We start from the raw sequence: 127,805 nt of genomic DNA, 5'->3' as shown, positions 1-127,805 counted from the left end.
GGGCGATCGAGACGACCTTCGACATCGCCGCGCCTGAGATGGAAAGCCGGCCACGGCTCCTCCTCAAGAACGCTCCATGGAAGCAGATCAATGAGAGGGTAGAAGCAAACCTAGGACGAGTGCCAACGGGAGGTACGGTGCAGCAGCAGACGGATCGACTGATATCTGTGGTGTGTGAGGCAGTAGAGGCACTGACACCTACGGCGAAGCCATCACCGTATGCAAAGAGATGGTGGACGGCTGATCTCACCCAGCTCCGGCAGATCCACACTCACTGGAGAAACCGGGCGAGAGCGGAGAGAAGGGCAGTAATACTCAACCCGAACTGGAACAACGCGCCCGCTCGGCAGCCAAGCAATATCACGACGCCATCCGACAACAGAAGAAGAGCCATTGGGAGGACTTTCTGGCCGACGACGCCAATATCTGGAAGGCCGCGAAGTATCTCGACGCCAGTAAAGGGGCATCTTTCGACAAGATACCTCAACTTAAAAGGGCGGATGGCTCCCAAACGGGAGACGCCACAGAACAGGCCGAAGAGCTGCTCTCCACATTTTTCCCTCCTCTCCCCAGCATGATCGAGGAGGAGGGGGGTCAGCCACAACGATCGCCGGTACCCTTCCCTAACCTCACACTGGGAGAAGTAGAGAGACAGCTCTTTGCGGCAAAGTCGTGGAAAGCACCCGGAGAGGACGGTCTGCCGGTGGCAGTGTGGAAGCACACATGGCCAGTGGTGAAGGAGAGGGTGCTTACACTCTTCCAGACCTCACTGGATGAAGGGGTGTTGCCGAGGCAGTGGCGACACGCGAAGATCATCCCGCTGAAGAAGCCAAACAAAAGCGACTACGGTATAGCGAAGGCCTGGCGACCGATCTCGCTTCTCTCGACGCTCGGAAAAGTGCTGGAGTCGGTCCTGGCAGAACGTATCTCGCACGCTGTCGAGACGTTCGGCCTCCTTCCCACGAGCCACTTTGGCGCTCGCAAGCAGAGGTCGGCAGAGCAGGCGCTGGTACTGCTGCAGGAGTACATCTACAGAGCGTGGAGAAAGAGAAAGGTGGTCAGTCTGGTCAGCTTCGATGTCAAGGGAGCATACAATGGTGTGTACAAAGAGAGACTACTTCAAAGACTCAGAGCGCGGGGGATCCCGGACAAGCTGGTGAGATGGGTGGACGCCTTCTGCTCCCATAGAACGGCAAGCATCCTGGTTAACGGTCACGAGTCCGAGGCTCGTCCGCTACCACAAGCCGGACTGCCTCAGGGTTCGCCGCTTTCGCCCGTGCTCTTCCTCTTCTTCAACGCCGATCTCGTACAGCACCAAATCGACGAGAACGGGGGCGCGCTGGCCTTCGTCGATGACTACACGGCGTGGGTCACAGGCCGATCGCGCGAAGCAAACCGTCAGGGCATCCAAGATATTATCGATCGAGCACTCGCGTGGGAACGACGAAGCGGGGCGACGTTCGAGACGGACAAGACGGCCATCATCCACTTCACGCGCAACTGGAGGCTGCCGGCGGACTCAACCAGCTTCGTCATCAAAGGTGACACTGTCCGAGCAAAGGACCACGTCAAAGTATTGGGAGTGATGATGGACACGAAACTCCGTTTCGAAAAGCACATCGCAGACGCGACGACAAAAGGGCTGGAGGCCGTGCTGGGGCTCAAACGGCTCAAAGGCCTGTCTCCGGCGACGGCCAGACAGCTTTTCGTGGCGGCCGTAGCACCGACGATGGACTACGCGTCGAACGTCTGGAGGTACAGGTGTCGAGCAGCGCAGATGAGGGTGATCAACCGAGTGCAGAGGATTGGCGCCCAAGCGATCGTGGGAACCTTCAACACGGTGGCCACGGCGGTCGCTGAAGCGGAGGCAAGCATACAATCGGCGCAAGAGAGGTACGACAGAAAATCAACGACATTCTGGGTACGGCTGCGAAGCCTTCCCAAGACCCATCCGCTTCGACGTCTGCGGGCGGTGGCCTTTAGACGGTTTCCGTCACCCTTCCAGTTGATGGCGGAGGCCTATCGCGACCTACCCCTTGACAAGCTGGAGACTATCGAAGGGTATTCGATCGCTCCTTGGGAACGTCGTATTGATACAGTAGTCGACGACGACACGGTCAAGGCCTCTGAGGCAATCCGGTCTGGATGGGCAGTGAGGATAGCGACAGGGAGCTCAGCAAGGAACGAGGTTGTGGGCTTTGGAACGGCGACGACGCTGCCCGCATCTTTCAGAGGGGGCGGTGGCGTCGTGACGGCCTCGCGTACGTTCGGTCAGAGAACGGAGCAGAACCCGTATGTAGCAGAGCTAGCGGCACTGGCAGAAGCGGTCAAGTCTCTCCCAGAGAGACTCGAGTACCGGGCCATCCACGTCTTCACCCGCAACAAAGCGGCAGTGTTGGTGATGCACAACCCGCGGCAGCAGTCAGGCCAACAAGAGATCCGACAACTATATGCCAGCGTGCAAGCTCTGCAGAGACGAGGCAACAGAGTCACTCTCTTCTGGCTTCCATCATCGATAGAGTCAGACCTGGCGCAAGCGGCCAAAGCAGCAGCAAAGGAAAGTACCCAAGTAAACAAGACACCACAAAAACGGCCGGCCAGAGCCTACTCGACGGCACTTAGGATCGCTTTACAGAGCGTGCGACAGAAGCACGGAGCCTTGCCCGACAACGTAGGAGCATATTCGAAGAAGATCGACATAGCCCTGCCGGGAAACCACACACGCAAGCTGTATGACGGACTGGCCTGGAAAGAAGCCAGCATTCTAGCGCAACTACGCACCGGAATGGCAAGGCTGAACTGGTACCTCTACCAGATCGGCGCAACCGCCGCGGCGCTATGCGCTTGCGGGCAATCTGCAGAAACGGTAGAGCATTTTCTCTTTCGATGCACACAGTGGACGGCACAGCGGACTCGGATGCTCCAACAGACGGAAACGCGGAGAGGAAATCTGTCATACTTCCTGGGAGGAAAGCGCGCGTCCGACCCTAAGGATTGGTCGCCAAGCGTAGACGTTGTCAAAGAGACGATCAAGTTCGCCATGAGCACGGAGAGGCTAGATGCACAGATCAGCCAGCAGCGAAACCACACGCAACTAACATCATCAAATTAACCGGAGACACCCCCACGCATCCTCGTGCCATCGACAGCAGGACTAGCTTCGGCCGCCGACGATAGGACGTCGAACACTTTGAGAAACAACTCCGAGATGGCCTGCTACTAACCCCACGAGCAACCGCAGCATCGACATGCAAAACTAAAAAAGACACATACGGAGACGAACAAGACTTGTATGGGCTTCTGGGAGGCAAGGATATGAACGAATGTGGAGAATATGTAGATAATCATGCGAGCCCTAAACAGCTTAGCCGGGGCGTAATAAACTATGTATGTATGTATGTATAGGAGCTTAAGTGGTATTAGTCACGTATCCGTACTCTGTACACAAACCCTTCAACATGTGTATCCAGTCAAACAGAGAGACGATTACTAGTTCGATAGCTGACTTTGTCGAAGTATGGGTTCAAGCCGCGGCGAATTCCCACCTGGACGATCATTTACGCGCCGGTCCCAACGATTCTGGTACGAAGGCGTTGAGCTCTAGGGCGAGAATTTCCTGTCGTGGTTCCCTGAGGCAATGCCTCTGGACTGTGGATACCTGGCGGACGCAGGCCTTTCCGCCCTTCCGCACGTCCCATTCTGAGAGTTGCGGAAGCGAGTCACTAATTTCTGCTCGCGAAAGACCAAAAAAAATGTACAGGTCGCTTTGGATAATGTTTCGGAAGCTTGAAGGTCTCACAATACAAAGTGATAAGCTCTTGAGATGGATAGTAGTATTCGAAGTCATAGAGGAGTCTCGAAAAGACTAGCAACTCTAACTTCAAGCAATGCGAAAACGAGCTCTCAGTCGGATCTGGTCCGGGGTTCGGGCTGGACCGTTAGCCCGGCCTTACGTTAGTCTTGCAGCTCTGTCGTGGGCTTGGCCTGCGTAACGCAAAGATTCTAGGCACTTTGTACAGGAGACAAGCAGTTGAAGTGATGGGTTTCTGCCGAATTTGTGCTCTTTCGGAGTTATGTGGTGGGTTGATGGCTAGCTTCTAATCTGTTGATTTTGTGCGACGAACCAGATCAAAAGTAACGTAGTTCGGGCTCCGACCATTCATAGGGAACTATGCCGAGAGCCCGGCACGCTGACCCAGCCCGGAGGAACCGCTGATTCAGCGGCGACCCGCACCGGCTTCGACAAAATCGGCATCGTGACGAAAGGTCTGAGACACCGTGGATGGTAGTCCGGTTCCCCGCCCACGCCCGCTAATCATTTTACCGCCGTCAAGACTGGTCCCTAGCTGGATGAATGCCGGCGGGAGGCTCGATCCGGCTTGGCGTAGGAGAGATCCCGTGTGGATCGTCCCTAGCCCTGCCGCACATGAGAGCGCTAACGGACTGGATGTCATCCTGCGTCGCATACCTACGTGTAGTTGTATCCGTGTACGAGGTGCGGCTCTGTGAGTGAATCATAAGCCCCGGATTACGGGAAGTAAGTTCCGTCTGACGGAAGCCGAACCGTAAATGCCAAGCTTGAGCGACAGTGTCATAGAGCCCTCGCTGATGGAGTGTTCAGCACATCATTGTCCGAACTATGAGATCTCCTATCATAAGTCTCACGTCTTCCGACATGTCTGTAAAGCGGAAATGATCTTCAAACAGCCGGACGGCAATATTGAGACGACAGCTGAGGAGACTTCACCGGAGAAGAACAAGTTACCGTGGAAAGTATCTGTGAAGCGGCGATTATGGAGCTGTTGAAACTTATTGTGCTGCTCGTTCTTACCAGAACTGAGACAATGTACGAGGTACATAGTGCATCCTGTCAACCATTGAAGGTGACCAATGTGTTTGCATCAAACACATGCTATGCATCCCCTCAGCCCCAGATCTGTCGTGACCCTAGATTCAACACTTGAGTTGGGCCCACGTGGGACTACGGAAGACGTCTACATTCCGTCCGAGCCGCGAGTGAGGGGGGAGACAGGTATTCAACTCTTGTCGTTGTGTCATACTAGCTCCTCGTTGGCGTCAACTCATGTTCGAATGCCTGGATACGACCATGCACAAGCTTCTATAAATACCAACCCATCGCCTCTTCTGACACGCTTCCGATTTACAATATCATCGCAAGAAGTCAGAGTCAGTTTCAACTTTGAACATTTACTTCTCAAGGCGCAGACCGCTAGTCATGGACGAAACCGGAGCCGCAAGCTCCCTCTTGGGAGAAACGAGATACACCCTCGATGGCTCGGCCAAGCCTCTGTCTTACTTCTTCTCGACCATACTACTCATCATATTTGTTTACTCCCTTCAGGGCACAAAGCTCAATATACCCTCTATCAACCAGAAGGGAAGATTCGAACTTACGGACAGCCGACCTAAAAGGAACTACCTCCTCAATGCGAGGAAGTTGATGCAGCAATGGTTTACCGCGAATCCAAACAAGCCCATCCAGATGACCACGGACATGGGCAGTACGATTGTGCTGCCTCCCTCGATGGCAAATGAAATCCGCAACCATAGTGACTTGAGCTTCACCGCGTTCTCCCAAGAGGTTAGAAAAGACGTCCTTGGATGCGTATCGTATTACAGAAGACGAAAGGACACTGACAACTCACTGGCCCAGTTCTTCCAAACGAAGTATCCCGGCTTCGATGCATTCGCAGAGGGAGGACATGACAGCATTACACTGGTCGTCATCAACAAAGACCTAACCAAGCAGCTAGGTACGAACAATACTCTCGAATCATTCTGATTTTCACACCATTGCATGACGCTGACAAAGTGATCACAGCAAAGGTCACTGAGCCATTAGCTGAAGAGGCTTCCCTGGCCCTCCTGAAGATATTCACAGCAGAGAAAGGTACAAAAGAGTAAGACGTGCAAACAAGATGAAGATTTACTGACTTTGATTAGAGTGGCACTCTATTCCCATGCGCGCAACCCTCCTCCACTTCATCGCCCGCATCTCTTCCCGCGTCTTCCTTGGCACCGAACTCTGCCGAAACGAAGCCTGGCTCGAAATCACCAAGAACTACACCCTCAATGGCTTTACTGCCGGTGACCGACTTCGCGAATACCCTCCATTTTTCCGGCCAATTGTCCACTGGTTTCTTCCCGGTTGCCAGGAAGCGCGTAGACAGATCAAGGCGGCCACCAAGATCATTCAGCCCATCATTGACGAGCGAAAGGTCCTCAAGGCTAAGGCGGTCGCCGAGGGCAGACCAGAGCCTGTGTACCAAGACGCTATTGAATGGTTCGAGCAGGCCTCCAAGTCCAAAGGCACTGCGTATGACCCTGCTTTGAGTCAGCTGTTCCTGTCGACGGTCGCCATTCACACAACCACCGATCTTTTGGGCCAGACTTTGGTTGATCTGGCGAAGCATCCCGAGGTCATCGAGGAACTCCGCAAGGAGGTTCGGTCTGTGCTCCAAGAGGGGGGCTGGAAGAAGACATCTCTCTACAGCATGAAGTTGCTCGATAGCGTTGTCAAGGAAAGTCAGCGCATCAAGCCCCTGCAGCTCGGTAAGTGCATGCATCACGGCATCTGGCCACATTTGCTTTGAAACACTGGTAGATGATTCTATATTTTAACCCGTTCTGTCTTCATAGCTAGCATGCAACGCATCGCCATCAAGGATGTCACTCTCTCCGACGGAACCTTCATCCCCAAGGGAGCAAACACAGCCGTGTCGTCCCACTCTCAGTGGAATGCCGCCGTGTACCCGGAGCCGGAAAAGTGGGACGCATACCGTTTCCTCCGGATGCGAGAGGAGCCCGGCAAGGAAAATGTGTCGCAGCTAGTCAGCACTCTGCCGGAGCATCTCGGCTTTGGGCACGGTAAACACGCTTGCCCCGGTCGCTTCTTCGCTGCAAATGAGATTAAGATCGCTCTTGTGCATATCCTACTCCAGTACGAGTGGAGACTTCCTGCCGGGGCCGATACCTCGATCACGGACTACGGCGTCAATCCGATTCTGAACCCCGGCTTGGAATTGGAGATTCGGAGGCGGGCGGATGAGGTTGACTTGACGTTCTGAGCGATAGAATGTCCGGTATCTGTTACCAGGTGTGCTACTGTTACTCGGGAGGGCATTTCGGACTGTATAGGAGGACGTAGAGTGACTAGATGATACTAAGGTACAGAGGGAGGGCTTGCTATTATGTTCAATAATCGGGGGGGTTTCACTCGTCCCGCGGCTCTCTACCGGTAGATTCGCAAACGCCTCAAGATCGGCCCAATTAGTGGGTAGTTGCATGGACTTTAAAGGTTCTCGATGATTTGGAAGACATGTGTCCCGCTTAATTGGCTATGTGTCGAACAAAGACGTCATCTTGAACAAGTACTCGGCACCATTTGTAGGCACTTCTTGAGATGCGGGGTCGCGGCGGACTCGAAATTCCAAGTCGGCTATATATCTCCGCACCTATATGTAGCCTGCATCAGCCGCATCCCCATCGATATCGTATAGTAAATTTATTCACATTGCACGGAAGTCGCTGTTTCAACTATCAAAATCATGGCTCAAGATCTGCCTTTCAAGGTATGTGGTTCGATTTTCAAATTCGTCGCCTTCTCTGCTAAGACCATTAGCTCGCCAATCCCGATCTCCTCAAGACGGATGCTTACGTCCACGGTTCTTGGGTGGAGGCGTCCTCCAAAAAGAGATTCGAAATCGAGGACCCAGGAACAGGCAAAGTTTTTGCCTCAAGTCCAGACTTTGACCGTTCCGATGTCGACGCAGTGGCGAAATCATCCCATGAAGCTTTCCAGACCTTCCGCTACGAGAACCCAAGGTCTCGGGCTAAGAAGCTCTTAGAGTGGGACCGCCTGATCCGCGAGAATCGAGATGACATTGCCCAAGTTCTCACCCACGAGTCCGGCAAGCCTCTCGCGGAAGCGCAGGGCGAACTTGACTATGCCCTCGGTTTTACGTGGTGGTTCGCTGGAGAGGCCGAGCGCATTCGAGGAAACATCTCGACACCGTCTGCACCTAATCGGAGAGTCGTGGTCGTGAAGCAGCCGATTGGTGTAGCCGTTGCTCTAGTACCTTGGAATTTTCCTATTGCGTGAGTACTCAATCTCAAACCAGAGCTGTTGACTTGCATTCCTGACAAAAGTTTAGAATGATTCTACGCAAGGCCGGCGCCGCATTGGCAGCAGGATGCACCATGATCGCGAAGCCATCGCCCGAGACACCATTAACGTGCCTCATTCTCGCTCACCTAGCCACAAAGGCCGGATTCGGACCGGGCGTCTTCAATGTCATCACAACATCTCTCGACAATACACCAGAGGTGGCAGAAGCTCTGTGCAAACATCCCTTGACGAAGAAGGTCTCCTTCACGGGCTCTACCAACATCGGCAGCCTGATCGCCAAACATTGCGCCGAAGGCCTGAAGAAACTTACCCTGGAGCTCGGAGGCAACTGCCCCTTCATTATCTTTGACGACTGTAACCAGGACCAAGCCCTGGAACAATTGCTTGCACTCAAGTGGCGGCATGCAGGCCAAGCGTGCATCACAGCCAACCGCGTCTACGTCCAAGACGGGATCTACGAGGAGTTCCTGGAAAAGCTAGTCGAACGAACCAAGAAGATCAAAATGGGCCACGGAACCAAGTCGGATACAACCATGGGACCCCTGACGACGCCCCGCGCCATCCCCAAAGCCCAAGCTCACGTCAAAGACGCAGTAGAGGCAGGCGCAAAGGTCGTACACGGCGGCCGAAAGGGAACCGAAGTCGGTCTGGAGGCTGGATACTTCCACGAGCCGACGATTCTGCGGGACATGAAGCAGTCTATGCTGCTCAGTCGTGAGGAGACCTTCGCGCCCGTCTTGGGCGTGTACAGATTCAAGACCGAGGATGAGGCGGTACAGTGGGCCAATGATACGAGCATGGGTCTGGCCAGCTACTTCTTCACTAAGAATATCGATCGCACGTGGCGCCTGATGGAGAACTTGGACGCTGGAATGATCGGGATGAATACTGGTAACTCGTCGGCGGCTGAGTCTCCATTTGGCGGCATGAAGCAGTCTGGCTACGGAAAGGAGTCTGGAAAAGACGTGGCCATTGAGGAGTATCTGGTCTCCAAGACTGTGACTATGACTCTGGAGGATCATTACTGAAAAAGGATTACTGCAGATGCTGATTGCAGTTCTATGTGGCAATGCCTTATGCTCTGTGTGAAATGTACAAGATATGTTCAGTGGGCAATAAATACAGTAAAAGTTCCTGAAGTCCTAAAGAAGCCCAAAGAAGAGTCGAATATGGCTGCCTAGCCAGACGAAGCCATCGTCATACCCGGCTTACTCCTCCACATTGCAAATCGGCGCCAGGGACTACTTCGAAGCCAGTCGGAGCAACAAAATTCCCGCACCGCCCATTATCGCAGACGCCTTGTTGTACGGTGTTCCCGCACGCGCGTCCGTTGGCTGCGATCTGTTGTGGGGAGGGCTTATTGCGTTTCGCAAAGTCGCTGAACTCGCGGGGGATCAATGTGATGGCAAGTGCCTCGCCTCGTGCGCCTCGTGGTCTCGGTGCTAATATGATGCTTTAGCTTGAGCCGGGAGTATCATTTTATTGTTTGTGACACTCACCTGCAGATACGCCTTCTGACACCAACAGCAATGTGAACGCAATGTCGCTAAACCGCATGATGCACTGGGCAGGAGGAGGAGGAGGAGGAGTCTCTGGACAGACGTATGCAAAAAAGATCCCAGGACCAGCGAATTATGTGTAACAATTGTTCGTCTTCTTCTTGCCTTGAATATTCGACCACGTCTCTTCAAGAAAAGTGGTTTATGTGCAAAGTTGAGGATGCACACTCGGCGACCTCTGGGGTCGTCTTGGGTAGCAATCTGGCCGATGTGTACGATTGACGTCGCCACGATACATGATACTTGTTTTATGTCGGAGCCCGTGCCGTGAGACGATGACAATTTGCGGGTCTTTCGGATCTGCGTAGTACTTGCGAGCCGTTGATCATGCAAAAAAGGCGTGAAGCCTGGTCCCAGTCTATCATCCGACATATCTCATACAATCCTGGTTGGGGTACCCTGGGCCGCATGATTGGGTGATTTTCGGACCGTTCCTCCACAACATGCAAACTTCAAGGCTCTGAGAATACACAAATACTGGAATTGTGTTATAGACGGATTCAAGTCTAAGAGTTTGTTGAAAGAAGTATGCGCAATAGTCGTTGATGTCTCATGGAGCAGTCGGTAGTTCTTGTGTGGTCGTGCCGCTATGATGAGTGAACTTGAAGCCACGACTGCTGAGTTTAAGTCAAACATTGCGTTTCCCACTCCATCGGATCAAATTTGCAAGTTCTTTTCAACATGACTAAAGATCACGTGTAAGTAAGGTATCGAGAAGATTGAGGCGTCTCGTTCAAGCTCCCCGTCTATTGACTAGTAGCAAGGGCACATAGGACAGAACCTTTTATAGTGACTAAGAATAGATTGTACAAACTTTAAACATTCGACAGATTTCCGTAGGGTAAGCCCGAGAGGTGCTGCCAAAAGTCGTATTCTTCTGCCATCCCGCTTTCCTGCAAGAAGACTGGGTCCATCATCATCGGCATACTAGCATCAGGAGCAGTGTTAGTCAAACCGATCTTGGATAAGTACCAACTCCTGATTCCCGAATATATCTCGGCGTAAGCTGCCACCATCCGCTGGCGACTGCTCAGAATCGTACTGCTATAGCTGGTGGCGCGAGATCCAGTACTGCATCGGTCGCTCAGTATTTGAAGCGTTTCGGCCAAGTCTATGTTTGCTCCCGCCGTTTCGAGGTCCCAGTCGTGGTCCTCCACACTCAGAAGTCCAGCTGCTTTGATGATGGCTAGTGCCAGGTGGAGGTTCGATACGAACGTGAGTGTAGGGTATGTTTCTACACTCAGAGACAGGAAAGCATTCAAGAGCTCCTGAGTGCTCTGCTCGTGAAACAGCGCCACATGATTCGGGATCTGAGATGGGGTGTTTTGAATCCGTGATTTCCGTTCGCGTGTATGGCAGGTTCAAATAGCCGGATACGTATGGCCATGCAATGGTCGCGCAAAAGGTCTATCATAGGTTGTCAGCGGCTTCCAAGTCACGCTCAAGACAGAAACGGAGCATGCTGTTTGAACGAAGATGGGTTGGTAGACTTTCGCCGGCTCCATCCCTCTCTCCGTTGCACAAAGCTTGTTTCAGAGCATATTGTTGGTTGAGTTGGCAACACAGGCGCCTCAAGTTGACGCCCAAGTCGTCGTCGGACACGGTGCGTCTGGGATCAAGACCATGGTGGCGCAGAAGTACGGCGACGCAGCTGCACTTGACGTTCTCGGGGCGTATAACCACGCATTGCGGGCGTGCTTCTTGTTGTGCATCGTTCTCTCCTGCTTGACTGGTATTGGTGCACTGGGAACGGAATGGAGGAGTGTCAGAGAGGACACGCCGAAGTATGCGGCTGATACTGGACAGGCCTCTTCCGGTGGCAAGACACCGCGTAGCAACATTTGAAGATATGTCTTCTGGCCAATCCGAGGCATCGAATATGTCAAACGAGTGCTCCTAGGATATTATGGATCTGGACTCATGGAAGCCTTGTCAAGTCTCTTCTCTTTTTTAACACGATAGCTATAGATCCCTCTAAACACATGTACACGACGGAACTTGTGATTCCCGCTTCTCTTCAAATTCTCACAAGAAAAGGTGTGTTTAACGTGAATCTGTTAAGTAGGTGAAGTTATCAACTGAATGCAGACTCGCAAGCCGCTGCCTTGTTTCTTTTCTCTGACGATTGCGGCTGTTTCACGGCTGACCATAGACCTTATGCTTTGTGCTACATGCCAGCCATGTACCATGCTCAGTGCAGTCTCAAGCCAGCACCTTGTCGTGTCCTCCAAATTCTCAATTTTCAACAAGCTATAGCCTCTTTAAGGTTCACTCAAGATTTGCGTGAAGGAGAAGTTCTCGGCCGAAGCAGCTTCCACCGTTTATTTCAGTGTGGAAGAAATAAGGTACACTCAACACACTTTGTGAGCACGGAGCATCGAATCCTAAAAGAAAACACGACTGTGTCGTTCAAGCCTCATGCGCTATTATTAAGGTACTTCATGGTGTTATTAGTTTGGCTAAGAGCGCGGGTACCGAGCGATATTTCCCTGCGGTAGAGGGGTCCGGACCCCTCCGCCGCAGGGAAATGTCACCAAGTACCTCATTGGAAAGATTCCTTTGCATTTTAGGATGCTTGACATGTTATAGCGTCAACGCAACCCCCCCGGCTGTAGCACATGAGATGAGTATGTAGGTTTATTCGATGAAGCACGATGACTACATATACTCACCTGTTCATGGGGATTTCCCAGGTCTGTGCTGTTGTATGTTCACGTCGAAGCATGTTTGCAATGCTTCCGCGCGTGTCGAAGGCAATTATCTTTTCGGGGGAAAATCTTTTTGCAGCCACTATTTGGGCAGGCGTGGCACTCGTCTTGTGCCGGCTTGGTGTGCTTGAGGCGGTGCTTTTGCATATCTTTGCGCAGGTCGCAGGAATAGCTACAACTAGGGTGTTGGCATGCATGTCTTTTTCGTGAATGACACGATGGTTCGACAGATTTATGTCTGTTCTCTTCGAATGACGAAGATGAGTGGCTCGGCAGTAGCCCGATTTTGTGCCCATTACCTTCGAATGGCGAAGTTGGTAAACACAGTGGTGTGCTGCTATTTCCCTCGAATAGCGAGGATGTTGCCTGGGTCACAGAAAGTGAATCGGTTGCTGGCGATTCATAGAAGGAGAGTTTGTCCCAGACCACGTTGTGCGCAAAACAGAAGTTCGAAGATTGTTCGAATACGTATTTGTCGCGCTCGATTTGGTCGAGTAAAGTTGCGCTTAGGCAGCCATCGATGTACCCAATGAAATCATTGTCACGGGGGTCGAAAACGTCGGGCGGTCTGGGGAATGTTGTACATGTAATATCCCAGGCCCTTGACTGCCCCGAGCATCTGGGATGTTGTCGGTGTTGTTGAGATGTTAGGCCACTAAGTGGTGGCGAGTCGTAATCAAAGTCGACGAGGGTTTCGGGGGAAAGAATTCCACACCAAACTCTTCGAGGATCGATCGGTTCTCGTCAAAAGGCCGCCGTCTTTCTGACTGACGGCGGCCTCTGAGGGCAGGAAAGGCAAACAAGGAGGGAAGCGCCTTTACAAGGCAAAAGTAACGGGATAGAAATTTCTTGTAAAGCAAGGTCTACTTCACAGATCAAAAGAATGGTGTCTAGAGTTCGACAGGCTTCGAAAGAAACGAGAGACGCTGCCTGACGGGAAAGGTCGGCGGTTAAGTACTGCGTGGTCGGAGTGGACTCTGGATCTGCAGGTAGACAAGAGTCCTGTGGCTTGCAGGTGCCAAGACTACCAAACACCAATTAGACTGTGCGCGGGCTGAATGTCACACCGAAGACAGGACTCAAAATTCCAGCTGAAAGAGATTATGGATCACTCAGCCTCAATACTGCCATGTTATTGGTGATCTTGTTAGAAACACCAACGCGGGCTGAGCCGACTGGAAGCTTAGCCATAGATCCTGGTCTCCAAGCGAGGCTTCTGTTCCGCTGCTAAGTGACACTTCATGTCAATCCTCTATATTCTTGAGAACCCATGTTCAAGACTCTGAGTCGCCAACAAAGTGATTGAACACAAAGCCCTTGACTAGTGCATACTCGAGGTCTTCGCTGGAAGAGGATCATAGCGGTGCATATGAAATCTAGGAGCGGAAAGCGTGATGCTAAGATTGAGTCCTCTTGAGTGAAGAGGACTCAGATCCCCTTGTGGAACGTCAATCCGATAAAGGAAAGAGTCCTCATGAGTCCTCTTCAATAACGCGGGCCTTTTCAAATGTCCAAGACATTTCAAACGACAAGTTGTCTCGCAGGCGAAATATAAAACGAATTGATTTGAGCTCAACACTACATCGAGAATAGATTGATCATAATCACGTTTTTGGACCACGAAACCATCATACTATTACTCTTGACAAAGCCCTGAGGCGTCAGTTTCAGCCCCACTAATTATTGAGAATGAACTCGAACTCGAAAGAAAGGTACATTCAACGTCTCTTACGGCAATGTCATTTCCTTAGAGCTGGATACTAACAGCACACTGCTTCCAGTCAACCCCAACAAGTTGGAAGCAAAGGACCTAGCCTCCCTCTGAGCCTCTCTTCCAAGCCTGTCTCCTTCAACACCATAAGTCGTGCATTCCCGTTTCCTGAAACCCTCAACGAAACGATTAGTCGATACTTCAAATTGTTTGATCCATCTTGGGTCCCCTCGCCTCCGGATGAGGAGGAAGAGATGAAGGCGAAGGGCAAAACGGATAGCTAAGCAAGCTGTGTTGCCTTCGTCAACGGGGGAAGACAATAAGCCTCATACTTTGGATGAACCTGTGTTTAGACAACCTCTCAGAGAGCCCAGGGCGTTTTAGACTGAACCGCAGATTCTCAGCTATTAACACAGACTTTCATTATATCAAGTTGCCACAAGATGCTGTCATGGGGATCTGCTTCCTCTATCCCACGCAACGCTCCGGCTGTCTTTTGTATTGATCCAAGTGTACTGTTGAAGAAGGATTAGCAAATCGCAAAAGAAAAGCACAGCATTCCGATATGACGCACCTCAAAACAACACGGCTTCCCATCTCCCACCGTGACAGCGAGGAGATTTGCCTCGCTCCAAACTGGCCTGAAGCCAACCTCCTCGATCCTCTCCCACCACTCCGCAAACTGACTTATTGTGGGCCCCTTCTCCGGAACATGAATCTCAATCACCATCTGACCAACCGGAACCTCCTTTCCCTCGAGCTCGCCACCTTTCGCATAGTCTCCCAGGAAAGACTCTAATGTCGGAAACTCATCCCCTTCGATATCCATCTTGATCAGATCCACATAGTCGTGCCCTAGTTTCTTCATGATGCTATTGATTGAGAGAAACTCCGTCTTCTCCACTTCATCATAGTAGTCGTACTCAGCAACAGCAGTCTTGAAGAAGTGCGTCCGGTTGGGATACGCTTCTAGCCCCTTGCCCCAACCGTCGACCGTGTCGTCGAAACCGTACATCTCAGCAGCGCTGGAGCGGCTGAGCATTTCCGCCTCAAAAGAGGAGTCGTCTCCAATACCAAAGCTATAGATACGAATAGGTCTCTCAGAAGCTCGGGAGTTGGCTTCCGCCTTTTCGTATTTACTCATTCCGCAAATCCACTTTCCCCCATCGCCGAGTTTGCCGACTCGTTGCACGTCCCACGGACAAGTATACGTTGCCGGGAACAAGTCCCAGATGGTGTACCAAAAACGGAGAGTTTCATCTCTGGGTGTAAACCTAATTGCACAATCAGTTATTGCTATTGCTGTCTAGAGAGACCCTACTTGCAGTATTGAGTCGTAGTCTTCGTTGACCCTCATCCACTCGTGTCTCTTTCGGACTGAACTCAGCCATGACTTTTCCGACACTGCTGCCCGACTAGGCTCGCCTAGGTGAGTGTCGATCCGAGATAGTACCCAGGATGACCATGTTTCGTTGAGAACCGGTGTCAGGAAGTAAAGAAAAGCTACCGGAAAAAAGAAGGGAAGGACTCTTAAAAAGGGCCTCGTCCGCTGGCCAGCGGGCTTCAGAGCCGCCATCGTGTATGGGGTCCGCGTCGATGCTACAATGGTGATTGCTCTACAAGACGATTCTAGACACAGAGCTTGACCACCGGGTTCTTCAGCAATAGCGAAAGTCCAGGGAGATGAGGCCAAGCAGTGTTGCCACTTACTGTTACCAAATCACCACGGACTGGAAAAGTCCTTAGGCGCAACGAACAGCCATCTGATGTTGACAGCATCATTGAAATAGACTTTGATCCTCATCCTTTACTGAAACAGCTTGCCTGAAACCATCGTCGATCCTTAGCGGCCTCGTTTCTACGAAGCCTGCCCAAGAATGCTCGTCACGAGTCAGTCTTCAGACGGCGACAAAACATCAGACTACGCCTCGGTTCATCCGTGTTGAACGAGAGCACTTACTTGACTTGAAATTCAGGATACACCAAGAACGCAGTGCGGCTCAACACTGGGAGTTTGAGTTCAAGCGGAGGGTTCAATGTTGGGGAGATCGTCCAAATGGGTTGATGTAGTTGAGTCAGTCATGCTTGAGACAGCTATTGCCCATGCATGCTATGCCGAATCAGTGGATTCGCCGCCTGATCTGAAGTCACAGCCACACAGCATAACGTCAAAATTCCGCCTGTCCCAGTTGCATGGGAAGCTTCCGGCGACAGTTGCCATTAAACTTCACGCGATTTCGAAGAAATTACCGGCATTGCGCTGTATGTTTCGACGACTATTGACCTAGTCGTAGCCAAGATGGCCTACAATGCACGATGCCGTACGCGTTCCTCCCACCAATACCGTTTCAGCGATACGGCGCTTTGGCACAAGAATGAGGCTTTCTACAAACAACTTGCGCATCGTCTCTCTGCATAGGCCACTCGGGGTAGGCGCCAAGAGTCCACCTCGTGGTTTCGTTGTATTTAGCCATCGCGCTACCCCAGACCCGACCAGTTGGGTTTTGAGATGTTTGGTCTGTTTGGCAGTTGTCCACTCACATTCCACTCGATTTGACATCGAACTTTTAGTTGCTGCTCCTAGCAAGAACCCACTCACTCCAATCATCATCATGAAGTTCACGTCGACTCTTCTTGTTCTTGCTAGCGCAGGCGCTGTCGTAGCCGTAAGTTGTGATTCCAGTCTGTTCCACCAAAACTGCCTGACTAACTCTTGTTCAAGTCGCTCCCCAATGCGGGCATGCCACTCGTTGAACGCGATGAAATTGTGGGCAAGAAGGGACTGGAGGCAACCAAAACAAATCCTCGAGTGAAGAGAGCAGATGGAACTTTCAACCTCGTTCCTCGACAAACACAAACGAAGCAAGCGAGGATGGACTCGGATGATGATGATGCAGGTCCTTTCAAGGAGAAACGCGCTGAAGAAGCAGTTCAAGAGAAGCGTGACGAGCTGACGCCAACAAAAACGAACCCTCGGGTGAAGAGGGCCGATGGCACTTTCAACCTCGCTCCGAGGCAGTCTATCACAGGGAAAGCCAAGGCATAGGCTTACGGCTGGGTTGTCCGGTAGGGATATAGCTCATGTAGGCAGTCTGAGAGGCAGACGTAATACGAGCACGGAACACTGTATGAAGTGAAAAGTCCCGGCATGGCAGGAGACAATCTTTCTCGCCGAGTAATGTTACATGAACAAGTGACGAGGCACGAAGCGTCATTCGGCATGGCGTTCTTCCACTTAGCATGATCGAAGGCTGGGCAGCTCGTCAGCTTCATACTTTGGAAACCCACAGGAAGCCTCCACTCCGCTATGCTCACGCCCAAAGTCACCTCCTTAGCACTACGGCAAGGCTACATGGCCCCCAGAAGAGACTATGGCAGCTTACGACAGTAGCCCGCGGGCGTGATAAGACCTGGGACGGACGCCGCGGCGTGAAGAGCTACGCAATATTCGGTATCTCGGTCATGGCAAGGGCCCAGATCTGCGAGAACGAGGCATTTTCGGCTTTGGTTGAACCAGATGTAGTACCGATAATGCGCGTAAGCGCGCAAGCTTTGTCGTATTGCGTGTCACGGCATCGATGGTATGGCGCAACCCATCACAAGCCGCTTGACTCTCGATAGTTCGTACGACGTTGCGACGAGGATGAGTCTTCAGTAGACAGCCTTCCAGAAGCATTCTGGGGAAGTCAGTTCATCTGCATAACACAGTCGGGACGAGAATAGTCTGGGTTCCCTGTCTTGAAACGGTTCAATCAAAGACCATGTTCCCGGCAGGACGCACGAGCCAAGAACGCCGAGGATTTCGCAAGTTTGTGCGTAAACTTTGCCCCGAAAGACCCGGCCTGACTCGCAGCAGCCTTAAATGTGGGTGTTTGAGTCTGGCGAATGATATGAGTGATTGTTAAGTCCGTTTCGGAGGAGTAAATCTGCCTTGTAAGGCTGTACTGTGTAGAGTGTTTGTTGAACGCCACCCATTATCCGATGATCATGATGTCGCGACCCTTCCGCGCGGCTATGTGTGCTGTGGGTGACACAAGCGGTTCGATATTTCTTGATACTGGAATGGGAAGAGAATATTCAGACCACGGGTTCAAAAAGAGATTTCCCAGCGAATTCCAGTGTCTCCGAGCGGCCTCCGGTGGGCTACCTCGAAACGGCCCCCAAAATGGGGGCTGAGAAGCTAATCTCGTGGGTGCGATATCCGGCTGTGTGCGCCAGGAACTGTGCAGGACAGTCGGAAGGGGCTTCAGGGAAGCAGATCCTACAGCCTTGCGGGAATTCTCACGGTCAGCTGGCCGGGAGCCCTCCGGCCAGCTACTTCTCGGAGATCCGGGGGTGAGATAATCGGGTTCCTGAGAAGAGGCATGATGCATCGCAGCATAGATACAGATCCTGTGGATTCAGCTCGGGTGGAAGTGGAAGTAGTCGACCTTCGACCACGCAATTTCACCGCGTCTATCGCTAGGCAACGGGTGGCGAGTTCAATATGACTGCGATGACTGGATCAAGAGAAGCGAGCCGGCGAAGGATCGGAGAGTCCTTGGGAGTGTCTGGATTGACGCGTCTGGTGTGGTGGGTATCTTGGAGTGACGCGGACCACAAGCCAATGAGTGATGAGCCTGCTATGTACGAGAAGCTGGTTATGGTCAAGTCCTATGAGGCTAGAACCTCGACCACTTCGTTTCGTGGCATGCTGTCAAGACCCAAGGGAGATGGCTACGCATAGGTGGAAAAGTTCTGTCGAGATGTGTCCAGGCAGACGTTTAAGGTACTCAGGAACGTACCGTCGGTAAGTCTACCTAGGTTACCTACCTAAGGTAGGGTGAGCCGCATCGGGTGACCTCGAGTCTGTGTTAGTCATCAAGAGAATCCGGGGATTTTGTTCTGACCTGAGGCAGCATGCGACTGGTGCCTGCTGGCGACGGTTGGAATCGGAAGGTGGAGAAGGAGCGGTGTGGAGCTGTCGAGGTACGTACTGCTGCCCCCAAGAGTTTGTCCGACGGCCCGGGGAAAAAACAGGTGGCCGGAGCTTTCACCTCCTCTCAGCATCCATTCCTCTCTCCTTAATGTATGTCAACTCCAACTCCAATTGCTGCTGCCACGATGCAATGCGCTGCACTGCGACACGATTCAATGCGATGGAATTCGATTGAGCCTCTCGGAGCGCTTGCAGACCTTGCAGCGAAACGCACCCCGCTCCCCTCGTCATTGTTCGGGATGATGAAATGTCAAGCTTCTTTTGCTATCCACCTGCACGAAACACGGCCTGGCTGCATCGGTTGGTCCGACTGAGAAGCAGGCTGTGGTGGCTATGCGCACCTTGAACAAACCTGGTGCCGTTAGTGACCAGCACAGCCGTCTTACTTGCATACTAACACTGCCAAACCATGCCAGCATGCTTCTTTCGCAGCCAAGATTCCGACTGAACTGGCGGGACGAACATGACGCTTGCCTGGTACTGGAACGGTGCGCACCACGGGATAAGCATCGTCACCAACCTTGTCAAGCCCTCAGTGGCTCGCTCCCCTTGCAGTCCACGATCCTTCGACGGCGACCACGAAAGCCATCGTTGATAGTTCCCACAAGGTGGAGTTTATCGAATTGGCCCGCAGCCACCCGTCCAGACTCCAGAGTCCGATGATCGACTGCTTCAATTGTGGCCTCATACACACCAGCCCATCTGCAAGTCAACTAAGTGGATCTGGTCCTACCGGCCACTCAGAGAAACGACATTGTAGCGTTGCGCAAAAAGACGAACAAAGAGCTTGCATGAAAACCTTGCGAGGCCGAAGTGACTCAGGTGTCATTCGCCAACGTCAATTGGGATGATTGGCTAATGTCCCACCGATCCTGAACAGAGTGAACAAAGAAGATCGTTGCGACTCATGCACCACGGCGGCTGTCGCTTATTCGGAAACGATGTTATTTTATCGATAATCAACATCTCCAGGTCGAGCCCGGCCAACACGGGCCAAATCTGCAGTCGAAATGTTTCGATTGCCGCTGTCCATGTCACCCTGGCCTTCCCCAACGGCGCGCGCAAGGTGCCTCTCCCCGCGTCGAATAGATGAAGAACCGGGGCAAGAGCAATTTGGCTCTTAAGTGATGGCATGAGGGATGGTACCGAGTTGGGAGCGAAAATAGCATCATATCGCCCAGATTATTGTTTCGCGGCTTTTCCACTCACAAGTCCGAATTCGTCATCTTCTACACGAGGCTGCGACAACGCCAGACCTCCACGGCGACCATCCGCAACCTCTACCCCGACGAGAAAAAAGAGACGCTGACCACCAGCCAGTCCGTTCCCTCTCCATCCTACGGTGAGCCAGACACCACCACATGGAATAAACATCGCGGCGCAACTCAACTTACACGAGCCGTATCCACAACACATCATGCGCAAGGCCGCATAACTGGGAACTGAGGACTCCTCTCAGAAACATCAGAAGAACACAAGAAAGCGCCATCTGTGCGCTCTCGACCCTGTCACGCCTGTCGAATATCCTTGGCTCCCTCCAGCGCCCTCGTTTTGACGGCTTATGGTGGCCCACCCTGGCAACGTCCCAAAAGTCACCTCCCGTGCACCGCCTCTAGTACCCGTAGGCCTCCCCCAAAAGAGGCTGTGTGATACTTCCACAGGTATTTCCCCAGCGGAGGAATGCATGCAAGAGACAGAAGGGAAACTTGTGCTCTTTCGGAAACGTTCAGCGAGGGGTACCATCCCTAGGCCAAGGACTCCGACGACCCTCCCCTCCCAAGAAACAGATATGCCCCTGCGAGGACCGAGTACGAAAAAGGCCTAGCGGCTAAGAGCAAGACTCATCGGTCTCTACTTGTAGCGATGTCTGTGAAGGCAGCAGTCTGACAGGGGAGGGGGCATGGGCCAGGCGCAATCCACTCTCACAAGGCCTCAAATCTCCACAATGCCACGGCCTGCAGCCCCTTTGGCCCACGATACTTGGGTCCTCCGCCGTCTTTTGCGGCTGACGCTGGGTACTAGCGACTTGCTGCCCCCTGGTCTGCCATGCCACCACCATTCGGACGCGCTTCTTCGGCTCAGACGATATAATTCAGACGCGGAATCACTTCGAGACAACTTGTTCCCACGCTGCTCGACATCTCCACTTGGACTATTTACACTTTGCCAAACGCTTCCCGCACTTAAACGACAGGCGCTACCCCAATCTATCATACCTGGTCGATCCATTCTCTATACTTAGGCAGAACCTTTTTGAGAATCTTCAACACCTGACTTCTTGAATCCTTCTTCGATCTGGTATATAGTCCCTCATCCTCGCTTGCATCTTGTCCTGAAAGATCACCAACTTACACAACCAACAGTCAGACAGACCACAATCTCGATTCACTACAAGCTCCAACATACCACTTCGACTTCACCCCAATAACACCGACACGTTGTCTTCCTATCACCACCCCGAAGCTCACTACATCGACAACACCATTGTCTACAAGTACAAGTCTCGTCGTCCAGCCAACTCCAATCGGGAATATCAACGTCCACCAACCTTCTCGAGGACTCTTTCCTCTACCCAAACGACCACACCCGCGAGACGAATTCCATTCGTTACGCAGGTAGTTCAACCTTCACCACCAACCCCGCGCACGCTGCGCCCTGATACGTTTACACAAGACACAATGTGCACCACCGACGTTTACACATACGTCTACCCCGACGGCCGGAGGGCTGAGCAACAGCAACCGACCTTTTGCTCTGCTTCCCGCAACGGCCACCTTTGCGCCAACCCCGTCATCTACAACCATCCGCCGCGCCAAGTAGGCTACCCTTCACCAGTGCCCATGTATGCTCCTGTCGGTCCAGCATACCCATTCCCTCAGCAGATGCCGCCCTCTCCCCCCATGAGCTCACCGCGGGGAACTTCTTCGGGCAATGAGGGAAGCCGCGCTCGTCGCGAATCCTCCTCGAGCGAGAGAAAACACCGCCAATCCGGAGTATACGTAAACGGCCAAAGGGTTTTGGACCTTAACCGCAAGCACCGGTCACGTAACGAGCGAATTGTCATTGTCGACTCTCCACCCACCCCACGCACACCACCAAAGCAATTCGCTTCGCCTTACACCGCGCCACCTTCACCCAATGCAGGCGGCGAGAACCCTCAGTTCCGCTATAGCCATGTCCGCCGCGACTCTCTTCGCCCTGTCATCGTCGATGAGCGCCCGCGATCCAAGGTTGAGATTGAGGTTATCGACAACAAGCACCGCCGTCACCACTCTTCTGAATCGCGCCACAGCTACGCCAGCGCCGACGATGAGGAGCGCCGCCGCCGTCACCGAGAGCACAAGGAGCGCGAAGAGCGCAAACGCCAGGAGGAGGATCGCCAAGTTAAGAAGCAACTGCGCATCGCTGAGCAAAACGCCAAGATTGCCAGCCGCACCGCCGTCCCCGTCCCTCCTGCTCCTTTGAACCGCACTTCTACAGGGTACGGTTCCAGATACCAGGAAGACTTGTTGGCAGATGCTCTTCGCCGTATGGAAGTAGTCGACCATCTCACGGCACGAGCTGGAGATGAGGAAGAAGCTCAGCGCCGCCGACTGATGGAGCGAATGACACCCCACCGCCGGGCTACCGTGGGGCCGGGTACCCGGAGACACCGCGTTCTCTACGATGATGGTCTCTGGCGATGGGAGTAAACGATTACTGGGATGAATGCATTTACTGCTTCGTGTTTTTTGTTTATCCAATATCGATATGCGAGCTTTGCTCTTGGTCGTTTTCTTGGAATTGTATAGATAGCCAGCGTTCCTTGATTTACATGCATGTACATATACCACGGGGAAGGGATCGCCGGGAGAGCGATGAGAAGATACCACCACCACAGGATACGTTGGGACAACCATTAGATAGTCATTGAATCAGTAAAACACAGTTATGATTCATATATCTGCTCGTTCCATATCCGCTTTGATCATTCCTAGTGATGCAGCATCTTTTGGGTACATTTTCTCGTGATGGACAATGGCTGTCGCGGCCTTGTGATCGAATACGCCTGCATGTCTCACTCCTGGTCCCTCCTCGGATCTTGGAGGACTCGGCAGCATTGAGTAGGCGACACTGCCGTGTTTTGCTCTCCTCCCAACCCACACCTTTTCGGAGAGAGACCGCGAACCAAGACATCTGCAAGCGACCCTTATCCGTGGCGTTTTCCTGTTCGTTCACCCCAAAATGTTGTTGCTGGAGACATGCATGGACGGTGAGGAAGAGTTGGATGGGTGTCTGTGGCGGGAGGTTGCGATGGCCTGAGTCAAGACACCCACCCACTTAGATGCGGAAGCAACTGATAGATCGCTAGTCGGCCGTGCATTTACAATTGATTCCCCAAATTTGAGGTTGAAAATTCTGATTGCATGATGCTTGGCTTGCCGCGCAATGCGAATATGCGCGTTGCCAGTAAGGAACTCTGCAGACTGGGGGCAACGCAAAGACTCTTCTTTCCCTTCTCACGGCGGGGTGCGACGTTGCGCAAATCTTCGCATCGCGGGGTACTTTCTGCCTGGACCGAGAGGACGCGATTGCAGTCACGACTCCTTTGACAGCTTACCCTAGCAGATCTCGGCCTATCCTACGTTCAACATCGCCAAGACCAACAGATCCCTTGCGGAAAGAAGAACGACAGGAGAAGACCAGACCCTACGGTCGCGCTTGCGGGGACTAGAATAGGCAACGCCAGGCAGTCCCGCCCAGTCGGCACGGGCTTTGGAGGGGGGAGAAGCAGCATTTCACGGGTCATCCCTGTTGGCTGGGGGGTCTTGGAGACGGCGGGACGGGTCGCTGGGGTGTTTTGGTGTGGGAACGAGTCACCGAGTGACACTTGCACACCTTGTCGGTGTATCTCGGTCAAGTGTCTGCCGGCGGGGTAATGGACTATGGCGGGGTTATTCATGTTTACACTTGTTTATGATCAGGTCGCTGCTCTTTGTCTGTTGCTCCGCCTTCCCATGCTTCTATGTGATATGAATTTGCCTATGATGAGCAGAATCTCGCGAAACCTGTCACAAAGTCGAAAAAGTTGCACTTTCAGAGACTGAGGCCATTTCGCCTGCCTGCCAGTTACCCCACCTACGTACTTCGTGCCACCATCTTTGCTCCTACGGGCTTGGTAGGGGAGTGGGGTCACTCACCCGTCCACCAACCAGGAACTAAAGATTAGTTTTTTTCTTGTGTCCTTCGTTCCGTTCCCGTGGGGAGTCATTGCGGCGTGGGAAAGGTGAAGCCTCCAAGTGGTGACACATTCTGGCGGTGAGGAAGGGTTCGTGGTGGTGTGCTCGGTGTTGATCGCCTGGTTTCTGAGCATTTGGTACATTATGCAGGGTACTTGCTTTCTGTGTCTTTTTCGGGGCATATCTTTCATTTCGGCTGTAGAACGAGCTCGAAGGGGAATCGTGCATATGTTGTACCGAAGGAGCTGCCTACAGACACTGCGAGCTAAGGATCACCGTGACTAAGGTTCAGATGTGCTTCTTAGGGATTTACTGGTATATGAAGAACTTGAGGATCGTAAACCAATGCAAGACCCATTCAGCCAGAGTTTGATTCTAATCTATGGATATGAAGCTCATAAATGCTTGAATCCTACCTCAATCCCAATCTTGCAATGAATCAAGAGTACCAGTCTCCCTCATCATCGTCAATCGACTCCCCCTTGTCAGACTTATTCAATAACTCCTGAACCGTCCATAGCTTGAAGGGAAATCCTGGCACCGTGTTTGTATTCTTGAACTCACTTCCATGGAGTAAATGCGCTGCGCAAGCCTCGTAGTTATCGTATGCGTATTGCTCAGGATTATGTTTTAACAGCCACGATCCCGTAAATTTGGCGATGCTGCGAGGGTTCTTTGCAGCTTCGTCCCAGTTGGTGTGATGGAAGGCCTCTCTGGACTTGAAGCCAATCTTCTGGACGCAAGCGGTTCTCTCGAACCTATATCAGGGTCGATCCAGAGTCAGCAAAATGACCTCATGCAAATCAAGTTTGATACAAAAGCGCGTGAGGAAGACAGCTTACCGGAGTTTGTTATGCACCTTGGTGGCCACAGCAGCAGACTCCCTGCCGCTCATCTTGAGACAAGCAGCAAGAGAAAAGGCATCTTCAAGGGCAGTAGTAGCACCGAACCCAGAAGAAGGCAGGAACGAGTGCGCCGAGTCGCCGCATTGCACTACTCGCCCTCCGTCCGACACCCACTTGGGTTGGGGATCGCGGAATCGTAGCTTCCAGTCGGTAGCCTGGTTATTGGGCGTCGACTTTATGACCTCGTGCACGATGGGCGTCCACCCTTCGACGTACTTGAACGCGCCAGTTGAGTCAGCGATGCGGTTCCAGTCTTCGACGGCTGCGTCTTCGTCTCTGTGCGTCAGGCCCCAGCAGAATTCCGTCGGCGACAAGCCGGTGAAGAAGTGTGCCCCAGGACCAATGTGAAGGGACGTCCACTCCCGCTTATCCTTGAAGAACTCTGCAATCGCAGGGACTTTGAGCGCCTCTTCGGCTCGGTAGCTGGCTCTGTACCGGCGAAGCCGGAGCTGATGGGCTTCTCCTTGGTGCCGGTCACGATGCCCCAGGACTTGGACCCTACGCCGTCTGCTGCCACAACGATGTCGGCAGTCAATTTGCTCCCATCAGTGAGGACTACGCCACCAAGCTCCTCGTTCTCGAAGAAATCCTCAACCTCTTGGCCTGTTTCGATGGGGATGCCGAGTTCGGTGGCGTAGGTCAGGAGGAGGAGGTAAAACTCCCGTCGGCTGACGGAGATCGTGGGGAGATGGGGGTTCCCGAGCTTGGTTCCGAATAACTTCTCGCCACTGAATTTGAAGAATTGGAACTCGGCCGAGATGGCGCTCTTGTTCAACCTCTCCATGAACCCGGGCCATTTCGAAGGGGTGTGCAGTCCGGGCGACTGGATGAAGAAGATTTCACCTGGGAACCAAAAAACGTATTTGGTCAGAATGTCGTCTCTAAGAGATTGGGGGACAACTAGGTACTCACCATAGTCTCCCGGGTCTATACGCTTCTCCAGAACCTTGACGCTATGTCCCTGGCGATGAGACTCGATGGCGAAAGCTAGACCAGCGATTCCGGCGCCGACAACCAGAATCGAGATGCCCGTGTCAGAAAGACGTTCCATGATGTCAAAAATGCTCGTTTTGTCGGATGAACACAGGTTAGAACTTTCGCGGCCGATAGATGCTATATAAGGAAGTTCAATTGAGGTGGGAGAACTAGAGAACAGTGCGTTGATGCAGAGACGAAGGAGCAGTCTCTGTCCACGCTAAAAGTAGTTCATCTTAAGGCAATTGGATCACCACTTTGCCTCAGAAGAACGGCGGTCGAAAAGTCCGCGCCTTGAGACATGAAGCTTCGGACATTGACGAGATGCCAGTTAGGCCGAATGTCGATGCTGAAGAATAGTAGGAAATGGATTTAACCTAGCCACGCGATAAGATCGTGTTACATCTAACCCCACGTAGTCTGAAATATGCCGCGTCTGTAGAGCTAGAAGCAAGGCTACTTACTCGCTACTGACCCAATCAGCTATAGTGTGCGCGTAATCCGATTAGAGATAAAGTCGGTATTCGGGGCTGTTGTCCTTCCGTGATCCGTTTAAAACTCCCCGTAGTTTTCGTGTGGATTGCCGACTAACCTTTTTATTTCGCAGTAGACGTATGCTCGCGTTTCGTCGTTACAGAGCGCCGCTGAGTCAGCTCGCGATTCACTGGCGGTAGATCGTACGACTCCTAGTCGTTACACTAGACGAACACCTAATTCTTAGGGGCCATGCCGCAGGGGCGGAAGTCGGCAGGGGCGCCATAAAGAAGCCCCAAACTTAGAATTAATTCGTTCGGTCGTTTTGTCAAGTTAGGAAAGCCATATCAATCAGACGGTGCGTCCTCGGGGTTTACCACCTCAGTCAGGTAGGAATGTGCGAAGATCGTCTTCTCTACGATACGCACCTTCATAGAATCATAGCAGCCCCAGATGGTTGACGTTAGAGACTATGCCAGCTCTTTAGCCACATCAGCGTAGGATTAGAAGTTTGACGAAGATCGGTGCTACATGAAGGCTGATGTCCGGGAGTGCATCTGTTTCTCCGTAGCATCTTGTGCTGCCTTTAGATATGTGTCTACGTAACGTCAGCCTTTGATGTTAGAAACTGTTTATACTGCCCACTTAGTATGACTCGCGGACATGAACGGAGTTGCTTTCCTGATGGTTGCGATTTCCCGCGCTTACGACCTTTATCGTCTGCTCCCCGCCAGCCCGGTCGGCGGTCGTTCATTTCAATTGCGTCCCCATCAGCACCACTTACAACGCTTTGGTATGAGACATACCCATATAAACCCATAGTACGTCTCTTGAAGACACTTCGAGACCTTTTGTGAAGTAGAATCCTTCTCTCCCTATCATCATGTGATTCTATACCAGGATGGATTGGTGACGAAAAGCCTCGAATCTTCGATTGATCCCATGCCCTTCACGAGCTGGCGGTCTAGAGCACCTTTCTTATTGCTTGAAACGTACACCCGGCTGGGCTTTTGGTATCACTTTTGACCAAGAAAATCGTCTCAAGCCGTTAGTAGCATATTCGCCAGCCAAAGCCGTTGCGTGGGTTGAGAAAGTGGCCCAAATTGAATTTTTCTCAAAGCCTACATGCAAACTAGGGCGAAAACTCTTGGTTGTCTTGGCGTAAGAAATCAATGTTCTGTCTGTATCTCTCGCTTGCTCAAACTTGCGACACGGGTGGTCCTGGACCATATGCTGCCTGGTGGCGTAGTAATATTGGAGGCCCATTTGCCCGGTCAGTTGATCGACTGAAGAGTCCTTCATTGGTAGAGAATAGAGATGTTTGCTGCGGGCATATGCAGGCTGCACTTGGCCGACAGGAGCCCGGATCGAGAAGCATTGGGTTTTACGTACATAAACCAAGCTTCCCCTGTGCTGCGGGGAACATATAACGTCAAAACTAACGGATTCAACGACGCTGAAAGCACCCTGGTTCGCTCAAGATAGAATCTCAAAAGAACATGGGACGCAAAGATGTCAACTGCGTCTTGGCGCTGCTCCTAGGTCTGGGTGGCCTGACGGCAGGCTTGCCTCCTACCATAGCCAGGCCTTTCAGCCTGTCTCAACCTGTAAGAATGCGTCATCACTGGGATGTAGGACTTGGGGCATTTCAGGAAAGTCACTCATGTTGATGTTTTTCTAGTGTAGACTTCTCGCTGAGAGCGGTTTGAAAGACCAGTTGTTCTTTGCTGGCGACGTAGAGTACTCAAAGACTCTCAATACCTACTATGCTGGCGAGAGTAGGAATATGAGACCGCAGTGCATCGTGAAGCCTGAGACTACTGGTCAAGCATCGATCGCCATCCAGGTGCTCAACTCAGACAAAGTCGGAAAGTGCTGGTCTGTAGCGATCAGGGCAGGAGGGCATTCGAACTTCCCCGCTAGCAACACAAACTCAGGTGTGACGATCGACCTTGTCAATCTGAACAACCTAAGCATCGAGGTAAGTCTGTTCTCTTTGTGAGGCTCAATATCGGGCCTGGCCTCTTATTCATTCCAGCTTTGAGTTGCTCACTTGATGTTCAGATCAATGGCACTGTGTCAGTTGGCAGTGGCAATCGATGGGGTGATGTGTATCGCTTTCTTGAGCCTCAAGGTCTTATGACCTCCGGAGGTCGTGAGAATACAGTTGGCGTGAGCGGTCTCCTTCTTGGGGGCGGTAAGTCATAAACCTCCGAACCTACCGGTATGGGATCCTGATTGATTCTTTACAGGCTTTTCTTGGTTTTCTGGTCAAGTTGGTTTCGCCGCAGATAGTGTGGTCGAGTATGAGGTAAATCAAACATCTCAGCCCTACTTCGCGTGGTGAACGCTCACCATATGCTTTTCAGGTCGTTCTAGCCAGCGGCAACCTTGTCAGAGCTAGTCAAGACGAGAACTTTGACTTGTTCAAAGCTCTCAAGGGTGGAGCGTGCAACTTTGGCCTCGTCACCAAATTCGTGCTCGAGACCTTCCCTTCCCGCAACTTCTATGGCGGTGTCATGGTCTTCCCGTGGGCACAGAAGAATGCCATCATTCAGACGTTTGTGGAGATGATCGACGGCAACACCAACGGGCACCCCGAAGATACTGGATTCGCAGCTGCAGCGTGGAGTCCAAGTGGTGGTAAGAGAATGTCCTTCGTTGTTGCCAACATTGAGGGTCAATCCAACTCAACGGCTTTCGCGGGACTCGAAGTTCTGTCTCCCGTGGTCGACATGCGGGCAAACCTCCCAGTGACCGGCATTGCTGCCCAAATCGCATCGAAGAGCGGCGAGTACCAGGTTTGGAGCACTCTGACTTTTCACAATACACTTGACATGGGCCGCGAGGTTCTATTGTCATTCGACGCCGTTATTGAGGATATCCATGACCAGGTCGAGAACGGCGACGACTTCAGAATCGTCTACCTCCTGACACCGTTTCCCACCCTGTTCTCAAGCTATGGCGACAATGTTCTTGGTCTTGACAAAACCCACGAGAAGAACTCTATTGTTTTCAGCATTCAAGGAATTCTCCCTAACACGAAGTATGTTGGGCTATTGAGACAAAGGCTGAGAGAAGCGACTGCGGACATCGAGGCTTATGCTAGAGCTACTGGCCAACTGATCCCCTACCTATATCTCAACTACGCGGGTCAAGATCAGAGACCATTGGCAACGTATGGTGAAGAAAACATCCGTTTCCTGAAAAGAATTGCGGAGAGGTACGATCCCGGACAGTTCTTTCAGTACGGCGTGCCGGGAGGATTTAAGATCAAGGATGTATGAGGGCTTCCGGCATTGGAACTATCACAAACTGCGGTATGATTCAAAAGAGTGGTGTTGTGGAAACATGAATTTGGCTGAAGGATATCATTTGAGGGCTTTCAGAAGTTTTATTGTCATCAGTTGCCAGTCACACAGTTATGTTGAGGCGTTGGTCTGATGGAAGGTGTTACTCTACAGCTGGGCATTTATACTCGGGCCCGTCAATTGACCTTGTCGGTCAAAGAAGAGCTTCTGACCAGTCCGCAAGCTTTCCTGTAGGCCTGAGGCAATCCTCAGTGATGTAAGAGCCGATCTGAGGGGGATTGGCAGTGGCTTGTCATCCAAAATAGCATCAACGAACGCATTCGCTTCTACAACAAATGCCGAGATGAACCTGTCGTACCAAGAGTTCGTCGGTTCAACCTTGACATAGCCATCGGTGTCGCAGATTTCTACCCGATTCTTTCGCGGTATAGCATTGATTGTCAACTTGCCCGTCGTACCGAATATCTCAGTGACGCTGTCATAACCGTGAGAAGAGCTTCTCGAGTGGTAGAAATGAGCCATCTTTCCGTCCCAAAACTCGCACACTCCGATCGCGTTGTCCGCATCTCCGGTCTTTGAGAGATCTGGGAAGAACGAGGCCGTTCCAATGGCAGAGACAGATTTGGGGACAGAATCCTCGCCCAAGAACATCAGTGACAAGTCAATTTCGTGAATGGCGCAGTCAAAGTAGATGCCACCGGAGTCCCTGAGGTACTGATGAAAGAATGGACTCTGGTCAAGCTTCTCGCAGCCATGAGATCTGAATACGAACGGCTTGCCTATAGCGCCCGATTTGATTTTCTCGTGCGCATCCTGATAGCTGTCGTCAAATCGGCGGGCAAAAGCGACCATGGCTTTGGTCTCTGGCTTTGCTTCCACATGCTCACAGAGAGTCTCAAGCTAGGTGAGAATACGTCAGCACAAATGGAAAAGGAGACAATGATGGCAAGATTAAGTACCTCTGAGATAGACTTGCAAATGGGTTTCTCGCATAGAACATGAATCCCTTTATCGAACGCAGCCAGTGTCTGTGGAAAATGCAGCTCGGTAATAGAGGAAATGATGACAGCCTCAAGCCCTGGCGTCTCGATCATCTCTTCGAAAGTGGGATAAGTCTTAACTCCATGCGGCTTAAGATACTGTTCGGCCCAGTCGAGATCAGCTTGAGCAGGAGAGCAAGCGCACAGAAGTTTGGCCCGCGGGACTAGGTTCAAAATATTGAGGGCATGCTTCTGCCCCATACGTCCAATGCCAACAACTCCAACATTGAGGATCTTGTGCGAAGAGGTCATGTTGTAAATTCGTCGAGAAACAACAAAGTAGTCTGAAGTCAGTTTTCTGAACAAAGTTCCGAGAAAGTCGTTGTAAATATGCGGAGTAGCTTGCTTGTAGTCGTAGTAATCATATTGCGCAGTCTTGTTGGCGATGCTGCGAAAGGTTATACTTGTGAGTATTGAGTGCGGATATCTATTACTGCTTTCAGCGAATAAGGGCAACCGCGGCGATTTTATACCGTATTGGTAATGTGACACTCAACAATGGCTGACGCGACGTCACTGGCGAATCCCGAACACCGAAGTCATCAAGTGTTCACAGTGAGAAGATGTGTGTATAAAAGGTGGAAGAACATCCTCGGGCTTGCAATTCCGTCTGGAACTTTGGATACAGCGGCTCATGATTAAGTGTTGTCCCTCTACGCCTCTTCTCATATCCACTGCCGCCCAAGTCAGCCCCTCAAGTTACCGGTTCCAGCTAAACCCACCTTAAAATGCCGGAATTACCAGCGATTCGCTGGGGCATTGTTGGTAAAGCATTCCCCGCATGCTGAATTCGGGGAAAAGCACACTACTGACTTTTTACTACAGCTACCGGGATGATCTCCTCCTGGTTCGTCGAAGACCTTTTGGTCTCACGATCAGATGCAAAAGTCAAGCATATCGTCCAAGCGATTGGGAGTTCATCCGTGCAAAAAGGGCAAGATTTCTCGAAGCAATATTGCCCGAATAGTCAACCGGCTATTTATGGATCGTACGGGGAGGTTTTTGCCGACCCTAATGTGGATATCGTCTACATCGGCACCCCGCACGCGTTCCACAAGCAAAACTGCCTGGATGCCATCGAAGCAGGCAAACCCATTCTTTGCGAGAAGGCCTTCACGATAAACACTCGTGAGACAAAGGAGGTCTTTGCACTTGCCAAGGTAAAGGGTGTCTACGTTGCTGAGGCCATGTGGCTTCGTCACCGACCTTTGGTTCAAGATCTGCAACGCATGCTTCACAAAGAGAAGGTCATTGGCGAGGTTTTTCGCGTCTACTCTGAGTTCGGTCTCGGGCTAGACATCCCAAACCTCCCAGACAGCTCACGTTATAAGCAGCCTCACCTGGGTGCAGGGTCGCTGTTGGACTTGGGGATCTACACTCTGACGTGGGCTATCTTGGGCTTGGACGCAGGAACTCCCGGTTCTTCTGAGAAACCCAAAATCCTAGCTTCACAGTCGCACGATGGGTCCGTGGAGGTAACTACTAGTGTCATCCTCCACTACCCCTCAACGGGTAGACAGGGTGTTGTCACTTCAACGACAATGGCGACCGGAAACCCAGATGTGTTGGCACGCATTCAAGGAACCAAAGGCACGATTGAGGTACACGGCACCGTCCCATCCGATCCAGACTCTTTCACTTTGTACTCCACATTTGAGAGGGATCAGGTTAAGGGTATCATCGGAAGGGACGCAATCAAGACATTCGATTACAAGCCAGTTGGACGAGGATACTACTGGGAGGCCGACAATGCCGCGTTGGATGTGCTGGCCGGAAAGTTGGAAAGTGACGTGATGCCTTGGGCTGAGACTATCCGCGTCATGGAGATGATGGACGAGATTCGACGACAGGGTGGGACTGTGTACCCTCAAGACAAGGAGTGAGGGCTGTTTTTCTTCAATCTTAGTCCTTACCATATAATAGATAGCGATCAACAAAGATCTGGATTTGAGGGCAACCGGAATATCTTAAGCATTGCGTAGCAAGAAACATCAGATACTTCTCGCTGATGGAGATGCATTGTGATTCAAGGGGGAAGAGTTCTGGTAGTGGTTAGTTTAAGTGCGCACGTAAACAAGAAATAGAATACATCCCCGACGCTTACAGAATGTCAGTAATGTCCTGGTATCGTATTACTCTTTCCTTGATTGTCTCTCTGATGCCCATTCTCTGGGGCTAGTCGACGTTATTTCCTTATCTCGGACAGATCGCTTAAATGAGAAATGGTAAGTACAAGAATAGCCTATTTTGTTTCTCCTCGTCATCAAGAACATAGGCAATTGAATTGTCTATTTTCATATACTACGGGGCCCTCGGAGTTCGTGTGCGGATGGAACTTGATGCTTTTATTGAGATCGTCGACGAAGACTCTGTTCTCAGGCTCGTCTGAGGTTATCAACACCCAGTCAAGCTTCACGAGTTGATGACTCAAGTCTCAATTGACGAAGAATCGTCTTCAATCAAGTCAATAATTTATTGCACGGTGCATTTCATTGCCAGGGCTCTACTTGTACTGGACTTTAACTAATTAATCCTACTAGAAATGGAATTGGGCGATGCTCCAAGAGACCTACAAGCTTTTGACAAGACACCGTTAATGCAACTTGAAATCGAATCTTTGCTCACCCGAACAAGAGATAGAGAGGGTTGCGTTCACTTATACAGAGTGTTGCTTGAGCGAAAATGATCCACTCGTATCAATTAGTAACTTGCGCGCGGGTGTGGTGTTCGTTATCGGCGCGGGCCGGGATTGCCAATCTACTCCTGAGATGGCGCAATACATCAAGATGACCTGATGAACTCCAACTATTGGGCGATGCATGCCTTGACTCCAAACCATAAAATGCCGCGCAATCTATATCACTATCTCAGAGCCTCCGATGGAAGATTGCCAAGTCATCTAGTTACAAAATCATTCATCAACACAACCGATCGGCTCCTTTGTCAACATACGCTCCCATCAACTCATTATCACAATGGCTATCAAGAATTTTAGCGGGCCAAGTCCTCTCAAAGTTGCCATCATCGGCGGTGGACCCGGGGGTTTGGGTGCAGCGATTGAGTTTGGAAAGTTGAACTATGTTGACTGGTCTCTTTACGAAAAGAAGTCACGCATCAGTGAGACTGGAGGCGGAATCAGTCTACAAAGACATACCTGGAGGCTCTTAGAGCTGAATGGGGCGGCCAAGAACATTGATCCTTTGGATTTCTTCAGATCTCCTGATGGAACTAGCGGACAGTCAAGGTAGGCGATGTCCTGTGTCGCAAATAGTTGAGATTTTGGAACTTACTGATAGCGACTCCCCGCCACAGGAACGGAAGAACCGGAAAGCTTCTGGAGCAGCACCATCATCCCAAAGATACACCGCCGCAGCAAGTGAGCTGTCGTATGGTTCGAGCTAAGCTTCAGGCTGCCTTGCTCAAAGAAGTTGACCAAAGTCGTATCAAGACCTCTAAGAAGCTGGTTGATATCACAAAGCTGCCAACTGGTAGGATTGCGATTCGTTTCGAAGATGGTTTCAGCGACGAAGTTGACCTACTAGTTGGAGCAGATGGCATTCGTTCGGTAAGGCCCAATCCCATCAAGATACTTACCTAAGACAACAGGAACTAATAGCTTGAAGTTTGTAAGATCTTACGCTTTCCCAGAGCACAAGATTAAATACAACGGCCAGTCTGCCTATCGTACTATCATTCACAAGCCTACGGCCGAGAAGGTCGAGGGCATCCCGAAGTCTCCCGTATTCTGGCAGAACACTGGTGGCAAATACGTGTTTACGTGCCCTCTTGGCGGAGATGACTTTGAGGTCACTGCACGCATCCGCCGACCGATCGAAGGGCAGGAACATGTGAGCTGGGGTCGGCCTTTTGACTTTGCCACTATCGCCTCAGAGTACGACGAATTTTGCGAGCCTGTCCGCAAAGTCATTCAGCTTGCTGCTCAAGGCGAGACACAGGAATTTGCACTTTTCTCAGGCCCGCGATTGAAAAGTGTTGTCCATGAGCAAGCTATTGCCTTGATTGGCGATGCATCTCATCCTCTTTCAGGAGCCTTTGGTGCTGGGGCCGGATTTGCTCTGGAGGATGTCTATGCCTTGACGCAAAGCATTGACTGGCACTGGAGTAACGGTGGGGACTTGTCTGCGGCACTGGAGTTGTATGACCAGATCAGGTCACCCCATTATCGCGACTTGTACAAAGTCTTGGATGATTTTGGTGCGATGAATACTACGTTGCTTTCGGAGAATATTCCTGTTAATGAGGAGATTGAGGAGCGAGTCCGAAGGGCAGCTGAGAGTAAGAGTACGTGGATGTACCATTACGAGATAGACAAAGCTGTCGAAAAGTTGCTCGGGGCTGCCAATCAACATGGCCAGGTCGCAGCTGTGCTCTGAGCTCAATTTGTAGTTCACTGCTAGACATCTGGTCGCTAATCTTTCCATCGGGACAAAACACATAAGAAGCTCGGCCACAGACGTGCCAAATTCTGGAGGGTGTACGGGACGGGGCGAATGGGACTTTTGGTGACCCAGGGACGCGCCGTGGGACTTTCGAATCCAAATTCCATGACTTGCCTACCTCGGGCAACATCTTGATGTAAGACCACTCGGCACTTGACAGGCCGGAATATCTATGACCGAATACCAGTTGCCGAGCCTGCTTGTCGGGGCGGGGCCGGCAAGAGCGGCAGGATCGGACTGCACTCCTCAGGGACTGCGGAGAGATCACTGGCGATGGTCCTTGACGAACTGTGACTTGAGGTGCTTGCTGTTATGACCAGTCGGACAGCAACATGGCTTGATAATCGCATCGGCCGTAGAGTAAGTAGACATTAAATACATCAGACCAAGCTATTTTTGCAGTCTGCTCATTGTCAACGGAATCTGCTATCGGGATGATTCGAAAGCAAAATGATTTCAGTAAAAAGCCTCGGATTCATCCTTCCCGCAAAGTAAGGTATCCAAGCTAGCCAAGCGCTAATCTTATTATTGTTACATCACAGTCAAAGGCCTGGCTGATCCTTGTATCACCGGGGTCGTGTAAGCTACATGTGGACTAGAGAGGTCAGGGGGCGATATTTACCACCAGATGTATGCGGGGTAAAGGTCTGTTAGGTTTCCCTGTCTTCCACGTCCCCCCAACCTCCTAGCGTGTCTTAGAAAACATAAGATGAGACCCGGAGCCCATTGATGGCTCCGGAACAGAGAACCAGTCTGTCGGGACTCGCTTTGCTAAAGATGTTCGCGGCCGTTTCTCTAGTCCTTGCCGTTTTGCTGGCGTTCGCTACGCCTTCAGCAGCAACTTTTCAGAGTGACTGCCTGGCTCTCACTCCTCAGACTACGGTGCTCAACTCGACTGCTCAAAAGATCAGTCATGTGGAATCCGGCACCAACCTCACTTTTCCAGAGCAAGATGCATCATGCGGTCGCGGAAGCCAGGTGGTCCGCACTAACCTTTGTCGTGTCGCCATGAATATCACAACTTCTAGTAGATCACAGATTGTGGCTGAAGTGTGGCTGCCCGAGAAATGGAACGGGCGCATGGTAACGGTCGCTGGTGGAGGGCTCGATGGGTGTAAGTAGTTGAGTCTGAGACTCTGAGTGGTGGCGTTTAAACCGGGTACGTACTAACAACGAGAATTGCGATAGGCGTTCACACTGAGGACCTTGCGTATGCTACTGCTCATGGCTTTGCTGCTGTTGGCACGAATAACGGGCATGCTGGAACGACCGGTGTGCAGTTCCTCAACAATGATGACGTCGTCATCGACTTTTCGTACAGAGCGTGAGTTATCCCAGCTTCGACTTTCCAATCTACAGACCGACTGACATGCCTACCAGGATTCACACGGGCGTTCTCGCTGGAAAGAGTCTTCTTAAGTCTCTATACAAGGAGAAGATAACGGGGTCATACTTCTTGGGTTGTTCTCTTGGAGGACGGCAAGGCGTGCAAGCCGCGGACATGTTCCCCGAAGACTTCGATGGTATTGTCGCAGGTGCACCGGCAGTGGACTTCAACAACCTCTACTCCTGGCGAGCCGGCTTCTACCCTCTGACTGGGTCTGTTGACTCCAAGGATTTCATTGCTCCCGCTATCTGGAAGACAACCATTCATGATGAAGTGCTTAAGCAGTGCGACACTATCGATGGTGTTCAAGACGGCATCATAGAGAACCCCACCCTCTGTCACTTCGAGCCTGGAACTCTCCTGTGCAAGTCAGACAGCGGCGACTCCAAATGCCTTACTAGTGCCCAAGTCGAGATCGTGAGAAAGATCTTCAGCCCAACTAACTACACGGACGGCAAGCTTTTCTGGCCAGCCATGAATCCCGGCAGCGAAATCATCACCGCAGACGGGCTGTACAGTGGAAGCCCATTTGCTTTATCCCAGAATTGGTTCCGCTATGCGATTTACAATGACCCGAAATGGGACCCGGCTACTTACACACTCGAAAAGGACGGCATCTTTGCTGAAAAGCGGAACCCCAGCAACATCAAGACGTACCCACGGGACTTATCGGCATTCAAAAAGAGGGGAGGAAAGTTGCTGATGTACCACGGCCAACAGGATCAGCAGATCACAAGCTTCCACACTCCCATTTTCTATGACCGCTTGGCAAAGGGCATGCATCTGAACAACACTGGAATGGATCACTTCGCACGCTTTTTCCGTGTTTCCGGCCTTTACCATTGCACCACGGGACCCGGTGCCTGGCTGATTGGTCAAGGAGGCAGCGGTGGGAACTCGGCCGTCATCAGCGATAGTCTCCCATTCAATAGGACGTACAACGTCCTGGCCGCCATAGTAGACTGGGCTGAGGGTGGAATCGCCCCGGACACCATAACAGGAACCAAATTTGTCAATGACAGTGTTGGTTCGGGTGTAGACTTCCAACGGCGACATTGCAGATACCCGTTGCGAAATACCTACCGGGGCGAGGGAATGGACCCAAAAGTCCTGGATAGTTGGCAATGTGTGTAGTTGAAATTCAAGCTGCGTGCAGACTCAGGACGGAGAGAACGAGATCGTATCAGCTCTTATGGACTCGATAAGGGACCAGGGCCAAAACTTACATGTACTAATGATGCGACTACCTTAGGTCGACACTATATGTATTTTGTTTCATGCCAACCAGAAGTTCCAGTGATAAGTCCACATGGCAAGCTGAACAGATGTAGAAGTTGATCCGAATAGGTAGTTTCCATCTTGGGTCAGCCAGACGTGCACATGTCACATCAACCGATCCGGTCAACATCCCGCTTAACCGGGCCGGGAATCGATCCCTTGTCAGGATCAAAGAAGCATCCAATCCAGTCAGCCAAATCCGGCCAAAACAATGGGCTTATGGAGACTTCATTAGTCAATAATTCGCCAGCTAAGGCGAATTTGGGCGTAATTTATACGCCACGCACGGACTTCCGCAACAAATTTTCATTATCTGACTTTACTTATCGGCATCGAGTCATCCTCAGTCGAAACATTTACATGACTGTTTGGTGCACCCTCTATTTTCCCCAGTTCGACATTGAATTTGAGCTTTGCAATCTTTGGCAAAGACCTCAAAATGGCAGACAACTTGGAGAGCCAGCGCGACCGGCGCGGTGATGAAAAGCACGCAACAACAGATAACCTTGGTGCCGATGCACAAGCAGCTCCGGCTGCAGGCCGGAGTAGCAAAGGTCTCGTGCGGAGAGTCTTGATGGCTGGGCGGGTCGAAGAAGGCGGCATCGAGCCTATCCCTCGAGAAGTCCGGACGAACACCAAGTACTTTAATGCTTTCACGATCTGGTGCTCTATCAACACGAATATTTTGGCGTAAGTCTTCTAGCTCTCCAATTCTTATACAGTCTTCGTGCACGCAGGCTGATAAAGTTTTGCCACTCAGTATCACTTTCGGCATGCTGGGCCCGGTCTCTTTCGGCCTTGGCCTCCGAGATTCGGCGCTCGTCATTCTCTTCTTCAACTTGCTCTCAACGCTGGCTCCGGCATTCTTGTCGACGTTGGGCCCGAAGACTGGCATGCGACAGATGATTCAAGCTCGGTTTAGTTTTGGGTAAGTTGATATTTCCCCGATCGAAAGGGCAGGCCTACCTCAGAGTCTTCGGTTGCCCGCGGCGAACTCAAGTATCTCAATTGACGCCTTGCTAGATACTATTTCGTATACATTCCTGTCGTTCTCAACCTCGCTACTCTCACCGGCTTCTGCGTCATTATTTGTGTCGTTGGTGGGCAGTGCCTTTCAGCAGTGTCCGAAGGCGACCTTTCGACTTCCGTTGGCATCGTCTTGATCGGCATCGCGGCTCTATTGATCTCTTTCTGTGGCTTTAATGTGCTGCACTTCTACGAGGGTTACGCTTGGATGCCAGCTCTTGTGGCCATCATCATTGCGGTTGGATGTGGTGGACAGCAGCTGCAGAAGCAAGCCCCCTTTGAGCCGGCAACGGCAGCGGGGGTCCTCAGCTTCGGCGGTGTCATTGCGTCGTACATGATCCCATGGGCCTGTATCGCATCTGATCTGACAACGTACTTTGACCCTACTGGTCGGACGGTCTCGTAAGTAAATGTGCTTCCAGAAATGACCTCAAGACTCACTTTTTATCAGACACCGCATCTTTGCCTACAGCTACTTGGGGTTGGTTGTGCCGACCATCTTGCTCATGACCCTCGGTGCAGCTATCGGTGGTGCTATGAGCAATATCCCGGAATGGCAAATCGGCTTTGACAGCACTATGGTGGGCGGCGTTCTCGGAGCCATGCTCTCCCCAGCCGGCGGATTCGGCAAATTCATTCTTGTCGTCCTTGCATTCACACTTTTGGCGAACATTTCCGGCACCATGTACGCAATTACGCTGAACTTCCAGACCCTCATCCCGTCGTTCCGCCTGCCGCGCTACGTCTTCTCCGTTATCGTGACCGCCATTATCATTCCGATCGCGGTCAAGGCCGCACACGACTTCTTCTTGAGTCTCGAGAACTTCATTGCACTCATCGGCTATTGGTCTGCCTCCTTCGTTGGAATCGTGGTCACCGAGCACTTTATCTTCAGACGCGGTGACTCCAAGCTCTACGAGGTTGCGGTGTGGGATGTGCCCTCCAAGCTGCCCCTAGGTATTGCTGCTATCGGCGCAGCCGTGTTGAGCTTTGGTCTCGTCGTGCCTTGTATTGCCCAGGTCTGGTTTACGGGTCCCATCGCGGTCTCGACAGGAGACATTGGCTTCGAGGTTGCGTTCTTCTTGAGCGCTGTCTTGTACATGCCTCTACGTTATGCCGAGAAGCACTACTCGGGGCGGTAATAGGTTGTGAGAGTTATGATAAACAGTATAGAAATGGCTTCAACTAGCTCAAGGAGCTGGAAGAGCTCTATGATCAATGCCAATCACGTTCAGGCTACGGCATTTATTTGGCTGCTCCGTGTGTGCTGCGTCTCCTTGAGTGCCCGTCTCCGAGGCCAGGTTATTCTCTCATACACGGCACAATTCCGTTCATTGTACGCACAAGTCAATGCCTCTGTTTGTGGTAGCATCACTTGTCAACCAGGGATCATCAGTCTTCCCCGTCGAGAACTATGATTCCACAGCCTCTGGTACTTCGCATGTAACCAATCGCTCGGGCGGCCGAATGGCAGCAAACACGTTATCTGATCTCGGGATTCCCCTTTTGATGGTTCCACAACATTGATGTTACATGCAGAACCCTTCAGACTAGGGTCGGGTTCAGTTTGCTACAACCAACAAGAAGACAGGGAATAGTCAAGGACCCCTCACTCGAATGACTCCACCAGGGACTGAAGCTTACGGATCGTCTCACTGCAGGGTTTCCTTGCAGCTCTTCCCCGAGCATGCCGTTCAATGAGGATTATCCACCTGGCGGCACATGCGCCGACTTGGGAAGTCCCTTTGTTCATCTTGTTGACTGTCCTAGGTGCCGGCAGCTCGTCATAAGCTGGCGTACTTAATGAAGAGGAAGCACTGCTTTCGTATCTCTTCAAACCGCAATGCTCCCGGTTCTCTTTTGTTTTGCTTGGCTATATTCCTTGAAGCAATCTTCGATCTCTCTCCTCACCTCCTCACGATGGCTGGTATCGCACCTGGAAGGACCTTCACCCCCGGGTTGGACTTCAGCAACCAGTCGTACAGCAAGCTTAGCGAAAAGGTTCAGGCCGACATCACCCGTGCTCATAATATCATCAAGGAAAAGCTTCCGCTGCTCACCCAGCTGAACGCACTCGTCTCCTTGACATTCGGAGATCGTGTCCCAATCTTCGTGGATGCTCGTTCATCTGAGGCGAAGTTCCTCGACTCTTGCTCCGATGAGCCAGACACAAAAGTCACAATCAAGCCCGAGTACATCTCTCAGTTCTACGAAGGCAAGCTCGAGCCACGATATGGCCTCTTCAAGGACGCCTTCTTCCACGAGGCTTCAATGCCGAAGGGCAACATCCCCGTCGCCATCAAGTTTGCCGACCTCCTCACCCCCAACCCTCCTGTACCGCCTAAGAAGGTCGTTCCAGGCGCCTTTGCCCGTCTTCCTGAGCCAACAGAGGATATCGATCAAGTTAAGCGGGATATCAAGGAGTTTGGCTACGGTCTCGTCAAAAACGCCCTGACTCCTGAGCAAGTTTCTATCTTGAGGAAAGGAACCCAGGAACAAGCTGCTGGTGAACGCAAGGCCGGTGTATCCGCCGCGGACGGTGGCCCCAACGCCCCCAATCAGCGCATCTGGACTCTTATCAACAAGGGAGAGGAGTTCCTCGATCTTCTGAACCACCCTCTCATCGACGAGATTGTCCCCTGGTTTCTTGGCGAGCATGCTCTTATCCACAGCTACAGCGCCAACATTGCTCGCCCGGGAAATGTCCCCATGCAGCTTCATACAGATCAAGTCGCCATTCAGCCGCCTATGCGTGAGCTCGCCTTTGGCCTCAACATTATGTGGTATCTCGAGGATATCACGGAGAAGAACGGGGGCACTCGTGTGTTCCCTGCGTCTCACCTCGGTCAGATTGCCCCTGACGATCTGTTCACTATCGATGGAACCGTCGCCGCGGAGGGGCCTTCTGGCACTGCTTTGGTGTTCGACAGTCGATTGTGGCATGCTACGGGTCCCAACCGTGAGGAGTCTGGCGAGCGCCCTGTCATCCTGATCTTCTTCATGCGATCTTTCATTCGCCAGCAGGAGAATAACTTCCTGTCACTGCGCAAGGATGTCGAGGCTAAGTTATCTGACCGCCACAAGCGCCTCCTTGGTTTCTACACAACAGGTGCTCTGGGAGGTATCGAGGGAGAGGTCCGGGAGGGCATCTTTGTGACAAGGAAGGATGATTGCGTTGGAACATTGCGTGCCGCTCATGAATGATCACTTGAGCGTCCTGAGATTCAGGTCAACAACTGTATCTTTCCTTAGTTTCTCTGTAGAGCCTGGTTAAGATCATTCAAGTTCTGTGTCAACTCATGACTCTATTCCAGCCACCCTTCCATGTCGCTAAGATCTCACTGTGTCGATCCTCACATCTATCTCATTGAATTCTTCGGCCCGCCAGTCCATTTGACCAGCATCTATGCAGTTGGCCTTATGTCTGGACTTAACTTTTACCCTGGTTATTCCATCGCCGAACCAGTTGTTGGAGTCTTGAAGAGCAAACACGACCCCGGCCGTCGCCCCTAGTCTTCCTCGGGGAGAAGCCGCCGTTGTGTAATCCTTGTACATTGTGGAGCTCTTCTCCTCCTCTCGCAAGCCCCCGGGACGGCACGTTCTCCACCTACTCTCTTGGTTCTCTATTCCGCGTCTTGTTCTAGCCAACGACGTTCCAACAGAAGTCATCCATCTGACACGAAATTGCACTCCGGATAGCCGAGTTTCAAGACCTTTCCACCGGTGATGTAACCTAGTTCTCGGGTCCTAGTAGAGAACATTGGAGCCGGCAGAGTTCTTGTTTGCCAGATTGTCACTGTTGGTATCGGGAATCCAACTCCGGTCGGAACGATACTGCATCGGCAGAGTTTCTTCAAAGAGGCATGCTGGGTAGATCTCAGATCCAGAATCTCCGTATTAGGAAACTCGCTAACATTGAAGTACGAGCAGTGCAGGAGAGCGTAGGGGAGCAATTTACAGCGACTCGGACTTTGACTACTCTCGTCCCCAACATTCTAAGGATCACGAGGCCTATGGTGCGATTGAACTACTCTGCATCAGCTTCAAGAGTGACCATTTCATGCTTGGAGAAGTAATCCAGGTTAAATTACGCATCGAATGTGCTTGAGCTTGATTCAACGGCATGGGCTCAGTTACAAGTTGATGCTTCCTACAACAAGGTCCGCGTGTGGATATCAAAGCGTGGTTTGTGCTTCAGCCGATGGTAGTGGTCCACTTTCTGCTTGCGTTGCTTAGGCTGACTGAACGACACCATCACAGTCAGAAGCTGGGTCATGCAGCGGCTAGCCACACTGCGTCGTTCCAACAGCCAAGGAAGCAAGTCTCCACCAAACACATCCGCAACTCTTCGCAGGCATCGTCTTCCAACATCCAAGCCCTGGAAAGTAATTCTATCCTTGCGGTTCCACTCCTTTACGCAGGCACAAGCAGTTGCAGAGTGATTATTGGAGGCTGGAGCAAGGTTTCTGGCCAGCTCGCATCCATGAAGGATGGCATCGTGAGATATACTCCGTACATGGGTGTCAGGAACTTTTGTTCGCAAACAACCCACAGAAGCGCTCTATCACATCCATGCCCTGAGCTTCATTTTCACTGCATTGTAATCGTATGGCAAGGAAGGTACATCGGGATGATTAGCCTCAATGATCCGCGGCTTGCAATTCAGGGGGTAATATGAACGCCCGGAAGTTAGAATCTAAGTGGACCATGACAATTACCCGTCGATGAACATCGTTTCGATCGATAGCCCAACACTCATTTCCCGTGTTGCTCTACCACAGGAAACTTCATGTTGGTAGAATTGGTCGATCTTCGTTAGTAATATCAATGGCTCACTTAATGCCAGGGTGTTTGAAGGATTTTGTTTTTCCAGTCAAGCACCTTTCTAGACCATATCGTCAGGCGCTCAGCCATAGACAACGATTTCTTCGTAAACATCTTAGATTGCCGTACAACGTCAAGCAGAAGGGTTATGCTCTGTTGGAGAACCTGGAAATTGCCGTTTGAAATTTGACGGTCTTCAGCCTGTTGAGTTAAGCTTTCGATATGGCGGCAAAGCCTTTCGACGAGATGGAGGTAAATTGGATCACTAGACCCAATCTCCTAGGAATGGCAACGCTGGGTATCACGATATGCCTGGGATCCATATCTTTCGTTGTCTTCATCCTACGACTGTGGGCACGACACAAGACACGAGCAACAGGAACAGATGACTACCTCATGGGTATTGGTGTGGTGAGTATCCTGTACGACTTTGCTTTCCTTTCTATTCCTGACAGTTTGGCAATAGGCGATTTACCTGGCATGCTGCGTCTTCACATCAATTGCAGTATATGCAGGCATGGGCACAACGGATAGTCGTCTGAAAGAGTGGAATATGGTGGCTGGTATTAAAGTGAGCTTTCATTCCCTCTTCTATAATTCTTTATTCAAGTCAACAGACTAACAGCAATGTCGAACAGTGGCTTGTGTTTTTCCAGATCACTTACGCATGGAGTCTTCCATTCATCAAAGCCAGCATCTGTTTCACAGTCTTCCGCATCACGAACCGAAGAAGATACCGAACCATCCTTTGGGCCGTCATGATTGCATCAGGGCTTAGCACCACTATCGGCTTCATTGCTGTGGTTGCAGTGTGCCGCCCCGTCGAGTACACTTGGGATAAGTCAGTGGACGGACAGTGCGCACCTCAGAATATCATTACCACGATAAGCTACATGATCTCGGTTTTAGCAATTGTGACCGACTGGACATGTGCAATCGTCCCGACCGTTGTTGTTTGGGGTCTACAGATGAAGTCAAGAGTGAAGGTTTCTGTTTGCGCTGTGCTTGCGCTAGGTGCGATGTGAGTTTGCTGAGCGATTGATCATGAATCTCCTACGGTTGCTGACTGGTTTTTAACTCTAGTGCAAGCGCCGCCACGATAGTCCGACTGCCGTACCTGCAGTACTACAACCAAGTTGAGAATTACTTGCGTAAGTGCTCACTCAATCTGCAGGTTCTTCCTTCCAATCTCCATGGCTGATCAAGAATTCACCAGACAACATTTCTAATATCGTCCTGTGGTCGATTCTCGAGTGCGGGATCGGTATCATTGCCGGCTCACTTCCATCATTGAGGAGACTGCTCAAGTTCTGGCTAGACAAGTCCAGCAAAGGCTCTTACAACAACACAGGGTCGAATGATCTGAATGCAAGGCAGGCTGGGAGTAATGGTATCAGAATGAATAACCTCAGCGGGCGAGGTATGACAGTTTCGAACTGCCAAAGTGGCCCTCACGACAACTGGGCTCAGCTGGATGATGATTCCGATAGCCAGAAGCATATCATCATGAAAACTCGAGAATTTACGGTCCAATACGAACGAGACGGTCAATCTCGTGGACGGTGATTTGAGAGAGCCATCATAAACGCGCCCTGGTGGCCGGTCTGAATGCTGGCCGAAGTGGGGCCGTCATACCGCCCCCGGACACGGGAGTGATGATATGCCCCCCCGGTTCGGTCAATGTATTGCTTCTCAAGTTTCCATAGAACTAGAACTTCATGATTGGCTATAATAGGGATCAAAGATCGAGTGATATGGGATCTGAAGGGAAGCTTTATCATTGGTAAATATGATCACCCCTTGAGATCGTCCCCAGCGGAGTGGAACAGTAGAGTGGAAGTGCCCGCCGGCGCCTTGGCTCTTGGCAGGATGCCGACGGGCAGTGTCTGCATGCCTGACCGCAAGATATGTTAAGACTGGAATTCATTGCCTGCTTAGAGAGGTTGAACGAACATTCGTTTACACCCCGAATTCAATGAGACCAAAGAGTTCTTGGTGAAGGATCCTTAGCGATGATGATTGAACTCTAGCGCTGGCAGTTTGCGTTCCTCCGATGCATTAACTTACCTAATGCATCTACGTGACGGATTTCCGAACGACCTAGACAAGCCACGGCTGAGTAAGCTCGTATGTTTTTGTCTCTGTCCGGCAATGACGCCCCCGCGAGTAAAGTCTCACCGGATGCGGATAAGCCTTCTGCCATTGGCTGTGCGACGTCAATGGCTTCATTCCCATCACCTTCGTGATCCTCCCAACTCTGACTATACCTTCCAAGACAAATACCCCGAATCTCACGTAGACAATCGAGCATTGAAATTCAAGTATGGCTATGGAGATCCTCCCCCAGGAAGTCGTCGACCAGATCGCATCAAACTTACACCGACCTGATCTCAAGAACCTACTGCTACTATCACCTAAGCTTCGCACCGCGGCGGAGAAGTACTCTGATGGCTTCACAGATTACACGCTGCGAGTGCGTGATCTCTGTGAGTTCGAGGAAAAGTTTCGCGGTGCGCGCTTCTGCTGGCTGCGGAAGCTGGAATACAAGCTGGTGTTGCTGCCTCAGCGACTGCCGAATAGGATTCGCTCAACGACAGATAACGCCGCAGAAGCGAAGCGCAACGCGGAGTATCTTTCCAGCCAGATCCATCAGTTGTTTGATTGCCTGAAGAACCTCGAAGAACATGATGGACCGCAAGGCACGATAGATCTTGCAATCACCAGTCCTGAGACGCGTGAGACAGAGATTAGGATACCAGAAGCATGGTTCATACGGCTCCTTGACCCAGACCGGCTACCAACGCTCACATCTATCGGCTCTCTTCACCTAGGACCTTCTCCGACTCAGCGGCAGTCGAACTATTTTAGCAGATTCGATCTTAGAGCTACGCTTGATCTCTCACTCAAACTCCCAGGCATTGAGAGCGTAAATGCCGAACTCTTCGACGAACACAACTGCGATGCTGAAATCGACCGGGTGCGCGTCCATGGGCGAGAGGATTTCGCGAGGGCCGCTACGAACATGTCTCTGCAGACAAGGAAAGCCGAGTTGAGATTCCAGAGCCGGAAGGCACATCAACATCTCGACCACGATGCTGCGATGCCGAAACTCATCCTCTCAGGGTCGTCGGACTCTTTTAGCTCAAGTCTAAGGATTCTATGCCAAAACCTCACCCAACTTCGACTGAGTGCCATTATTGACCATTCTTTTTTCTGGTCCGAGGATGACAGTGGTTTGGTCTGGCCTAATCTGGAATCATTGGAGGTCAAATTTCACCCAGTCACCCCTTCCGGTTCCTGGTATTTCATGGGACCCCGTGGAGAAGGCAAGGACGTGCAGGGATACCCTGTTGAAGGTGTGGGGTATGCCAGTCAAGGGCATTCCGCTAACAGCGATACCATCATACTCGGCCATGCTCCTTGCAGGCCGTCAGGATGGCGTCTCAAGCCTAATCCAGACACACTGTATCCGCTACTCACCGCGTTCGCCAAGGCAGCGGCCAAGATGCCTCGCTTGAGAGAAGCTATGATATGGGCGCCAATCTGGTGGTACTTGGGAGATCACATCTCGCCCAAGTTCTCATACAACAGAGGATTCGACATGATGAACAGCCAGAGGTCACTCGGCTGGGGGATAGGGTACACGGCACCAGATGCCGATGAGGCCTCGGGCTCTGTAGAGTCCGATGATGAGGATGTTCGGCTTTTTGAGTGGAGAACAGGCAGTTGGGAGGCGGATGAGGCGTTAAAACAGCTGTTCCATAACATTGGTCGCGAGACGCACGGTGACGAGTTTGAAGACGATTGGGATCCAGAAACAAATCAGGAAGATTTGTTCTTTGAGAATTTCTGCCAAGGCGAAAGAAATGCGTGATGTCAGGCGCGCAGAATGTTTATGGAAGAGAGAGGTTTCGATGTAGCTTGTTAGTAATTGAGCGCAATTGGATTCTTCTGTCTCTGTCTAGCACTGTCTCTATGTCCCCTTTGCAGATACAAGATTGAGATTAATTTTACTATTGTGTCAGAAACCAACATTTCCGATGACTATTCGCAATCTTATCTCCAGTTCCACGTTCCATTGATTGGAGAGTGATAACAACTTGACTTCCAAGAAGTACTAAGACCTTGGCTGGCTCCATCCGAACCACTGAAAACCCCCAACATCATCCTCCCGGGATCTCGGCGCTCCTGGGCAGACGCATTTCATCCCTTAAGCGACGAACAAGCCTTCCGCGTTCCATAATACTTTTTAACCCCAGGGCCCGAGCGAGTGATAACAGCGGGACATGTTGGAAACCTTCACAGCGAACATGCCCGCCGGCGACATTAAATTACGACAAAAGTTCAAGAAAGACAGCTCTGTATTGCGCGGATCCCGCTCCTCCACGCCAAGACCTAGCGGCACATTATGCAGACATGCGCGATGGCGGAGATAACTTGCAACTCGGTATCACGCATGCCTACTTTATCCCATTCCAATGACCTTATCTCTCAATTAACCGTTGCTCTCCAATGTACCAACACAAACATCCTTAGCAAAGAGCTTCTTTTAACTCCTCTGGGATTTATAATTAAGGTAGACATCAAGACCAGTGGCTGGTGTCGCGTAGTAGTAGAAATGATTAGCATCTGACGTACATCAAAAGCAAGGGTTGCTGATAAAGGTGACAAAAGCCCGGCGGCCGCTGACAGACGGCAACATGGTAGACGGAGTGTTGTTGCTCTGATATATCTCTATCGACTGCCCCGTTGATCCAGACATCGCTCAGAATTGCCAACAGCTGGTTTCGCGTTGAGAATACACTAAGCACAATTCAGCAGCCGACAGGACTCTTCATTCCGATAGAAGTCATTATGGACTCGACGCCAGTCCTGCACCAAGGATGGGGGTCGGTTTCCTTCAAACTTATTCACAGAGTCTTGAACACTAACAACATCTAGCTACGGCCTCATGATTGGACTGGGTGTTCTTTTTGCGTACGTTGCATCTCCTGGTCCCGGTCATCAGGTCCACGTGCTCATTCAACTTACAGTGTGTTTATGATCATCATTACTTGGGCGCTCAAGAGATACAATTATGAGCTGCAGACATCCGAGATGTTCACGACAGCTGGACGGTCATTGAAATCAGGATTAGTGAGTTTAGATCAGTCACACACGACAATTCTCAGCGCTAATTCTTGCTAGGTCGCCTCATCGGTGCTTTCAACTTGGACATGGGCCGCGACTCTGCTGCAGAGCACAGCCGTAGCTTACAAATAGTGAGATCTGTGATGACTTTGTGTCTGCTGGTGAGACTGACAACATCAAGCGGGGTCTCGGGGCCTGTATGGTATGCCTCCGGAGCCACTGTACAGATCATTCTGTTCGCCACGCTCGCTATTGAACTGAAGAGACGCGCTCCCAACGCACACACATGTAAGAGTTTGGTAGAAAATGGCACCCAATTCTCAACTAACCCGACTCTCCGTCAGTCCTAGAAGTTGTGAAAGCTCGATATGGGCCGGTCACACACGGCGTGTACATTGTCTTCTGTTGCTTCTGCAATATCCTAGGTAGGCTTCAGCTCTCGTCACCCTGAGTATCAAAACGCTAAGTTCTCATCTTAGTGACGGCGATGCTGCTCACCGGTGGGTCTGCGGTCATCCAAAACTTGACCGGTGCCCCTGTAGCTGCTTCCGTATTCTTGTTCCCGATCGGTAAGTCAAATCAGAAATTTCAAAGCTTCACTTCATCATTCTAACTGTCACACAGGTGTGGTCGTCTACACTCTTTTCGGTGGTATCAAAGCAACTTTCATCACGGACTACATCAATGGCTTGGTGATTCTCATCATCATTTTCATTTTTGCATTTACAGTTTACTCAACCAATCAGCTTCTAGGCTCGCCCGGGCGAGTATGGGAAATCCTTACTGAACTTGCGGCTGAGCGGCCCCTGGCTGGAAATGCAGGCGGCAGCTACTTAACCATGCGCTCTCAAGGAGGAAGTGAGTTCCCACATTCATATCCTGTTAAGACCCGTCTCACAGTCGAGTAGTTGAGTTCTTCATCATCAATCTCTGCGGCAACTTCGGTACGGTGTTTCTGGATAACGGTTACTACAACAAAGCAATTGCAGCAAGCCCGATTGATGCTCTTCCGGGCTATGTCATGGGGTAAGACTCCCGCGAAGCACTACGAGTGTTTTGTATTCTGACATCATTCCAGTGGAATCAGTTGGTTTGCCGTTCCTTGGCTCACTGCGACTACCATGGGTCTCGCGGGTCTCGCTCTAGAAAGATACGACATCTGGCCGACCTACCCGAACCGTCTAGCCGCTGCGGACGTTGACGCCGGATTGGTTCTACCCACTGCTGCCGTTGCCCTGCTTGGGAAAGGAGGAGCGGTTGCAACGCTCATTCTAGCCGTGAGTTGTGTTTCCAAGCGCGATCTATTTATAGGAAGCTGACTTTTAGTAGTTCATGGCTATCATGAGTACCTACTCGTCTGAGCTAATCTCTGTATCGTCCATCTGCACCTACGACATCTACAAGACCTACTTCAACCCCAATGCTACCGGCAAGCAACTCATGCGAATCAACTACATCGGCATGGGTGTCTTTGCCCTCGTCATGGCTGGGTTTGCGACCGGTCTCAACTATGTAGGCATCTCCATGGGCTACCTTTACTTGATGATGGGTGTCATCATTTCTTCCGCCGTCTTACCCGCTGCCCTCACTCTACTCTGGGATGGGCAGTCCTGGGCGGCCGCCACTTTCAGCCCAATCATCGGATTCGCCCTTTCGATGACGGCATGGCTCGTCACAACGAAGATAAAGTACGGCGAATTGAGTGTTACAAACACAGGTGCGAACGAGCCAATGTTAGCCGGAAACTTGACATCGCTCCTTTCACCAATCGTCTTCATCCCACTTCTGACTTTTATCCCACCTTTCAAGCCCCAGCAGTACGACTGGCAGAGTATGCTCAACATCCGACAAGCGGACGATCATGAGCTCGTTGACGCTGCTCATGTGGATGTTGAAAACTCGCCTGAAGAGAGGGCGAGAGCACTCCAGAGTGATCCTGACGAGCAGGTCAAGCTCGAAAAAGCAGCCAAGACTGCTCGCTGGCTGACTGTTGGTGTGACACTCGTTCTGCTCATTTTGTGGCCGATGCCGTTGTATGGCACTGGCTATGTATTTGGAAAATCTGTGAGTGCTGGTTCAATCTCCAGATAGACTGCTGTACTAATACCGTGTCACAGTTCTTCACCGGCTGGGTCGTTGTAGGAATCACTTGGCTATTCGCCTCTGTTGTCATGGTCGTCTTCTTGCCGATATTCGAATCTCGGAGTACGATCGTGCGAACTACTCGCATGATGTTCAAGGACCTCTTCGGCCTGAGAGGGAAGGGCAAGCCTGTCAGTGAGGGCATGTCGCCTGGCTCAAGTACCCCACCTGAGCTCACGGAGAAGGCCACGTCCAAGGCATGACGTGTTCTTTAGTCGATCTTGGTAACTAAGGTTGATGTAGTACTGCAAGCATGTCACATTATATATGCTGTCAGGACATGATCTACGCACTACCTAGTATCCCGTTCTAAATGTTCTTATTCGAAACCACATGCTCTGATGCTCAGAAATACTCTTTGTCTATCTATTTCCGCATGCTCTCGGATTCCAATATTAACCCAACGACAAATTGTCTCAGCAGGTTAAACTATTCAATGAGCCTATATGCGAGTTTCCAGGTAGCGACTCAACCAGCCGATGATTATTGGTGGAATCTATGCGTTGTGCGCGTCGTGAAGTCTTTGAAAAATTCAAAGATATCCTGCATGGTCGTGAAGTCGAATATCCCGGCAACATCTGGGTTCACAACGTCAATCTAGGAATATTGGACAATTCGAAGGCCTCTTTGACGGAACTTACACTGATCTGGTCGGACGAGAACCATCGCGCCAACCTCTGGATTAATGCCATATTTCGCATATGCTTCTCCGTGGCCTGTATGGTAACTGACATCATCAACGAAAACATTTTGCAGGCCTCCATGATATCGTTAGCTAGAAAACGGGCAGGAAGGAACTGTTTGGGGAAAAGGCGAGACTTCTGAATTCAAAATCTAGAATACTCACATTTAACTCCCCACCTTCCGGCGTTAGGGGTAAACAGCCGCGGTATCTGACGATCTTCCAATTTTCGTCGGTCAGATTTGAGCACCAAAACCAGACTCAAAAAGCTATGGATATCATTTTGAAGTGTCGGCAGCTGTTTCATCGATACTTCAAGCGATTTTGCGACCTGTACAGATGTTTAGCAGTGCTTTGAGCCTGGTGACAAGGGGCTTTTGTGTTGCTCACCTGGAATAAGCGTTTCTCTGCTTGAGCCTCCGAAACATCGCCAGGGAAGACGATCAAAGACCACCTCGAGTCCGCACGTAGAGCATGCGAAAGCTGTATTGCTTTGGCATCAGAGAAGCGAACGACTTGCGCGCTTTGGAACCTCATTCCCACGCTGATACCAGACGCCAGGCTATCCTTGTGACCAGGCCTCACGAGCATTGACGGCTGATATTGCGTGGCTAGACCAGCAGTGTATCTCCCCGATTTGATGAAATATTCCTGAAAGTCTGCAGTGGTGTACCCGTTCTCTTTCCGGTACGTCGAAGAAAACATTTTCGCAAATTGCCTGTCAAAGTCGATGAGGCCCTTGGCGGTCTGGTGGCGTTCAGAGACGTACGTCTCCAATATCGAGGGGTGAGCGTGCTTTCGGAGGACCGCAGAAAGTTTCCACCCAACGTTATACCCATCTTGAAGACTGACGTTCATGCCTTGTCCAGCCTTGGGCGAGTGTGTGTGGCAGGCGTCGCCGGTAAGGAAGACCCGATGATCTTTTGTGAAATGATCCGCAAGTCGTTGTCCGATGGAGTACGCAGAGAACCAGGATGTCTCAGCTATTTCGACTTGGTAAGGCTTGAAAATGCCATCAATGCGCTCCTTGACTCTCTCAGGTGTGACTTCTCCCGGTGTTGAGACTGGCATTTCCATGTAAAACCTGACCATCTCATCGCCCTCTCTTGGAATGATGACCAGATTGCCCGAGTTAGACTGAATGACACTTTTCTTTCGGATGTCGGGAAAGTCGGTCCTGGGGTAGATGTCCATAACAGCCCAAACCACGTCACTGCTGTCGCCCACCATCTTGAAGCCAAGAGACTTTCTGACCGCACTATGTGCTCCGTCGCATCCCTAGTCTCGATGGTTTGTATCGCCGTCGTAGTAGAGGAAAATGAAGCGGGACTTACCAAAGCATACTTGGCACGATATGTGCGCTCAACACCACTTTCAATCGTCTTTATAGTTACGCAACGGGCATCAGGGTTTCCCGCAGCTTCACTATCGACAACAACTTGACGAATATCACTTCCATACTGAATGTGTGATTGGCCAGACGACTTCACAATATCCTCAATCAGGATCTCATTGATGCGTGCCTGATTCAGGATCACATGGGGTAGATGGCTGAGACCGGGCTCGGTATCTGGCTCGAGATGAGACCTGTGGATTCCGCCTTTGCTGTCGGGCGACCAAAACGCAAGTTCGAGAACGTGGTAAGCTTCTTTCAGGACGTCCTCGGAGAGGCCTAGATGCTCAAGGATCTCGACTGTACGGACTTGAACACCGTCTGCCTGACCCTGCTTGAGGGGACCTTCGCGCCGCTCAAGGATCTTGAAGTTGATGCCGCATCGGGCTAGCCAGACTGCTGCGCATAGACCAGCTGAACCGCTGCCGCAGATGAGAACGTCGTATTCTTCAGACATGTTGAAAACAAAATAACGTCAGCAAGATTCGGTGTAGCTTGCATGTGGTCGCATATGACACTGCTACTTGCCCGTCTTATACATCACTAGCCAGCCAAAGTTCCGAAATCAGCTACCGGGCGGGGTTAACAATTATTTCCCCGGAAGTCAACTCGTGCGGGGGATTGTCATGGGGACCGTCCCTGCATCCAAAGACGTTTCCTGTGCATCCGACGAGTCTTCCGAATTCCGTCCGGGATATGAGTTCGGCACCGGCGACGACACCCACCAAACTATTGAACCTGTGGATCCGGGTCCGCGTGGGTCCTCGAGATACCGACGGGGCCACGGCAGGTTTTTCACAAAATGCCGGAGGTTCGGCCACAAGATGATCATCTGAAAGGATTGAACATGCCGCCTTGCTGCAATAGTACCAAGAAATGTATGGCATGCCAGTGCTGATGTATGACGAAACCTGCTTTGCCTAAGCGCTTATGCACCCCAATTTACCCCTCAGTTCCGCGCCTCAACACAGCATGACGCCTTTGGCCCTTGGCTGCAAACGCAAAAAAGAAGAAGATGGGCAAAAATGTAGCTAGATAAGGGCAGCTACATGGAACTTAACCAGTCAAATTCTGCCTCGGCGGATCATATTTCCATTTCCACAATTTTACGTCATCAAATACATGAAAGAATTTCTCCTACCTTTTCACTCCCCTGCGCGTCATCATTGCAAGTCTGCCCTCCCCCAAAGTAATCGTTTCAATCATTCAACAAATCATCACCATGTCTTCCTCCGTCATTCCCACTTCCACCTCCGTCGTCGAGAGCGCCGTCATCAAGGCTCCTCTCAGCCATGTCTGGCACTTCATCAAGCGTAAGTGCAGTGAAAACCCGGTCCAGACAGTGGATCAAGGATGAGAGTGGGCAAAAGCTGATATCGAATTTTCAAAACAGTCCAGAACTTCCAGAACTTCTGGTCTGCTCTGAAGGGCAGTGAGTTCGTCAAGGCTCAGGAGGAGACCGACATCGTCAGATGGACTTTCCAGGACGGCACCGTCCTCGAGGTCAAGCAGGAGGAGCACAGCGTAAGTTTCCTCATCGCGGGGTTACTTCCTCGCGATTGCAAACGGAAGACTTCACCGGAGACTGATACCATATTCAGACCATCAACCACTACATCACCTACAGCGTCATCACTTCCCAGCCTGAGCTGTCTTACACCTCCGTCGTCAGCACCATCCGCTGCTACCCCGTCACCTCTGGTGAGAACGAGAACAGCACCTTCGTTGAGTGGACCGGCAACTTCTCCAGCGACGCCGATGCCGGTGTCATCCAGGACGCCAAGTTCAAGCGCCGTGAGGCCCTTGCCGACCTGGCCAAGGCTGCTGCCAAGTTGTAAATGTTATAAGCGATGAGACTGGAATGTCGAATTGTTGAACTTTTGCGCTTGCCTCGTCAAGGAAGATAGTCAAAAAAGTAAAAGATACCACTTGTTGTTCACAATTTATTCTGCCCCTCGTATTTTATGCTTGAATATTACAGTGACCTTCACATTGCATTCGTAAATATTCATACAGGGAGGATTTCAAGTGAGACAAAGTATGAAAGACCCATTGAAACTTCCTTCTATGAGTCAGTATATTGCATCAAAGTGGACACAAATCATACTCGATTTCGAGTTTTGCTGGTAATGAATACCGACTTATATGAGACTCGCACTGCCTCCCCATTGAGGGCAGCTGCACTCTCGTCATCAGCTCGCAATTCACTTTGACAGTCTTTTCAACCTCATTCCTGCATTTTCTGTTTGACGAGTTCCCCGTTCCAAAGTCTCCTTCCTCATACCATGCCAATCCTCCTTCTCAAATTCGCCAATTTCATCATCAACAAAGCTCGCAGCAATTGCATGCCTACACTGAACTGCTGCCAATAGCGGTTCCGAGCCAATGGGTTCCGAGCTAGGCCGAATAGCAGTGACAGAGCGTATCCCACAACAGCGGCAACTGCCAACTTCTTTGGCCATGTCCGTCTCCTGCGCCCGGCATGGGTCGGTCCCTTTGATATGTCAGCACTTTGCCGTTTCAAGTAACCTCGTCTCGCTCGCATGCTTACACGTATTTCCAAGTCACCAAAGTCGGGGAACAAGCAGCGATACCAGAAGTACGCTTGAGAGTAAGGATAGGTCGAGCCGTTCCACTTCTTGCCGTCCGTTGTGTCTTTCAGATACCAGCTAGTGCATCCCGTAGACCATACAGTCTTCTGCATGTCGGCCTGCATCTGGTTGACGTATTGCTGCTCTGCCTTTTTAGAAACTTCCACGGTTGTTCCCTTGCCATCAAGCACCGGTTTGATGATGCGAAGCGCAAAGTTGATGGAGTTTTCCGCTGCGATAATTGTGGAAGTGTGGCCTGTGAGTGAGTTCGGTCCTAGAGTGGCCTGAGTCAGCAAACACCCTACTCCCGTATGGCATATAGCATAGAGCCTACCAAGAAGTACAAAAAAGTTTGGAAATCCGCTTGCAATCGTGCAATTGTAAGCCTCTGGGCCACCAAACGACTCCCAATGCTGGTCTATCTGCTCTCCGTTTCGACCAATGACATCTAGGCCCCCAACAGCATTGTTTGTTACGAAACCATTGGCTAAAACGATGACATCCGCCTCTGTCACGCCTTCCCGGGTTCGAATACCCTCTGGTACAATTTCTTGGATCGGGTTGTCTAGCAGAGTGAGATTCTCCGAGTGTAAGCTCTTCAAGTAGCCTGAGTCGAAGATGCGTCTCTTGCAACCGAGTTCGAAGTCAGGTATGAGCTTTTCATGATACTTCGCCGGCGCCGTTGTCTTCATGTACTTCTCAGCGCTGGCTCTAGCACGCTTGCGATACTTGTTTCCATCATTCGTCATATAAAACCCTCGCAATGTGTTTTCTGCCGCAGCAAAGACCAGAAATCTCTGCAGCGTCTGTGTTCCCGGCACATGCCTCAAGACGTTCTTCATGAACTCTGTATTCTCATTGTCGACGGGGGGTAAGACCCAGTGCTTTGTGCGGATAGCTTGCGTGAGGTGCTTCGTCTTGCCTACAATCGCCGGTACGATTTGCGATGCGGTACACCCGTTCCCAATGACAACAACTTTCTTGTCCTGGATATCCACGGTTTGATCCCACCGGGACGAATGAAAGATGCGACCCTTGAAGCTTGTTGAACCGGGAACGTCGATCTCCCGTGGTTGCATGAGTTGTCCCGTGGCAGCGAAAAGGAACTGACATTCATGCGCGAACACCTGATTGGTTTCGTAGTGACGAATGTTCATCCTCCAGCGTTTGCGCTCTTCCGACCAGACGCATTGCTCGACGTTGACGCCAAATCTCATCTTCTCGATGAGCGAGTATTTCTTGGCCACATCGTGGAGGTACTGCCATAGCTCCTGTTGCGGAGGCAATACTCGACTCCAGTCTGGGTTGGACTCGAACGAGAAGCTGTACAAAGCGCTGGGCACGTCGCATGCACATCCTTTGAGTTGATGTCAATGACTGCCGCCCTTGGTGGAGCCCCTGCTCCGAGGGGGAATGTTACCTGGGTATTGGTTGATGAACCATGTTCCTCCGAGATCACTGTGCCGTTCAAAGAATTTGATGTCGCCAATGCCGTACCATCTCTTCAGCGTAGCACCCAGCCCGATCGCCGAGAACCCAGTCCCAACGCATGCGAACTGACTGTAGGTAGGCGTTTCCAAAGCTTTCGACATTTTCCGCGTATCAAATCGGCCCGTGTTATTGATACTAGAGGTACTTTCGAAAGGAGCAGTCACAAATAACCGACTCTCACTTCAGATACACCTGTTGACTTTGTTCCCAGAAAGGGTGAGGTCAAAAAGTCAGTTTCAGGAAGCAACCAAACACTCGCGGAAGTCAGGATGATGCGGGGGAGCATGTCGTCGTCGACCTTGGTCAACGGGAGCTAGTTCGCTCATGCCTCGGCTCGTCCCACGTTGGGCGTGCCCGTCTCGTCCGACGGTGGCAAGCATATGCATGCTACTGCGACGTCGTTGTGAAACTTTGTGAGAGCTTCTGAGAAACACCATGACCTAAGAGACCTCGTTTGATGGGGGGATCGCCCTAAAGTGGAGAGCTATGGCCCGGGGATGAGGGGAAAATGGAGCTGGTAGCGGAAAGGTGACGATCCCGCTCGGGACTATTGGTCAATGATGGTTCTTGGCAGATCGGGAGCACACGAGCTATGTGAGAATGCAACGGTTCACGGCCGGAGCGCCGGGGTAACGGAGATATTGACGCCCCGGTCCATCTCGATTCGGTTGAACTCATCCGGCTAGGGGCCCTAGGAGACCCATCACCACATTTGGTGAGCTGCGGGTCTTAGCTCTGTGGACGCGCATACGTTGTAGGTGTGACAGGTCAACATTTTGACCCGGACTGAAGAGGAGAAAACGGAAAGTGGTGATATGTTGGTGATCCTCAATCATACTCATATTTGGGCACGTTGAGGTTGTTCATTATTTTTTCTGTCTCACTACATCTAGAAAATGGCAAACAAAGTCCGTCCAACACACTCACTTCTCCGCAGGTTCTACCATCTCAAATTGACCAGTTGTGTCATCAATCTTTTGCCTTGGCGTATACGCGATATCTTTCGCGCTCGCAGTAGTTTCCCTTGCAAGACGCCATAACCACTCGGGACCAGCCCGCTGCAAATCAGTTACGTCAGTGTTGTCTAAACATTCGAGGAAGCATGGAACTTACCAGGGCTGTCACAGATGACATGATACCGGGCAGATAGATCGTCCGTCCGAAGCCACTGTATAGTGAGTCCACGATGGCCTCTCCCACTGAGTCAACATGAAGCAGCGGCATCATAAAATGAGGCTGACCGGGGTCAAAGGGAACCAGCGGCGTTCGGATGAAGCCAAAGATTCCAAGCGTTTGGCGAACTTTGGGCGCTTTGTGAATGTACTTCAGCTCAAGTTGAAGTGACTGCAAAGTGTCAGCTGTCGTCAGAGCGCTTGACAAGTCAAAAGAGAATCATTTACCTCATGCATCGCGGTGAGTCCAGCCTTGGTGGCTGAGTAGTCAGCAATTCTCACTGGGGGAACCACTGAACTCATTGACCCGACGTTGACAATATGGCCATGATTGGTGCGAACCATGTACGGCAAGAATTCTTTCGTAAGCAGGAACGGCGCGAGCAAGTTTGTCTTGATGGTCAACTCAACGTCTGCGTACGAGCCTTCCATGATGCTATAGCCCCGCGCGATTCCCGCATTGTTGATGAGAACGGTGGGATCACCGACTTGAGTTCGGATCAACGTGCAAAGAGTCTTGAGCGCCTTCGTGTCGGTCAAATCACACTTGAAGAAGTGAATGTTGGAGCCTTTCGGAGGCTCCCATAGTAACGGAGCCAGGTCGACAACAACAATATTTGCACGCGGGTTTCTGGCCAAAATATGTTTGATGATACTGTGACCAATACCGCTGCTGCCGCCGGTAACAACGATGATTTCTTTGTCAAAATCCCATGTGTGGTCCGTCGTCCAGTTGTTTGCCGACCACTTGTTCAGATACTCGGTAGTTGATAGGACAAAGCTTGCTAGAGCCGCGAGGAACGCAACGCGCTGAGCGGTGTCAAATCTGATGTCTGAGAGTCCGACCGTTCCGTTCTTTCTTGCTGATACCACCGCCAGCCCTGTTGCAAGCGGTATCGAGAGGTATGGATTGAGGACTGATTTTCGGAGCCATCTGGCAATTACATCGACTGTGAATCCTTCTCGTGAGGTCAACATGGTGCAGTTGCTACTAGCGTCATCAATCCCACTAAACAATTGAGACAGATAGGAATATTGATCATGAACCGGATGTTGAATGCAGCCTGGGGTTGGTGTTTTAATGTTATGGGCGAAACTGTCACGTTTCAACACGGGCCGAGATTGACCCCAACAGCTTTGGAAAGATCCCTCCAAAGTGAGCAGCCGAGGTCCGGAACCACTTCCACGAGATCAGACCAGGCGACTTGATACCCCAATCTGCACGAGCATGAGGTTTGGAGATCCAAGCTCTTCTTCCCTGCACGTCAAAGTGAGGGGCATCCCCCACGCAATAATGCAAGGGTCTAACCTGAAGAAGCAACATGATGCTACGTAGGAGACTGGCTTTTGTGACGAGTTTAAACGAGTGCGAACTACCTTGCCAGCTAGCTCACACCAAGCTACTGTTACCTCTGCCACCCTGAACAATCTTGAATTATGCCTCGGTCGGAAGCATCGGTAGTAGAAGCGTCTCTTCGGTTGCCCGTGCCTCCTGCGGATTCCTGCGGACAGACATGTCAATGACATTCTGAGCCACATTTGCGTTTCTTGTCCACGTCAAACCTCCTGTCTGAACCTGTCTGAACGTTTTCCCAGAGTTCCAAAGCCACCCTGCGCCGTGCTGTGGTGATTGCTTACTCACTTGCCAGTTACTCGTAGCACAACCTTTGCTGTTTTCATTTATGTCGGCCATACGGCTGGATCGTAGACAGCTTTGACACCAGACGAACCGAACCCCTAGACACATTAGTAGGCTTCTTTCCGGGTGCGATCATCGCGTGCGAGTGCGACCGAGAGAGAGAAAAGAATGTCGATATCGAGACCGCAGCTTTCGCTGTGGGAGAAGAGGGACTTGGTCTTTCGTTTGCTATTCCGTGGTATGTCTCGCTTCCGACCTGTCTCTTGTTTTCCAGCGAACCATTGAACGGTGACTGACTCCGTGTACTGGTAGCTCCGATACAATTGGCGTGGAACTTCTTCTATGGCATCCCGTTCGCTATCGCGAGAGGCGTTTCGATCCGCTTCTTTGCCTTCTGCGCCTATTACCGATTCGCCTTGGGGTCGATGAGAGCACGCGAGATTCAATTCCTCATCCCTCCTTCAATCAAGACGTACGAGAAATGGATCGCGAAAAAGCAGAAGCGTCATCCAGAGCTCGGGGACAAGCTGCAGAAGAAAATCGAGACCCTCCCTGCTAATGACGGCTCGATCTTGTGGATCGGCAATCGCCAAAAGGCCACAAAGTTTGTCCTGTTCTTCCACGGCGGTGGATACGTGGTGCCCCTTCTACCTGGACACCTCGACTGGTGCTGGAACGCGTATGTCACCGGCGGTCCTGGAGCTCACGCAGAGGTTGCCGTTGCTGTCTTGCAGTACACCCTCGTCCCCGAAGCTCGGTATCCCACGCAACTCCGTCAGGCGATCGCGGCGCTCAACCAGCTGATTCTCTCTGGCATCAAACCCAACGACCTCCTCATCGGCGGCGACTCGGCCGGAGGCAACCTGGCGTGCTCCGTCGTTCGCCACATCTGCCACCCATGCCACCTCGAGATCCCAGCCCTGCGCTTGGAGAACCGCCTCGCAGGTGTGTTCCTCGTGTCACCCTGGCTCAGCAGCAAGACGACAACGCCCGCGTTCACGGAAAACAACTACGTCGACATGCTTACTACGACGTGTATGTCCCGCGCCACAGCCGAGCTCCTCCACCCGCGGTTCCCCGTGCGAAACAAGTCCGACGAGAGCGACCTCGCCATGGCGATGCCGATGGACGGCGACATGGCGTGGGTGGATGAGATCTCCGCAGCGACTAAGAGCCTGTACGTCACTGGAGGTCAGCAGGAAGCTTTCAGAGATGACATTCGAGCGTTCTCGGAGCACGTCAGCTGTGGAAATAACGATCTGGATCTTCTAGTCGAATTGCCGGAACGCGAGGCTCATGATTTCATCTTGCTTGAAGGTCAGACGGGTCGGGTGGGCGATGCGACGGTGAGGATGAGAAATTGGGCTAGTTCACAGTTGGGCACCGGGCGCGCGTCAGTGTAATGTAGCGTGGCAGATGAGAGCGACACATGTATGAGAGGTGGCGGTGGTGAGTAATTCGCGCCAATAAACTCACTGGTTGATTGATTCATGAGCGAATAAACTGTAATTTGATGTTAGAGAATGACCATGCGCCAGGAGATATTGAGATATTATCATCGCGTGCATTTGCTTCGCTGTCAGCAATGGAGGTTGAGAGTGAGACTGAGAGGCCTATGATTGTGACATTGGTGAGGGGTCTTTTCATTCGCTATCACGCTTCCAAGGTGTAACAATGTGAACTTTCATTGTTTCTCACAGCGCAGCGAGGCAACATGAGTTCCTGAGTCATCATATCAAAACCCTGGCTCATTTAGTGCCTTGAACCCTGGTTCTCATCCCGGTCAGAATGAGCGGTCTAGTCGAATTAGAAAAGACATCTTCTGCATCTGTCTGCACCACCTGCTTGAAGAAGACAACCAGTCGCCAACGGTCTTGCCAAGCGAGGCTTATTTTGGCCGCTTTGAGAGCGGGGTGGAAAGAAACAAACGCGTCGCGTCCACAAACTCCAGGCAACAGAAGGCACAGCATCTCATCGAGGCTTCTTCACGATAACACACATTCTGCGGGGCAGTTTAAGTGCTTTCTTTTTCTTCTCAGACTGTGATCTACTGTGAGTCTCAGGAACCAAACCACCAAACTCTCAGACTCACTTTGCTCACTTACCCCTCATATTTCAGCCGTGGCCATCGTCGACGAGATGCCTCCAGATCAACCCGCCCTCAACTGCGCCTACAACCGCGACGATGTCGTCGCTGGTCTCACTCAATACTACTCAGCCCTTACGCGCCTGGCCTACATTCCATCAACATATGTCGACTTCCCCCCGCCAGGAGGCTGGACAGATGCCGACCTAGATATCGGCGCCCTGCGCGCTCTGCGACGCTCCGAGGTCGTTATCGACCTGCTGCGCCATCTCCCCTACGCCAGACCGATGCACGACGGACCTCGTCCGGGCCCCTGGAACGTCGCACCACAGACCAAGGCTGTGCGCTACCTCCGTCACATGGGACACTTCAGCCAGTGGTCCGATCGCGGCGACGCGGGGCTTCACGAGCTCGCTGCCCTTCCCACACGCGATACGGGAGCGGCACCGATGGATTTGCCGCCGGATGTTGTCTGTCTCACGTACGGAGAGTACCGCTCTTCCAGTTCGCGCACGAAGCCTTATTGGTGGATTGTAGACTGCAGCCGAGGCGTTCTCACGCCGTACGAGGAGAATCTCTACACCGTCGGAAAGGTCCCGCGTAATAAGCCGTGGCGGTGTGTACGGTCGTACTCTGTTACAGACTACTTCTCCCAGCTTGTGTCAAGCCTAGGTGTTCAGCTGTTCCCCGTGCCGCCGACCGAGGACGACGATGCCGAGATCCTCGATCCGAGTGCTCTCGCCAAGTCATCGGAACCGGTGGATATCTATCGCGCCCATGGCTGGGGCACTGGCGATCTAGCAGACTTCAAACACGACGAGTGCATCGTCGCGCTCCAGGCCTGGCGGCGCCGGGTACACGAGGCAGAGCAGAGGAAGATCGCCCAGGACGAGGACGACGCCGACGATGAGGACTTTGAGATGGATGACAGTGATGATGACGAGGATGCGGCACACGAGGGAGAGGCGGGTGATGGACTTGCTGATGCTGTGGCGGACATGGAGATGGATGATTTGAGTGCCGAGGCTGCTGCTTTGAGAGCTGACATGAGCCCGGAGGAGCGTGCAAAGTTTGACTGCAGACAGACGCAGTCGCACTTTGATTGGATTGACGAGGAATGATTGAGATGCAGCATGCCTTATGAAGCCAAGTTTATCGTTGATTTGGAACTAGTAGATGAGATATAGAACAATGCTACAAGATAATGACCACGCTCACACCTCTGTGTGGAAAGCTTGGAGATCCAGGTACACGTCAACACACAATCCGAGCCTCGTATTACATCTTCGATTCGTGCATCATCTTCTTCACTTCAAAGTCCCAATTTGGATCGGCCCCCTGGCTGTGTTTCTTCAATAAGGTCATCGAGTTCCCTCGCAGAACCTCGGGTGCAACAATTGACCCTCTCGGATGAGAAGCAACAAACCCCTCATATAAAAGGACCTGAAGCTCAATCAGCGGGTCAGGGCAGTAAGGAAAGTCCGATCCAAAAAGGATGTGAGACGGATCTGCAAAGTCGAGCAGGCCACCCAGCTGGGTTGGGCCGGAACTAAGCGCCGTGTCGTAGTAAAACCGAGCAAAGTCAGCCTGAGCAGTCTCGTAGCCCACAGCAACAACGTTCGCGAGAGCTGGGATATTGAGAGTCCCCAGCACACGGGTAGCTAAGAATGGGAGAGTTCCTCCAGCATGCGAAAGAATCACGTCGACGTCGGGGCAGGAGTGGAGGGTCCCGGTGAGGACAAGGTCCACCGCGGCCCGGGTAGTTGCGAGAGGGTAGTCAACGATCGGCTGCGGGAGGGCTGAAGCTATGAGCTTTGGCGTTACGTCGAGACCCGTCGGATGAAGGAAGACAAGAGCCTTGTGAGCTTGAAGCTTCTCCCAGATGGGCTTGAAGACTGGATCACCGAGGAGCTTGCCGCCGTACGAGGTAAAGACGGTTACACCGTGGCAGAGTTTCTGTTGCTGGTAAAGAAACTCGATTTCTGAAACTGTGCCGTCGACGTCTTGCCAGTCAGGTAGGATTCCAAAGAACCCAAGGCGTCTCCCTGCTGATGACTTGCTGATCTGGTCTGCGAGGTCGTTGTTCAAGGTATGTGCAAGCTTTCGTCCGTCTTCACCACTTCCCGCGATCGATGCACCGGGGGCTGAAACTGATAGTATCCCTGATCGTTGTATTAGTCGAATGAAGAAGTGATGCACAATTCCCCCCAATTCATAGATCTCACCTATTGATGTGCTGATGTTATCCATCAGCTTGAGAGCATCATCTAGAGACCACTCAGGCGATGGAAACCCGGAAGGATCCCCTCCTGCGGCGTTCACCGCTGAAAGGTAAGCCGGAGGAAGCGCGTGAATGTGGGTATCAATACGTCCTGACATGTTGAATTGGTTATGATCCTGATTCAGCGACATGGAATCTTTTGAGTTGCATCCTCATGTTGTTAAATACAGCTTATGAGGTATGTAAGTGCTCAGGCAGTCCTAAGTCCCCAGCCAACACACGGAAGCACGGTGCCGTTGGCCGACCCCTCTCGAGGCCGAGTTGCCGAACTAGACATCTTTGATCGCCATTGGCTGCTCTTGGTGGTCGGCGTCAGATATTCGCTAGCTCCGACATTTGCCTCAGAAACGGCATTCGGTGTGTACAATCACCGCGAGCGGAGTCAAACTACACTAAGTATTTGTTTTCGACGGGGTGCTCTTTATGCGCAACATTGTATCTTGTAAAGCTCGAATGCCTATGCAAGGAAGAGACGTCGCCCGACAACACGATGGAATTGCCATGATCAACGATATGTGAACAGAACTGCATGGCAATGGACAACTTACTCGCAAACTAGGCCCACCAGTGCCATGGAGGAAGTTGGTATGATCCATGAATGGAACAAGAGATCAAGTATCAATTTAACTCGAGTGCCGGATTTTTAATATCAATCACCAGACTGTCGCTATCTGGAAGACATCTACTTTTTTGAGATGAGTATCACGCAAAGTCCGCGGAACCAGGGGTGGCAAGGATTGGGTTGACATGTATACGCCATATAATCGCCCGAGGACTGTGTCTTTCGGCATGCTAGGTTCTGGGGTTGTCATGAACAAAAAACGAGCATCTAAAGCAAGCTCTTGTCGAAGCTTCGTTGAGTCGGTTCACCAGGCTGCTTTTCCTCTGTCTGAAATCGGTTTCAAGCATCACTAGTAATCGTCACTACTTCGGTTCGGTGAGGGATGTGGAAGCAAGGAAACAAATGTGCAAAAACCTCATGCAGGAACACCACTGGTTACCTATGGCCCCATTACACTCAAGAGTCCGAATTGTGGAGATGCTCGAAAATAAAGGCTAGCATTTGGCGGTCCTATACCGACAAGATCGTCACTCAGGACGTCATCAGGTCTCCCTTATGTAGTGCGACATTACCTGCCGTACCAGCTCGCCTCGCCCGGCACGATGCAGGGTCCTTGATAACTCAGCAAGCTTTCACATTGGTCTTCTTGCCAAGAGAACTTCCTATCCCTATGGCCAACGGCTGAGGGCCCACGCTTGTGAGATTTATCTCGGCTTTTCAATCCACAACCCAGCCAGCATTTTATTCGCCATCTCTGACTGCCCTCCATAAAATTTCACTGGCGACTGATCGTCGTGCGGGGACGCATTGCCTGGAATTCTGCCTCGTTTCGCAACTAAGACATCGTTGGAGATTTTTGCCATATCCAACGACACATGCTATCTGTAGCACCACACGTTGGAGCTGACAACTAACAGTACTCCCGACTACCTTGTAAAGAGAGTGAACGCCACAGCATTGGCTGTCTTAAAATAGCTGCTGAAAACGTATTTTTCTCAGCCCAATTGTATCCCTGGCTGCCTTCCTGTTATGCACATTCTACCGACAATCATGTATCGGCCACTCCTTTGCCCCTCCTAGTGCTTACTTCCTTGGTCCAACGTCGGTGCTGATTCCCTATGATAATCACGGCTTTCACTTAAATGAAGCTGGGCAAAGCACACTCTCTCCATTGCTTGCGTGTGAAATATTGTCAGGGTCGCTAGAGCTCTTCATAATTCTTCAAATCAGCATGAAGATCTCTAATGATATCAAACTCGACCCTCTGTCTACCTCACGATCCATTCGACTTGTAGTGCTTCAAAAGAGCGTGAAGAATAACTCCGTTCGAGAACCTCTCAGTTGTCGACTTGTCGAAGCAAACGTGGACCGGCCGCCCTCATACGCTGCGCTATCTTATACCTGGGGCGGAGAAGAGCCGTGCGAACCGCTCACAATACGAACTTCTGGGTCTTCCACGAAACAGGTACTGATAACTCCTAATTGTGCTACCGCACTGAGGCTGTTACGTCGATCCCTTCACCGCAAGACGAAAAATCATCGTAGCTTGAGTGTCTGGATAGACGCCATCTGTATCGACCAAGCGTCCGACGACGAACGCAATGCTCAAGTGGCCATGATGGCCGAGATCTACCAGCGCGCAAAAACCGTCGTTGTCTGGCTCGGGGAAGACCATGCACCGGCAACTTGGCGTAGTCTGGCATGCTCGAAGCCTCTGGCCTTGTTTCCACGTCTGGGGTATGATCGCGGTCGCAATGAAGGTGTAAAGAGCTTGGCTGCCAGAGTCGCTCTCAAAGGTACAATGTCCAGCATATCATTCTCATCAAATTTGTTCCTCAGCCTCTAACCGAGTGACAGTTTGCAACAGTGACACGCTACATCACTTGAGACTATCACCCTACTGGACACGGGTATGGACACTCCAAGAATTCGCCCACAAGAACTCCGCTGTCCTCTGCCGAGACTCCCGACTCTTTGTCTTCTCAAGTCTTGCCCGCCTCCTGGCAGTGGCACCAAAAGACGAGAGCGTACTAAGTCAGCAGGGCATGGACTTACATGTCGACCTCTACGAATGGAAAGCAATGGCAACAACACGTCCGTTCCGCGCAGCAACGAACCAACTACGTCGCGTCCTCACAATGCAAGCCTCAGAGCCGCGAGACAAGATCTTTGCGCTGCGGGCGCTGTCTCCAGGCGTACTCGGCAAGATGACGGTGGACTACCGGAAGCCCGTCGGAGAGGTTTTCCGGGACGCAACGAGACTCATGGTCGAAGAGGAGGACAGTTTGCCGGTGCTGTACTTTTCGAATCGGAAGAAGACAACGGCTGGTGTTGCGTGGGAGACCATGCCGTCGTGGACTGTTGACTTTGCGACTGCGGACTCTGAGGTGAGGGGGTCGTATAAGTACTACTACACCAGTCTCTGTGCGGCTTCTGGCGGGGCCAAGTCGTATTTCGCGTTTTCTGGAGACGGGAAGAAGCTTACCCTTCGAGGGGTTCGTGTAGGAAAAGTAGGGAATTTCGTGAGCGACATATTCCCGACCAAGAGCCAGTGTTCCGAGGGGAGATGTGATGTCGACGACAAGAAGATGGTGGATAAAGATGAAGGGTGTAAGGTGCAGTCCCCATTGCCACACGACTGCGGAAGCCCGTATCTAGATGTACTCGGCCGTTTCATGACGAGCGTTACGAGCAGAATTTGGGCAGGGCCGAAGCTCGACGCAATGGGCCGCAGTCTCTACGAGCTGTTATTGTGGATTATCCAAGGGCCAAAGAAGTATGGATGGTCGGCAAACATGTCATCAACATCGACATCATCCTCGTCTTCGTTTTCCAACAAGGCGGTACGAGGTATGTCAGTCATCTCATCACTCGTCAAGTGGGACTCGCTGCGCGGGTGCCAGTGCCGAGTCGAACTCCGGCTAGGGCGGTTGTTCTACACTCTTGATAGGAGAGCTGGGTTTGGAGTCGTTGGTGTTCGTGAGGGCGACACCGTGTGTCTTCTCGCTGGGATGGATCATCCATTCATCTTGCGGCCTTGTAAATTCGAGGTCGGGAGGTATACGATAGTAGGGCCAACAGTGTTTGCTGGTGCGATGGGTGGTGAGATGTGGCCGACTGATGAGGATGAGCTCGAGTACTTTGAGATTGTGTAAGATGTGGTGTAAGAAATTGTGCAAAAGCGTATGAGAGGCTGTGAAGCATTCTCTCAAAATATTCCCAGATGGCACAGGAACGTCTGTTTAATGTTAGGCATTATTGTTTGATTACACGGACGTATAGTAGTGAGAGGTAATGAAGCTCCATAGCATGCTCTCTACATTCGTGAAGAATCGCGCCGAAACTCAATCCCTCGGTCCCTTGAACCGCCAGGATCTGTGATTACACTTTCAGAAGAAAATGAGAAATTATTCAAGAGGACCGGGCACTAGCTTTGTGAATGGACTCTGATAATTCAGCATCGGACCTTTACTTCGGGCAGTCCGACCGAGTCAATCATCTGAAGACGACCTGCTTTACTATCAACTCTCCAAGCGCGGACGTACGAGCCATCTTGTAGTCAATCCTCAAGCCCAGCTTCACGAATAAATAAGAAGCAACAGCCCTGTCGAGGCTGACAACAAATGACGTTGTACTGGAGTTCTCCGTGCGTGCGTGTATGTGTACGTGCGATGTTGCCCCTCTTTGTACAACACATCAACTTGCCAACAATCAATTCCTCTCTTCTGCCCCACCACTAAGCCTCGTCTCGGAGCCTCACTTTAGGGGTGTTGCCAGTTGAAGAGGTGGGTTAATTGACTTTAGGCTGTGCCTTCATGCAAGACCATCCCTAACTCTCATCAACCTAGGATGACTACACTTTGGGGAAAAGTGCGCCAACACACCCCCGCCGCCGATGATGAAAGTACGGTTCGGACGACTCTGAAACCCCAAGTGAAGCACCTCAAAGGCCGTCATACGGCCCTTCCCAACCGGAACCAACACGCAAGTTGCCAACCCCCTCTTCTGGCGGAAATCTCATCGGCCTCATCCCGGTACGGCACCCAAACATCCGATCCAGAGCCCTTTGCCGCTTCCCACATGATCATGCGGGAAGCTCCTGAAAGTGTAATGTGAATTGGGCTATTGGAGGACGAGGGAGAGAGTTAGGGTATAGCAGACAAGCAGACTCTCTCTTTGCCCACTGATATATGGGCCAGTCTGTGCCCGCATGAAAGACGTTACATCGAATGACATCTTCCCCTTCTCTCCCCCCGGACCTCTGCTTCTGCGCCCTCATTCAATCCATCCCATCTTTTGCTCATCGCAGCCTTGGCGCTTTTACGCGCATAGCGCATTCACCTCACGAGCTTCCATCATCAGGCAGGCGGTTTTTAGGAAAAAGAGAAAATATGGCAAGACTCACAAGCTGGCTTCTCCTCTCAGCATGGGGAAGAGCAGCCTCCGTATCGGGGCAAGGCCTCCACGAGCTGGCGGTGAAGTCGGGAAAGCTCTTCTTCGGCACGGCGACGGACACGAACCTCTTCAACGATGCGGCGTACATGGCGGTCCTGAACAAGACGGGCGAGTTCGGCCTCGTGGTGCCGGAGAACAGCCAGAAGTGGGACGCGACGGAGAAGACGCAGAATGAGTTCCAGTTCACGAACCCGGATTCCGTGAGGGCCGTCGCGCAGGCGAATAAGCAGATGATGAGATGCCATGCGTTGACGTGGCACTCTCAACTTCCACAATTTGGTGCGTTCCGGCTCATCATGGCACTGAAAGACTCAAAAACTCGAACCAATACTGACCAGAGACCAGTCTCAACGGGTACCTGGACCCCAGAAACCCTCACCCCGGTAATCCAAGCACACATCTCCAACGTGGTAACGCACTACAAAGGCGCTTGCTACTCATGGGACGTCGTCAACGAAGCCCTCGCCGACAACGGCACCCTCCGCGACAGCGTCTTCTCCCGCACGCTCGGCGCAGACTTCATCCCCATCTCCTTCAAGGCCGCCGCGGCAGCCGACCCGGCCGCGAAGTTGTACTACAACGACTTCAGCCTCGAGTTCAACTCCAACAAGACAGATGGCGCCGTCAAGATCGTGCAGGATCTCAAAGCCGCCAACGTGAAGATTGACGGTATCGGGTTCCAGTCGCATTTTCAAGTCGGCAAGACGCCGTCGCAGGATACGCTGAATAAAGTCATGACACGCTTCACGGATCTGGGGCTGGAAGTCGCGCTTACGGAGCTGGATGTGCGGCATGACAAGTTGCCTGCTGATGATGCTGCGATACAGCAGCAGGCTAAGGACTACGGCACCGTCGTCAAGACGTGCGTGGATAACGCAAAGTGCGTCGGCGTCGTGGTGTGGGAGTTTACGGATAAGTACAGCTGGATCCCGTCCACGTTTTCCGGGGCCGGGGACGCGTGCTTGTTCGATAAGGATATGAAGCCCAAACCGGCGTACGCGGCTGTTGCGGCGGCGTTGGGAGGGCAAGCAGCAGCAGCAGCACCGGTGGCAGCACCGGCGCCGGCGGCTGGAGCGCAGGGCGCGGAAGTGGTGCTGTCGTCTGGGAGCAGTATATCTGGTACCGGGGCCGGGTTTGGAGCCACCGATGACGATGCCGGGACCGAATCCGAGGCCGATGCCGACAGCGGAGCGGGGGCATCCTCAAAATCAAAGGCGAAAAGCAATGTGGAGGCAGCAACCAAGTCACCTTCCTCTTCAGGAACAGGTCGCTTCGAAGCGGTGCTGCTGATTTCACCGCTGATAGCCACCGGTATCGGCTGGCTCTTTTGGTTGGTGATATAATCTGTTAGACACTTTTTCTTGTTACTTAGCCTTTTCTCTTGATGGCACAATTCTTGATACCAATTGACAATATCTCACTCGGATCTTTCCCGTCCCAGAACTTTGAAGCCGCCGATAGCAAATCATTGAGGACTGACGTGCTTCGGCTGCGACGTTGCGTGTGTCAATGGGAGCCCGGTGCGCGGGTGGTGTAAGTGAGGAGATGGATGATGTCATGCCGGCAACCTCCACTGATAAAAGAGAGACCGGGGGGGGGGGCTGGTTAAGCGGATAGTAATCGGGATGATGCGATTTCAAAGCGAAGAGGGGAAAGAGGAATTCTGCCAAAAGACTGCAGTTCCCATTAATTGAGCTACCACAACCATTGTCCACAGATAGTGTGAATAGCATCACGACGTGGGAATAACTCAATTAGTGAGAACTAGGCTGCTGAATAGCTTCGTCATGGTGTACCTCAAGACACTAGTCGCCGCTGCCGCTGGTGCAGGCCTGGCCCAAGCTTCTCTCTCTGGCCTCGACAAGATCCCGCCTCTGGGCTTGGGAACATGGCTATCCGACAAGAGCAAAGTCGCCGACGCCGTTGCCTTCGCCGTGGGCGAGGTAGGCTACAACCACATTGACGCCGCTCTCATCTACAGTAAGTTCCATTTCATAACTCACATGTCCTACCTCATACGCTCACGCGGGTCAAACAACTCGCACGAGTCATTCACTCCCTCACCTCAAACCACTTCATCGAGATCCATCCAGCCCGCAAACTGATAACCCACTCAGGAAACGAAGACCAAACCGGCAAAGGCCTCGCCTCCTCCGGCATCCCACGCAAAGACGTCTGGGTCACCTCCAAGCTCTGGAACACCGACCACCGCGCCGACCGCGCCGCAGCCGCCATCAAAAAGTCCATCTCGGACCTGGGCGTAGACTACCTCGACCTCTACCTCATTCACTGGCCCGTCGCCTTCATCCCCGACGACCCCAACAACGCCCTTGACCGCGAGACAACCCTCGTCGACACCTGGAAGACGCTCGAAGGCTTCGTCAAGGCAAACCTAACCCGCCACATTGGCCTCTCCAACTTTGCCAAAGCCGACGTCGAGACAATCTTGAAGACGGCGGAAATCAAGCCCTACGCCCACGAATTCGAAACCCACCCGTACCTCCAGCAACAAGAGTTCGTCGACTGGCACAAGGAGCAGGGCATCGAGGTCATCGCCTACTCCCCGCTCGCCAACACGAACCCGACCTACAGCGACGACCTGCCCGCCATCTACGAGGACAAGTTCTGGGTCGACGTCGCGGCCAAGAAGGGCGTTTCCGTCTTCCAGGCCGTACTGGCGTGGGGTATCCAGCGGGGCACGAGCGTGATTCCCAAAAGCACAAAGGACTCGCACATCATTTCCAACCGCAAGGCGCTCGAGATCGAGTTCACCAAGGACGAGTTGAGGGAGATTGGCAAGCAGGATAAGAAGCACCGCTTGAGCAACCCGGGTGCCAAGTGGGGTGTCAAGCTGTTTGCTGATTTGGATGATCCTGGCAGGAATGAGCCCACGAGCGAGGAGCTCTAAGCGATGACTTCTGAAACTAAAATGCTGAAGTGGTTGAGAGCTATCTAGTGTTATCGAGTCAAGCCTCCCAAGCTACCCATCTCAAGTCTCTCTTTGTATTCCTCGCACGTGCTGTACCTAGATGAATCCAAATTGCTATTCGTCGATATCTACTACCTCAATTGATGACACAAGTCGTCTTAGTAGGTAGTTTAATCAATGGTCGGCCCTGTTGCAATGGGCATAGTACTTCCTCCTAGCCCAGTAAAATCCAAGCCCGACAATCCACAGCACAATCAAGATGAGCGCTTGCACAGGAGCAAAGATAGCGCCTCTCACAACCACAAATCCACTGACCAGCGCAAAGATAAGCGGGATCAGCACAAACGGCTTGTACGGTCTGCGCAGCTTCGGCTCTCGAATGCGCAGAACGACGGCACCAAGGACCGTCAAAAAGAAGAACGTGTACTCGCCCAGACCGTTGAACGTCAAAAGCGCGCGGAAATTGCCAAACAGAATGTACAACGCCGAGAGAATCGTCGACAGCAAGAGCGCGTTGAGCGGTGCGTCGGATCTCGCGTGCGCGGGGCCAGGCGATGCATCGGCGGACGAGCCGGCTGGCGAGCTCTCCTCCAACTTGAACCCGACGCGGCCTACGAAGCCGAGGAACTTGGGTAGCCAGTTGAAGTTTGACGCTGCGACGGTCATGCGGCCTACTACGAAGGAGTTGCCGAGGAGGGAGCCGGCGACGACGAGGCAGATGAGGACTGCAGCGACGATGCCGAAGGCGGGGCCGAGGAGGCGGTTGATGGCGGTCTGGCTATTGTGAGTACGGGAAAGGAGTTTATTGAGGAGGTTGATGGGCAGGACTTACGACTGCCACGCTGTCGGTCAATGCAACCACATTCCAGGGGAGAAGGATGTAGTAGGCTGCGTTAGCCGCGATGAAGCACAGAATGATCGTTGGTACGGCCGTGTTGATGGCAAGAGGGAGCTGGCGTGCCGGCTGCTGAAGCTCAGCTGAGACGTAGACGGCCTGGGAATTGTTAGATGTGACAGTTGATAAACACCAAGATGAACAACGTACCTTGTCCCAGCCAGAGTACGCCCACAGAGCACCGTAAAGCGCAGCAGAGTAGTACCCAAGCATATCCCACGTCCCGACCTTGTTCCAGTCCAGCTCGCCGCCACCCGGCAAAGCCGTCTTGCGGTTCCCGAACCAGGGCTTATTAAACCAGTCCCGTCCGCCAACATCACGGTCGTGGTCCGAGACTTGGAGGATGACGACGACGATGCCGGCAAGCACCACGGCAAAGATACTGGTGAACTTGGTCACGACAAACAAGTTGTTCAGGCGAGTGCTCGCCTTGGTGCTGATGGAGTTGGCGCCGTTCATGACGACCAGGATCAGGATCGAGAACAACTTGTGCGACAGGGCGCCTGCCTGGTCGGTAACCCCGCCAGCGGAGTAGATGCTCTCGACGAATACGATGCTGAGGATGGCGAGGGTGGCTGGCATGACGGCCACAATCCAGGTCCAGGCGGCAAGAAAGCCAAAGACGTCGCCATATATGTGCTGCAGGAAGGGTTGAACACCGCCTATCTACATCGTCAGCGCCGTCATACCATACATAGATTCGACAACAGGGCTGAGCTCGCCTTCACCAGGGATCGCGGTGCCCAGCTCGGCCATGGTACTTGCACCAGTCCATGCCAGGACGCCACCAACAAGCCATACTACCAGCGCAGCACCGGGCGACGGAACATTCGTGTCGATGGAACCCGGAGAGGTAAATACGCCGCTACCAATGACGATGCTGATGACAATGGCAAACACCTCAAGGGCGCCGAGATTCTTGGAAAAGGTACCAGCCCCGCGCTCCTCGGCGATGAGCACAGGAGGTTCGGGCCCATCGGTGCCGCCGTACTCATGATGGGGGTCTGCCAAGAGGGGCCGTTCCGCAGCGTCTTCGGATTGATTGTTGGACGGCATCTTCCCGTTTTCGTATGGTTGCCAGCGAGGGACCGTTGCCAATTGGATGAGGAGGTCCGGAGAGATGTCGAGAGTAAGGGACAAGGAGCTCGGGAGCTTGAAGCTTGGAGCTGGAGCTTGTAGTCACCCGACGAATCAGGCATAGCGTCTTTCGTGAAGTGAGCTCATCATTGAGCTGTACATGCCTTTATGAGGGTGGCCCGAGCGCTGGTCTGGAACCCCGGGGTCCGCTTCTACCATCCACCCGATGTACCCACCGCTTTGGAATGAAGAGGCCAACGTTTGGTGCACACGGTGCCTTACCTAAGCAGATGCGAACGGCGTCTCCGCACCGAGAGCTTGCCTGCCGCTGTCAGGTGTCAAATCGAATCCGCCGGAGTGAGTGCCGCCGGACCAGATCCCGTCGGAGTAACGTCCGTCGGAGTAACGTCCGTCGAAGTGGACTCCGGGATCATCATACATACGTTTCATGGCTTCAAGGAGGTGGTGGGTGCTGTCAAGGTTTTGAGGGCGTTGAATTATCATAGCCTAAGTTCACGTGTATTAGTTCACGTGTATCAAGAGTATGATGTTGCTTCGCGCACATGATTGCCTTGGCGTAAGAGGGTCAAGGCTGTGAAGAGGCCAGACACGAAGTACTAGGCGATTGACTCTCTCATACGTTTGAGACTCGCTATGTGTTTCAAGATTCAAATTAGGCTGCTAGCAACGAAGATCGTTGAGCAAGTACTCAAGCGCTCTAGATGAGAAGTATGCTTGATTAACATTGTCGTACGCATCATGCTGCTCCCCGAGATTCTGCAGCGTACCATTGAGGCCCTCGACTATGGAGCCCACAGCACCGTACACATGAGGCTCGATTCTAGCGAGCGAAAGTACTGACTGAATAGTTACTGAGGCACTCTCCTTGGGCAGTTGTGAGAGAGGCAGCTGGCGGCCAAGCGAACCCAGAGCAGTGGCCATGCGTACTTGTCTGTCAGACCATCGAAGGGCTGACTGAGTAGCAGGCTTAAGATAACTAGCAACTGAAGATGATGCGCTATCGTACGGGACGGATGACGCAAGTTGCTTCAGTCGAAAAAAGACAACAAAGTCGCCAGTAGATGTAGACAGCGGCGCCCAGAGCAGCCCGAATATGGTACGAGCACTTGTAGCGATCCCCACATCAGGCAATTCAGCCGGTACGTCTGTCGACATGATGACGGATTCACTTCGGTATGGTTGAATGCACCGCACAATTGCCGTTGCCTCGTGGTACAACTCCTTGCTAGGCTCTCCAAGTCTGCCAAGCTCTCCTCTAGTAGACATCAATGCAAAATCGGCACCAAAGAGGCGCAAGAGGTCCTGCGACACTGCGGTGTTCTTCGCGGAATTTTGAATTGACGAGCGCTGGGTTTGCAACGATTCAACATGACCCAGCATAGAAGCGTATGACAATCTCTCGATCGCAACGCCAGATGTACTGCCAATGAACTCGCACATTTGGCGTCTGGAAATGGGTATTCGTGTTCCCTCAGGACTATATCCATAGCAGACTACCAACCCCCACCGCTTTCCAAAGGTGTTGATTGGAATGGTCAAGAAGGAGCGAGCTTTAGAGTCCTCGGATGCGAGCTCTTCAAAGAAGGTTGGCGAAGCTCTGCTGAGGTAGGATTGGTCCAGATGGATAGATTCATCTTGATGGGACTCCGCGTTCTTGTAGACGAGTCTTGCAGGTTGCGCATCGCGATCGTGTAAAATCCTTAGCTGACTCGGGAAAGGCGGTTGATGGCTGACGTTGTCGGCGCGGCGGGGCCTCGTGAAATGTATGCATCGCTGTGAGCCCCGCGATTCCCTGTCGGAGGTGTCGAGTATCGTTATGGCCATGAACTCGTCGATGCGGTATAGTACGACTCTGTCGAAACCTGTGACCTCTTCTACTGTAGCCACAATGGTGTCGGGAACGGCCGCTAGACCTGCTATGGCGGCGAAGGATGCCTGGATCTCTGACATGATTCCAATCGCCTGCATTGTGCTCAACTCCACGCCTTCTTTTCCGACTCTCCTAGACATTCGGGGGGTCTTCGTCACAATGTCGCCCGTGGAACTTCGAGGGCCCATTTGGGGGGCAGAGCCATCCTCGTGTGGCTCAAATTCGCAAATGATCGTTTCGGGACCTGGGGGGTTCCTGGTAAGGTGCATGGAGCACCAAAATCGTGTAGCTTTGTCGCTTTTCTTGGGAAGAATCGACAAACTGAAAACGGCACGGCCACCTGCAGCTCCTACATCGAATTTATCTTCTCTGAGCAACCCAAGCCGAGCCATCAAGGTTCCCACATCCGCTCGCTCCAAGATGCTGCCAAAGTCGAACAAGTCGAACAAGTCGTTCGGCGAATAACCCGTGAATGTAGCCGAGTTGTCGCTTGCGCAGTCGACCACGAGACGGCTGACATTGTCCTCGGTCGCTGTGAGCACAACCAAGAAGCCGAAGCTTTGTATAGCAATGGCCGCGGGCTCGGACAGATTATCAGGATTTTGGTGTAATTGGACATCGTCTTCGATTGGGGGTGCAGGCTGAGCCATAGCCGCCCCGAACGACTAGACTGTGCCGTACCTCTAGCTTATCCGCCACATATGATGTCGATGGACTGCGTGTAAATGAATGCTGGACTGCAAGATAGCGACAGAGAGTAAGAGCGACGATGGCAAAGAGCAGAAGGTCTGCGCGTGGTATGTTCGCTTGGTTGTGCCTGCATCGGTGTAGTCAGGCGTGCGATAATACCTAATAAGTACATGTGAGCACTGACAGATGTTGATGCTTCGTGAAGATTATCACTCAACATTAGCGACCGTTCTGGACAAGGACCGTGGCAAAATCTTCCTTCCTTCTGCCCACGGGAATAAGTCGAGTCATGAGCGCTGGCCCGTTTCTAGCAGATGCGCTTGGCGCCGTTCAAAGCGTTATTCGTGAGGAACGAAGAGGTCGAAAGAACTGATAAAAAGCGAGTGGCGGATCTCAACACACATCGAAGCCGATGTACAAACTTTTGCCTTCGACATGTCAATCGAACTTGAATAGAGTCGAATCGAGAGAAGTTCGCCGCCCGCACGTGACCGTATCTCTTTCGGAAAATGTACGTAGCCTGACGGTCTTACTCCTGCGCCTGGCGCCTTCCCAGTTCCCGTCCCGCCTTCCCCCCGTTGTTCTTCGCGACTGCCCGCCCAGAATGGTCCAAAATGACCGGACGATTAGCGGTTTCTGACGTCACTGCTCATTTTTCTGGTTTTTGGACCCCGAAAGCCCGTTTATTTCTAAATTACCTAATGGCCGTTTTTGGGATGAAAGAAACTGTGGAATGGATTCGTCGAAATCCCGTTTAATATAGTGGAACGGCACAAGCTGGACTGCAACAATGGGGCGGGTTCATACAATCCGGGACAAGGCGGATCACCACCATCACACCAGACCGTTCAAGAATCATCATCATCATCATCATGGGTATCAAGGGAATAAATAAAAAGGTGCTGTAACGCAGAACTCCCGTCGATGGCGCTCAGCGTATACTCCTAGAACGCCTCGCTTAATTGTCATGAACACAATGCTCCCTTACGCCGCCCACTGTCATGTTTGCCTCACCACAATCTCACCGCTAAATGTGTCTTTCCATTGTCTCTTGGTTTTTGGACATGCACTGGAAGCGTTTTTGCGTAGATAATGCGCATATAACAGTCCACATACATTACAGAGCGTCCACCGACCGTCGGGTCCGTACCTCCGTTGGGGCGTACTCGTTGCCTGACAGGAGTGGCAGCAAAGGGAGTCGTCCACGACACGTTTCTGTTATCATGATGATTTAGTTCAAGGGATCTTGTTGCCGGCTGGAAAGGATTGATCGAGGAAAGGGAAAGGCATACCACTTTTGAAGTACGATCAAACGCCGCCACATTGGAATACCGCCTTTTCTTGGTTGCCTTGGGGCTCACAGTTTGTTGCCGCTCTGCATCTGCGGTGCTTCTGTAGGACAGCAGCGCCAGGTCATCCAGGTTGCTTGCGATGACTTCTGATAAACTTTGCGCAGCTAGTATTCTTGAACTGCGGCTCGCCAACTCTGTAGAGGGATCACTGCACTCGCAATCGCCTTTCGAACAGGTGCCATCGACTAGGCCCTGGAGATTTTGGAGCAACTGTCTCGCATCTTTGTGTATCTGGGACCCTCCGTATTAGTAGCCACTTGCACCGATCGAGACCGATAAGGATGAAACCGACATCATCAACAAATTCAACTCACCCTCTGTATCATTTCCGTTGCCTTGATCTGATCAAAGGACGTTGGTGGCGGCGGCGTGTGGGCATCGCGGGCATCGTGGGCAGCAGCGTCGTCCGGCGCTGCATCGGACGCGAGTGCATTCGCCGCCGCCTCCCCCTCCGCTGGTATCTGCAACCCGAGCTTGGGCCGTTTGTGGATCAGCTGCGCATCAGTTTTGATGGAAACCATGGAAAAGTCGATGGGATTTGGATGGGAATGTCGATGTACTGGGGATCGAAGTTTTGAGGATCGAGATTCCAGATTTGCGATCAAAAGAATCGCGGAATTCGCAAAGGTCGGAAAACTGCATGGGGAAGGGATGGCAAAAAGAGCGACAGGATCGGGAGTTTGGGTGAGGGATCGGATGTGCTGATGCAGTACGGTTTTATCGAAATTCGAATCCCTGGGGGCGGGTTCGAGAAAGCGCAGTATCTCCTACCGTAATACCACAGGCCACAGCTATGACGTACCGTTTTTAGGACCCTGCTTGAATGGGAGACTGACAAATTAGCGTGCAGGCCATCCGTATGTATCCGCAATTCCGTACGGGCAGGCACTGCAGCTTTTCCCCTCTCTCCAACAAATTAACAACCTGAAAAGGGCTAGAAGGGGTCCAAGGGTGCAAAAACCGGGCTGTCTCAAGCAATCAGGGTCTTTAGGCAGTAAGGTACGTACTTGATGTGCCTAACTGTCTAGCGTACCGCGGCTAGCACACGTCCGTCCACGTTGGATCGTCCGACAATGCACAATCATCCTTCTGTTCATGCACAATCTGACAATGCTATACAGAGGATCGATCCGGCGACGCCGCCCCAACAAATTCCCAGCAACAATTCAAGATAAAAGACCAGAGACTTTCCACACGGTTCTACATCTTGTATTGGAAGCATCAGACTACCTCACAGTACTTCAAACCTCTCTCATTCTCGACAATGAGCCCCAGCGGCGCAGAGTCTGGTCAAGTATTGCCAACTCACGACACACACAGTGTTGAATCGGTGCAATCCTCAAGTGCCATGAAATGTCTTCAGTAAAGGCGCCATGGATACCACCTGTTGCTGCAAGTACTCGGCGAGTAGCCTCTCTCAAAGAGCTCCGGCAGTTTACACTGTCGGCCTGCAGATGGACTCATCCGTCGGGTCTCCAAAGTCAGGCGCAGAGACTTGCAAGGGACTGACTTCCTAGAGACTGGAAAAACCGCACACAAGTCTAGGCCCAGGCCTAGGCCGTCTTCCGTTATCCTCCTTCCACAATGGCGACAGGCTTAGAAAAGCCAATAGGAAGTCTCTCCAGGGCCAGATTACGGTGTCCGATTGGCGGAATTCTCTCCGACTCGGTGTTCAATCTCTTCCATCCGCCCTTTTTGCCTCAGTTTTTCTGACACCAGAGCTGGTCCCTGGATCCCCCCTCTGTGCTGTTGCGTCACTGGGGGTCCAGGCCCTATTGTCAGTAGCGAAAACGGAGCTCTTAAGAGCCTTAGTGCGGGCAAAGACTTCCTGGCTGGGGCTGGCAATGTCGTGTTACTCCTCACTTCGTGACACAGTGGGCAACGTGTCAGCCAAAGGCAGGACTTTGCGACATGGTGCCCCGTGACACCTTGTATTAGCATATGAAGTTTGTCACACTGGACGGACCACGCTTTTCTGGGCCACAAATTAGGTGGGTGATACGGTGAGCACAGAGAAAGAATGGGGGAGAAGAGGGGGTGGAAAGCTTTGCCCTGTCCACTCTCCTTTGCCCACCCTCTAGGCACTCCATCGAATCTGTCGCGATTTGCCACTTTACTTGGACCATGATAATTAGCAATAGACGCAAGTAGTGTTGCAGGAGAAAGTCTCTATGCTTGGTATAGCGGTAGAAGTAGGATAAGTGGGATGGAAAGAATGAGGGGGAAGAGCGCTTTGTTTTAATTTGGGTTGCGCTTTCTCACTCACCCTTTTCACAACCCCTCCTGCGTAGCACAGTGGTCACAGCTTCGTACTCGGCGCATCGCTCGCCTTGGAATGATCACGACGACCAAGCCCAAGAAGAGAGCTTTGAGCAATCTCTTCCTTTACTTGCCTGCATGTACCATCATACAGCAAACGAAGATGATTATCGAGTATTGCTGCCATGACGACTCGGTTTAAGCAGATTTCTGCTCTACTAACAGTCTAGAATGTTCAATTGACTTAGTTCTAGAATGAGCTCGTCTTTTGGTGGGCTTGAGCATCCAAGTTTGCAAGGGACGATTGACATCGTGACACATCTTTACCTGTGAGTCGTGGGACCACACGGGCCAATGTCAAAGCAACTTAGATCTTAAAACAGATCACATGTTTTCGTACTGAAGAAGAAAGAGTAACATTGAAGTGATACCTTGCAGGCTTATCGGCAGACGCTTGAGTTCGAGTTGTGTCGAACACCACACCTTGCGATCCTTTCCGTCACCAACAAAACGGAAGGGAAGTCAGTGCTTCGTAGGCACCAAGACTATGGACAGGAAAACCAGATGAGAAAGTACCCAAGCATGGAACCATTCTCTCCTGATTAACGTAGGAAGATATTCCTCTCAGTATTTTCAATCCCATGAAAAGGTATGACGAGAAGGATTATCTATTGCTTTAGTCATTGAACATAAAAGGGCTCAGTGAGATTTCAAGATCTATTATCTGACCAGGAACATCAAGAAGAACACAAGTAGGTTTGTCGAGGTAGACAGATTTGCCTGTTTGCAGAGTGCAACACGTGTTGAACATTACGATGTATCCGTGGGGCTCTCCTGAAGGGCGCTCTACAGAACATCACCTACCGGCAGAAGTTGGTAAAGGGGTTATTACAGTTCCAGGAGCGCATAAAGAAGTAATAGTTGTGCGTTGGAGGCCTTGAACAGCATTTGGAGATGGCAGGCAGGCTGACAGCATGAGCAGAGTTTTCATCAGGGGAGGCACGCTGAATTGAGGTCCTCAATGAGTTTGTCCTCAGGGCTCAACCTACCGTTCGAGAGGCACGGGAGGAACGTCTTGAATTTGCTGGCGTCAGAGATACGGATAGCAGCAATGACAAAAGTAGCAACATACCATTGAGCCTTGAGGGGGGCAATATCCGTATCACGCTACCCCGTATGCTTCACCACATTGCCTCGTACACACGCTGGGCGAACCTCTGTTGGCGTCGAAATTCCTATCACACGGGCAACCTATCGGGGAACAACCGTGAGAGTAACGTTTCGTGACGACGGACCCCCGTCCGTTGAACAATCTTATGGCTAGGAAGGGTATCCGTACAGAAGGATAGACAACCAAACTCCAATTCCAAACTCCCCAGCCAAAGCCCAGACACCATGGCCCCTGGCCCTCGGCTACCCAAAATAACCCAATGACCAAAACCTCCATTCTTGCAGTCCCGTAACTCTAGTAAGCATCGATGAACGCCAATCCGAATCGAACAAAATTGGTATCATGAGGTAAATTGTGAGCGCAACAGAGAGTATTCGTACCCTAATCGCAGCAATTGTGGTAAAAACAAGTGATGAGAAGTGGTGGAAATAGCCCCAGCGCAGCCTCAGGATGAAAAGGACATTGAGGAAGACGCCGAGACACGGTTGCTGTGCCTGAGCCTTTGCTTCCGCTGCCTCATGGCATGAATCAGGCCGCAGACATTGCAGAGAGTGCGCGGCCCCGCGGGTCCGCTACGCCACTGCGGTGTACAGGTGGTGTGGCAGTTGTGGCAGACGGAGGGATCGGGCATGCTCTGTAACTGTTGTTCATTGTGAGCTACTGTTCATTGTAGCCCCCCTGGCAGTGCTTCCATTGTAACAAGGGGTAGAAGACGAATGGCATGAGATGTAAACAAGAAATAGACATCATCTGCCCGGGGAGAGAAATGAGAAACATGAGACGAGGTCTGCGGCAACTTACTTCATTTGAGTGATGGTTCACGGCAGCAGCAGCAGCGTGCTCAAGTTGCCCGTGTTGCTTGCGGCGGATCTTGCGCAAGTGGTTGGGGCGTTTCAGTCGCACTGCTGTCTCTCTGGACTTCTGCGAGATGGCGACCAACTCCGCCATATCTCCGGTAATGTGCTGGGAAATCTTCTGCGCGTGTAGCAGCTTTGGGTTGTTAAGCAGGACTCCGGTCAACAGGCGGCCGCCATCAAGCGTGGGTGCTCTGCTATACCGGAGCAAGCCCTGGATATTGCGAAGCAGGTTGTTCGCATCGCCATGGACCTGTGTAAGTCAAAGAGAGGCTTTGTCAGCACAGTATGAACGTGTTTTGGGCAAATCGCATTCTGAAAATCGCATTCTGAAAATCGCATTTTTGGCAATCGCATCGGGTGGGCAGAAACGCACCCTCTGAATGGTTTCGCTGGCCTTGAGATGGTTCAGGGACATGGCCGCCAGTGGTTCGTTGGCGTTGCTGCACTCATTCTCGCTAGGACGGCGTCGCCAAGTCACGGCCGGCACGGGCGTGACAAGATCTGCCGGGGTCCGGGCCATTGAAATCTGGGAGATGGAATTTTGAACGGACTCGGCCGGTTTGGGAAACGGACTGGAATCCATTGAAAGTCGAACGGACCAATCGTCGTGAACGTCAGAGCGGGGCTGATGCCAGTTTTGGGAATGGGAAGAAAGTCTGTTAGTGATGTCGATGGGTGGAGGAGGCAGAATGGTGTAGAGATCGAGAATCATGAGAGGGATCGAAATTGAGGGGATGGGGCCTTCTTCGTTTATAGAGGAAAATCGAGCGTTGAAAAGAGGGGAAAGCACGGGACCGCCCAACACTCCGTTTTACACTTTGGTTTACGCTTACGGTTCCACGCCCTCTCCAACGTTGCAGTCAAATCCCTAGTTTTGTGAAGTAAAACGGTGGGAAAGCTACCAAACTCATTAACACGGCATGCATGGTTTAGACGGAAGGTTTTATGGGGCTGAATTGTGGTGAAGCTGAAGAATTGATTGGACGATGTTCGGACCCATGCAGAACGTAGCAGCTGCAAGGGCACAATATTTGATCCAAAACGGACATTTCCGTATCCGTAACTTGCATGTTGCCATTTTGGAGACATGGTAAACGTAGAGTTTTCGATCCGTCGCCAGAGAACTCAATGTGCATCTATCGCCACCGGCTGAGTATCACAGAGGATGGGAATTTGCATCGCTTTTCCACTTCTCGATCTGCGGTCAATTTCGATGGCGAATAATTATTTGGCAACGCGTACAGTCAACCTCGTTCCCAAAGACCAGGGCGAGGCAGTGATATCCGTCCCGGTGCCATGTCTCTGCAGCCCCGGGTGGCGGTTATATGGAGGGATTCCGTAATTGGACTGTACGAAGTAGAGAATAGTGGCCAAATTTGAAGCCTTTCCTTAGGCTCTAATGTTCAGGGAATGCCTAGCCACTTTCCCAGACGACTGTCCAAAGTGTTGAACGTGTCTTTTCTCCCGTCGGCCTGCTTGTGGCCTCCAATAATGCCAGAGTAAGGCGGCGCCTTTCGAGGTAAGGCATCCCGTCTTGCTGTGCTGCGTCTGGATCAACTGGGCGACAGAACCAGCCACTTCCAAGGCCATCGGGGAGTAGGAGAAGTTGATGTTCCGCATGAATGAAGACCTGAAGTCCAGTTTGCACCGTTGCCCACGGGGGAGCTGATGGCCAGGCGCGCAGTTCGTAGCAAATCCCCAGTAATTGACGAGAGACACGATGTGTTTGGATCACGTGAGAGGCTCACGATTTCAGGAGGTAGGAACGTCAGGCATAGCATCAGGGAAAGACCAGAGATGTCCAGTCCCTCCTCCCGGCCTCGTCGAAGGTTCCCGCCAGGTACAATTATGGAAGTAGCAGTTCTGTCGACATCCCTTCCTTTCTATCTTGCATTCGTCGCTGACGCGTTCCTTCCTTCCTCTACAGGTCTTCCATCTACCCCTATTTCGAGTCGTCGACCTTAACAAACCTCTCCCCCGATAAATCCTTGCTTGTGAACGACATCGAGTCAATATCATACCATACTGCCCATTGGATTCAACATTTGATAACGATGCCTCTCTTTGCCCTATCCCATCTTGCCAGTGTCGAGTCTGAACGAATGACATGAAGGGTAGTGGAATCAACACAAAGTCCTGTCCATACTGGCAACCGGCGGTGCATATACTGCAAGGAACCCACACTCGCGCAACACTGCAACGAGTGTCAATCCAACTGGTTTTGCAGCACCAGGTGTCAGAGGACAAAAGCCCACAATATGGATGCTGCCAACTACATGGCCCTTGGCCCCGTGCAGAACAAACGACTGAATACCCACCGTTACCTCGCCGAGTCCCTCAGAGCCGGTACCTGCGAGCCTCCCACTGATGCGCAAACACGAGAAGACTTCGGGTTCGATCTTTGCCAATATAGCAATAAACAAGAGGAACGCCTCCTTTGGGCGCCATAAAAGTGCCTTGGCTGTCTCTTCGACCTCGACAGCGTCGTTATCTAGGGATGGATGATTGCCAGGGGCAAGTCACTACTCGCCGGGATGATCAAGCAGTATTTTGCCGAGGTTCACCTTTTGACGAAAGATGTATACATCTGGTGGTTTCGCCATAACATCTGGGTCATCATACCTGAGGAAAGCAGAATAGGATATGCCATGGCAGTCCATACCGATCTCGTCCGGGAGTGCGCCAAAATGTCGCGGGTCTTCTGTCAGATCATGAATGGCTGGGACAGAGAGCGAGAAAGTTGGTGGACCGGGCACACCATTGACTATATGGCAGCTCGCGTACGTGAAGCTATCCGTCCGGTGGAAGAAGAGCATCAAGCGATGGACGATGCCTCGAGCGGCACCTTAATTGTCGATCATACAGGAAGCGACTCCTCAAATAACGACGACATCCCAGGAAACGATCCCTCGAGTGATGACGCTGCGTTACGATAACGCAAATGCCATCAGTCTCAACGAAATACCTATGCAAGAGATCTATCAGAAGCACCCAAGCCTGAAGTGACAAGAGATATCGGCATGCTTACTATGAGGGACAGGCCTCAAGTAATTAGGAATAGCAACAGGTGTTAGAAAGGAAGAGCTTTCCCGTAAAGATACAGTTCCCCATGCGGAGGTTTCGTGCATGTTTTCCAAAGTCAACATTAGGCAGCTCTCCAAAGAGAAGACGCCAACAAAGGTATGCCAAAGAGGCTCGATAATCTACGCCTCTCGTTTCTGATTACATCTGCAGACTTCCCGCGACCAATTCTCTGGTTTGCTGCCTACGGGGCCATGGTGCTGAATACTGGCGACAAACGGTTTGCTGCATAAACTGCCATGCCTTCAATCTATCCGTTTGCTAGAAAAAGAGCTGAGGCGACAAGAACGGGCCACGGGCCATGGGACTCATGCTGTTCGTTTGACCTCAAAGAACTTCTCAGTCTCTCAACAAGCTTCACTTGAGTGAACTTAAGAACCATTACCTCCAACCCTCCCCTCTCACATGTACTACCTCTTTACTCTCTTCCCACCTACCCATCCCTAACATTCAACTCTCATCGCATCTGCCATCATCACAAAAGCTTCGCACCAGAAAAGGTCATCTCTTTTCTTCGCTCAATATTGGCTTGCTATTTCATTACTAACTATCGAATTGACAGCAAACAACGCCAAATACCAACAACACCATGGCCGAAGTCAACCCCCACCGGTCCACCGCCGAGATCCTGTTCAAGGACGTTGTCGAGAGAAGACTTCCGACAGACCCACAGACCCTCAAGGACTTCTTCTTCGACCGCTGTATCACCACCAAGGGCCAGGAGAAGCTCCTCTCCGTCTATGACCTCCTCATGGAAGGCAGGGACCCGGCTATTCCCCCCGCTCAGCTCCAGGCCTGGGCCGCTGAGGGCGACCACGAGCCCGGCAAGTACATCGGCACCGTCTTCTCCAAACTCAACCAGAACAAAATCTCAGCCGGAATCGTCACCTAGTTCGACTACAACCAGTACATCTGGAACCCCAAGGACGTCGACGCGGGGCTCGCCGCCCACGCCGAAGAGATCATGGACGCGCTCGCCGGTCCCGCTGACGATGATGGATATATGGCTCGCATCCCTGTCTTTATGGAGGGTCAGACTCGTCTTCGCCACAAGAAGGAGGCGCTTGAGGCCAAGGGCGAGTATGTCCGCACCGTCCGCGGCACGCGCTTTGGCTCTGTGCCCAACGTGGACCCGAATGGACCCTCCGCGGCTGGCCATACCATCTTCTGCCCCGATGGCTTCAAAGGCGTGCCCTTTAGCGAGATCGCCCGTGCGATGCAGGGTATGGCCGGTGTGGTAAGTGTTTTTTCCCTGCCGACTTTTGCGAATCTGTTGCTGACGCATATGTGCTTCACAGAAAGTCCACCTCTTCCCCCGCAAGTAAGCCGAAACGACAGAAGGATCTGGTTGATATGTCGCCAATTGAGACGGAAACATGGGCTTACAATGATTTTCGGGTAATTGCGAATCGGGATTTGGACCCAGCCTTAGCAGAGAAGCTTGGAGGAAGTTTAGCTAGTCTTTGAGAGTTGCCCCGCGACAACGACTCAACAATACCATTCAGTCACAACAGTCCTTGTTCCCCCGGTGGCCTTTTGCTAGATAGTGATTGCGTGACTTGGGCCACCAAAGCCAGCGGCGTTTGTTCTAACGAAGAACGGAGTAGCTATTCTAACTGACAATGAACAGATTAAGATCTTGCATGGAGCAAGGCTTGAAGGCGTTTGCTGCTCCAAAGAAAGCTTCGGCGTCATGATTCTAAATAAGTAGTGCATCTCATCCGCAATTGAGTAAACACCACCATCCAGTACAAGCACACGCGACTGCGCATTGATACCCAATAACAGTTTGATCCTAGCACTGCATCAGACCCAACGACATCTTGAAACCAAATAACACCAAAAACATCTCGTAAAAAAACATACACCATGGAAAACGAGGAGAATCAGACCTTCTCCAACGAGCAGCAAGTCAAGCCCACGCCCAGCTTCCTCCAAAGAGCAATGACGCTGACAGACCTCCCGCAGACTCCCCAAGACTTGCCCGCCATGCAGACCTGGTTCTTCACCCGCTGCCAGACCCACGACCAAGCCTTCAACCTCCTCCGCATCTATCAGACCCTCCTCATCTACCTCGACTTCACCTCGCGCGAGATCGAGGGCTGGCTGGCGCAGGGCCATCTCGGCCGCAACATCGTGATGCACTTTGAGAACAACCTGGACAAGGTACCCGAGACCCGGATGACGTGGTTGATGGCGCACATATGGATCTTTGGCCTCGAGCCTGGTGCCACCCTCCGGGGAGATGTGCCCGTTTTCAAGTTCTTGGACGAGGATAGGGAGTTTCTGGGGCAGTTTGACACCCCTGCGGAGTGGGCTGGGATGCTTACCCTTGAGATTGAGTCTGCGATGGAGTGGGAGCTCGAGATTGCTAGGTCGTTAGCGCGTGTACGGGCTGCGACGGAGCCGAAGGGCTTTTTGGAGAAGTGGTTGTTGGGTCCGGGGGAGGAGGAGCCGTCTTTGACGTGTGAGCGGCGTCTTGAGCCTGATAATTGGAGGGAGTTGTACTCGAGCTGGAAATGGCGGCAGAAGATTGCGGAGATGTGGTATCAGTCGCCGCGGATGGATTGGATGAAGAGATGAAAATGGTAGAGCAAGGCTAGATGTTTTAATTCGATTCTATAGGCCTGCTTGACAAATTGATAGCGCGATGACTCCACCAATACGCCTCTACTTATAGCTACGCTCCGCTTGTTGCCCAACATCGCGGAGCGGAAATGATCCTGGATGCAGAGCAGGCGGATATGAGCGGTTTAATCCTAACCGTGGTATGAGGATTGCGCTCTTGTAGTGACGGTGTATTGAGTGGTTGTTTGGCACCGAGATCGGTCGCCCGCAAGAGAGTGTTTGATGGAGGGGCAAGGAGGGGCGTCGAGCACAGTGCGTAGGACGTGGCGGGGGTCGATGCTGTGGGCGAGTGAGGCTGACGCCGAACCTCGCGAGGCGCTTAAATTCATTTGATGATGTTGACTCAAATAGCTCGTAAAATTTACGAGCTTTGTTCCGAAACTTGTGGTATCTAGATGACTTGACGACTAAGTTGATGGGGAGAGGCGAAGGAGGGAAGTGGATGGTGGGTGCTTATGTAAGTGAAGCTGCCAACGTCAACCGCAGGAAGGAGCCGATCTCAACTGCCTTCCTCAAGACTGACATCCGGGGGAAAGACAGGGAAGAAAGGAACGAGAGTTCTCCGGGTACCTTCCTTTGGGCATTCGGTATTTTGCGTCACGAGCATCGTCATCACGTCAAATATCGCGAAAGGGGATAAATTTCAAGCCAGTGTCATCTTTATTAATAGCATCTCAATGTCTATGAGTGCTGTACTATCAAGGCGACCAATTCTCTTTCTCCAAGCACAACTGTATGGCAAGACCTGCCGCATCCAAACCCAGCCATTACACTCCTGTTTCCAAGCTCAATACGCCATATCGAAGCAAGCAGTCGAGGGTATCGTCGAGGGAGACGTGATGATGGTGTAGGGTTCGTTCGACTAGGTAGCAATAGGCACTGTCATGTCTCGAGGTCAGCAACGATCTGATTCCTGGGAAGGGCTTAATACTCACATCTATGTAGAACTCATCATGCTAATATCGAGCACTTTCCTTATCATATCGAGAGAATAATCTTGCCACTCTCGTCGAGCATTCAGGAGTACCAATCAAAGTCGTCACCAGGGCGCTTGCGAGCGTCATAGTACTCCTTCAACTCCTTCGCAGCGCGCGCAGCCTTGGCCTCGCTGACGAGGTTCTCGGGGTCCCAGATGTACTGGTTCTCAAGGAACCACTTGTAATCGCCCTGGTAATCCTCCGGATCCAACAGCACCTCAAACTTGGCCTTGATCTCCGCGGCAACATTTTTCAGACCATCCTCGTGGTGAAGCCACTCGTAAAGCTCCTGGGGCTTGACCTCAAAGTCCTCGAGGACGGTGCGGTAAACATTGTAGAGCTTGCTCTGGTCGAGGGTGATGTAGCAGCGCGAGAAGCCGTAGTCGGCCTTGATCTGCGCGTTGGTGGGAATCTTGTCGTTCTGGATGGCGGCGAGGAGGTCGTGGGCTGTGGTGCGCTTGGCGTTCTTGTTGCGCTTCGCGGGGGGCTTGTTCTTCTTGAACGATTTGTTCTTGTTTCCCTTGGGTCGGCCGGGTCCCATGATGGGCTTTTTGCAGGCGGGCTTGGGCTTGCGGGAGGCGGTGGTGGTGGTCTTCTTGGGGACAGCCTTGCGGGCGGCCGGCTTCTTCTTCTCGGAGGAGGGCTTCTCGGGCGAGGGATTTGAGGGCTTTGAGTCTGAGAGTTTCTTTCGGACGGGGCGCTGGGGGGCAGAGTCCTCAGGGGCGGTCTCGGGAATTGTCTCGAGGACGGTCGCGGTTTTGGTCTCCTTGGGGCTCATCTTGGTTAGTCTTTGTTGATACAGAAGAGGTAAGAATAAGTGGTGATGATGCTGAAAGTTGGCAAGGGAAGCTGCCACAAGAAGAATGTGAAGAAAAAGGACGCAAAGGAAATGGATTGACAGAAGGGAATTATTTGGGAAGGGTATAAAATACCTCTTTGTGGGCGCGGACGGGAATGCGATACTCACCTCAGATGAATTGATCCGGTTGAGTATCCGGAAGCTTCACCTCAGCTTCAATCGACCGGGCAACTTTTATACACAAGCAGGAATGTGAAGATCAGCCCGGGGTGGGTCCCCACTCCGTGACTTCATGAATGCTCCTCGTCCTTATTGACTATCCTTCAATGCGAATACGGTCCTGGAATACTGTAGAGATGATCGTACCTTAGGTGAAGATGGACAGTGATTCACATAAAAGAATGCCAAAGGGACTAAGCACCCTACCTTATATAAAAACCAGGGCATGCGACTAAGTACTGCCCACGACGTTCAGACTCTGTTCATTGAACCGGCGAACGTGGCCCGGAAAACCCCTCCACTCTGAACATTCAATAACATAAGAGAGCAAGCATTCAACGTGTTATAGGGAGATAGATATTACATACCTACACCGCTCGACCTCATTCTTTGCAAGGGAGATACAAGGCGATGGGATTCTCTTCATGAAATACCGTTCCTAAACTCCTACTCTGAACAAGCAATACCAACTAAAACCCAACCAACCTCACAAGTAACCTACCTCAAAAGCCAACACCTCACTTCTTCAACCCAACCTCACAATCCACCCTCTCAGCATCAAACGCCAAAAACGCAAATTCATAACCCACCTCTCCTCCCCAACAACCACCGCCAATTCTCCCCCCTCACACTCCGCTCATGCTTCTCCGGCAAAAACCGCCTCGCCTGCTCCAGCTCAACCTCCATCGCCCACTCAATCTGCGAAACACTATACCTTGCCCAAACCTGCGGCCACCTCACCTTCAAAAACGCCTTATCGTCCTCGGTGAACTTCGAACACAGGCACATCGTAATTCTGGATCTCGCCGCACCAGACGTGCTTATGCTGCTTCACCCACTTCCTTCGCTCCTTTGAAATCTCGTCCTCGACATAGGCGTTCTCGACCATGAGGTGCGCGATGCGGTAGCCGAGACACTTGTTCGCTTTCCACTTGTAGAGTTCATCGGGCGTGACGTCTGGGTCGAGGATGAGGGTGTTGTAGACGCCCAGCAGGGCTTTGGCGTCCTTGAGGGTGCGGCAGCGCGTAAAGTACCACTCCTTGAGGACGTGGATGTCCTTGGGGTGCTCGGTTGCGGGTAGGCGGTCGTAAAGGAAAACAAGCTCGGCGAGGGTGGAGGTTGTGGTTGTGGTGGTGGTTGGGGTGAGTGTGCTGCTAGTAGTATCCATCTCGTCAGTTTACCCTTTCTTTTTTGCTCAGGCTGTTGGAGGTATTTGAGTCTGTACGGCTTGTCGGAGTTTTGGCTGTGAGACTTGGTGAAGGTAGTCAGTCGTCGGTACCGTGGAAAGTTCTGGCTTATGTATGCATCCCATCTCGGACTAAGTTACAGCACAGGAAACATCGCCATTGTAGCCGTAGACAAACAATGTCGAACACTGAGGGTTAAGTAAGAAAGACCAAAGACAGCTATCAAAGATGTCAAAGAAAACCCATATTGGACCAAGACAAAGTGGATTCCGTGTCTTCAAAGGCCCGAGGAAGAAAGAGGGAGGGCGGCGTCTGGTTGCCCCGAGGGCCATCTATCATGACATTCGTCTATTGCTATGCCCCTAAGGCGCATCAAATCGTGTAGCCAGCGATTCCACCCAGTAAAGTCTAATAACTCGAGCCAGGTCGTTGCAGTGATGCATTCCAACCATTGGGGTATCTCATGTAATATGATGGTTTGACATTCCCACAAAAGATTCTGTTCCTAACCGCCATGGTGGTTCCATCCCAACTCCTTCTAAGCTAGCTTGACCCGCGAACCCCCTCATTTTCACCCGTGGCCCATTTCTCATCATGCTATACCCTTGTTCCCTAGTATTTTACTCAGCTCCTTCAGGCGCACAGGTTTCGTCAAAAATAGATCAATACCGCTCGCGAACGCTTCTTGCTGTGCATCAGCTGATGCCAATCCCGTAAGTGCGATAATCAGACTGCGTGTCAGGCTGCTTTTCGTCTCAAGAGCACGTATTCGTCGCGTCGCCTCAAATCCGTCCATCACAGGCATCGAGATGTCCATTAGAATGCAGTGATACTCGCCCAGTGCTTCACGGAACTCGTCCAACGCTTCTTGCCCGTCTTTTGCGTTCCGATAGTCGTGTCCAAGCCTCTTCATGTACGTCGCCAACATTTTGAGGTTGAGCGGGTTATCGTCCACCAAGAGAAACTTGTGACGATCTCCTCTGGTCTTCTTTGGTCTGTGCGACAATCGTGGGATGTCTTGGCCCTCAGGCGTTGGTCTCTTGGGATGTTCCTCCGGCGTGTCCGGTAGGACGATATCCTCAGGCCTTGGCTCCGTATCTCTCTTCTCCATAGGTTGATCGTCCACGCTCTGCCTTGTTTCGACTTCGGTGTTTGACAACTCCTCCAATTTCTCGGCAATATCATCTTCGGCCGGAAGGTTTGGAAGGGCTTCGGTACTTCCCACCTCCGTAAGTCTGTCTTGTGCTCGCCCAACCGGCGTGTCACCACCCGCATTGGACGCTTCTGGGCTGGCCAACGACAGCATTGTAGGAGTCGGTACCGCCCGCTCTTGTATTTTCGTCCATCTGTTGAAGCTCAGCAAAAGCACTTTGGCAAGCTTTCTTGGACCGATCCTTAGAGAGAAATTGTCAGTTGAAGCATCTCTTTAATTTGGGACGTATAAATTTACGGCTGTGAGATGAACTCAAATATGATGCGATTGCCGGTGAATCGTGCCGAGGTAGCTAGTTGGCGCGCAATAAGCGCGTTCCGGCATATCACCACGACCGGTGTGTTAATGATGCCCCAGCGGCGCTCCATCAAAAGATGCTCTAGTTGCTTTTCTGTAGACAGAACCAAGTCGGGAAGGAGTTGTTGTGAGGGCGGGATGGACTGGTCGATGACTTGCATCTGAAGCCATTCTTTGCAGAGGTTTGCGACCAATGCTCCTTCGCTGGGGGTGTTGCTAGTCAACTCGTCGGGCATGTTGACTCCGTAGTCTTCAGGGAACCCCTGAAGTTTGACTCTTAGACCCATGAGTTCGCTGACAGATGCCTGGAAGGCATTGAAGTTGGCTTCTTCCACGTTGGCTATCGTTGGTGTTTCTGTATTGGCGCACAGCAGGGGAAGTTGAACCCTCACTTTAGTTCCTCGTCCGACCTTGCTCCACACCTGGATAGACCCGCGCAGCTTGTTGACTATCTGCTTGACCAAGCTCAGACCCAGACCGGCTCCGGCAGAAAAAGAATTCTCCTGAGCGAAAGGTGCGAAAAGATCGTGCTGTAAGTAATCCTGACTAATGCCACGTCCGGAATCTACCACGTCGATTTGAATGATGGCCTTTTTAGATGGCGCATCGGTGCGCGGGGCCAGCTGGTTTACAGTGACATTGATGAATCCTTTGTCTGTGTACTTGAGCGAGTTCCCCAGGAGATTCATGATGACTCGCCTCAAAGCTCCTGGCTGTGTATGGAAACCCCAAGAGGTCGCGGGTGAAATGTCGAAAGTGACGGATACGTCGCCGAGGACGACTTGAAAGTCCCCAACTTTGTTGGTTCGCGTCGCCATTTCCTCCATTGCTTGCATACTGTCAAGTCTGCGCAACGCCGTAGTGTCGGCGTGCTCTGTCGGTCTGTTTCCCGCAAGTTGGGCTACAGAGACGCGTTGGTAACTGAAGCCAGCACAGACGCTCTCGACAACCTCCTCAGACAAAACGTCGACTTCGACATTTGAGGTGATGCTCATCATGCCAGCTTCGATGGTAATTTTCTGACCCCGAGCTCTCAAGCCTCGCTCGCCGAATGCGGTCGAGTTTCTTCGGTGTTTTGGAGACCCGATGAAATTGTTGATCTTGCTCCAGTCCAGGAGGTGGTCAATAGTATCCAACAACGTGCGGCCACAATTTTCTATTGAGACCAGCGTCTCTCCCTGGAAAGCGTCCATAGTGGTATCGTGCAGCAGCTCCGCGCCAAGGATTATACCATGGAGCGGCGACCGTAGCTCGTGAGAGAGTGAGCTTAACAGGTCCGTCTTCGCCTTGTCCACAAGCATCGAGTTGACATGGTCGATCTCTGACATGATAACTGAGGCAAAGGCGCGTAGATAGCTGAGCTCGCCTTCGATGGTAAGGACTCGAGTCGGAGTCTTGGTGCAGACGAATCCGCCTGCGTACCAGCGTTGCTTTTGTGCGTCCCACAAAGGTATGACAGCCATGCTTCGTGTTCCCGAAAATAGACTGCTGAGTGTTTTCGCTTCATTTCGTCTCGAGTAAGCTTGCTTCCGTTTCTTGTTTCGTTGCCGTTCGTCCTCGGCTGGGGTCTTTGCGACGTCTGTTATCTCCTGGAGTGGTGTTTCTGGCTGTGTAGCGTGATCGTCGCCAGAATGGTCACTAGATTGAATAGAGCCGTTCTCGTCGAAGCTGAAAATTCTGCCTTTCGGATGTCTTCGCAATAGTTTAGTGAGAAACTTTTCGGATATTGAGGTGTGATTTAGAGACGGCATGTCTCCGTCGACGGTTGAGATTGATGAACTCGAGAAGCCGAGAACTGCACAAAGGTTGTCATCCTGGTCGTTGTCGCTGCCCAATACGCTTCCAGTGCCTAAGCCCGGGCTTATTTGCTCGTCACTAGAGGATGAGGACGAGCCACGACCCCTGGAGGACCTCATGTTGGTCGCTCTGGGGCCAGCAAGCCCTCCAAACGAGCCGATACTGGCGTCCACAAAAAGCACGCTCTCGACCTCTATAGCTTCCCGAATAATGTTGGCAGCCTTTGAGAAAATGTGCTGAATATGTGACATGTGCGAGTCGCCGTCTCCCTGATCAACACCTTCTGACCCAGAACAAATGCTTTCCAACGAGGTCGCAGACGCAGATGGCAGTGCCCTCGGGTCTTGGTTTGGGTTAGGATAAGGTCGAGATTCCGTTGTAGGCGAAACCGGCTGATCATCCGGTCCTTGAGCTTTTGGTTGCGGCGCACTCTGCGTCGCAACAACAGACGGGTGAATTTGCTGCGCCTCAAAGGCCTGGAATGCGAGCATTTCTTTGTTGCGTTCGATCTTTTGCTGGTTCTTATTCAGAGCTCCCTCAAATGACGAGTGGTCATTGAACGAGTCAACGTTATTCCTCTCCCTCCATCCCGACACGGTGCTCTTGCCCTCGATGAAGCTGCCGACGCCACGAACCATCCTGTCGGCGCGTCGGTGATCGTCCCTGTTCCGTTTGGCGTCTAAATAGTTCAAAATCACTTTCGAAATATCCTGCATAAATTGATTTTCCACATCATCAAGGCCGTCGCGCGGGGTATCCCCGTAAATACTGAAGACACCAATGTGTATACCGCGCTGAGAACGAATTGGAACTCCAGCATAGAAGCGGCATTGCGGCGTGTTGAGACAAAAACCTCGCTGGGAGGTCCTGGGATCTGCAGAAAGATCTGGAATAACCGTCACTGGCAGCTGATGGGGACCGTCAGGATATTGTTCGTCGAGGTGATCGGAGACTGGGAGGATGAGCTCGCAGATACCGGATGGTCGTGGGATAGCGGTACCGCACAGTAGCAGCTGGTCGATATCCCCGCGCTGGGATTCGGGAGGTTTGGTGTTGGGAGTAAGGGCCAATGACTGCGTAGCTTCAGCAATGACATACTGATACTTGCTGTCGAAGAGGGATATCATCGCCCGGGTCGCATTCAGACGTAGAGCGCCGAGCTCCGCGAAAGATGTAAGTGTCGCATCAGGACATGATCGAAGTTCTGAGGATGGCTGGAGATTATTCGGGTCGTTGTAGACTGTATGTGCGATCAAGGAGCTGTCATATCTGCGGAGACGGTTAGGAACTTCAATACTCAAATAAGCGTAGCCTGCATTGACGAGAAGCCATCGAGACCCATAAAAAAGTAGATTGGGACGCTGACTTGAATGTCTCCCTCTCGCGGCGACCCTCAGAGACGGCCTTGGCCGGTGGAGTATTGACCATGTCCAGGCAGCGTGAAGTTCTATCACGAGAGACCGGTCGCTGTTTTGTCGGCTCTGCTTGGTTGCGCACTTGAGTGTCGAGGCAAGCCTTGATGTCGGCGGGCAATATATTATTTGACCTGTGGTATTTATGTCAACTCGAGCGAAGACTTGCGCGACCGAGAAGGGTTCTGTCCGAAAAATGAATCATGCCGAAAAATTTTGCGACGGATATGCACTTCTCGGCCGCTATTGAGGGAGGCGGGGGGGGGGGGAGGAAGAGCATCGAAATCAACCGGAGATGAGGTTGGAAACACACACACAGTGCCCCTCCCTCTTCCCACAATGGACTGGCTCAATGCGCTCATGGGCGTGCATCCTTGCATCACCAGGCATATCGTGAGTTGCTTGACACAGGCGGGCTGGAGGAGAGAGGCAGTAGTACAGAGGTGTAGGGCACATGTATGGAAGGCAAGGCTGATAGAGGGGTACAGAGGATTGCCAAGGCCAGGAGCAAGGGAACAGTGGAAAAGGTAAAGGGATGGGAACACGCAGAAATACCAAGCTTGGGTGAAGGGACATGAAGATAGGAACACACTCACAAGCAGGCAGACAGCAGTCACCGTAGATGTTTGCTTGTTTGGGAGAAACGTCGCAAATGTCGCAGGTTGTCTAGACCATGGCGGGGTTGGGGGGAGAGGAGTAGCGGAAAGGAATATGGCAAATGAGAGATGGCAAACGTGTAGTTTACGATGGCAACGACGATGCGCTGGACGTTAAAAAAGATGTATCGCACAGGTTGCGCACTCTCTCGGTTGGGGGCTCAGGTCGGATGCCGAAGGGGGCTGGCTTGAGTGATGCGGGAGGTTCGCTTGAGGAAGGGAGGCGAAGAAGCCAGGCGAATACCCAGGGCAAAGCACAAAAAGACTCGCAGATCGATCCCCCGGTTCATGGAAGATGTGAGAAGAGGTTGGCAGGAAGTCAAGTATGGAAACAAGGCAGGCACAAGGACTGAAATTGCTGGGGCCAAGTTCTGGTGGCGATTGACAGGACGCGGGATGGGTGAGGTCAGTACCCAAGGTACCTTAAGTGGACGAGACTGGACGACGGAAGGAGCTGAGTACGGATAGAGTAGGTAGGTAGGTAGGTAGTAGAGGGCAGGCACGCAGAGTGCTCCTGCCAGAACAGCAAGCAGCGCAACATGGGGCGCTAGGTGAGCAGAGAGTGCGGAGGTCCAGAGGTCCAGTCCAAAGTTCGGGAAGATTGAGGTGAGCGATTGACAAGGCCACTGGCCAGGTCCAGACCCATGGTGGGGCATATTCCGTATCAGGGTGCTATTCTGGCTCTATCATTGGCTGAGATGATACAGTGCGTATCATGTCAGAGATACTTACGCGGAACCTTGGCCTCTGGCATCTGGTCCCAATGGAAATTTCAGATGGCCGTACTGGAAATTACCAAAAAGTCGGACCGAGAATGGCATAGTGCCATTCAGCATCTGCCCCAATGCCCTGCATCAACAGTGCAATAGCACAGTGTTTGCTAAGCTGAAGGGCGCCGAAAATGGCTATCCGTGCCATCCTGCTGCTGGCGGGACTTCCTTAGCTAAGCTTGTCGGTATCGAGATTTGAGAAATTCGATGCGCTCTTCACCAAATTGCCACTTTGGCCCGATTTAATGGCGTCACATACGTCACTCCGGAAGTCGGTCCACAGTTGTCCATCGGCCATGGGGGCTATCGTCTCCTCGGTCCTGCTTTTTGTGTTCTTCTTCTTTGTTTTGCCTTTTCACCTTCTTCTCGTCATTTCACGATTGGTCTTATCTTTCCCCCATGGTAGTGGCAGCAGGCCGCATCTGACGTTTTCCAATACCCTACCTTAGGTACCTGTCCCTCTCCTTGCACCACCACTCCCCCTTGTGACACGCTCTGTAGACCTAGGCCTAGACCCTCCGTTTTGTCGTACCTCAGAGGCTAAGTCGGTACATCCTGGCCACATTCGGTCTAGGGGCGGGGTTTGATTTAAAATATCTCTGGAATCCAATCCTCTCTGAGCTAAATACTCAAGTTGTAATTCTGCTCTGCGCTGGAAATGGCTTGATCTGCTAATTCAATGTCACAAGCTGCAAAAAGAACGAGATGCTGGACTTCCTTTCATGCATTTTCGGCGTTATTGTTGTATGCAATACATGCGCATGCGAGAGCATGGTGTGCACATGGGGACTGCTATGCATAGAAAGAAATCCACCGTAACAAACGGAGAGAAAGAGCCAGCCATACATGGCAGGAATGCTAGACTCTGCTCGTGGGCAGATGCTGGGCGGCGGGCTTTGTTCGGTACCACTGGAACTGTATTCCCAAAAGGGCCCCGCGATGCCTGCGCTGGCGATTTGGGCGAGTGCTCGACGGCGCTGTTTCCGATAGTATCTGACTGGATCACGGGCGGAAAAGACCCCGGAGCAGCCAGACTGCAAAAGCACAAAGATCTGCTCGTGGGGTCATCGCGCCGAGTCCACTGCAAGTCTCACATATGTTGCGAGTGCTCCGTACGGCTAGAGCTTCTCCGTGACTCGCACCTTGCAGCGCATAGGCTTACCCAGGCAACGACGACAATGAGAAATAAAAGGCGCAACAATGAACATACTCGCTGATGCTGAAGTGTAGGTACGGAGTACACTCCTGCCACAGGACTCCCAGGACATGCACCGGACGAGGGTCTTTCCAAATATGCAGGGAAAAGGCAGGACCATGGTCTGGACCAAGCCTTCCGTCACGTGCATGTCCCGGTTGCATCGGCCCACCTCTCCAATACAGCCAATCAATAAAGAGACCGGCTGGACCAGGGATAAGCAGCAAGATCAGATCTCTTGAGATCTGAGTGCACAGACCACCATCCAGCCGCTCACCTGCCATTTCTCGAATGCCTCATGGTGGAAGGTGGCCTATCGACCTTATCGCTCTTATCTCTGTTATCGGTTTTCTACCTAATCGCACTGGCTTCCAAGTTCCATTCATTTCGGTGGGTGGCGATTCCCAACAACAACATCACCTCGACAAAACAACAGTTGGACGACACTCAGGACTGTCGGCTTTTCATTTACTATGATCGTTTCCATCAGCCACGGCTCGGATGTATCGCACCTTCCTTGAGTGAACAAGCGGTAGAGGCGACAGCGCAAAGCTACGCTGATGTTGTCCTGCGTCGGCGTTTCATTCGATTGCTGGCCTTTTTTTTTTTTTCGCTTCTTCGCTTCAACTTCGTCTCCGATTCACAACTTGCTCAGCCTTGCTGATACACGTCTGAACGACCACAATTTCCCATGATATCGAGGCCCTTCTCTTGATGTCTTCCGTGTCTAACCATACCGAGGCGGTGCTGTTTGATAGTTGGTGGCGAACGACCGCTCGAATGGTAACGGCTCAGCCTTCTACTGACAACCCCGGGTGGCGTCGAGGACCCGGCTGTTTTCACCTCAGTTCTCTGCCGCAGCGGGAGAGGCTGCGGGTGGAGCATGTCGGCGTCCCGGTGCCGCGTGATCGACATTATCGAAAGCACAGACAGTCGTTGCGATGAAGATCTTGCTGTTGGCAAGCCAGCCCAGGCCACGCACTCCGGGACCGAAGGATGCTGCTGCTGTCCGAACAAGATGATGGACGCCAAGGTCGGCTTGTCAAACTACCGCCATGACCCTTGCCCATGGTCAAACTCGCCATCGAAAAACCTGCATGTCCCGTGGGCGATGCAAGTCTTGGAAGTACTGCAAGTGCAACAAGTGCACGTGAGTCGGCAGGGAATATACGCATTAGGTTCGTGGAGAGCCTAAGTCGTTGTCTTCGTGACGGTGCATGCTTGATCGGCGCTGCGGCACTACCTGCAAGTGTGAAATCATTACTGAAGACTTTCTGTTTGACCATTTTGACTCAACGCCAATGCAGTGTGTTGGCGATGGACGACAATAGCCTCGGTGAAGGAAGATAATAGTCTCGAATGGGACTTGCCGAATATCGTATTCGCTGACTACGTCGGTATAGCATGAGAGCAACGTCAGCGAAGCTGCTGGACCAACCATCGGAGCAACGCGTGGCATACAGCGGCCGCCGTCGTCAAGGGCCACGAGTGCTTCGAAGCGTTTCTGCCTACAACGAGAACGAGAGAGGGAGCAGTCATTTCCGCATCACTCGCCTCAAGAATTTGCGTGACGCCTACAATTCGACAATTGGGTTTTCGCATCACGAGATGCACGTCACGCGTTGGGCCAAAAATAATCGTCCGAAACAGTTTTGGACCCCAGAGTGGCCTTATTCGATACTGAAGGCGAGCAACGGCCCTCAGCCACAGCGGTGATGTCAATCACTCCATTCACCCTCCTTCCCAGAGACAGAGGCAGAAGGGTGGAAGAGGAGAGCAAGAGAGTTCGGATTCGGGCCCGTCGGGTACAAAGCAAGCACTTTTTGTACCCTTTCGATCCACCGCGGGGACTGCATATGCATAGTTCAGACTGCTTGTCATGCATTCGGATGAAGTCCTTCGGCATCTTCCGCGGTGGGGGGCAATTGAGCTCGTCATCCCAAGGGTCTCCGGGGTACAGCGGAAGGGTCCCCGACGGAGAAAGACACGGACGGAGAGTGATCCACATCCGGCCGTTCTTCAGCGGGGCCAGGCCTGGCGGTGCCCATGAGCAAGTCGACCCGTTGCTCAGGAAGCCCGCTTGGCGGAGGAGCGCCGGTCTCGACGTGCAACACGCCGATCACGACGCCAATTGCTGTCGAGGTTTTAGGGTTGGCTCTTAGCACCACGTAAGCCACGCACCCACGGCATCATCCTATTACACCGCTGTCAATCCATATCGCCACGTCTCACCTCCTGCAACGGCTTCGCAATGGCGCGATTCCCGAACCCTCTAACGCGCGGAAGGCGCTGATCAATCATGCCGATCAGCAACGTTCTCAAACTGTAGTCAACTTTCTGACATTCACACTCAGCGCCCTGCTTGAACGAGAAGAATAAGGAAAACACGAAGCACACAATGTCAGTATCCGAAATCAAGCGGCGAATCTTATCTCGGAGAAGGACTGGTCTCTCGATACCTCCAATGACCCCTAATGATGACATGGAGTAGGAGAACCCCTACAGGTCTCACAAATTCTTATGTGATCGACGAATTGTCTGACTTCGGCGAGAACAAGCAACACGAGCTCGACGAAGCTACTCAATTGGTCCTGAGAGGCTTCACTCCATCTCAACGTACCTTTGCTGTTGACATCTCGTAGGACTGTTCCTCCCAACTCAACATCCTCCCGCAGTCCTTCATCCCTTTTCGCGGCATTAGACCCCGCTCCGATCGCGGTTGCATGCATCACAACAGTCGCCAGGGTTGGTGGAAGAGCATGCAATGAGCAATGAGCAGAATCCATTAACTCCCTTCCCGCAGCAAACGGCTTTCAACAGCAATCAAGCATGACCCTGCGGTCTCATGTACGGAATTTCACGCACTCGTTCATTTCCGTGATCATCATCAACATCGTCCGACCATCCCCCAGATATCTCGTCTGGATCCAGCGGACCGAAGACGTGCATGAATATGGATACTCTTCCGCGACTGGTCCTGTGCTCGGGATCCTTTGCGCACCGAACTCATCCCATTTCAAACGACCTAATGAGCGATTGGGGTCGACCGACGGATGCGTGCGCGAGAGCTCGACGACAAGCTGTTTTCCTCCTCGGCTACCTGCACCTTAATCATTCCTCCTCGCCTGTGTCACTCTCCGACTCGGCCTTGTTGTTGTTGTTGACGGTTGCTAGTCGAAGGATTGAGGGGTAATCTTTCCTTCTTCACTTTCCCCTCGCTATCTGACTCCGAGCCTTAATAGAACTCAAACAAGTTGAGACGAAGGCTTATGTACGAGCACAGATGGACCAGTGAATGAGCGTGAGACCAGTGTGGCCATGAGGCAGGGGCCCGTGCCAGCGTCTCTATGGCTTTCTTGTTGGGGTGATCCACCCATCTGGCCTTTCTCGCGCCTTTTCCTCTGTACCAGTCCCTCCCGAAATCTCACCCACACCCCGCGTGCCGGCGGCGCTTTCAGCTGACAAGCATGACACCTCTAGGCATCGTTTCCGCGGGGATTTTGTGACTTTTCTCAGCGTCGGATACCCACTGCTTTATTTTGGACTTAGAGGCGTTCATGATGAGACGATGTAGCGCGCTGCTGTCTCACCCAACGTTCCTGGGTCGTCTCTGTCTCAGTGGCCGCACAGTAGCGGCCTATAACGGTCCAGACCAGCTATTCAGTCCGCTCTATTTTTCACACAATTCGTCTGCCATTCCTCCCGTCGACTGCCCCTTGCTTCATTGCGGTGCGAGGCGAGAAAAGTAAGGGCCATGAGAAGCGATCGGAAAGGGTGTGAGGGGCCAGTCAATTGTGCTGGGTGTGACTGAGGCGCTTTCTGGCGCCCCAGCCAGTCGGTAGCGAGCCTGTGCTGCTGGGCAAACCGCCGATCTCCCGGTGTCGACCATGGCACGGCAAAGCGAGATTGCGGGGAGGGGTTGGCCATGACGAGCGTCGAAAGTCAAATGAGCAAAGTGGCCGGTCGATGGTTTCCTTCTCGAATAGCGCCAGCGCGTAGTGAGCCTACCAGTCGACAAGTCATCGACACAAGCGTCCTCGGCTACCAGGAACTATTGACCGGGCCCGAAATTGAATGGGTGTCGAGATTCGACAGAGGGCAAAAAAGCATCTTGTCGGAACCTGCAAACTCTCTTGACTCACTACAGCAGGGACCTCGCTGCCACAGTCACCGTCTCAACTTATTTGCATCCGGAGCAACTCAGCTGCGAGCGAACCGCAGGGTCAAGGACGATGAAAAAAGTTCAGCTTACCGCCCGATGAACCAACAATCATCGCCAATCAAACGGCTGCGCCGTCATCTCTTTCCCTTACTGGGTTTCTCTTCCGTAGGCGCCTGTTTACTCACGGCAAAACGCGTCGCGATGGATGAGCGTGGTGGGTTAGCTTGGACACCTGCTGCCCAGCTGGCCGGCCCAGAACAGCGCCACCAGTCGACTTAGTCATTCAGCTTGGCTTGATGGCCTGGCGCCTTGCTTGGTCCTTGGGCCGTTGGTTACTGGTGCTTTAGCTTGAGCTACTCTGATACCAGTCTAGACTGAGTAGCCCAGACCATGCGGCACTTCTCTTCGGGTACAGCCCCCCCTCCTCTTCTGAGTCCTCTCCCTATTGCAGCAGAGTCTCTGTATTGGGTTTGGGGGCTGGCTAGCTACACACGCATACGAGCGAACCATTGAGTTCACCCTTGATGCGCATGAATTCGTTAACTCGCCGTGTCTGCGAGTGAAGACTTTGTGAGGACGTTCACCCACCCCCAGCCTCCTTAGGTTATGTGGTGACGATGCAGAGACGCTTGGCACAAGGCTATGCTTGCTCATTTGCCCCTTATTTTCACTTCTTTATGACCGTTAGGTTCGTTAATCACCCCCAATCAGGATTTCTTGGCCGTCCTCACCCTGCAGAGATTGTATGCTGAGTGTAAAGGGATCATGCCGGGCGGTACCGTCAGTGCGGCACGATGGGCGCCACAAGACACACACCCTACCTTCGACCAGTCGGGTATCGAGGTTCAGCTAGCTGACCGACCATTAACATGCTACGTGAAGCTGCGTGACCTTTAGTTCGGTTAGTGGGGGAGCCACACCAGCCCTACATGTGCAAGCGAAAGCAAGTTACCTAGCAGCCTGCCAGCGGCTGCTGTGCCACCTCATCGACCCTCACAGGCACAGAGAGGACGACTGGGGAGGAGGCGCTGATGCATGGACTCACACACGTCTGCTGACGCTAGCACCGCGCAAGCACGGAGAAGCCACCACCTAGATTCGGCCGCGGGATTGTTATTATGGATGATACCCGTACCCGTCTTGGAAGAAAAGGGTTTCCTCGAGGCTTGGAATTGGGCGGGGGGGGGGAGGGGGGTGGCCGAGGTGTGTATTCAGAGACCAACAACAGGGACCCTCAATGTCTCACACCCCTGTGCACGTGGCGTTCGTCTATCTGAGTCTCCGAAGTGGCCACAAGGGACCCAAGAAGGTTCAAGCAACGCAGGGAGAGGGGAGGCAAGTGGTGGGAACACCCATCTCGCCAGACTTCCCAGAGTAGATATATGACCCTCGCCCCATTCGCACCACTTTCCGGACTGAGAGAGGTTCGCCATCACTGATCAAACGAAATCTACGGACAACCGACTACTTCTTACACAGTCCTGCCCGTTCTGGACGAAAATTCCACTTCCACTCTCAGGACGTCCGGTTTCATCGACACTTGCACCATATCACCTCAACACTTATATACGACTACCACCAAGATCTCGGCAATCATGCTGTGTATCCTCCCAGACGAGCTTCTGCTCATCACAGGCGTCACTGGCCACGTTGGCTTCGCCGTTCTCACTCACGCCCTGAAGGCAGGCCACACAGTCCGCTGCGCCGTCCGCTCAGAGGCAAAGGCTGCCTTCATCCGCTCCCGACCCCAGATCCGCGCACTTAACCTACCCCGCGCGAGACTCAACTTCACCATCGTGCCAGATATCACCACCGATGGTGCCTACGACGATGCCATCCGCGGCGTCTCCGCAGTCATTCACGTTGCTTCACCACTTGCGACTGCCGACTCAGTACCTCGCGATCTACACCAGGAGTACTTTATCCAGCCCGCCGTCCGCGGCACCCTCGGTATGCTTGAGGCCGCCAAGCGTGCGGGCACTGTTCGCAGGGTCGTTATTACCAGTTCAGTTGTTGCCCTCACTTCAGTAGACCATCTCGAGGGTCGCGAGCGCAAGGAGGCTGTCCAGCCCACGGAGAGGACCGGCTTCAAGCCTGAGCCGTATGAGAGCGAGTTCGCCGCCTACGCTGCCTCCAAGGTGGCCGCTCTCAAGGGCGCCGAGGCATGGATTGCGAGAGAGAAGCCCCGCTTCGAGGTCATTCACCTGCACCCGTCCTTCGTCATCGGCCGCAACGATATCGCGACCACGGCGAGCGAGGCGATGAAGGGTACCAACGCCGTCATCCTCGCTACCCTCCGTGGCAAGAAGATGGGCTGCAGCTACCCCGGCGCAACGGTCCACGTCGACGACGTCGCGCGCGCACACGTCCAGGCTCTTCTGCCCACTGTCCCGGGTAACAAGAGCTATATCCTCAGCACCAAGTCCCGCTGGAACGACGCGAAGCTCATTGCCAAGCGTAGTTTCCCAGAGGCCGTCGAGAGAAAGCTGATTGTCAGCAGCGGCTCGGTGGGCACGGTCAACATTGACTTTGACGCCTCTGCTTCGGAGGAGGTGTTTGGCTTGAAGCTGCAGGGTTTTGAGGAGCAAGTGCGCAGTGTTGTTGGGCACTTTGTCGAGCTGAGATTGAGACGCCCTGCGCTCCCGACGGTCTCTTCGTCCTCAATGGCGGTAAACCAGCATCTGAGGCCTGAGATTGTGGCCGCATAGAGATTTTTACGGCCTGCTTGACGACTTTTACGAGCATTTCTTCTCTTTCTACTTTCTACGTTGGACATTGGACAGGTCAGCAGACTGCATGGGGTTACAAGACATTTCACACTGGGGACGGCGGCCGACTGTATCAGCCAGTCAAGGCGCATTGGATTGGAGACCACATTGTCATCATTCATGGGAGCGTGAGACTAGGGAAAAGGCAGCATTCGATTCACAACGGGATACCCCGCGGACTAGCATCCGCACCATTTACCTTTAGTGTATATACTTTTGGATTTCTCGAAATCCACAATCCGAAACTTTTAGAAGCCATCCATCATCTCATCCGTCTTACATGTTCGTGTTCCTCTACCGCTTGTGTCCACCTTCACCCACGCCCATGTTCACGGTTATTCACTCTCCCACGCCCACTTCCTACGCCCGCTCCCACGGGAAGCGTAAGGGTAGGGAGCCGTGGGAGCGCAGTGAGGGGTAAATTGGGGGGCTGAATCACGGTCCAAAAGGTCTGAGGGATTTCCCTCACCATTGGGGCCATGGGAGTATGGACCATGGTCCAGAGAACATTGACCACCAGCTGAAGAGTGAAGGGGGAGAAGAAAAAAAGGGCGGCGGGTCCAGCCCCAGTGGGCACCGGGCGCGCCGTTCAGCCTCAATCTCCGACGGTATGATAGGCTCATTTCTTTTAGGCCGTTCTCAATTCTTTTCTATGCGCTATGCAGCCTTGGGATTGGGGGTTTTTCGGGAAGGGGGAGTGTTGTCTCACTTCTTGGTCCAGCTACCCCAGACAACTGGCCTGCATTACATACGTGCACGCTGAGGAAGAGACCAGACCAGATTATGGGGACTCTGGAGCAGTGGAGAGACACACGTGTACAGAGGGAGAAGGAATGCTCGCTAATTTTAACTCGTGTTGGTTATGGGAGTGAGACTCGGATTTCGCTCCTCGTGTCTTGTGGAAGAAGTTCATGGATTTGGTAGGTTCGATGTTGTGAGTTGTGAGTTGTGAGTTCTGTGAGCCACTAGCCGAAGAAGGTATCCCCCTCGGTCGGGCGGTGTTATGTGATTCCACCCGATTATTTTATCTAGCTGAAGTGCAGAACTGTATTTCCCTAGGCTCATGTTCTCAGACTTTGATCTTTTCCCCTCCCTCCTCCTCACAGAAACAACAAGAGTATCCCACTCGAACCGCGCATTTCTAACCAGTCCAGCGCCAAGAACCATGCCGGTCTATGTGAAGCTCGAGATCTTGCGACACGGGTACCTGTATCGAAGACCAGCTGATCAGGATCTAGGATCTCTCGTCTCGAAGTGTCCTCCCCTGTGGAGTTCGCTTCGCCACGCTGCCTTCCCGTCTGAGGAAACAGAGGATGGAACAGCAACGGTTATGCCGAACTATGTGGGGTTGCGAAGGGGTTTGGATGGGATGGGATGAGAGGAGGACGATGGATCATGGGGAGCCCGAGGAGTCGAGGGCGTGTGAAACGGACACATGTATGTTCGCGGCTCGTCCTTCGTCCTTTCGCGGTTGACTCTAAAAAGTGCGTTGGGTTCGGCGCCGCGACTGCTGTGTTTCCCGGGTTCGGAGAACAGATGCCGCCGGTGTTTGATTCTAGCATGCTTTCTCACATTTCCGTGTCTACTGTTGTTTTCCCCGAATGCCAAGGCCGCGGCTCTCTGTGGACTTGCGTGAGAGTTTTCAGCTCGTGAAGAGTGAAGACCCAAGCGAAGAGTTCCAGACCTCGAGAAAAATCTTTTGCCCCTACAGTCTAGACCCTCGAACCCAGGACAGTGGTTAACAGACGCAGTGACTCCCGTCCTGCATGCAGCCTTAACGGGCCCTTCCAGCAACTCTCACCTGAATGCACTGTCGCTCACGCACTCTAGAAAAGAAAGAAAGATAAGAGAAGCGTGGAAAACCCTTGATAGGTCTGAGCTGCGCAGCAGAGACAGACGCAGTGTCTTTGGATTAAGCGAGGAGGCCAAGTACTGGTGTGGTAAGACAAGCAATAACGCCAACATTTGCCGAAGACGCTTCGTTGGTGATTTTCGTTGTCTGGACGCCTCGAGCGTGGGCAGATGAAACTTGGTATGGCTTGTGGCTGATGAGTGGCTTTCTCTGAATCCCACCCCCAATCGTCAACAGCGTCGGGGCGTGGACAAGATTTCCATTCTGAAAGAGTGGAAGATCGTGAGATTTTCGTTTGCCTAGGCCATCACATCTCACCATGGACACTGGGTAGGAAAAGGGATTTTTGCTTGTAGGAATCAGGCATCAACGTCAAGGTTCGATGGCATGATCCTTCTGACCCACAGAATCCTTCAAACATGAGTCGAACATCACGAAATCTCCTGCCTGGCGTAGCAGGCAGCGAACCCTTCATCGTCATATATCCATGATTTGCAGTCAGGCAACTGAAAAGAAATCAACAGTTGAACTAAGTAAAACGAAGGAAGAAAGTATCGCGGAGCCACATCCGAAAGTCGTCTCGCTCGTCAGCGCCAAAAGCATCGCAAGGACGATTGTAGCTTCTTTGTAAGCAAGCCACCGCCACGAAAAACTGACTCGAGTTCGTCTTTGCGATGGCGGCGCACTTCATCCCGTCGGCATCTATCGGTTCCCGAGAAGTTTTGGCTCAGGAAAGTGGGCGCGAGGTGGAGGAGGAGGAGGGTGGGGCGGAGGAGGAGTTGTTCACTGATGAAGAAGAAGACGAACCTGAGATCAAGGACGAGCTCAAGATCTTTGTCGACGCGACTAACCGGGAGGCGTGGTCAGATGTGGTTTTGCAGGCGCGGAGGCATATGCGATGCCACCCTAAACACCCAGGACGCGTTCGCGACGGCGGCAGGGTGTGCATCTTGGTGGATTCTTCCTCATCAGACGAAGAAGATGGGAATAATAAGCTTCTGGTCCGTCGAGCAGAGCCAGGCCCAGCAAACCCCACATTCACCCTCTTCACCCAACTGCCGAAAGAACTTCGGGACAGCATCCTCCTCACGGCCGTCGACCCCATCGCCATTGAGGGCTGGATCAAAATCGACCTCGAGTGGCGGAACGGGCCCCAAGCGCACTTTTTCCTCCGCCGAATCAGGTCCTGGGCCGCCATACCCCTCTTCGCCGTCAGCCGGGAAACCAGGGCGCTGGCGGTCACGGCCTTCGGCGTGCCGGACCCGCGGACCTTTCCGTTCAGCCCCGCTCGGGACGCTGTGGAGCTTGTGTGGGATGGGGCCATGCTCCCCACCACGTGGAGGCGGGTGGAGGACTATAGGCTGGCCGGGCCCGTTATCGCGGGTAGGTGTAGGTGTGGTGGCCGAGAGACGAGGCACATCAATATTGACCATGAATGGGCTATGCCGAGGGAGACGCGTGAACGGGTGCAGAGTATGTTTGTCGACGGGCGTTACGCGAGGTTCGATTTGGGGCTGAGGGATGGGACCAAGGGGCCGTGGGGCCTTGTGTTCGGGTTGGTGAATGGGTTCTTTGGCGGGGTGAGGGTGTTGGGGGTGAGATTGTGGGACTCGGATGATGAAGGGTTCGAGGGGAGCTTTGACACGGCGAAGGGAGAGGCGCTTTACAGAGTCGACCAGATGGACTTTTTCGATGGGATGGAGGAAATTTTGTCTGAACCTGGAGCTGAGGATCAAGGGGTGAGAGTAGAAGCTCCCTTCCCGAGGCTGAGGTTGCTGAGGGTCTTGCCTGAGATACCATGGCCCAAGAGACCACGTAAGTTCAGGTTCAGAAAGGTAAGGGGGAGTCACTTCCTGGTTGTTGGTCGAGGAGGCATACCGACAGCTAAGCCTTGACTTACATGTCACTCAACTTGATATCGTGAAGAGCAATGCTCGACTTGAACGTGGCCGAGGACTCACTCCTATGAGCCTCGAGGGTACTAGCCAGACAGGCACAACACATCATCAAACAGCACAAAGCCTTGAATGACAGTATTTTGTAGCCTTTTGGCGTGAATTGTGTAATGCAGTGCTACCGTCGAAACAACAAGAGAAGAGGCTTGACGGGGAATAAGAGTGTACATAAATCATGACACGCCACAAGACTGGGGCTGCATTACAGCTTTAGTTACCATCACGGCATTTACTACTCGATATCATACGTGTTGTCCTGCTTTAATGGTCATGCTCCGATGGTAGCATTCGTCCATAAGAGCGACTTTCCTGGGTACTTTTTCCTTATGCTATGCTGACGCTGTTCCAAACCGCATACCATAGAATCGTGGAGTCATATTCTTCAAACACATCACGTACACTTGTCGCTTGTCAATCCTTGACCCTCGATAACCACTCCTCAGGAGGTCTGTCCATCGTCCGCCGAAAATCATCGCTAAGTCTCAACCTTGACGTTGGAACTTCAACATCGAACAAGCTCATTCTTAGTTGTGGAGATCCGACTCCAGATGAGCTCGTCTTAACAGTTGACTCTGTCTGTTTGCTGGCTTGGTGAGAAGGGGGGTTGATCTCACGGATCCCGTGGGGGGATGTGATATCCGAGTCGGCCGGCCCATCCTCTGGATCGAGATTGTGTGCCTGTCGCACCATTCGACTCGTCTCGTTTCTTCGAGCCTGCTGTCTCTCCAATCTGTCTCTTCGTTGACGGTATACCGACGAGCGACCCATCCTGGTGAGCACCATTTGATACAGAGGTCGCAATGTTGCTATCGAGGCTGCCACGATGCCTATCCCTGGTTCTACTGTGCTCCATATTGCAAAGTTGGAGGTTTCGTCTGCAGGATGAGTAGTTGCGTTAGTTTTCTCGAAGGATTTGTGGCGCGGAAGCTAGGCAATGGGCTTACAAAGAAAGTCCTTGCCATCCAGTAACGTCGGGATATAGAACGCTCTAACAATGGTGGCGGTACTTCCTCTACATCCAAGACTGTCAGCTTTACCCCTCTGTCAGACCAGTATGTCCGCAGCCTGTCTCTTCTCACACTTACACAGCGGCCAGCCCCAGGATGCAAACCACCACGATCTTGGTCCCGATCGGAAGATTCATGGATCTGACAATGAACCACGGTAAAGCACCGAAAATGAAGTCGGCACTCGTGTTGATGACTGTCGCCGCAATCGTCATGATGTAGATGACTCGTGAGGGCCAGCATTTCTCCGGCGTTCTAGGCCCTTCTTCCCAGTACGTTGGCACAGGTCTACACTGGAAAGCTACCATGAATAGGTATGTCGTTCCGAAGACAACTGTACCTACCATAAGAGCTCGAATTATCCATATGTGCGGTCGATCGAGTGCGACCCGGAGGAGGAAGTAGCCGACGGAGATTTTGAGTAGACATGTTGAGACGACGTTGAGTAGCTCGAGGATCCACCATAGCTGGAAATCATATTAGCAGGGACCAGATTGGAGATGATGTGACATAGTCTACCAGCAGCATGGTTCTCTTCTCTCCGGCCGTGATCTCATTATCACGGCGGCCGATCCCGTGAGTTCCCCCGTAAATCTGCAACACTAGATATCCGGTGAAAATGGCCTTGTATTTGTTATAATCTTACTGCTCTCTAAGGACTACAACCAGCGTAAAGGTCACTTACCAGAAGGAAGACCATGATCTTGTCGTCGATACCGACTGACCGCACCAACGTTGTCCGGCAATACACACGGAGACTGACGGCCAGCCATGTTGAGAGAAGGAATGCTGAGGCCGTTACGACAATCTGAGCACTCTTGTCCGCCATAGCGACGGTAATAACGCTGCCGATTCCATCGAGAACCACCTTGACTTGAGGAACTGAGGTGGAAGTTGAAAATGGCGAGACGCTGTGCTTCCGACGGAGACGGGACGAGTAGCCAAACGCCGCTTTATCAAGCACCGTGTAATTCAAATAAGCAGATTGCCATACAGGATCGCCCTGGTCTTTGAAGATCGATCACGGTCCGATCACTACGCCACGAGATGTTACAGATGTTGAGCAGAGTTTTGAGACCGATGCACGTGTAGCGAATGGGATAGTGAGCTTGGACATAGCCACCACTCGAGAAGCGTCGCAAAAAGGCCTTTGCAGGGTAAACTATCTGATCTCAATCAAGAAAGCCATCTTTATAGAGCTAAGTTCCTGTATGGTAGGGTCCTTTGAGGATGGTTAGAGGTGACTCTATCTACCTACATAAGACTGCGAATCATGCAAGGAAGACGGAAAACCAGATGGGCTCGGCTGTCTAGATTTGATATATAAGATCAAATGCGAGATTGCTTAAGCTACAAGTACCTCCGTGGGGTGCATGGTAAAACACCTGGTGACAAGCTGGGTTGAAGCGGGTATGTTGGTAAGTAACACTGTGATATTACAGATCACATTGATTGTCGCTCATCGTCAATATTTCATGTCAAATCTAGGCATTTTGCTGACATAATGAGATCTAGATCAAGTAACTTGACTATCGTGAACATAGAATTCCAGCTTGTACTGCGGCATTTGAACTTGAAGTCGACTTTGCCGGATGTCGTCTTGAAGCCGCGGACAGTTCACCTAGGTGAAAACAATGCCGTTCGATCCTTGCTGATAACTCTATGTCGGCAGATTTTCTGCTTTTGAGTTCAGACATGATGCAGCGTGGACCTTGGGTTTTGACTTGCGAACTACGCAGTACTCGCTATTGCCGCACGTGACTCCAAGTTATATCGAGTCATTTAATCAACAGGATTCTGCAGCCTCATCTTTCGCTTGGTTTCAAGCCGTTCCCGCATCTCATTCAATGGACAAATTACGACCAGTGGTTGGTCTTACCTCTTCCCCAGGCTAGATCCAGTCGAGGGAAAAGTCGATATATGTGAAAACATGCAAGAAGGAAGCATAACATTCGAGCACAATAGCATGAGCACCGAATGACTCTCTGGCTTAGGCTAGCTTTCTAACCTGTCTTGGTAACTAAAGCGGAACATGTATTCCATTCGTCTCCTCGTGAAGTGAGCCTTCTGCCATGTAGAGCCACGTTTATGTGCTTGGCGGCTGTGAGTGGAGTGAAGCCATGTCCATTACACCCGCTCCTAGTCACTTGCAGGTTTCTTCCGACTAACTCCAAATGTAAGTTTTGAGTGTGGCTAAGAGCTCGTTCGCAGGCTTTGAGAGGTAGCAAACGTATTCGCTTTCGCTTGCGAAAATGGACAAGTCACCGCCCCCCTTGCCTTGATCACCTCCATATCCGACATCATCTCCTCCCTTCCCTTCTCCCTTTGAGGCTCAGGCCCAATGGTCATCAAGTCATATCCCTGAGGGAAATATCTGCTTCCCCGCTCGCCCGGAACCTTTCCACCCACCGCTTTGACCAGCCATGCACCCGGACCCCAGGTCGACCACGTTGTTGGCCGCATGTACCAGGGTTGAAGGCTTTTTCGTCCAAAGTTGTAGAGCTTAGTCTCGGGATTCGAAGTGTCGTTGACGAGTTTGACTGCGGATGAGTCGGGGCGCGGGAGGGCAAGGTGTCGAAGACCGAGTTTTCTCGAGTTGCGAACTAGCGCAAAGAAGGTAGAGAGGAGGATTCCAGGAGATTCCAAACTTTGGAGAATTAGTTAGAAGAGTTACAACGGTCTGAAGGTTGCTTGAATTGGCTTACTTGAGGCTCAATCGGACCACGTCGCCCAAGTCGGCTCCGAGGGACTTCCTCAGTGCTGTCCTCAAGAAGCCGGGTAAAGAAGACAAGGCCGAGTCGACATAGACTCTGACGTATTGATCATTTGTCGGCACTGGCTTACACACCTCCTCTTCATATTGCACTGTCCAGTCTCTGAGCTTCACCGCAAAGTGTAATCCGTCCATCCAGCCGTCTTTATACGAGGGTAAAAGATCGAAAGGAATGCCCATATCTTCTCCTAGGTTCTTGTGGAAGATGCCTAGAGCACATACTTCGACATCGGTCAATTTGCGCCATTCGTATCTGTTGACTACATTGATTATTTCAGCAAGGCCATCGCCGAGGGTGTGAAGTAGGTCGGGGTCGGTGATTTTGTTCGCGCGGCGGTATCGAGCATGTCTGTGGAAACAACGCTCGTTAGTAAAGAGTGTACACAAATTGTAAGGCAAGTCAATGACTTTGTGACCTACAGAAAGTTCATCCTCGCAACAGACATCGCATATCGATCCGAGTCTCTTGCCTTGGACTGCACTTCTCTAAGAAGGATTTCAGTGTCGACTGATCTTTTACCCGCGTTGCGTTTGTTATTCTGGCCTGTCACTGCAAATAGTCTTGACATTGACGGAACACTTCCAGCCTAGTACGTAGAGATCCCTCATCAGTTTGATTTGGTCATCTTTTAACCGGGATCAGTTTCCCAAAACAGATTCACTGTAACCAACCTTTAGGAGAGCTAATTTGCGAGCTTTGGAGAAGGCGTATGGGAACTCGAGTTCTTGGAGCTGGGTAATAATGTCGTGAGACTCTTTGACGGTCATACTCGACAACTCGCGGCCACCCTCAGTAAACGGGGCTTCAATATGCATCATTCGGCGGTAACGTAATTGTCTGACAGTCAATATGTAGCTGAAGAGAATAATTGTCGTTGCTGTCGGAATAATCCATGATGAAAATTTGCCGATTTCAGGACTGGTGATTGAAAAGAACATGTCGCAGATGACACCACCACTGGAAGCTGCAAAGTGAATAAGTGTTCATAGCTACACGGGCACGAAAACTTTGACATCTGAATACGATTATGGCAATTATACAATATGATAATGGATCGCGAGAAGTCGAATTTCTGACGAAAGGAGTAATCCAGCCGAGGTCCGGGAGCTGCCCGTGTTGTGGGTAAACACGTCGTGGGTTTCGGCTCTTTGTGGGTCACTGAATTCAACAGAAAGCGCTTGTGTTGAGTAAAGAATTGTGTCTGCAGCTGATATCTCACGAACTTTCCCAATGAATTTTGCGCCGAGGTATTAATGAATGAATTTTGACAATATTTTAACACATGACGGGGTGGTGATAATGCCATGCGAACTACATCACCTTTCTCGCCAAACTTTGTTGCGAATTATATTACATTGAAATGTCTTCATCATTACTATGTTGAGTAGATACAGCCTCTTAGGCCTGCTAATAGTGAGTGAACATGTACAATCTTGTTAGGTTGTTGCTCAAGGAACTCCAGCGGTCTTGCCTCCCCTCAAACACTCATGATTGTGGCTTGATCAGCCCAATGCTGCTGAGCAATGGCCTGTCACTAACAGCAACAAGGTACGCCGTAGTAGAGCCCTCGTTGATATGCTGAATCTTGGACCACGCAGGGACGGCAAATGTGTCTCGCGAAGTCCACTTGAAAACCACACGGGGTCCGGTGGGCGGTTCTACAATGGTCCGACCTTGGCCCTCGTAGCAGTGGTAGAGGAAAGAAGCCTGCTCGCGAACCTCCTGTGTCGTGTGGTTGCCGTCGATACGCTCTGCCTGCGCCCCTAGGATGGGTGAAAGGGGCTTGCCGTGACTTGTGTAGTGGTGGATGGCGTAGGGGCCTTCCTGGGCCTTGAGCTCGGCTTCGACTTGGTCCCATGGGTGTCTCCACACGCACGTTTCCGTGAACCTATGAATTGTCAGTGGTCTTTTTCTTATTGACCATCTGAAGAAGACTTACACGCTTGGGTAACGGCTCTCATGGTACTGCTCTGCAAAGTGTACCGGTGTGAATCTGAACAGCGGAAGGTTGAGTGCATCGAGCCAGATAACCGGGGCATCGCTCTCGTTTCCATGGTCGTGCCAGTGCCATGTCGGCGTCACGACAACATCTCCGCGTCTCAGGGGCATCTTCTTTCCCTCGACAGCAGTAAAGCCCTCGCCATCGATGATGAATCTGAGTGCGAACGCGATGTGCCTGTGCGCAGGGGCAGTCTCGCCAGGGTTGACGATCTGAAGTCCACCATAGATGGTGTCTGTTGTGTAAGGGGATTCTGTGACATCTTGTGAGTACGAGCAAGGTTGTCGTAAGTCAATCAATGACGCTTACCCATATTGGGGTTGACCAGCATCAGCACTCTCCTCTCCGCTTGCTTCTCGCCAACCATCTCTGCGGCCTTGTGAAGAAGAGGGAGGCTGTCGGCGTACTTCCACATGTGAGGCTTGGCGACGGGTGCTGGTGTAGGTGGGACCATCACGTTCATCTTGGACCACAAAGGCTCCATGTGCTGTGATGGTAACTCCTCCAAATAGTCGTTCATGGCCTTAGCCCTGTTGTCGTCCTCGTGAGGGGAGTCCATTGTGAGCGATCCCTTGGACGTGCGTGGCGTATGATGGTCTGAGTGCCTTGTGGCTGTACTTGGGTATTTGTATCAGTGTGTAGAGAGTAGTCTGGATCAATTCGTGTGTTCTATAGTGAAAGCCGTGATTCTGAAGATGAAGTTGGATGTTGGAGGGACATGCGAAGGAGGTTATCAAGGTCCGTTTCCACGTTATCCCCGGACTGTTGACCCCCCTTGTCCGCAGCTATGCAGCGGAAGCGCCACGCGGGACGGGACTCGATCTGGCAGTTGAGGCAATCCCGAGTTCCGATGTATCACCCAGCTCCCCGCGTTCCAACTACGGAACCACCCCTGATTGGTCAATCCGAGCCTGCTCCAATCGAGGGGCACGATGATGTACGTCTTGGAGGCACACACTTAAGGAGCTGAGATAATCTGGGAACAGCTTTATGCGGCTCGTCACAATCGAGAAGTCAACTCAGTGTTTTGAGCAAATTTCTATTTCCGGGCACAGTATCAAACACAATGTCTTGGAGCCGTCTCATTCGCTTCGTTGATGACAACGACGTCGAGCACTTTGGTGAGCCTGAGGTGCAGGACGAACCAGAGATCACGTCGCTTCTTGACAAGAGCGACTTGTGGGCTACTATCTACGATGGTGCCAGCCCTGTCTCATCCCTGGCCAAGGGCGAGCGGGTGCATGTCAAGGCCCTGAGACCGCTCTTGACACCAAAGGACGTCCCGATCATTCGGTGCATTGGCCTCAACTATGTTAAGCACAGTATTACAACCCTCCCCGGCATGGAGCTATTATAGATATCTAAGTTGAATCACAGTCAAGGAGGGTGGCAGGACACCACCGCCGTTCCCCTCACTTTTCATCAAGCCTGCGACATCAGTCGCTGCGTGGAATGAGGATGTGCCGATCCCCAAGGTTGCACAGGATGGCACCGTTGATTACGAGGGCGAACTCGTGAGTACCGATTCTCTAAGGCGACCATTCGATACAAGTCGCTAACAAGACTAGGCCTTCGTGATTGGAAAGTCAGGCAAGAACATTCCCAAGGAAAAGGCGTTGGAGTATGTCGCCGGCTACCTCACCGCAAACGACGTGTCAGCGAGAGCCTGGCAAAGAGACCCCGCCAAGGCTGGCGGCGTGCCCCAGTGGTGCTTCAGCAAGGGCTTCGACAAGTTCGCCCCCTTCAGCCCTGTTCTGGTCTCTCCGGGAGTAGTCGGAAACGCCAGTGACTTGTTGCTGCAGACCTTTGTCAACGGCGAGGAGCGACAGCATGAGAGCACTGGCGACCTACTTTTCGGCGTGGAAGAGATTGTGAGCTTCCTCAGCCAGGGAACAACGTTAGAGGCCGGCACAGTGGTGTTGACTGGGACGCCGTCGGGTGTCGCTATGGGAATGAAGCCCCCGCAGTACTTGAATGATGGGGATGTGGTGGAGGTGAGGATAAGTAAGCTTGGCAGTGTGAAGAACAAGATGGTGTTTGAGTAGAAAGTCATCACGAATGAAATGCTAAGTTTCGGAAGTTTGAGCATAAGAGGCGCGAAGGCTGGGTATTTTGGAGCTGAATGTACATGATGGGGCCTGTCAACTGCCGGCTATAGACTTCCGGGCATACTGTTAAGCCAAGAGAAGTCATTGATGTCAAACGTGATTGCGTCCATATCGAACGCTGCATCCTGCGCCAAGTAAGGAAAAGGCATATCAAAGGTCTCCTGCTGCTCGTTGGTGATGTTGGGCACCGCTGCATTAGTATCCGAGCTTGGAAGAGCAGCTGACTGAGGTTGCTGATCCTGGAACATCTTCGTCGAGAGGATCTGAAGTGCCGCGGCACATCTGCGCGGAGAAGGGCCTAGGTTCTCATGGTCATGGAGCAGAGCCATCGCTTGATTCCACGAGCGGGAGATGTCGAGCGAAGAAAAGACCGCGGGTCGGAGTCTTGCTGCGATGAGGACAGTTGCTGCTGTGTAGATGTAGAAGACACGATACCACCAAGCTGGGAGGAGACCGAGGGTGCCGTCGTGTTGTTGGAATTGCACTATGAATGAGATGAGGCTTTGTGCGGCTTCGACGCAGACCATGGCGCATTGCTGAACGACGCGGGATGAGAGGTCATCGTGGACCTGGGAGGTTTCTGGGCACTGGGACAGACAGAACCGAGTGAGCATGGGTCTGAGGAGGATCATGCGTGCATGAAGGAGCCTACAACCTGTCAGCCATGGCTCAGGGATTGGCCAGATTGGCTGTGAGCCAATTCTTGAGTCACAAGTGTCATCACTGACCTGATACGCAAGATTACCGCCTGCCTGCGGAAGACCTCATCCAGAGTAGTCTCAGGCTCGGCCATGGTCAAGAAGCTGGGTAAGCTCTTCTCCCATTTCGTCAAGCGCTGATCAAGCTGTAAAGCTTTCCCAAGATCTAGCTCTGGTCTATCCAAGGAGCGCTGAGTCGTGCTTCCAGTGCCGTTGGTAAAGGTAGGCGACTTAAGCGGCGATGTTGACGAGTAAAACGCGAGGACTGCGTGGTTGATAACCTCGTAGAGCTCGAGTGACTTATGGAAAAAGGCCTGATACCGAAGCTTGTGAAGCTGAATGGCACCTAGCTGTACTCCGTCGACGCTGGTGACATTGGTATCCGGGATCGAAGGTAGGACCAAACTTAACGCTAATTGATCCGAGATCATTGCCGGGCGTCCATGTGTGATGGCAATCATTCTGGTCGTCGAGTTAGAGGTTCCATGCGCATGGGGCCTTGTATCGGGATGACACTCACCGATCCATCAGGATACATCCATGCCAAATCCTCTTGACGAGATCCCTTTCGGGCTCATTCGAGAGTTCCGATGCCGTCTCTGGCAAATGTAGGCCAAGGCCCTGGGCGATTCTCACAGCAGACCCGACAATCATCCACGTCTGGTGAGGATTGTTTGTACTTTGGAGATACTGGCTCATTATCAATAGACACTGTATCAGCTCGATGGAACCAGTGTCCCAAAGGCTCAGCTGTAGCAAATCCTGCGCACGAGTGAAGTACCCCTGGCTGGACGAATCCCTCTGACCCGGAGGCAGTGACTCGATCAACTGCGTGGAAAGTGCGAAGATGATATTGAGGATGCTCACGAAGATCCGTTCATCGGCATCGAGCGAGGTACCAGCAAACAGCGCTCGATATGAATGCTCGAATCTTTGTCGGTCCAGGAAGGGGTAAAGCGGGTCTACGTAGTACCAGTAGAGATCCGTCAAGTGATCTGCTTGCTTACGGGCTGGCAAAACATAATCAGCCTGCCCTACCGCACCAGAACCATTGTGAGGAAGTGTTGAACGGAATAGCGAGCTTCTCGCACTCCTATTCTCCGTGGAAGAGCCCAGCCTCGCGTCGATTGCAGCTTTGATCTGGTTGGTGAAAGATCCAGCGCTACTGCTGCCAAAGTACTCGCCAGTGACCATACCATCCTCGCGCACCGTGGTCATGGAATCAACCACCGAAGGGCTAGCATCGGATGGGGTGATCGGGTGCCGTTCAACTCGACCTCGCCTTGTGAGGTCTGGCCCCGAGGACGTGGTTGATTTGGGCGTCGCACTCGGAGCCGGGCGAGATATGGGAGGCATCAGAGGCTGCGCAAAGTTGGTCTCGGGGGTGTGGACGATCTTGGGCATTGCCCTTTCGGGATTGCCTGGACTTGCATCTGCAGGTTTACTACCACCCGAGAACGACTTCTCGGCCTCGGAGGTGTATGTGCAGCCGTTTCTCAGATCGGTCCTCTTCCAGCAGTTACCGCATGCTATGAGTTGCTGTCAGCCGTGTCACGGTCAGAAACGCATGCGTTGCGCGTGCAATTTGCCAGCCGAGGTAAATCAGATGTTCTGGAAACTTCCTAGCACCATCTAGATTGACTCCGATCTGATCTTATGGGCCAAGACTCTCGAAACTGCCAGCCCTTCACCGTAGAGTCCTCACCGATCACTCACCTGGGCGTGCTCCATCACACTTGACTTTCCTCCTCCGACAGGCTTCACATGCCACATCAATCTTGATCCGCTTTGGCTTCGGCTCCATAGTTTTCTCCCTTTCCTCCTCCCACCGGCGCAAAGCGTGGGGGTAGATAGGCTCTTCCGCCGGAGACTGGAGTCTTTCCCTAGATAGAGACAAACCTCGGAATGATAGATGACTTATCTCGGAAGCCGCAATGGCCAGGAAAGTCTAGATTTAGATCATGGAACTCGGTTTGACTTCGGTCGAGTGAGATAGACAAAGATTGCGGAGAATGAGCAGAGTTCGGGATGAAATGTTTGGATGGAGAAAGGTTGGAGGTCTGGGGATCACACCGAGTTCCGAGGCCACCTGAAGAACTCCTCCAGACATGAGACCACAGCAGAGAGAAGCACAGCATGGATCGGAGGGTGGCACCAGCGGGCAGCGGAAAGCGGATCGAATTATGATTTGTTCAAACGGATTAGCTCCGAGTCATGAGCCTCCATCTTACCCCAGCTTCTTTGTCTAGCAACTTAGCGACTCTCCGTCTCGGCTTATTTTCTCATCTGCTCCCATTGCACAGCTCCGTCGACGAAATGCTGCCAAGGCGGCCGAAACTTGACAAAAATCTCCGAATCAGGTCGCAGCTCAGTGCTGCATCCGACATCCGTCAGCCGTGAGCCTCAACCGGGCACGCGGGGGAGAGACACTACTTACCCGCCCGCCAACAGACTCGTCCGGATGAGAATGTATCGCCCCTTTGCGGATGCGGGGGTTGTCCACAGCGGGGTCCCACAAGTGCGACAGAACGACTTTTCCTTTGGAGAACCGCTTGACGTGTCGGTCAATGTGAAGTTGGAGATGAGATCGATCCCTGAGAGGACTTGGACGAATTGAGCTTCGAACTTCGCAATCTGCCACGAAACCGAATTAGCAATGACTTTGTTATGTCCAACAATGGGTAGTCTTACCGTTTGATGCGACCCACCTGCGCCTTTGCTACTATGGTTGCAGAAACAGGAGAACACAGCGAGTGGTATCGATGAAGCCTGGATCTCAATCCCGCCGCATAGGCAAGAACCCCGAAAAGAGGACGACATACTGCTGGCGGCGCTGAGGATAAATCTTGTCATGGATCAAGAAGGCTTTAGCAGTCTACTTAGTTAAGTAGGTTGACTGCGCGTTGCCTCTGGTGGCCACTTGCACACTAAGGGCCGGACGCCCGCCTCACAAGACTTCAACTATGTGCAATAAAAACCCGACCGCAACGCGCGATTGGCTTTCCGAACAGCTGGGATACATCCTGACCGAGACAACGGGACGCTAAGTAGAAGCGCCGGTAAGCGAACTTGGCGGTGGGCGGCTGACATCCGGATTGAAGTCTAAGTGTATCTCTCAACTCCCATCAGATGGTGTAGCAGAGAGGGCAAATTGCGCAGTCAACGGCACCAAATCACTGATGTTTGCTGAAACAACTGTAGACTTATGGGTGTCATGACGAGCTCGGGATGTGGACAAGAAACTTGACTATCGATTGCAGTTCTAGTACGCTCGCAACTATGTAGGCTTTTATCGATTATGGCTTGGTCTATTGTGTTAGGCCTTCCTGTCCGCAACATTCTCAACTTCAACAAACTCGTCATCAACCTTGTCGCTTCTAATGCCACTGCTGCCAAAGGCGTGGTTTTTGCCGTCAAACACCTCGGCAATCTGCTCAAGCGAACGGCCCTTGGTCTCAGGGAAGAGAAGCCAGATCAAGAGCAACAGAAGAGCCAAGATGACGCAGAAGACGATGTAGTACTTCCAGCCCAAGTTGGCCATTCCAATGGGGTTGCAAAACTGTCCGATAATGAGACCGACGAAAGTTGATCCCAGTGACATTGTCAGCCCCCTTCCACGCAAAGTGTATTGGAAGATCTCGACCGGGTACGAGAGCAAGAGGGGCGACCAGGCGATGTCGTAGAAGAAGTAGTAGATGAAAATAAACGCCACCACGGCGTAGCCGGCTCTCTCGTCTTTGGTGTTGGTGAAGACGCTGGTGAGGATGGTCCAGATGATGTAGCATCCGAGCATACCAGCGGTCGAAATGAGGAAGAGCTTGCGGCGACCAATGCGGTCAACCATCATGGCGCCGGCAAACACGGCCGCGAACCAGTTGAAAACCTGGAGCAAGCCGTTGATGAGGGCCTGATCCTTGGTCTCTGTAATTCCGACGGTGTTGAGAACCAGTGTGAGGTAGTAGGAGATGACTCCAGAACCAGACCACTGGGCTCCGAGACCAGTGATGACAGCAATGAGCGTACGGCGGCGATTGGGGGCCGTCTTGACGAGGTCGAGGTACGAAGACTCGCGCAGCGCCTCGGTCTCGAGACGGACGTTTTCCTCAATTTCCTTGACTTCGTAGTCAACGAGAGGCGAAGACGCATCGCCGCCGGCGTGGTAGCGGGTGAGAATCTCTCGGGCTTGTTCGGTTTTACCATGAGCAATAAGCCATCTGGGGGACTCAGGCACGAAGTAGAAGAAGGCGAACTGAATTGCAGGGAGAGCTCCCTGCAAGATAGACGGAATCCTCCAACTCCAAGTTGAGGTCAGTCGGAATGTGCCGTAGGTTGACCAAGCCGCCAAGATTGCTCCGAAGAACTATGGCAACTGTTAGCCGGAGCCTCTTGCAACACATTCGACATAGACCTAGGTAGCTGGGAAGACTTACAAAGAAGGTATTGTAGAGACTTGAAATCTTGCCTCGCTGGGTCGGGTAGGCAAGTTCGGTCACGAGAATCGGCGCCGGCTGCGCAATGAAGGCAGTAGCAGCACCGAGGAGCCATCGTGAGACGATGAACATGGGCAGACTAGTACTTGCGCCCTGGAGAGCGGCTCCGACGAGGAGAAGGAAGAACCCAATCCACATCGGCACTTTTCTGCCGTACTTGTCCGCCAGGTATGTAGTTGGAATAAGGCCCATGATCTTGCCGATGGGATACACAGCGTTCATCGTTCCGAGCACGGATGGACTAGGGCTACCAAAGTAACCGCGCCATTGCTTGATGGTCTGCAGACCGTTCATCATGGCACCTGGTTCCAAATGTTAGGATGGCACTTTACACGTCTTACACAGAGCAGTGACGTACCATCGAAGCCGACCGAGGCCGACGACAACATAGGGACCAATAGAGTTAGGTTCAGCAGAAGCAAGTGCTTGGTGCGATACCATGGTGCAGGGTTTTCGGGCAGGACCTTGAGCTGTTAGAGTTCATGATCACATAGCTTCTGACTTGCGTCTTCTGTTGTCGATGCCGGCACATTGAAGAGGAGACTCACTGCGAGCAAGTCAGACCCAACGGCCTGTGCAGCCGTCTTCTTGGCTGGCTTTGACTTCAGGAAGCCCATCTTGATTTTGTGTGGTCGGGCTACACTGGGATTGTACTGGAAGGCTGTTGGTTTCTTCAATAACCACCGTTTCAATCAATTTTGAAAGCAGTGAAGTCGCCGAGCCGGGATCAACTCGAAGCCATTAGAGTTAGTCGAAGGAGGCCTTGGAGATATATGCAAAAGTCAAAAGAGACACCGTCAAGAGTCGGAATGGAGGAGTTCTCAACTTCCCACGCGGCCAGCCCCCTGTGTACCCCAGTCGACCCCGTAAAATGTCTGCGGTCTCCCCACGGGCGGTGGATTCTTCCCCAAGTTCATCGTTAGCTTAGATGGTTGACCCATCGTGTCGGGTGAGGGGACTCGATCACGGAACTCGGGAGTCGGATGGCAGGTCACGTTGACCAGACTAGACGAACGCTAGATGACTATGGGTAGACCTGGCTTGGGAGTGAAGATGGACCAACGCCGCTAGTAGCAGAAGCGTCGGAAAGCTGGAGAGCTGTCAAGCTGACAAAGGCTTCGACTGGCCTACTTTGCACACCGACGGCAAGTCCCCCGAAGCGGGCTGCCCTACTCGCTAGAATGGCTCACCTCACTGCTCACCGAGCAGACTCACCGGGAAGAGTCCCCGAGCGCAAAAGTCTCAAGACTAAGCAGACTCTATGACATGTAGGTAAGGCGAGTCATAAGTGAGCTTCCACGCTCCCCGAGGCCATTGCGTCGCGTTCTGAAACGGTTCTGCGGGGGTCGGTGATCAATGCTGCACGATAATTAAACTCGCGATCCCCAGACAGGGCCGACCATCCTACCTCCCCCTCACATTTCGCGTCGCTCGTCTCCCCGACACGAGAAATGCCCCCGAACAACGAGGTCTACAGGATTCATCTATCGTCGCAATGGACCCACCGCCGAAGAGGATGAGAATGGATATCGGTCGGGGCTTCCCCGACATGGGCATGGCGGCCATTACCGGCGGATCACCTCCTGGCCGCTCCTCCTCCGGCGTCGATCACGCGAATGTCGAGCAAGCTGATCCTAGGATGCCGAAGCAGAGGACTTGGTCTCGCGCATCATCCGCCTGCCAGACGTGTCGTGGCCGTAAGACCAAATGCGATAACGAGAGGCCGATATGCGGCTATTGTAGGAGGGTCGGGGCAACTTGCACATATATCGAGGACTCGGCTCCGGCAACGTCACTGTAAGTTTACTTTCCTTGATACGGACCTGAAGTCTCGAGGCCCACGTCTGATCGGCGGGTTCGGGTCACATACACTTTGCTGGGGATGGCTGCCGGTTCAACCGGGTGGGCACGTTATATCGGACTGATACTAATTGAGTGTGGATTGTTTCCGTCAGATGTCAAGGTGTTGGACCACGTTTGCTGGGAGCAATAGAGAACTTGGCCAACCTCATCCAACGCAACGAGGAGAACTTTCGTGCTATACCCCAGCTTAGCCGCGACCTGTCCCGTGACTCAAGCGACTATCCGGACAGCCCAACCTTTCAAGGTGGACGTCAAGATGGTCTCCTGTCTGGGCGAGATGGCGGCGCCGCGGATGGGGCCAAGAAGTCCATCCACCCCTCGTTGTCGGATACCGCCGGACTGGACTCCGTGCTGGAGTGGCCAATCTTTCCTAAACCGGTGCCCTTCGCGATAGACCCCTTCAGCCATGCTTCCCCACGCGGGGACGCCTTTTCCCCCAGGTCACCCCCCGCCATGGAGTTCTACGAGCTATCCCGGCTGGTAGACTTGTACTTGACCAATGTTCATCCCATGAATCCCGTCGTCGACGCTCAAATGCTGCGACAGATGTTAAAGCAGGTCGCGGAAAACGGCCCTGACTGGTCAGCGTCTACCTGTATCGTTGCCTTGTCTTGTGCCCTCGGCGCCATATCTCAGAGACCTGGACAGAGAACGCCAAGCGGGACCCCTCGTGGATACTCCGTGGAGCCCAACCGTCATCTGGCGTCAAGGTATTGGTCAGTCGCCGAGAAACGACTGGGCTTCTCCATGGGTTCACCTGGATGGGAGTCTGTACAATGCTTATGCCTTGCAGGGTAAGACGGCTCCTCCCGCGTATCTGACTTGTCATGGCTCTTGGTCAGTCGTACATGTAAGGCTGACTAGCATGATAGAATCTGGCACATGTACAACATGGATCCCTTACAAGCATGGAAATGTTTCAGTATGGCGAGTAACACCTGGTATACTACTTCGCTTACAAACAAGTTTGTCTCTCCTTGGCACTGCTTGGATTCCCCTTGGCTGACATCCGTCTCAGACTCACCATGCCAGCTAAAGCCGAGACGCCTGAATTCCCCCAGTCACTCTCAATAGAGCAGATATTGTACTTCACTTGCTTCAAGTCTGAATGGTATGCTCTATGTGGAATCTTTCTCCGTATTCTACTTGATCTTTGGCTAAGATTCGGTTGCAGTGAGCTGGCGTTTGAGCTGTCTCTCCCTGGTTCCATCCTCGCCGGTGTAGACTACCCATACAGTCTGCCCACTCCACCAACACTCGGCGTCATGAACCTGGACAACAAGGCCCTCATGATGGAACAAAGATCCTGGTACTACTACTTAGCAGAGATCTCAGCACGGCACCTGATCGATCGTTTCACTCAGGCCCAAAAGAGATGCCCCCCTCACCCAACTGAGCATGGCATTGACCGCATGCTTGAAGTGTTTGAGGTCTTTGATGCCCAGTTATCGGATTGGTACGAATCGCTACCGCCGCCAATATCATTCCAAATACCCACTGGAGACATCGCTCCTCTGGGTGATGACCTGTGCCAAATGCTTCGTGGACGGTACCTGGCGATGAAGGAGCTTCTGTGCAGACCTTTCGTCCGGTTGGCCTCCACCATCTCCATCGCTTTAACGGTATCGGAACACATGGTCGCAAGGGTGGCAGAGCTTGCTTCGCGAGGACTACAGTACTGTTTGTTCAGGATCCAGGCTACGTCGTCCACACCTCATCACGGCCTCTGGTTACAATTGAGGGGGTTCGTGACCTGTTCTCTAATCCTGACGGCCGCAGAGCGGGCACAGAGTATCCCGTCGTTGAACATGCCAACAAAGGTCACGTACCCTCACAGTTGGAAGCGGACGATCTTTGCTCAAAAGGAAATTCTATCTAATTGTTGGGAGTTCGAGGAAGGAGGCATAAGCGACTGCGCCAGAGTGTTAGACTGGGCGCTTGCAAAGTTCACGATCTGATCTCATGCTTATTCTGGATGCACATAATCTCGTTATGAAGGGGAAGGCATAAGATGTGATCAGACAAAGATGGACATAATCATGTCACGCGTTTCTGGGGCGCTTAAGCGGAGTGGCAACGCCCCCGGTCCTACAATGGTGGCATCGTGTCAAAGTAGCCGCTACGGGAGCTGTCAAGGCCTTTCCCCGAACCTTTGTAGGATAATGTATAGATATAAAAGTCAACTTTATGTTATGATTTCAATCGGGGAAAGAGGTTAAGCTCTTCACTTGGGGTCCAATTAGCCGAGCGGTGCGCTCGACTCGGGTGGCGCTCGGCGCGTAGGCGATTTCATTGGGCGCTTCGCAGCAGTCCGAACATCAGACACCGTTACTACGTTTTAGTCAAACCTTGACAGTAGGAGCGAAAGGCCGAGTTTGCATTAGGCTGAGTCTATACAAGTGTACCGGGAATGCACTCTTGACGTGGCACCCGATACCGAGAAATGTCAGGCTTGATATGTCGCGGCAAGGTTTGCTCAACGTTACCGCAGCTCTTTCGGGGCGGAAAGCCGATAGTCTGTCGGCACCTCATGTTTTGAGTTGACTGACTGGATCGGACATTCTCCCCGTCTGCATTCAATCGGAATTTGTCCCCGTCTGCAAGCTCGCTCGGGGAAGTCTAGAAGTAGTCACACTCCGCGCGCTGCGGCCCTATTGGCCTCGATGAGAAACGTAGCTTTCGGCGTCACCACTTCTTTGGGTTCTGGGAAAGGCATACTTGGTTGACTCGAATGGCCTGTGAAATTGGGCTCTGTCTGCACCTCGCTGACATGTCTCATGTTTTCTGTCCCCCAAACCCGTTTGAGGCGCACGGTCACAGATGTGACACCTGTCAGGTTCAGGCTGGCTATCAATCAAACGAAAGTCCAAACGACTTGCAGATCCTCCTAGTTGATAAAGTAAGTGAAGGCCATGTACTATCGTGCCATTGCTTGCAACGTTCGCGACCTCGAAAGGGAATTCTTGTTGACTTTGGCGATAGTTAGTATCATCAAGTTGGGTATTATGGGCAACCCCCGCTCCTACGTCTCACGTCCAATGACTGGACGAAAAGTCTGTATTCGCTATCATTGAGATATCATACAGGAATTTGAATCAATCCAGCCGTCATCTGATTACCTCAAGCAACAACACCGCGGATGCACGCGG

The 127,805-nt window shown here is 52.2% G+C and overlaps 47 protein-coding genes across 47 annotated transcripts; 27 read left to right on the top strand and 20 right to left on the bottom strand.

The window, feature by feature from the left end:
• The first annotated feature begins 5,173 nt into the window (after positions 1-5,173).
• BDZ83DRAFT_795834 (cytochrome P450) lies at positions 5,174-7,526 on the top strand. Its single transcript, XM_060515850.1, has 5 exons — positions 5,174-5,602; positions 5,675-5,774; positions 5,843-5,911; positions 5,965-6,573; positions 6,661-7,526. Exons 1-5 carry the CDS (start codon positions 5,237-5,239, stop codon positions 7,086-7,088), a joined length of 1,572 nt encoding a protein of 523 aa, XP_060360591.1. The 5' UTR covers positions 5,174-5,236; the 3' UTR covers positions 7,089-7,526.
• Positions 7,527-7,568: 42 nt separating this feature from the next.
• Positions 7,569-9,177, top strand: BDZ83DRAFT_587451 (succinate-semialdehyde dehydrogenase; the record flags this gene model as incomplete). The annotated part of the gene is made up of 3 exons (XM_060506043.1): positions 7,569-7,592; positions 7,643-8,118; positions 8,175-9,177. The coding sequence occupies 3 exons, from the start codon at positions 7,569-7,571 to the stop codon at positions 9,175-9,177; spliced, it is 1,503 nt and encodes a 500-aa protein (XP_060360590.1).
• An 84-nt stretch (positions 9,178-9,261) lies between these two features.
• BDZ83DRAFT_43275 (uncharacterized protein) lies at positions 9,262-9,827 on the bottom strand. The gene is made up of 2 exons (XM_060503058.1): positions 9,649-9,827; positions 9,262-9,591 (listed from the first exon to the last, which is right to left on the bottom strand). The coding sequence occupies exons 1-2, from the start codon at positions 9,704-9,706 to the stop codon at positions 9,347-9,349; spliced, it is 303 nt and encodes a 100-aa protein (XP_060360589.1). The 5' UTR covers positions 9,707-9,827; the 3' UTR covers positions 9,262-9,346.
• A 562-nt stretch (positions 9,828-10,389) lies between these two features.
• On the top strand, positions 10,390-11,553 carry BDZ83DRAFT_655592 (uncharacterized protein; the record flags this gene model as incomplete). The annotated part of the gene is made up of 3 exons (XM_060510808.1): positions 10,390-10,406; position 10,549; positions 11,197-11,553. The coding sequence occupies 3 exons, from the start codon at positions 10,390-10,392 to the stop codon at positions 11,551-11,553; spliced, it is 375 nt and encodes a 124-aa protein (XP_060360588.1).
• A 2,526-nt stretch (positions 11,554-14,079) lies between these two features.
• Positions 14,080-16,101, bottom strand: BDZ83DRAFT_43191 (methyltransferase domain-containing protein). Its single transcript, XM_060503055.1, has 4 exons — positions 16,088-16,101; positions 15,453-16,023; positions 14,702-15,401; positions 14,080-14,642 (listed from the first exon to the last, which is right to left on the bottom strand). The coding sequence occupies exons 2-4, from the start codon at positions 15,701-15,703 to the stop codon at positions 14,577-14,579; spliced, it is 1,017 nt and encodes a 338-aa protein (XP_060360587.1). The 5' UTR covers positions 15,704-16,023; positions 16,088-16,101; the 3' UTR covers positions 14,080-14,576.
• A 638-nt stretch (positions 16,102-16,739) lies between these two features.
• On the top strand, positions 16,740-17,173 carry BDZ83DRAFT_756053 (uncharacterized protein; the record flags this gene model as incomplete). The annotated part of the gene is made up of 2 exons (XM_060514696.1): positions 16,740-16,793; positions 16,850-17,173. 2 exons carry the CDS (start codon positions 16,740-16,742, stop codon positions 17,171-17,173), a joined length of 378 nt encoding a protein of 125 aa, XP_060360586.1.
• Positions 17,174-21,783: 4,610 nt separating this feature from the next.
• Positions 21,784-22,797, top strand: BDZ83DRAFT_587438 (uncharacterized protein; the record flags this gene model as incomplete). Its single annotated transcript, XM_060506039.1, has 1 exon — positions 21,784-22,797. One exon carries the CDS (start codon positions 21,784-21,786, stop codon positions 22,795-22,797), a length of 1,014 nt encoding a protein of 337 aa, XP_060360585.1.
• Positions 22,798-24,763: 1,966 nt separating this feature from the next.
• On the bottom strand, positions 24,764-26,280 carry BDZ83DRAFT_756051 (monooxygenase; the record flags this gene model as incomplete). The annotated part of the gene is made up of 4 exons (XM_060514695.1): positions 24,764-25,082; positions 25,167-25,611; positions 25,665-26,072; positions 26,142-26,280. The coding sequence occupies 4 exons, from the start codon at positions 26,278-26,280 to the stop codon at positions 24,764-24,766; spliced, it is 1,311 nt and encodes a 436-aa protein (XP_060360584.1).
• A 1,897-nt stretch (positions 26,281-28,177) lies between these two features.
• On the top strand, positions 28,178-29,965 carry BDZ83DRAFT_722825 (FAD binding domain-containing protein; the record flags this gene model as incomplete). The annotated part of the gene is made up of 5 exons (XM_060512509.1): positions 28,178-28,285; positions 28,360-28,659; positions 28,743-28,875; positions 28,931-28,989; positions 29,048-29,965. 5 exons carry the CDS (start codon positions 28,178-28,180, stop codon positions 29,963-29,965), a joined length of 1,518 nt encoding a protein of 505 aa, XP_060360583.1.
• Positions 29,966-30,051: 86 nt separating this feature from the next.
• Positions 30,052-31,343, bottom strand: BDZ83DRAFT_761519 (NAD-binding Rossmann fold oxidoreductase family protein). The gene is made up of 2 exons (XM_060515190.1): positions 30,949-31,343; positions 30,052-30,889 (listed from the first exon to the last, which is right to left on the bottom strand). Exons 1-2 carry the CDS (start codon positions 31,279-31,281, stop codon positions 30,137-30,139), a joined length of 1,086 nt encoding a protein of 361 aa, XP_060360582.1. The 5' UTR covers positions 31,282-31,343; the 3' UTR covers positions 30,052-30,136.
• Positions 31,344-31,757: 414 nt separating this feature from the next.
• Positions 31,758-32,912, top strand: BDZ83DRAFT_587416 (dimeric dihydrodiol dehydrogenase; the record flags this gene model as incomplete). The annotated part of the gene is made up of 2 exons (XM_060506036.1): positions 31,758-31,794; positions 31,855-32,912. 2 exons carry the CDS (start codon positions 31,758-31,760, stop codon positions 32,910-32,912), a joined length of 1,095 nt encoding a protein of 364 aa, XP_060360581.1.
• A 1,092-nt stretch (positions 32,913-34,004) lies between these two features.
• On the top strand, positions 34,005-35,423 carry BDZ83DRAFT_587412 (uncharacterized protein; the record flags this gene model as incomplete). Its single annotated transcript, XM_060506035.1, has 3 exons — positions 34,005-34,273; positions 34,342-34,594; positions 34,653-35,423. The coding sequence occupies 3 exons, from the start codon at positions 34,005-34,007 to the stop codon at positions 35,421-35,423; spliced, it is 1,293 nt and encodes a 430-aa protein (XP_060360580.1).
• Positions 35,424-36,266: 843 nt separating this feature from the next.
• On the top strand, positions 36,267-38,010 carry BDZ83DRAFT_587385 (Tannase/feruloyl esterase; the record flags this gene model as incomplete). The annotated part of the gene is made up of 3 exons (XM_060506033.1): positions 36,267-36,603; positions 36,678-36,813; positions 36,870-38,010. The coding sequence occupies 3 exons, from the start codon at positions 36,267-36,269 to the stop codon at positions 38,008-38,010; spliced, it is 1,614 nt and encodes a 537-aa protein (XP_060360579.1).
• Positions 38,011-38,476: 466 nt separating this feature from the next.
• Positions 38,477-40,426, top strand: BDZ83DRAFT_43014 (NCS1 nucleoside transporter). Its single transcript, XM_060503043.1, has 4 exons — positions 38,477-38,844; positions 38,915-39,082; positions 39,178-39,582; positions 39,632-40,426. Exons 1-4 carry the CDS (start codon positions 38,594-38,596, stop codon positions 40,320-40,322), a joined length of 1,515 nt encoding a protein of 504 aa, XP_060360578.1. The 5' UTR covers positions 38,477-38,593; the 3' UTR covers positions 40,323-40,426.
• Positions 40,427-41,100: 674 nt separating this feature from the next.
• Positions 41,101-42,384, top strand: BDZ83DRAFT_587469 (uncharacterized protein; the record flags this gene model as incomplete). The annotated part of the gene is made up of 1 exon (XM_060506046.1): positions 41,101-42,384. One exon carries the CDS (start codon positions 41,101-41,103, stop codon positions 42,382-42,384), a length of 1,284 nt encoding a protein of 427 aa, XP_060360577.1.
• Positions 42,385-43,144: 760 nt separating this feature from the next.
• BDZ83DRAFT_43001 (uncharacterized protein) lies at positions 43,145-44,042 on the top strand. Its single transcript, XM_060503041.1, has one exon. The coding sequence runs from the start codon at positions 43,382-43,384 to the stop codon at positions 43,856-43,858; it is 477 nt and encodes a 158-aa protein (XP_060360576.1). The 5' UTR covers positions 43,145-43,381; the 3' UTR covers positions 43,859-44,042.
• A 208-nt stretch (positions 44,043-44,250) lies between these two features.
• BDZ83DRAFT_587426 (uncharacterized protein) lies at positions 44,251-45,570 on the top strand (the record flags this gene model as incomplete). The annotated part of the gene is made up of 5 exons (XM_060506037.1): positions 44,251-44,415; positions 44,471-44,560; positions 44,643-45,025; positions 45,088-45,155; positions 45,221-45,570. The coding sequence occupies 5 exons, from the start codon at positions 44,251-44,253 to the stop codon at positions 45,568-45,570; spliced, it is 1,056 nt and encodes a 351-aa protein (XP_060360575.1).
• A 601-nt stretch (positions 45,571-46,171) lies between these two features.
• BDZ83DRAFT_42998 (uncharacterized protein) lies at positions 46,172-48,037 on the top strand. Its single transcript, XM_060503040.1, has one exon. It carries the CDS (start codon positions 46,328-46,330, stop codon positions 47,876-47,878), a length of 1,551 nt encoding a protein of 516 aa, XP_060360574.1. The 5' UTR covers positions 46,172-46,327; the 3' UTR covers positions 47,879-48,037.
• Positions 48,038-48,858: 821 nt separating this feature from the next.
• BDZ83DRAFT_587390 (sodium symporter family protein) lies at positions 48,859-51,479 on the top strand (the record flags this gene model as incomplete). Its single annotated transcript, XM_060506034.1, has 12 exons — positions 48,859-48,893; positions 48,946-48,981; positions 49,038-49,140; positions 49,192-49,265; positions 49,316-49,422; positions 49,479-49,559; positions 49,614-49,703; positions 49,759-49,992; positions 50,115-50,160; positions 50,213-50,411; positions 50,464-51,198; positions 51,252-51,479. 12 exons carry the CDS (start codon positions 48,859-48,861, stop codon positions 51,477-51,479), a joined length of 1,968 nt encoding a protein of 655 aa, XP_060360573.1.
• A 280-nt stretch (positions 51,480-51,759) lies between these two features.
• BDZ83DRAFT_756040 (FAD binding domain-containing protein) lies at positions 51,760-53,808 on the bottom strand (the record flags this gene model as incomplete). The annotated part of the gene is made up of 5 exons (XM_060514694.1): positions 51,760-51,854; positions 51,918-52,034; positions 52,124-52,289; positions 52,349-53,236; positions 53,293-53,808. The coding sequence occupies 5 exons, from the start codon at positions 53,806-53,808 to the stop codon at positions 51,760-51,762; spliced, it is 1,782 nt and encodes a 593-aa protein (XP_060360572.1).
• A 623-nt stretch (positions 53,809-54,431) lies between these two features.
• Positions 54,432-55,346, top strand: BDZ83DRAFT_634870 (uncharacterized protein). The gene is made up of 3 exons (XM_060509131.1): positions 54,432-54,664; positions 54,745-54,875; positions 54,953-55,346. Exons 1-3 carry the CDS (start codon positions 54,574-54,576, stop codon positions 55,187-55,189), a joined length of 459 nt encoding a protein of 152 aa, XP_060360571.1. The 5' UTR covers positions 54,432-54,573; the 3' UTR covers positions 55,190-55,346.
• Positions 55,346-57,534, bottom strand: BDZ83DRAFT_679932 (uncharacterized protein; the record flags this gene model as incomplete). The annotated part of the gene is made up of 4 exons (XM_060511195.1): positions 55,346-55,845; positions 55,903-56,216; positions 56,277-57,299; positions 57,363-57,534. 4 exons carry the CDS (start codon positions 57,532-57,534, stop codon positions 55,630-55,632), a joined length of 1,725 nt encoding a protein of 574 aa, XP_060360570.1. The 3' UTR covers positions 55,346-55,629.
• A 716-nt stretch (positions 57,535-58,250) lies between these two features.
• On the bottom strand, positions 58,251-59,797 carry BDZ83DRAFT_42921 (short chain dehydrogenase). The gene is made up of 3 exons (XM_060503037.1): positions 58,834-59,797; positions 58,547-58,777; positions 58,251-58,491 (listed from the first exon to the last, which is right to left on the bottom strand). Exons 1-3 carry the CDS (start codon positions 59,581-59,583, stop codon positions 58,357-58,359), a joined length of 1,116 nt encoding a protein of 371 aa, XP_060360569.1. The 5' UTR covers positions 59,584-59,797; the 3' UTR covers positions 58,251-58,356.
• Positions 59,798-60,412: 615 nt separating this feature from the next.
• On the top strand, positions 60,413-61,647 carry BDZ83DRAFT_722812 (Alpha/Beta hydrolase protein; the record flags this gene model as incomplete). Its single annotated transcript, XM_060512508.1, has 2 exons — positions 60,413-60,482; positions 60,557-61,647. 2 exons carry the CDS (start codon positions 60,413-60,415, stop codon positions 61,645-61,647), a joined length of 1,161 nt encoding a protein of 386 aa, XP_060360568.1.
• Positions 61,648-62,383: 736 nt separating this feature from the next.
• On the top strand, positions 62,384-62,800 carry BDZ83DRAFT_587450 (uncharacterized protein; the record flags this gene model as incomplete). Its single annotated transcript, XM_060506042.1, has 1 exon — positions 62,384-62,800. A coding segment is annotated over one exon (417 nt), but the record flags the coding sequence as incomplete, so codon positions are not given.
• Positions 62,801-63,608: 808 nt separating this feature from the next.
• BDZ83DRAFT_587443 (uncharacterized protein) lies at positions 63,609-64,709 on the bottom strand (the record flags this gene model as incomplete). Its single annotated transcript, XM_060506040.1, has 2 exons — positions 63,609-64,492; positions 64,556-64,709. The coding sequence occupies 2 exons, from the start codon at positions 64,707-64,709 to the stop codon at positions 63,609-63,611; spliced, it is 1,038 nt and encodes a 345-aa protein (XP_060360566.1).
• Positions 64,710-66,220: 1,511 nt separating this feature from the next.
• On the top strand, positions 66,221-68,439 carry BDZ83DRAFT_42883 (heterokaryon incompatibility protein-domain-containing protein). The gene is made up of 2 exons (XM_060503033.1): positions 66,221-66,969; positions 67,031-68,439. Exons 1-2 carry the CDS (start codon positions 66,405-66,407, stop codon positions 68,326-68,328), a joined length of 1,863 nt encoding a protein of 620 aa, XP_060360565.1. The 5' UTR covers positions 66,221-66,404; the 3' UTR covers positions 68,329-68,439.
• Positions 68,440-69,564: 1,125 nt separating this feature from the next.
• Positions 69,565-70,299, top strand: BDZ83DRAFT_544532 (glycoside hydrolase superfamily; the record flags this gene model as incomplete). Its single annotated transcript, XM_060503438.1, has 2 exons — positions 69,565-69,907; positions 69,974-70,299. Coding segments are annotated over 2 exons (669 nt in total), but the record flags the coding sequence as incomplete, so codon positions are not given.
• Positions 70,300-71,415: 1,116 nt separating this feature from the next.
• Positions 71,416-72,536, top strand: BDZ83DRAFT_587473 (aldo/keto reductase; the record flags this gene model as incomplete). Its single annotated transcript, XM_060506047.1, has 2 exons — positions 71,416-71,608; positions 71,746-72,536. 2 exons carry the CDS (start codon positions 71,416-71,418, stop codon positions 72,534-72,536), a joined length of 984 nt encoding a protein of 327 aa, XP_060360563.1.
• A 195-nt stretch (positions 72,537-72,731) lies between these two features.
• Positions 72,732-74,508, bottom strand: BDZ83DRAFT_587480 (amino acid/polyamine transporter I; the record flags this gene model as incomplete). The annotated part of the gene is made up of 4 exons (XM_060506048.1): positions 72,732-73,331; positions 73,390-73,551; positions 73,603-74,118; positions 74,161-74,508. 4 exons carry the CDS (start codon positions 74,506-74,508, stop codon positions 72,732-72,734), a joined length of 1,626 nt encoding a protein of 541 aa, XP_060360562.1.
• Positions 74,509-75,210: 702 nt separating this feature from the next.
• Positions 75,211-77,070, bottom strand: BDZ83DRAFT_756030 (uncharacterized protein; the record flags this gene model as incomplete). The annotated part of the gene is made up of 1 exon (XM_060514693.1): positions 75,211-77,070. One exon carries the CDS (start codon positions 77,068-77,070, stop codon positions 75,211-75,213), a length of 1,860 nt encoding a protein of 619 aa, XP_060360561.1.
• A 5,267-nt stretch (positions 77,071-82,337) lies between these two features.
• On the bottom strand, positions 82,338-83,269 carry BDZ83DRAFT_756029 (uncharacterized protein; the record flags this gene model as incomplete). The annotated part of the gene is made up of 3 exons (XM_060514692.1): positions 82,338-82,532; positions 82,694-82,999; positions 83,123-83,269. The coding sequence occupies 3 exons, from the start codon at positions 83,267-83,269 to the stop codon at positions 82,338-82,340; spliced, it is 648 nt and encodes a 215-aa protein (XP_060360560.1).
• A 3,150-nt stretch (positions 83,270-86,419) lies between these two features.
• On the top strand, positions 86,420-87,155 carry BDZ83DRAFT_756028 (uncharacterized protein; the record flags this gene model as incomplete). Its single annotated transcript, XM_060514691.1, has 3 exons — positions 86,420-86,671; positions 86,723-87,067; positions 87,129-87,155. 3 exons carry the CDS (start codon positions 86,420-86,422, stop codon positions 87,153-87,155), a joined length of 624 nt encoding a protein of 207 aa, XP_060360559.1.
• A 149-nt stretch (positions 87,156-87,304) lies between these two features.
• On the top strand, positions 87,305-88,884 carry BDZ83DRAFT_634786 (uncharacterized protein). The gene has a single exon (XM_060509129.1). It carries the CDS (start codon positions 87,700-87,702, stop codon positions 88,411-88,413), a length of 714 nt encoding a protein of 237 aa, XP_060360558.1. The 5' UTR covers positions 87,305-87,699; the 3' UTR covers positions 88,414-88,884.
• Positions 88,885-89,475: 591 nt separating this feature from the next.
• Positions 89,476-90,213, bottom strand: BDZ83DRAFT_761472 (uncharacterized protein; the record flags this gene model as incomplete). Its single annotated transcript, XM_060515189.1, has 1 exon — positions 89,476-90,213. The coding sequence occupies one exon, from the start codon at positions 90,211-90,213 to the stop codon at positions 89,476-89,478; it is 738 nt and encodes a 245-aa protein (XP_060360557.1).
• Positions 90,214-91,111: 898 nt separating this feature from the next.
• BDZ83DRAFT_761470 (uncharacterized protein) lies at positions 91,112-91,673 on the bottom strand. The gene has a single exon (XM_060515188.1). The coding sequence runs from the start codon at positions 91,619-91,621 to the stop codon at positions 91,208-91,210; it is 414 nt and encodes a 137-aa protein (XP_060360556.1). The 5' UTR covers positions 91,622-91,673; the 3' UTR covers positions 91,112-91,207.
• Positions 91,674-92,232: 559 nt separating this feature from the next.
• BDZ83DRAFT_587445 (hsp90-like protein) lies at positions 92,233-95,663 on the bottom strand (the record flags this gene model as incomplete). The annotated part of the gene is made up of 2 exons (XM_060506041.1): positions 92,233-93,034; positions 93,091-95,663. The coding sequence occupies 2 exons, from the start codon at positions 95,661-95,663 to the stop codon at positions 92,233-92,235; spliced, it is 3,375 nt and encodes a 1,124-aa protein (XP_060360555.1).
• Positions 95,664-104,316: 8,653 nt separating this feature from the next.
• Positions 104,317-106,177, top strand: BDZ83DRAFT_634771 (NAD dependent epimerase/dehydratase). Its single transcript, XM_060509128.1, has one exon. The coding sequence runs from the start codon at positions 104,738-104,740 to the stop codon at positions 105,848-105,850; it is 1,113 nt and encodes a 370-aa protein (XP_060360554.1). The 5' UTR covers positions 104,317-104,737; the 3' UTR covers positions 105,851-106,177.
• A 2,162-nt stretch (positions 106,178-108,339) lies between these two features.
• Positions 108,340-110,005, top strand: BDZ83DRAFT_42460 (uncharacterized protein). Its single transcript, XM_060503002.1, has one exon. The coding sequence runs from the start codon at positions 108,437-108,439 to the stop codon at positions 109,655-109,657; it is 1,221 nt and encodes a 406-aa protein (XP_060360553.1). The 5' UTR covers positions 108,340-108,436; the 3' UTR covers positions 109,658-110,005.
• A 123-nt stretch (positions 110,006-110,128) lies between these two features.
• BDZ83DRAFT_761458 (uncharacterized protein) lies at positions 110,129-111,924 on the bottom strand (the record flags this gene model as incomplete). Its single annotated transcript, XM_060515187.1, has 5 exons — positions 111,410-111,924; positions 111,244-111,348; positions 110,803-111,191; positions 110,662-110,729; positions 110,129-110,592 (listed from the first exon to the last, which is right to left on the bottom strand). Exons 1-5 carry the CDS (start codon positions 111,551-111,553, stop codon positions 110,129-110,131), a joined length of 1,170 nt encoding a protein of 389 aa, XP_060360552.1. The 5' UTR covers positions 111,554-111,924.
• Positions 111,925-112,917: 993 nt separating this feature from the next.
• Positions 112,918-114,265, bottom strand: BDZ83DRAFT_587457 (uncharacterized protein; the record flags this gene model as incomplete). Its single annotated transcript, XM_060506045.1, has 4 exons — positions 112,918-113,371; positions 113,430-113,846; positions 113,918-114,084; positions 114,170-114,265. 4 exons carry the CDS (start codon positions 114,263-114,265, stop codon positions 112,918-112,920), a joined length of 1,134 nt encoding a protein of 377 aa, XP_060360551.1.
• Positions 114,266-114,825: 560 nt separating this feature from the next.
• On the bottom strand, positions 114,826-116,327 carry BDZ83DRAFT_679910 (gentisate 1,2-dioxygenase). The gene is made up of 3 exons (XM_060511194.1): positions 115,807-116,327; positions 115,438-115,750; positions 114,826-115,386 (listed from the first exon to the last, which is right to left on the bottom strand). The coding sequence occupies exons 1-3, from the start codon at positions 116,054-116,056 to the stop codon at positions 114,984-114,986; spliced, it is 966 nt and encodes a 321-aa protein (XP_060360550.1). The 5' UTR covers positions 116,057-116,327; the 3' UTR covers positions 114,826-114,983.
• Positions 116,328-116,563: 236 nt separating this feature from the next.
• On the top strand, positions 116,564-117,542 carry BDZ83DRAFT_587433 (uncharacterized protein; the record flags this gene model as incomplete). The annotated part of the gene is made up of 3 exons (XM_060506038.1): positions 116,564-116,819; positions 116,875-117,011; positions 117,066-117,542. 3 exons carry the CDS (start codon positions 116,564-116,566, stop codon positions 117,540-117,542), a joined length of 870 nt encoding a protein of 289 aa, XP_060360549.1.
• A 107-nt stretch (positions 117,543-117,649) lies between these two features.
• On the bottom strand, positions 117,650-119,497 carry BDZ83DRAFT_587380 (fungal-specific transcription factor domain-containing protein; the record flags this gene model as incomplete). Its single annotated transcript, XM_060506032.1, has 3 exons — positions 117,650-118,253; positions 118,334-118,765; positions 118,824-119,497. 3 exons carry the CDS (start codon positions 119,495-119,497, stop codon positions 117,650-117,652), a joined length of 1,710 nt encoding a protein of 569 aa, XP_060360548.1.
• Positions 119,498-120,736: 1,239 nt separating this feature from the next.
• BDZ83DRAFT_587454 (Mss4-like protein) lies at positions 120,737-121,123 on the bottom strand (the record flags this gene model as incomplete). Its single annotated transcript, XM_060506044.1, has 2 exons — positions 120,737-120,937; positions 120,995-121,123. 2 exons carry the CDS (start codon positions 121,121-121,123, stop codon positions 120,737-120,739), a joined length of 330 nt encoding a protein of 109 aa, XP_060360547.1.
• Positions 121,124-121,378: 255 nt separating this feature from the next.
• Positions 121,379-122,865, bottom strand: BDZ83DRAFT_761446 (lactose permease; the record flags this gene model as incomplete). The annotated part of the gene is made up of 2 exons (XM_060515186.1): positions 121,379-122,663; positions 122,734-122,865. 2 exons carry the CDS (start codon positions 122,863-122,865, stop codon positions 121,620-121,622), a joined length of 1,176 nt encoding a protein of 391 aa, XP_060360546.1. The 3' UTR covers positions 121,379-121,619.
• A 1,450-nt stretch (positions 122,866-124,315) lies between these two features.
• BDZ83DRAFT_679896 (uncharacterized protein) lies at positions 124,316-126,679 on the top strand (the record flags this gene model as incomplete). Its single annotated transcript, XM_060511193.1, has 5 exons — positions 124,316-124,590; positions 124,749-125,450; positions 125,529-125,621; positions 125,675-125,767; positions 125,831-126,679. 5 exons carry the CDS (start codon positions 124,316-124,318, stop codon positions 126,612-126,614), a joined length of 1,947 nt encoding a protein of 648 aa, XP_060360545.1. The 3' UTR covers positions 126,615-126,679.
• Between the last annotated feature and the right edge of the window lie 1,126 nt (positions 126,680-127,805).

Source organism: Colletotrichum acutatum (genome assembly GCF_030867785.1).
Source record: "Colletotrichum acutatum strain CBS 112980 chromosome Unknown BDZ83scaffold_115, whole genome shotgun sequence".
Lineage (NCBI taxonomy): Eukaryota > Fungi > Ascomycota > Sordariomycetes > Glomerellales > Glomerellaceae > Colletotrichum > Colletotrichum acutatum.
This window is presented reverse-complemented; position numbering and strand designations above follow the sequence as displayed.

Excerpts from the sequence above, each read along its gene's own strand:
- BDZ83DRAFT_43014 (XM_060503043.1), top strand. The coding sequence starts at position 38,594 with ATGGCAGACAACTTGGAGAGCCAGCGCGACCGGCGCGGTGATGAAAAG. Across the intron at positions 39,083-39,177 it reads CAAGCTCGGTTTAGTTTTGG|ATACTATTTCGTATACATTC; the intron begins GTAAGTTGATAT and ends ACGCCTTGCTAG. Across the intron at positions 39,583-39,631 it reads CCTACTGGTCGGACGGTCTC|ACACCGCATCTTTGCCTACA; the intron begins GTAAGTAAATGT and ends ACTTTTTATCAG.
- BDZ83DRAFT_795834 (XM_060515850.1), top strand. The coding sequence starts at position 5,237 with ATGGACGAAACCGGAGCCGCAAGCTCCCTCTTGGGAGAAACGAGATAC. Across the intron at positions 5,603-5,674 it reads TCACCGCGTTCTCCCAAGAG|TTCTTCCAAACGAAGTATCC; the intron begins GTTAGAAAAGAC and ends TCACTGGCCCAG. Across the intron at positions 5,775-5,842 it reads AGACCTAACCAAGCAGCTAG|CAAAGGTCACTGAGCCATTA; the intron begins GTACGAACAATA and ends AAGTGATCACAG.
- BDZ83DRAFT_679910 (XM_060511194.1), bottom strand. The coding sequence starts at position 116,056 with ATGGACTCCCCTCACGAGGACGACAACAGGGCTAAGGCCATGAACGAC. Across the intron at positions 115,751-115,806 it reads GCTGGTCAACCCCAATATGG|AATCCCCTTACACAACAGAC; the intron begins GTAAGCGTCATT and ends AAGATGTCACAG. Across the intron at positions 115,387-115,437 it reads GAGAGCCGTTACCCAAGCGT|GTTCACGGAAACGTGCGTGT; the intron begins GTAAGTCTTCTT and ends GACAATTCATAG.
- BDZ83DRAFT_43191 (XM_060503055.1), bottom strand. The coding sequence starts at position 15,703 with ATGGCGGCTCTGAAGCCCGCTGGCCAGCGGACGAGGCCCTTTTTAAGA. Across the intron at positions 15,402-15,452 it reads GAAGACTACGACTCAATACT|GTTTACACCCAGAGATGAAA; the intron begins GCAAGTAGGGTC and ends TTGTGCAATTAG. Across the intron at positions 14,643-14,701 it reads GGAAGCCGTGTTGTTTTGAG|TACACTTGGATCAATACAAA; the intron begins GTGCGTCATATC and ends CTTCTTCAACAG.
- BDZ83DRAFT_761470 (XM_060515188.1), bottom strand. The coding sequence starts at position 91,621 with ATGGATACTACTAGCAGCACACTCACCCCAACCACCACCACAACCACA.
- BDZ83DRAFT_42460 (XM_060503002.1), top strand. The coding sequence starts at position 108,437 with ATGGCGGCGCACTTCATCCCGTCGGCATCTATCGGTTCCCGAGAAGTT.
- BDZ83DRAFT_43275 (XM_060503058.1), bottom strand. The coding sequence starts at position 9,706 with ATGCGGTTTAGCGACATTGCGTTCACATTGCTGTTGGTGTCAGAAGGC. Across the intron at positions 9,592-9,648 it reads GTCAGAAGGCGTATCTGCAG|CACCGAGACCACGAGGCGCA; the intron begins GTGAGTGTCACA and ends GCATCATATTAG.
- BDZ83DRAFT_761519 (XM_060515190.1), bottom strand. The coding sequence starts at position 31,281 with ATGACCTCTTCGCACAAGATCCTCAATGTTGGAGTTGTTGGCATTGGA. Across the intron at positions 30,890-30,948 it reads TTTGCAAGTCTATCTCAGAG|CTTGAGACTCTCTGTGAGCA; the intron begins GTACTTAATCTT and ends ATTCTCACCTAG.
- BDZ83DRAFT_634771 (XM_060509128.1), top strand. The coding sequence starts at position 104,738 with ATGCTGTGTATCCTCCCAGACGAGCTTCTGCTCATCACAGGCGTCACT.
- BDZ83DRAFT_634786 (XM_060509129.1), top strand. The coding sequence starts at position 87,700 with ATGGAAAACGAGGAGAATCAGACCTTCTCCAACGAGCAGCAAGTCAAG.
- BDZ83DRAFT_42921 (XM_060503037.1), bottom strand. The coding sequence starts at position 59,583 with ATGTTGACCTCACGAGAAGGATTCACAGTCGATGTAATTGCCAGATGG. Across the intron at positions 58,778-58,833 it reads GACTCACCGCGATGCATGAG|TCACTTCAACTTGAGCTGAA; the intron begins GTAAATGATTCT and ends GACACTTTGCAG. Across the intron at positions 58,492-58,546 it reads TGTCATCTGTGACAGCCCTG|CGGGCTGGTCCCGAGTGGTT; the intron begins GTAAGTTCCATG and ends ACTGATTTGCAG.
- BDZ83DRAFT_634870 (XM_060509131.1), top strand. The coding sequence starts at position 54,574 with ATGTCTTCCTCCGTCATTCCCACTTCCACCTCCGTCGTCGAGAGCGCC. Across the intron at positions 54,665-54,744 it reads TGTCTGGCACTTCATCAAGC|TCCAGAACTTCCAGAACTTC; the intron begins GTAAGTGCAGTG and ends TTTTCAAAACAG. Across the intron at positions 54,876-54,952 it reads TCAAGCAGGAGGAGCACAGC|ACCATCAACCACTACATCAC; the intron begins GTAAGTTTCCTC and ends TACCATATTCAG.
- BDZ83DRAFT_43001 (XM_060503041.1), top strand. The coding sequence starts at position 43,382 with ATGGTAGTGGTCCACTTTCTGCTTGCGTTGCTTAGGCTGACTGAACGA.
- BDZ83DRAFT_42883 (XM_060503033.1), top strand. The coding sequence starts at position 66,405 with ATGAAGATCTCTAATGATATCAAACTCGACCCTCTGTCTACCTCACGA. Across the intron at positions 66,970-67,030 it reads TGCCAGAGTCGCTCTCAAAG|TTTGCAACAGTGACACGCTA; the intron begins GTACAATGTCCA and ends ACCGAGTGACAG.
- BDZ83DRAFT_42998 (XM_060503040.1), top strand. The coding sequence starts at position 46,328 with ATGGCTATGGAGATCCTCCCCCAGGAAGTCGTCGACCAGATCGCATCA.